The 144,179-nt window shown below is 45.8% G+C and overlaps 1 protein-coding gene across 1 annotated transcript; it reads right to left on the bottom strand.

The window, feature by feature from the left end:
* Nucleotides 1-35,309: 35,309 nt before the first annotated feature.
* On the bottom strand, nucleotides 35,310-143,323 carry SPHK1 (sphingosine kinase 1). Its single transcript, XM_078654594.1, has 5 exons — nucleotides 142,445-143,323; nucleotides 84,506-84,655; nucleotides 81,895-81,989; nucleotides 44,502-44,617; nucleotides 35,310-37,417 (listed from the first exon to the last, which is right to left on the bottom strand). Exons 1-5 carry the CDS (start codon nucleotides 142,839-142,841, stop codon nucleotides 36,547-36,549), a joined length of 1,629 nt encoding a protein of 542 aa, XP_078510720.1. The 5' UTR covers nucleotides 142,842-143,323; the 3' UTR covers nucleotides 35,310-36,546.
* Between the last annotated feature and the right edge of the window lie 856 nt (nucleotides 143,324-144,179).

Below are 144,179 nucleotides of genomic sequence, written 5' to 3'. Positions count from 1 at the left end.
GCCTACCTCAACGAACAACTCTCTTTCTACACCCGAACTGCCAGCTTCGCTCCACTGACCTCGTCCTCGCCACTGTCCCACGCATCCACGAATGATCACCGGCGGAAAATCATTCTCCCACCTCGCTGCCAAGACATGGAACACCCTCCCCATCCACCTGCGACAGGCCCAAGACCTGCTGACCTTCAGGAGACTCCTCAAATCCTGGCTGTTCGATCAGTAGCTGCGTCATCCCCTCTCCCTCTAGCGCCTTGAGACCCTCACGGGTGAGTAGCGCGCTTTAAAAATGTTTGATTGATTGATCCATGGGCGCACAGACTAGTATACAAATGGCATTATGCCCTTAACAAAATGCCTTTCTATTTGTGGCTTGCATTGTGAAAGAGATGTGGCTTAGCAGCCAGGGTGCCTGACTCCAGACCACAGGGTTCACGGTTTGATTCCCGGTGCTGGCAGCAGGTCAGCCAGCATCATATGACTCTGGGCAATAGCTCACTTAATCTTCCTGACGGCCCTCAGTGCCGGACACCTCTCCGGAGGTAGCTGTGCGCTTTACAAATGCTGGTATTATTGTAAATTAGAAAACTCAATAATCAGATTCAAACAACAAAAAATAATTTGGGCATTCCTTCCTGCACATAAACAATAATGAAAAAAATTTATGTTTTGCAAGTTCTATGTGTGCTAATTCAGCACACATAGAAGTTGAAAAACGCCATTTTAGATTGTTTATGTGCAGGAAGTGAACCCTTGCTGCACATAAACAATCATCCCCGTGACGCAGGCATCCTTGGGTCGCCCCCACACTGCCACTCGCCACCTGCTGCATTTACCGCTGCTGTGACCTGCTCGGCCGCCGTCTTCTCCCCCGCCACCCACTGCTCTCTACCTGGCCTTCCCGCCGCTGCCTCCCTGCGGCCCCGCCCCCCAGCACACCCATTGGCCTCCCCGCTCCCGTCTCCCACCTACTCCTCCCTCCCAAGCCTCCTCCAATGCAGGCCGAGAAGCGGCCACGCAGCTGACGCGCGCAGCAGGCGCGCCGCTGGCATGCCGAACGCAAGCCCGTCTGCGCCCGTCCGCGCCTGGACCACGCGACCCCTGGACCATAGGAACGCCACGACACCAGACTCCAAGACGACGCAAGCAGCCTCCACACACTCAACACCGGCCGAAACCACACCTGCTTCCAGGCCGCCCCGAAACGGACCCACGGACCCTTCTCCTGCCGCACCTGCAGCTTCACCTGCGACAGAAACACCAAACCTCCAAGGACTGGACCCAACCACCTCCGCTGCATTCTCCTCAATACCCGCTCTGCACGCAAACACGCCGTCGAGCTCTGGGATCTGCTTGACACCTCCGCCCCAGACGTGGCCTTCCTGACCGAGACCTGGTGGCACAACTCCTCGGCGTCCGACATTGCCATAGCCATTCCGGACGGCTACAAGATCACCCGCATGGATCGCGCCAACAGAATCGGAGGAGGAATAGCCATCATCCACAAGTCAATCCTCAAAGTCGCCACCCACGCAGACGACACCATCAACACCGCCGAACACCTGCACTTCCTGATACACACCGACCCCAACACCACCCTCAGAGGAACACTCATCTACAGACCACCCGGACCCCGGGCTCAGTTCAGCGACTCCATTGCCGACCTCACCACCACCCACGCACGTGCCTCCACAGACTACATCCTCCTCGGGGACCTGAACTACCACCTCGAGAACAACGACGTCAACTCCGCCACCCTGAGAGACAACCTCGCCAACCTCTGCCTCAGACAACTCGTCACCACACCCACACACGCCGCCGGCCGCACGCTTGACCCCATCTTCTCCACAGGCTCCCACGTCACCTTCAATCACACCACCGAACTCCACTAGACCGACCACCACTGCATCCACTTCACATTCAAGAAACCAACCACGCACCATCGCACCCAACAGCTGCCTCGCCGCTGCTGGAGCAACGTCACCGAAGACCAGCTACTGTCCTCCCTCGCCAAGAACCCACCCACCGACCCCACCAACTCTGACGCCGCAGCCCTCAACCTCAGACAGTGGATCGACAACTGCGCCAACACCCTCACCCCGCTCAAGAAACCCTCCAAAAGCCACACCAGCAAGAGAGCCATATGGTTCACCAATGAGCTCCAGGCCTCCAAATGCGCATGCCAAAAACTGGAGAAGATATTTCTTCACAAACGCACACCAGACAACCGCGCAGCCCACAAGGACGCTACCCGCAGACATCACCACCTCATCAGATTAGCCAAGAGATCCTCCTTCAAAGACCGCTTGGATAACAATGCACACAACAGCAAAGAGCTCTTCAGCATCGTAAAGGAACTCTCCAACCCCAGCGCCAACAACATCCCGCCCTCACAAGAACTGTGTGACTCACTGGCCATCTTCTTCCACTGCAAGATCGCTGACATCCACGACAGCTTCAACACCATGACCGCCCCGACTATGCCAGACTCCACCTCCCCTGTGAACGCCACCAGTGCCAACCGCCTGACCTACTGGTCCAACGTCAATGACGACAAGACACGCAAGGTCATGAACTCCATCCACTCATGATCTCCATGTGACCCGTGCCCACACCACGTATTCAACAAAGCAGACGCAGCCATCGCACCCCAACTACGGAAGGTCATCAACATCTCCTTCGAAACAGCGACATTCCCGGAAGGCTGGAAACATGCCGAAATCAATGCCCTCCTCAAGAAGCCCAAAGCAGACCCCAAGGAACTCAAGAACTTCCGGCTCATCTCCCTGCTCTCGTTCCCGGCCAAAGTCATAGAGAAAATTGTCAACATGCAACAGACCCTCCACTTGGAAGACAACAACATCCTGGACCCGTCCCAGTCCGGATTCAGACGAAACCACAGCACCGAGACTTCCCTCATCGCCGCCACAGACAACATCAGGCGCCAACTAGACAACGGCGAAACAACAGCCATCATCCTCCTGGACCTGTCAGCCGCCTTCGACACGGTCTGCCATCGCACTCTAAAGACACTCCTCCTAGAAGCTGGAATCCAAGAGAAGGCCCTTAACTGGACCTCGTCCTTTATCACCGGCAGAACCCAGAGCGTCCGCTTTCCTCCCTTCCGATCCGAAGCCACCGACATCATCTGCGGCGTCCCCCAAGGCTCATCCCTCAGTCCGATGCTGTTCAACATCTACATGGCCCCCCTCGCACTAGTGGCCCGCCATCACGACCTCAAAATCATCTCCTATGCCGATGACACTCAGCTCATCCTCTCCCTCACCAAGGACCCACACACGGCCAAAACCAACCTCCACGAAGGAATGAAGGCCGTCGCCGACTGGATGAGGAGCAGCCGTCTGAAGCTGAACTCGGACAAGATGGAGGTCCTCATCCTCGGATCCACCCCCTCCGCCTGGGACGACTCCTGGTGGCCGACCACACTGGGAACAGCACCAACACCCAACGACCACGCACGCAATCTAGGATTCATCCTCGACTCCTACCTCTCCATGGCCAAGCAGGTCAACGCCGTCTCCTCCTCCTGCTACAACACCCTCCGCATGCTCCGCAGAATCTACAAGTGGATCCCGACCGAAACAAGAAGAACAGTGACACAGGCCCTTGTCAGCAGCAGACTGGACTACGGAAACGCACTCTATGCAGGAATCCCAGCCAAACACCTACGATGACTACAACGCATCCAAAACGCCTCCACCCGACTGATCGTCAACATACCGCGCCGCAGCCACATCACCCCCACCTGAGAAACCTACACTGGCTCCCCACCGACAAGAGGATCACCTTCAAGCTCCTCACCCATGCACACAAAGCACTGCACAACACCGGACCAGCCTACCTGAACAGCAGACTCAGCTTCCACACCTCCACCCGCCAGCTTCGCTCCGCCAGCCTAGCCCTCGCCGCTGTCCCCCACATCCAACGAACGACCTCCGGTGGCAGATCCTTCTCCTACCTTGCCGCCAAGACCTGGAACACCCTCCTCACCCACATACGGCAGACCCAAGACCTACTCACCTTCAGAAGACTCCTCAAGACCTGGCTCTTCAAGCTGTAGAAGCACACTCCCTCCTCCCCCCCCTTCAGCGCCTTGGGACCCTCACGGGTAAGTAGCACGCTTTACAAGTACATTGATTGATTGATTGATTGATTGATTGATTGATTGCAGCATGGTGCAAGGGTGCCTGTGTTGGAGCATGGCAGCCCATTGTGCTCCACCGCAGGGGAGAGCACAGGAATGCAACATATTATTGTAAATATGTTACATCCCTGTGCTTTGAAAGTGCTACAGCGTGGCGCAGCCAAAGGACTTGTGGTGCTGTGCTGCAGCACTTTCTTGTAAATGAGTCCCTCAATATTTATTCAACACACAAAAATCCTACACCAATTTAGTAAAATAGAGTAACATGTAATAAATGAAATGAGACCAAAATTCAATCATTAGAACTGGGGAAATACAATTCTAAAGTAAATATAGCACCAGAAAGTCGGGTTAGACCGTGACAAAGTCACAAGTTCAGACCGTCCACGATGAAATACAGAGACCAGGTTAGTCCTGCCGAAAAACCTTCTCAAAGTCTGGTGCGCAGAGTTCAAAACTTCAGAATTTCACAGGATGAGCTCAACTGCTGCCAGCCAAGGGGCCAAGGCCATGTGAATCAGCTACTGGGGATCAGAAACTCACTCCAGCAGAGGCCTGTTGCTGGCCGACCATGGAATACTTGTGGCTGGTCCTTCACGTAGAGTGGCCCATCCTTGTTGACATTCTGGCTATGCTTGACATGAAAGTGGTGCATGCATGACATTTTGTAGACATTCTTGGCAACATTCTTTTCATCCCTGACAAAATAGTCATCTAAATGTGACATATTGTGCACATGCTTGACAAAATGTGCGCTCTTTCTGGCATAATAGTAGTCCATGCAAAATATATTGTGGGTATTCATCTAGACATTCTGACTGTCTTTGGCATAATAGTTATCGGTCGATGAAATACTGTATGCATTTTCCTTCAATATTCTTTCTATTTCTGACATAATAGTTGCACATCCTGGACATAATTGGGGACATTATTAATGAAATCCTTGGTATCGCAGATATAATTGTGGCCCATCCCTGACATAGTGTAGCCATTCTTGACACCACACTTTTGACTATCTTGGGCATAATGTTGACCGTTCTTGACATACTGTGAACATTTTTTACTTTATTGTAGCTACATGTTTCATATTAATAGCCTTGGCAGAAATATAACCATCCTTGACTTATAGTGGCCATTTTTTAGCAACAGGGTCACCTCTCACTAAACGCCCTCAGAGATGAGGTGGAAACTATGCCTTGGTACCAACAGTTACCATTTTTCATGAGTAAATATATCGCTGTTTCAGCCCCTGTAAAAAGTCATAAGGTTCATGATCGCATTGGTTTAAATCATTGGACATCCCTTCCTATCCTACCGTCTATATGTGTCCCATAGGTCCCAGTGCTTTGTACGCTTGCCTTTCCCTCTAACTCTGTCCAAATTCCTGAATTATCTACTGATCGAACCCAATCATCTACCTTCAGGGGGGAGGAAAGAATCCAATTCTTGGATAGGAATACAGATATCACGTCTAGCAATTAGCATAAGTGTAAACAAAAGGTATTTCTGGTTCTTTGTTAAAATAGTGTTGGAATCATCGATATCCAAAATGCAAAAAATAACATTAAAGGTTCTTACCTTAATATTCATGTTTAAGCTTTCATCAATAATCTTACCAATTTCACTCCAAAATATGTCTAGGTGCTGACATGAATGAAACATGTGGATATCATTTACTTCCCTCTCGCCACATTTTGGACATTTCTTGATTACCTGGATGTACATTTTTTATAACTTTTCGGGGGTCCAATACGATCTGTGCAAAGTAAACAAATGACCTTTCCTAAGAGGTGTAGAAATTATAATATGCCATAAAAAAGTGCAGGATACTTGCCATGCTTGTTGCAAGTCTTGAGGCGGAAAAATCTTCTTCCATTCAAGATCTGGAGTATCATTATCGGCCTCCTTCTTCTCCACCTAATGCCAATAACACTTTCATACTTATTTGTTCCATGGGTTTTTGCCATCTAGGATCCCAACAGAGTCTGGCCAAGTCAATTGGTCTTTAGCCCAGCTAACCAGCTGGTAAAATTTGAACCTAGATATTTCGTTCTTTGTCTTCTCCACTAACTCGTCCCAGGATTTTAGATCGCCATATTCCAGCAACTCTCCCCACTTGAGGATTCCAGCCCTTTTCAGTGGAAGTGCTAATGAGTCTTTCAGACATTCGGGAGTTCCTGGAGAGTTCCATATCAGTGCTTGGGGACTATAGTATACTGCCATAGTTTCCTTATGTCTGACCATAATTTAAATGCTGATCTTGGCACCTTTAATCTAGTTTTTTTGAAAAACTTTTGATGACCGAACTTATATAGACAGTGGCCATGTTTTGTCACTGCTTTCCAGAAGAGAGGGTAAGACTCATAGCCTCGGATGAGATGCCTTAAGTTCCGAAAATGGAAGGCTTTATAGTAGGACAAGAGACCTAGGCTAGCTATCCCGCCTTGGTTCTTCTTCTGAAGTAATTTCTTCCATGCTATCCTATCACTTTTAGACGCACAGATGAAAGAATTTACTTCGCCCTGTATTTTTTTAAACATCATGAATCAAACTCCAAAGGGATAGTATTAAAAACAAAAGTGAATTTCGGAAGGATAGGCATTTTTATTACATTGGCTCTTCGCATGAAGGTAAGAGATAAACAGCTCCAAGACTTCAATAATTTCCTCATCTCTTTAGCTTTTATTTCTAAGTTTGCCTAGGCTATGTCATCAATACTCTTTAAGACTTGGATGCCAAGATATTTGATTTTCTTTTTGGAATCAATTCGTGGAGTAAGTGTGTTCCAATGCATTACCTCAGTTTTATGGTGGTTTATTTGATATCCAGAAATTTCCCCCAAACCTATTAGTATACTGGTTATGCTACTCAATGACTCATTTAGATTAATCAAATAGATCATCAAGTTTTCAGCATATAATGCCACCTATAGCTCCCAATTATTAAAGCTAAAGGGAATAATCTCTTCAGATATCCTAATCACCTTAGCTAGCGGCTCTATATATAGATTAAAAAGGTGACGGTTAAAGAGGGCACCCCTGCCTAGTACCTCTTTTGATTTGGAAACTATTTGAGGTACTTCCATTAATGAGTATTTTTCCTATTGGCACTGAGTAAATGTTAGCTATTACCCGTGAAATATTTCGGCCTAAGTTATTATGTAAGATAACTTTTTGTAAGTATGACCAATTGACACGGTCAAATGCCTTGGCCGCGTCATATGTAAATATTGCTAGGGGTACCTTCTCTTGTGTTGCGATATCAGTGGCTCCGATCAGTTGGTGCCTGAGATCATGCAACTGTCTCCCTTTGATAAATCCCTTCTGATCCTTGTGAATAAGCTTGTCAGATAAAGAGCCTAGTCTTTTTGCTAAAACCTGGGTAAAAATGTTATAATCTGCGTTAAGAAGCGAGAGTGGTCTGTACGACTCGCAGTAAGAAGGGTCTTTGCCAGGTTTTAATATCAAGCTAATGGTTGCCTCATTCCAAGATTTAGGAATTGGAAGTCCCTCCAGAAAGATGGTGTTAAAGAGATCAGTTAATCTTGGTGCGAGACATTCTTTCAAAGCTACATAGAGCTCACTGGGTATGGCATCAGGCCCTGCTGCTTTACTTCTTTTTTTTAAATTTTTTTTTATAGGCGTTCTTATAAAGCGCTATCACTGTCACCCACCGGGCATCCTGGCGCTAAGACTATTCTGACACAAAGCGAGATTTTACCAACTTCTGGTCTTACTGCATTGTACTGGGGAACAGGTAGGTTTTTAACTCCTTTTTAAAGATGGAGAGTACTTCCAGGCTCCTAAGACTCAGTGGTAAGGAGTTCCACAATCGTGCCGCAGCAGTCCTGAAGGAGCGACCGCCCATCCGAGTCCTCCGAAACTTGGGTACCACCACCAGGAATGCCGATGCCGATCGGAGAGTTCTTACGGGGGTGTACCAAGAGAATAGATCCTGTAAAGGGACCGGGCCTTGGCAGTGCAGAGCCTTAAAGACAATACACAGAGCCTTAAAATTCACCCGTTGAGAAATTGGGAGCCAGTGAAGATCCCTGAGCGCCTTAGTGGAGAGTCCGAGCGGCGCCGTGAAAGTGCCAGTTTAGCGGCACAGTTCTGAATCCGCTGGAGTTTCCCAAGCACGGCAGTTGGAGCCCCCAGAAGCAGTGCGTTGCAATAGTCCAAACGACTAAGGATTATGCTCCGCACTACTTCTGGTCTTGCCAGTGCTGGAAGCAGAGGTAGAATCTTTCTCAGGGATCCAAGTAAGCCCATGCACGTGGCCACTGTCTTGTTTACTGAGGTGTCCAGTTGTAAGTCGGAACTAAACATGACCCCTAGATTCCGAACTGAATCAGCCGGCAGATTAGAGCCCAGGAAGTCAGGAGGCCAAAAACCCTGTGGAAAGGGTCTGGGAATCCGGTCCAAGGAGCAGTGTAAAACCTCTGTTTTCGAGCTGTTGAATTGGAGGGAATTTTTCCCTAGCCATTCTGCCGTGGCCCTCATGCATTGGTGGAACACCTCCTGTGACACCCCACCCTTACCCTCAAATGAGAAGATAAGTTGGGTGTCGTCAGCATAATTGGTGACTGTAATGCCAAATGACCTGATCAGTGTGATCAGGGGCCGGAGGTACAGGTTGAAGAGGATGGGGCTGATGGCCGAGCCCTGGGGAACTCCCTGACCTACCCTCTTTATGTTAGATTGGTAGGGCGGTAGTGCAACTACCTGATGTCTTTGCCCAAGATAAGACACCAACCATTCAAGGGCCAACCCTGACACCCCCGCCTCCGACAATCTCCTGATCAGAGTCGCATGGTTGACCGTGTCGAACGCGGCCGACATGTCAAGCAGTACTAAAAAGGTTGCCTGGCCCATGTCGGCCCGCGTCCGAAGATCATCAAGAACAGACACCAAGGCTGACTCTGTCCCGTGTGCCGGTCGAAACCCAAACTGAGCCACATCCAAGCAGTCGTTCTTCTCAAGAAAGTTGGATAGGTGTTTTGTGGCCAGTTTCTCTAGGATCTTGATGGGAAATGGCAGGAGGGAGATGGGCCTAAAGTTAGCTGGGCATGTGGGATCCAGATTTTCCTTTTTAAGCAGTGGGGAAACCACCGCCAGTTTCCAGCAGTCTGGCACCCGTGCCGAGGTGAAGGACTGGCAACAGGTAAGAAACAGTGGTGGAAACAGCTCATCACGACAGAGTTTCCAAAATCTGGGTGGTAAAGGGTCAAGAGGAGAACCAGAGGACACCCCGTCAGCCATAGAGCAGAAGTCCTCAAAAGATGGTAACGGGAACGTGCTTAGCTCCACAGGTTTTCTGCACTCCTTCTTATTGTCGGGCACGATGGAATCATATGTAGTACTGCCAGTTGGAAGGGGGAGGTTATTTAAAATGTTGGTAATTTTATACTCGAAGGCTAGTGCTAACTGATCGCATAGAGCTTGTGAGGCCGGAATGGCATTTTTGGTACATCCGGGATGAGCCAGGTCCTTTACGATCTTGAATAGGGCCTGGGATTTGTTGACCGCTGCCAACAGAGAATTTTCTAAAAATCTGGCTTTAGCCCGCTTGATCTGGGTCTTATAAAGTGCCAGTGCTTGCCTGAAGAGGGCCCTCTGCGATTCCAGGTACTGTTTCCTCCAGGTACGCTCAGCCCGTTTGCATTGTAGCTTGAGCTGCCGGAGATCTTCCGAGTACCATGGCATGGCAAGGTTGGTCCGATCTTTGATTCTCCTTACCGGGGCCACAGAGTCCAAAGCTGTGGAAATTTTCTGACAGAGAGTCTCGTAGCTCTCGTCCACGCTCCCTCCCAACACAAAGCCGTCCGGCAACAGAGAAGGCAGGGCGGCTTGTCTGAGGAGCCTGGACCACAGTCTCCCCGTTCTCGTGCCCGCCACGCTCTCTCTCTTCAGAGGGGTGCTAGTGCACGAATGGGAGAGCTGAACTAGAGCATGGTCCGTCCAACACTGCGGCTGAACATCAAGAATAGAGGTATTGCCGGGATCAGCAAAAAGTAGGTCAAGTATGTGGCCCTTTACATGGGTTTTAGAGAGTACTAGTTGTTGTAGCTCGATGTTAAGACAGGCTTGTACCAGTTCTTCGTAGGCCGACTTAGTTGAACCCTCTGAGCACAGATTGAAATCCCCCAACACCATCATCTTAGTGTGGGAGTGGGAGAGATCATATACCAAGTCAATGAGCTCAGGAACGGCCGCTAGCGGGCAAGCTGGGGGTCTGTAACATAATAGACCTGTGAGTAGCACCCCTCCCGGGTCCTTGATGGAAAAAGCCAGAGTTTCACATCCGGCAATAGCCTTAACATTGTGCTGAACAAGATGTAGGGTCTGTCTGAATATAATGCCAATTCCACCTCCTCTGCCTCCCGCTCTAGGAGTATGCACTATTTTAAAGCCCGGGGGCACGCAGACCCCAATTCCACAGAGCTAGTAGATGTTGTCCACGTCTCTGTCATGAAAAGTATGTCAATCTTCAGGGACTCTATAAGTAGCGCAATCTCGTCGCAATGTTTTACGAGCGAGCGCACATTTAGCAGTCCACAAGATACCACCGCTGGGTGCTTGCTGGAGGAGTTGTCCCTTAAGTTACTGGCACAACCAGAGTTGAGACTCAGAAGCTCCTCGCGAGAGTACGAGCGGAGGCGAGCACCTACGTGCCCAGAGGCATTCCGTCCGGCCCCCGGTGCGTCCCGTGCGCGAACGGGCGCAAACGGGCTTACCTCTGGCGCACCTCCGGCGCTCCGCCGGCGCTCCCGCTGCGCGCCCACGCTGCGCGCCTGTGGGGTAGCCATCTTAAATAGCCGTAGTCTCTGCAGTCCTGTAGTGCGAGCACTAGACCCCCCAACCAAGATGGCGCCCGCAATTCGGCGCTCCCTGGCTTCCCTCACTCACCTAAGATGGCGGCTGCAAACAGCCCAGCGCGATGTCTCCAGAAGCCCTCAGTTCCCTAAGCAGGTCAGTTTCCCGCTAAGTGCGGAATGAGGGGCACGATTTAAGGTGCAAGTGAGAGGGGAGGAATCCCAATAAAGCGCTTAGGTGAAATAGCGCCAAAAGCAGCAGCGCGCACGTGCTATACAATAGGTAGAGATTTTATTTTTAAAATACTTAAAACAGCAGCAACAATGCAGCGCTAGGTGCAGCAGCGCGCAGTGATCAGAAAAGTCTGACCACGCGAGGAAGGATCTGCTTTTTATACGCTTCCTGTCTCTGCAGTCCTGTAGTGCGAGCACTAGACCCCCCAACCAAGATGGCGCCCGCAATTCGGCGCTCCCTGGCTTCCCTCACTCACCTAAGATGGCGTCTGCAAACAGCCCAGCGCGATGTCTCCAGAAGCCCTCAGTTCCCTAAGCAGGTCAGTTTCCCCCTAAGTGCGGGATGAGGGGCACGATTTAAGGTGCAAGTGAGAGGGGAGGAATCCCAATAAAGCGCTTAGGTGAAATAGCGCCAAAAGCAGCAGCGCGCACACGCTATACAATAGGTAGAGATTTTATTTTTAAAATACTTAAAACAGCAGCAACAATGCAGCGCTAGGTGCAGCAGCGAGCAGTGATCAGAAAAGTCTGACCACGCGAGGAAGGATCTGCTTTTTATACGCTTCCTGTCTCTGCAGTCCTGTAGTGCGAGCACTAGACGCCCCAACCAAGATGGCGCCCGCAATTCGGCACTCCCTGGCTTCCCTCACTCACCTAAGATGGCGGCTGCAAACAGCCCAGCGCGATGTCTCCAGAAGCCCTCAGTTCCCTAAGCAGGTCAGTTTCCCGCTAAGTGCGGGATGAGGGGCACGATTTAAGGTGCAAGTGAGAGGGGAGCAATCCCAATAAAGCGCTTAGGTGAAATAGAGCCAAAAGCAGCAGCCCGGACCTCCTTTAAGGTAATATCTGCATTTAGGGTTTTACAAGTGTGTACATCTAACTTCATGACATGTGAATTATTTAAATATGTGTCTACTGCTATAGAGGAGGGTACTAAATCTTCCTTGTTTAATGCCTGGAAAAAAAGCTCAAAGGCTTCTTCAATTCTTTCCTTGTCTTCTATTATTTGTCCACCGTTTCCCTTATGGGTAGCTGTTATCTTGTTTCTATTTGACTTGGTTTTAAGCTTCCATGCTAACAATTTACTGCTGTTCTCCCCAAATTCATAATTTGACAGGGTACTAGCTTGCCATCTCTGCCTTATCTTTTCCTCTAGATCTAAGACCAGCTCGTGTTTCAGTTTCATTATTTCGTCTTTTAAGCTATTTTGGTGTTCTTCAGAGGTTGGAGTTTCTAATCTAGCTTGCCTCTCTAGTAGGTCAGCCTCTATTTGTGATATTTTAAGCTTCTTCAACTTATGTTTGCCTATCGCTATGCCAGCTAGTGTACCTCTAAGAACAGCTTTATAAGCGTCCCAAACTATCATTCTAGACACTTCCCCTTCATCATTTTCCTTAAAGTCGTTTTCCGTTGTAAATCTTAGTTCATCAATGAGTTGTTGATCTAAAAGGAGTGTCTGATCCATAGTCCACCTCTTCTCGTCCTGCCCTGGCTCAAACTTAATATTTAATTGGACCAGCGAGTGATCCGAGAGATGTGCAGGCAGATGGTGGACTTTCTTAACATTATTACTTAGGAGTTTATCAACTAAGAAAAAATCTAATCTTGAAGCATGGCCGTATTTACAGTTTCTAAAAGTACATTTATTTGTTTGGGTCCCCTTTTAAATTCCAGATATCAATTAAACCCACATAATTTTTTAGCCTATTCAAGCACTCTTGCATCCTGGGTAGGTTTAAGACTCTGCCTGGGGGGTGTCTATCTTTTTTAGGATCTAATAAGATATTATAATCACCTCCTAATATAATTGGTGTAGACTCTAATATTAGCTGCGTGTATAATGATTGAAGAGGCGCAGGGTCATCTATGTTAGGGCCATAGTATCCCACCACAGTAAAGGCAGTGTCTCTGACTTTTATGTTTGCTATGGCCCACCTACCTCTTTGATTTACTAATTGTCCTACCAACATAAAAAACTGTGATTTTCTAATAATAATGGCTTCACCCTTGATGCTACATGCTTGATTTGTACAGACAGTCTCCCCAATCCAATTCTCGTATTTTATGACTTCAAGCCATTCATCGCTTAGGAGATGTGTTTCTTATAATATAATGATATCGCAGTTCTGTAATTTAGGATATTCAAAAGAAATTTGACGCCTCCCCTTGTTCTTAGCCCATTCACATTCCAAGTCACTATCTTCAATTCACCCATTAAATTTGAATTCCTTCTTGCTGCTTATAACTCCTACCCTGTTTGCATACAGTTTACATATCGAACAAATATTTTTTTTGTTTTTTTCCCCAAATGCTCCCCACCCAAAGAAATTACCCACGTGCATAAAAAAGAGAGAAAGAAATTGTGTTTACCCCACCCTGGAGAACCCTCCCCATAACCATTGAGCAATCCTAGTTGTCCAGTATGAGGACCGCAGTTGAATGGCTAATATTTTAAAGCAGTAAGGCTCATAATGTTACTAATCCCTATTTATCTTCACGTGTTCTAGTAATAGTTCCACTTCTTTTGGGTCTCTGATGTTATAAGTTTTGTTAGGCCACATTATGCCTAAAAGAGCTGGAAATTTCATCTGGACAGTGGCTCCTTCGGCACTAAGGTCCTGAATGTATTTTCCTAGGGCCCATTGCCTATCGGCTGTTGCCTTGGAAATGTCTGTGCGGATTTTATATTGTATCCATCTCTTGTCAGGGTACCAACATTTAGGGCCTTATTCAATATTTGTTCTTTTATTGAATAAGTCTTGAAATTAAATAAAACTCTGCATGGATTTTTCCTATCTCTATTGAGCCTAAATGGGTCTCTGTGGACTCTCTGTATATTTTCATCCAAGTTTTTTTGTCCATATCAGGTATGAAATCTTTTAAAAGACTCACTACAAAGTCCTTCTTGTCCACAGCACAACACAGCAAAACACAGCAAAACACAGCACAACACAGCACAGCAAAGCACAGCACAGCAAAACACAACACAGCACAGCACAGCAAAACACAACACAGCAGAGCAAAGCACAGCACAGCAAAACACAGCACAGCACAGCACAGCAAAACACAGCACAGCACAACACAGCACAGCAAAACACAACACAACACAACCCTCACGCCCTCACCCCCTCACCCCTCACACACCTCATCACCCTCACACACCTCCTCACCCTCACACCCTCACCTTCACACCCCCTCACACACACCCTCACATACCCTTACCAGCACAGCAAAACACAACACAACACAGCACAGCAAAACACAACACAGCACAGTACAGCAAAACACAACACAGCACAGCAAAACACAACACAGCACAGCACAGCAAAACACAACACAGCAGAGCAAAGCACAGCACAGCAAAACACAGCACAGCAAAACACAACACATCACAACACAGCACAGCACAGCAAAACACAACACAGCACAGCAAAACACAACACAGCACAACACAACACAGCACAGCAAAACACAACACAGCAAAACACAACACAACACAGCACAGCACAGCAAAGCACAGCACAGGACAGGACAGCACAGCAAAGCACAGCACAGCAAAACACAGCACAACACAGCACAGCACAGCAAAACACAGCACAGCACAACACAGCACAGCACAGCACAACACAGCACAGCACAGCACAACACAGCACAGCACAACACAACACAGCACAGCACAGCACAACACAGCACAGCAAAACACAGCACAGCACAGCAAAACACAGCACAGCACAGCACAACACAGCAAAACACAGCAAAACACAGCACAGCACAGCAAAGCACAGCACAGCACAGCAAAACACAGCACAGCATAGCAAAACACAGCACAGCAAAACACAGCACAGCACAGCAAAACACAGCACAGCAAAACACAGCACAGCACAGCAAAACAACGCACAGCACAGCAAAACACAGCACAGCAAAACACAGCAAAACACAGCACAGCACAGCAAAGCACAGCACAGCAAAACACAGCAAAGCACAGCACAGCAAAGCACAGCACAGCAAAACACAGCACAGCAAAACACAGCACAGCAAAGCACAGCACAGCAAAGCACAGCACAGCAAAGCACAGCACAGCAAAGCACAGCACAACACAGCACAGCAAAACACAGCACAGCAAAACACAGCACAGCAAAACACAGCACAGCACAGCAAAACTCTGCATGGATTTTTCCTATCTCTATTGAGCCTAAATGGGTCTCTGTGGACTCTCTGTATATTTTCATCCAAGTTTTTTTGTCCATATCAGGTATGAAATCTTTTAAAAGACTCACTACAAAGTCCTTCTTGACCTTCAGGGATGTTATGGTATGTTATGTTATAACTACTTATATAGCGCTCAGCTGCCCCAGCGAAGGGGCGTCCCGGTGCTTTACAGCAGAGAAAGAGAAGCATACTACGGAAAGAACCAATAAGGCATGTTTCTGAGGATTTTATTATTTTACGGGAAAGAGATGGGTCTTAACTGCATTCCTAAAGGTCAGCAGGTCATCTAGTTAACATGTGTGGGTTGGTAATGAGTTCCACAGTTTTGCCGCCAGATAGCGAAAGGAACGACCTCCTGCTCTGCAGCGTTTCACCCGAGGCACCGTGACCAAATGCTGCCCCATCGAGCGCAGTGCTCGAGAGAGAACATATGGGGTCAGCAGGTTTTCCAGCATTTTAGGCATAGCTAGTTTCAATATTTTAAAGAATAGACATAGCGCTTTAAACTGAATCCTTTGTGCCATAGGGAGCCAGTGGAGCCTCCGGGTGGTGTTTGCAGCAGAGCAAGACAGTGGAAGGCCAACTAAGGCCCTGGCAGCTGCATTCTGAATCCGTTGCATCCGGGTGATCTCGGCCTGATTAGCCCCCAAAAGCAGAGAGCTAGCGTAGTCTAAACGAGAAAGGATGGCCGACTGAATTATCAGCTGCCGAGTGGATGCCTCAACATTTTTTAGAATGGGTTTGATGCCTCGTAGAATGCCAAAACAGGTGGCAGCGTTTTTTTTAGTGTGGCTGCGAAAGCTAAGAGAGGAGTCTATCCACACCCCCACATTTTTAACCTCATTCCTAGGTTTGGGGGCCTTACCTAAAACAGTAGGCCACCACTGGTCACCCCACGCCTCAGTGTTCTTACCGACTATCAGAACTTCAGTTTTGTTTGCGTTCAGTTGCAAACAATTTGACGACATCCAGTTCGCCACGGCAGCAAGTCCATTTTTAAACTTGGAGACGTTCGGGCTTGAGGCATCCGAAAGAGCAACCACCAGCTGCGTGTCGTCCGCGTAAGAGACCATGGTGAGGTCCCATTCTCTGGCGATCGCAGCCAGCGGTTGAACATAGAGATTGAACAAAGTGGGGCTCAATGCCGAGCCCTGGGGTACACCCTGTTCAATCGGATATGCTTGGGACAGGAAAGGAGGAGTGGACACGCGAAAAGATCTTCCTGTCAGAAAGGATCTGTACCATTCAAGGGCCAAATCGGAGATTCCTGCCTCCTCCAGGCGGCTGATCAGGGCCTCATGCGAAACCGTGTCAAAGGCGGCACTGAGATCTAAATGAATCAGTGCTGCCGTTTGACCGGCATCCAGGATGGTCCGAAGATGCTCCGCCATAGCAAGGAGAGCTGTCTCTGTGCTATGGCCGGCACGGAAGCCATGTTGAGTTACATCTAGGATGTTGTTAGAGAGCAGATGGTTGGTAAGTATGCTATTAACATGGGCTTCAGCCGCCTTAGACACCCAAGGGAGGAGAGAAATAGGACTAAAGTTCTCGGGCTTCGTGGAGTCCAAGGTGGGTTTTTTAAGGATAGGGGAAACCCAGGCCTGTTTCCACTTAGCAGCCACAGTGGTAGATGAAAAGGAGGCGTTAATTAGCTGCTGCAGAGGCACGAGGCAGAGCGAGGAGGATTCTCTGATCTGAGCCGGTTTAAGTGGATCGGCAGGGGAACCAGATTTAATTTTTGTAAGCAATTTGCTAAGCTCTTCGGAGGAGATCTCTGGAATGATTTTAAGACATGAGACCGGCTTGGGACTGGAGGAAATATGTTTATAGGAAGTAGTTACAGGAGGGAATGACCGATAGATTGTTCTTACTTTCTCCAAGAAGAAGGAGGCTAGCTCTTCACAATGGAGTTCAGAAGTAGTTATAGGTGCCGGGGCTTTCTTGGCACTGAGGTCTTTAAGAATTTTAAATATGAATTTAGTAGGATTGGGGCTGAGTCTCATCTCATTAGCATAGTAAGCTGCTCGTGTCGTGCAGATAGCTCTGTGATATTCCTTTAATTCGGCCATGTACAACTTTTTTTTGTCCGGAGCATAGTCTTTCCTCCAATCCCTTTCTTTCCTTTTACATGCTTTCCTCAATAGTGTCAGGGTATCGTTGTACCAGGGACTAAATTCCCGGGAACGTCCTTTTATCCATGTTGCCGGGATTAGGGAATTGAGTGCCCTTTTAATCCAGGCACAGAACTTGTCATAATCTGCCTCAACACTATGGAGAGGGCCCAGAGGATCCTCTCTAAGGAGATGGTGAAATTCCTCAAGTCTGAGTTTTCGCCAGGGACGTTTATATACCGCCAGCTGGGTGTTCTTATGTGGTTGATCTAATACAGGAAGAGTCATTTCAACCATTGAATTGTCAGACCAGGCCATCGGAATAGGGGTCGTTCCTGTGGCAGTCTCTATAAAAGAAAATATGGGATCCAACAGGTGACCTCCTACGTGAGTAGGGCTAGTGACCAATTGATGGAGTTGGAGTACCGCCAGATCAGCCAGCAGACTACTGATAGTCTGGTCCTGGACAAGTTCAAAATGGATATTTAAATCGCCAAAGATACTAAAGTTGGCGGTTCCCATAGCTAGTGAACCTACTGTCTCCACAAGGGTGTTTCTAAAGTCAGTAGTCTGTCCTGGAGGCCTGTATATCATTAAGCCAGAAAGGGTGAGATGGGGATTTACAGTGATGGAAAAACTGGCACTTTCAGATCCCTCTATCACCATCTTATTGAAGAGACAGGAGTAGCAGGATTTAGTGACGACAGCAATGCCGCCTCCCCTAGTTTCTCGATTGATCGTATATATAGAGTAGTTATGGGGGAGAGCCAAATTAGGCTCGGCTACCGCATCTTCATTGAGCCAAGTCTCACTCAAAAAGAATATATCTGGACTTTCGTCTCTAATGAGATCATAAATTTCAGCGTGGTGCTTCACTAAGGATCTTACATTCAGCTGCAAAATTTTGAGCCGGTTTTGGGGAGGTGTGACTAGGGGGATATGTAGAGCCAAGGGTTTAGGAAGCGAGAACCTGCCACACGGGCAGCTGGTAGGGCCACTTAACGGGTATAGTGGGGGGTTTGTACACAGATGGGCTGATGGGAGCAAACTTAGCAGATCTTCTCTTGAACAAGTGCGTCTTCCTGATGTACTTCGGCCAGCACTTCTGGCGAGAGGCGGCGTACTGGCGCAGACGGGTGCAGACGGGCTTGCCTTTGGCATGCCCGCTGAACGCGTCCGCTGCGCTCGCACTCCATACCTGCCTAAAGTAGTTGTCAGGGGACGTAGAACAACTAGACCACCGACCAAAATGGAGGGTCAGTGCGCGCTACCGGAAGTGAGTAGTCCGGTGCTCGCTCCTCTTTCAGCCCTCCACATCAATCAGCCACAAGGCTGCGGTGGTCCGGGGCACCAGAGTAAGCAAAAAAAGTAGGTGTTCAGGGCAGTATTTAAAAACAGTGCAATAGATTTTTTTTTTAAACCAATGAGCCCTCCACCCACTGCTGTCATGGGGTGTGTAGGAACTTAGGAGTAGCCATTTGTCCCCCCGTAGCAGCAATCAACTAACTAGCTGCTGTTCAAAACAGTGTGGACGCGTTTCAATGCAATTTAAATAGCAAGAACAACTAGACCGCTGACCAAAATGGCGGGTCAGTGTGCACTACCGGAAGTGAGTATTTCGGTGCTCGCTCCTCTTTCAGCCCTCCACATCAATCAGCCACAAGGCTGCGGTGGACCGGGGCACCAGAGTAAGCAAAAACAGTTTTTAATGAATGAGCCCTCCACCCACTGCTGTCATGAGGTGTGCAGCACTTAGGAGTAGCCGTTTGTCCCTCGTAGCAGCAATCAACTAACTAGACGCTGTTCAAAACATATTTAATAAATGTAAATTATTCCGCCTAGAATTGTTTTCTAAGGTCTCGATTTTGTCCCTGAGTTCTCTCTCTGATGAAGATACTTTCTCGATGTCGCTCTGGCAGAGCCTCACTTTCTCCCTGACTTGTTCCAGGTATGTTTAGACCACCACCACTCTCTCTACAAGAGCATTAACTTTGGTCTCCAGAGGCTCACACATAGCCTGGATTTTTTCCTGGTTTTTCTCGGACTTCGCAAACCCATTTTTCATCTCTTTTAACAATGAGGCCACAAGAACCCTATATCGCCCCTTATAGGAGTATCCATAACTTGCACACTATCTTGGTCCTGGCAGGCCAGCTTTGTTGTAGGTGATCCTTCTAAAGCACCATCAGTGGGGTGTTCTCCGCCCTCCCCCAGATCGTTAACATGAGTGCTTGATATTTGTTTGGTGACTCCATTGTCTTCAGTAACGACGCAGACACTGGATCTTAAAAAAGGAGCGCAATGAGGGGGTAACTTTTACATTTGAGCCCCTCTTTAACTGTTCTTTTTTTTGCTGTTTTTGCGGATCTGATGGACACCACTACTGCTGTAACTCCTTTGGTTTTCTGAGCCCTCTGTTTCCTATTTGTATTTTTAGCTGAGCCAGTATCCTGTGGTGTGCTCGAATTCTCTATTTGCCCCATTTGCTCTTGGAGTGATTCAGCAACCTTGTCTATCGACATAGTATCTTCTCCCCCTGGGCACACCAGATTTGACTTCTGCGGGTCATTTCCTGAAGTTTCTAGAGTAGTATTAAATACTATGGGGTTATAATTATCATTAACGCCCTCTATGGGCGACAAAGGTAGTTGCGGAATAGAGAGACCCCTCTTCTTGCTTCGACCCTTTTTAGGTCGAGCTGGCGTTGGAGCGCGAAGCGCTCCCGCCAGCGAGACTATAGTCACCTTCCTCCCTGTCAAGGGAGTAACAGCTGTGAACGAGCCCGATACAGACCTGGGCACGAGCCGACCCAGGTCTGTGAACGAGCTTCAAGGTTGAGCAGCTTGTGCACGTTTGTTGGACGTCAGGCACTGCAAGCCCGCCAGACCAATTATCCCAGCATGAAACTCTACTTCCTGAGGCGCCACAAGAACAATTATCCCAGCAGGAGTCTCCACTTCCTCAGGCACCGCAACAATTATCACAGCATGAGACCCACTTATCACAGCATGTCAACAGGCGCCCCAGGCTGCTGGAGCACTCAACTATAATTAATGTGCAGTTGAGTGCTCCAGCAGCGTGGGGCGGCTCTCTGCATGCTGTGATAATTATCACTTTGGGGCCTCATGCTGTGATAATTACGCCGGCATGCTCTATTTGCAGCACTGAACATTTTCAAAGAAGGCGAAGCAGTGACATTCATTGGAGACACTCACCCTCACGCCCTCACCCCCTCACCCCTAAACACACCTCCTCACACACCTCCTCACCCTCACACCCTCACCTTCACACCCCCTCACACACACCCTCACATACCCTTACCAGCACAGCAAAACACAACACAGCACAGCAAAACACAACACAGCACAGCAAAACACAACACAACACAGCACAGCACAGCACAGCAAAACACAACACAACACAGCACAGCACAGCAAAACACAACACAGCACAGCAAAACACAGCACAGCACAACAAAACACAACACAGCACAACAGAGCAAAACACAACACAGCACAGCACAGCAAAACACAGCACAGCAAAACACAACAGAGCACAGCAAAACACAGCACAGCACAACGCAGCACAGCACAGCAAAACACAGCACAACACAGCACAGCAAAACACAACACAACACAGCACAGCAAAACACAGCACAGGACAGCACAGCACAGCAAAACACAGCACAGCACAGGACAGCACAGCAAAGCACAGCACAGCAAAACACAGCACAGCACAACACAACACAGCACAGCAAAACACAACACAACACAGCACAGCAAAGCACAGCACAACACAACACAGCACAGCACAGCACAGCACAGCACAACACAACACAGCAAAGCACAGCACAGCACAACACAGCAAAACACAGCACAACACAGCACAGCAGAGCACAGCACAGCAAAACACAACACAACACAGCACAGCACAGCAAAACACAACACAGCACAGCAAAGCACAGCACAGCAAAACACAGCACAGCACAGCAAAACACAGCACAGCACAACACAGCAAAACACAACACAACACAACCCTCACGCCCTCACCCCCTCACCCCTCACACACCTCATCACCCTCACACACCTCCTCACCCTCACACCCTCACCTTCACACCCCCTCACACACACCCTCACATACCCTTACCAGCACAGCAAAACACAACACAACACAGCACAGCAAAACACAACACAGCACAGTACAGCAAAACACAGCACAGCAAAACACAACACAACACAGCACAGCACAGCAAAACACAGCACAGCACAGGACAGCACAGCAAAGCACAGCACAGCAAAACACAGCACAGCACAGCACAGCAAAACACAACACAGCACAGCACATCAAAACACAGGACAGCACAGCAAAGCACAGCACAGCAAAACACAGCACAGCAAAACACAGCACAGCAAAACACAGCACAGCACAACACAGCACAACACAGCACAGCACAACACAACACAGCACAGCAAAACACAGCACAGCACAGCACAACACAGCAAAACACAGCAAAACACAGCACAACACAGCACAGCAAAGCACAGCACAGCAAAACACAACACAGCACAGCACAGCAAAACACAACACAGCAGAGCAAAGCACAGCACAGCAAAACACAGCACAGCAAAACACAGCACAGCACAACACAGCACAGCAAAACACAACACAACACAACCCTCACGCCCTCACCCCCTCACCCCTCACACACCTCATCACCCTCACACACCTCCTCACCCTCACACCCTCACCTTCACACCCCCTCACACACACCCTCACATACCCTTACCAGCACAGCAAAACACAACACAACACAGCACAGCAAAACACAACACAGCACAGTACAGCAAAACACAACACAGCACAGCACAGCAAAACACAACACAGCACAGCACAGCAAAACACAACACAGCAGAGCAAAGCACAGCACAGCAAAACACAGCACAGCAAAACACAACACATCACAACACAGCACAGCACAGCAAAACACAACACAGCACAGCAAAACACAACACAGCACAACACAACACAGCACAGCAAAACACAACACAGCAAAACACAACACAACACAGCACAGCACAGCAAAGCACAGCACATGACAGGACAGCACAGCAAAGCACAGCACAGCAAAACACAGCACAACACAGCACAGCACAGCAAAACACAGCACAGCACAACACAACACAGCACAGCACAGCACAACACAGCACAGCACAGCACAACACAGCACAGCACAACACAACACAGCACAGCACAGCACAACACAGCACAGCAAAACACAGCACAGCACAGCAAAACACAGCACAGCACAACACAGCAAAACACAGCAAAACACAGCACAGCACAGCAAAGCACAGCACAGCACAGCAAAACACAGCACAGCATAGCAAAACACAGCACAGCAAAACACAGCACAGCACAGCAAAACACAGCACAGCAAAACACAGCACAGCACAGCAAAACAACGCACAGCACAGCAAAACACAGTACAGCAAAACACAGCAAAACACAGCACAGCAAAGCACAGCACAGCAAAACACAGCAAAGCACAGCACAGCAAAGCACAGCACAGCAAAACACAGCACAGCAAAACACAGCACAGCACAGCACAGCAAAGCACAGCACAGCAAAGCACAGCACAGCAAAGCACAGCACAGCAAAACACAGCACAGCAAAACACAGCACAGCAAAACACAGCACAGCACAGCAAAACACAGCAAGCACAGCAAAACACAGCACAGCAAAACACAGCACAGCAAAACACAGCACAGCAAAACACAGCACAGCACAGCAAAACACAGCACAGCACAACCAAGCACAGCACAACCAAGCACAACCAAGCACAGCACAACCAAGCACAGCATAACCAAGCACAGCATAACCAAGCACAGCATAACCAAGCATAGCGTAATAAAGCACAGCGTAATAAAGCACAACAAAAAATAGCATAACAAAAAATAGCATAACAAAAAATAGCATAACACAACACAACAAAGCATAGCATAGCAAAACAAAGCATAGCATAACACAACACAACATAGCATAGCATAACAAAGCATAGCATAACAAACACAACAAAACATAGCATAGCATAACAAAACATAGCATAGCATAACAAAACACAACATAGCATAGCATAACAAAACACAACATAGCAAAGCATAACAAGACACAACATAGCATAGCATAACAAAACACAACATAGCATAGGATAACAAAACAAAGCATAGGTTAGCAAAACAAAACATAGCCTAACAAAACATGGCATAACAAAACATGGCATAGCAAAACATATAATAGCATAGCAAAACATAGCATATCAAACACTACAAAACATAGCATAGCAAAACAAAGCATAGCATAGCAAATGATAGCATAGCATAACAAAGCATAACAAAGCATAGCATAGCATAACAAAACATCGCATAGCATAACATAACAAAACATAGCATAACATAGCATAACAAAACACAACATAGCATAGCATAACAAAACACAACATAGCATAGCATAACAAAACACAACATAGCATAGGATAGCAAAACTAAACAGAGCATAGCATAACAAAACAAAGCATAGGATAGCAAAACAAAACATAGCCTAACAAAACATGGCATAACACAACATGGCATAACAAAACATAGCATAGCAAAACATATAATAGCATAGCAAAACATAGCATATCAAACACAACAAAACATAGCATAGCAAAACAGAGCATAGCATAACAAAGCATAACAAAGCATAGCATAACAAAACATAGCATAACAAAACATAGCATAACAAAACATAGCATAACAAAACAGCATAACAAAACATAGCATAGCATAGCAAAACACAACACAACATAGCATAGCATACCAAAGAATAGCATAACAAACACAACAAAGCATTGCATAGCATAACAAAACAAAGCATAGGATAGCAAAAAAACATAGCATAGCATAACAAAGCATAGAATAGCAAAACAAAACATTGCATAGCATAACAAAACATAACATAACAAAACATATCATAGCCTAGCAAAACATAGCATACCAAACACAACAAAACATAGCATAACAAAACATAGAAAAACAAAGCATAACACACAAGCACACACACACACAACCACACACACACAACCACGCACACATAACCACAACCACACACAACCACACACACAACTATCTATCTATCTATCGCCCTCACTCTATCTGTCTATCTATCGGCCTCACTCTATCTATCGGCCTCAGTCTATCTATCTAATCGCCCTCACTCTATCTGTCTATCTATCGGCCTCACTCTATCTAATCGCCCTCACTCTATCTATCGCCCTCACTCTATCTATCGCCCTCACTCTATCTATCGCCCTCACTCTATCTATCGCCCTCACTCTATCTATCGCCCTCACTCTACCTATCTATCGCCCTAACTCTATCTATCTATCTATCGCCCTCACTCTATCTATCTAATTGCCCTCACTCTATCTATCTATCAATCTATCTATCGCCCTCACTCTATCTATCTATCACCCTCACGCTATCTATCTATCGCCCTCACTCTATCTATCGCCCTCACTCTATCTATCTTTCTATCGATCTAGCGCCCTCATTCTATCTACTTATTTAGATACTGATCGCCATCACTCTATCTATCTGTCTAGCTATCTATCGCCTTCACTCCTATCTATCTATCTACCTATCTATCTCGCTCACTCAATCTCTCTATCGCCCTCCCTCTATCTATCTATCCCACTCACTCTATCTATCTATCCCACTCACTCTATCTATCGCATCACCACAGCATCACTAAGGGGCCCAACAACATCACTATGCGCTACCACAACAACATCACTATGCGCTACCACAGGATCATTGAATGCCACAGCATCACTAGTCGCCACCACAACATCTCTCAGCCCCACCACAGCATCAATCTGTGCAACCATTTACCAACAACTGGGTCAAATATGATCTCTCAATGTTTCAAGCTTTATTACAAATGTCACAAAAAGAGGTTAGTATTTCACTTCTGTTCTTGGATTTTCGTCACAATAAAATACACTGAACATATTCTTCAGAAAAGTTATTTACAAAAGTTTAAGCTATTGCCATTATAAATTACAATAACTTTTATTTAAGTATTAATTATTAAAAAAATTCAAAGCCATTGTTATTTGTAATATCAATACATCTAAGTCACGTGAATACAACACATATTGCATTACAAATGCTATAGGTGTCACAAGTTATAACTATTGGCATTGTAAATGACAAAGCTATTATTTTTGCTATTTTCAAAACCAACACATATATAACAAATGTGTCATTTACAATACCAATAGCTCAAACTTTCCTAATGCGAGACCTTATGCATTGCAAATGCTTGTTCCTGTTAGAATTCATGCACGCAGCAAGCACTACCTCATTAAGGGCCATATGCATCAAGAAGTCATTTTGCGATTCTCATATTCCTTAATTGCGGTTAGAAAATTGCGAATCGCAATTAAGGAATATTTTCCTATTCATTTCTATGAGCCTGGAGGCCCATAGGAATGAATGGTAAGTTATTCTCAATTTGCGATTCGCAATTTGAGAATCCCAAATTGAGAATAATTTCAAGGGTGCAGGGGTGTCAAAAGGACACCCTGATGCACCCCTGAAATAAGCATGAGTGCACATGTGGTGCACATACATGCCCTAAGGGCATGTATGTGCTTCACATTGCACTTTGAAAATGCAAAAAAGTACATTTTTTAAAGAAATCGCAAATTACCACCAACTTGAAGTAATTTGCGATTCCTTAAGGCCAAATTGCACTTTTTTGGTGCTTCTTACATTGCATTTAAGGAATTGCAAATTTAGCGATTCCTTATTTTGCCTTAATACATACCATTTGGCAAAAATTGCATTCGCAAACACCGAAATTCTGCGAATTTCGGCGTTTGCGAATGCTATTTTGCTTGATACGTATGGCCCTATATGTATTAGAGACAGTTTGAAACTTGTTATTTAACCTGTTTACCCTGTTTAGTCTTATTAATCTGTACAGTCTAGCTTCAGCATGACCACAAGAGGGCTCCACATGGAGTTCAGGGATGCCTGGGGACACCTGAGATTCAGGCTGGAAAGCGGCGTTAAAGGCAGCCCCTCTAAAATCTTGCTTGACTGTGACCCCACGCAGATATTGAAATGAATGTGCCACGGTGCCACCTCTGTCCAGAAGTCCCCTGGTTTACTCCTTCCTTTATCAGGGCTGCCACCGCTGCTACTGAAATCTCCCGGAGCGGGGCAAAGTACGCCTCTGGGTGCCCTCCCGCTCCCATCCAGTACCTCTGCACAATCCGCGTGCTGCAAACGGCTGGCATCTCTCTCTCGCCGGATCCCCGCAGCCTCCTCTCACTGGTCCTGCAGTCTCCGAGCAGCGCGGTGAAGTCGGGCGGGGCCACCGCAGCTCAGTGGAATTCACAGCGGGACTCGCTCACCGGAGTTCACCGGCATTGACTCTCCTTTGCCGAAGACCACATCACCGACACGCCAAATTTACCAAGGGGGACCCCTCGCTACTTGCATTGCACCTCCCGTTAAGAAATGCTTTAGCTTGAGCCTCTATAACTCGTTGTAGCACTCGTAGCCATTCAACCGTTCAGCCGGCCGCCATGTTCTCCTTGACTTATAGTGGCCATTCTTGACATAACTCCAACTATGCCTGATATGACAGGGGTGAGCATTCCTACTATCTGATGTACATTCATGGCAATTGGTGGTGGTGATTTTACATGAATAGCAGAATCCTTATATATGTGAGAATATCTTATGTAAGTTCTTGGTGAAAGTGAGGAACCAATATTTAGGAACGAAGTGTGAGTTTAATAAAAGTGAAAATCAGGTTTTCAAGACAAAAATCACATTGTTTTCTTTGAATGGATTTAGTTTGTGTCAAAAATGAAATTGCTGTATTTCACTGGCAAATGTCTAGCTTCAGGAACTGGCAAGCTGATGTTTCAGACAAAATGTAATTCCTAAAATAGTGAAAAGTGATAATTAAGTGATAATTGAGGCTGAGTGTGGGAAGTATGTTGACAATTTCAGTTCCTTGGTTCCAGAGAGCACGTACTGCTATTGATATTTGAAAACTTGCTTAAGAGCATTTGATCAGATCAGAGTCTAAGAAATTACCATAACTTATGTGACTTCTCTGCTGTCCGATAATACTAGCTCTACGTACTTTAGGAGTAGCATTACAGTGTGAGCCAGTAGGATTTGTCTAACACTGTGATAGGGACATTTGTATAACCTTTATTTCTTTCCATACTGACCCTTCCAAGTAGATTCAAAGTCATAGCAAGGAATTGATAATCTACATGTAAGAGGCAAGATGGAATAATGAAAAGAAGAAAGGTATTGTATGAATTTTGAAATTGAGAAAGTATGCATGTGTGTGCGTCTTCTATGAGCTCTAGATATATAGGGGTAAAGTACCCCATGCCGTACATTATAGGGATATTGTAAGTCACAGAGGAATTTCATAACCATATGGAAAATAAGGCCTAAGGCAGAGTTCCTTTATATGGTTATGGAACTCCAAGGCGACTTGCAATATCCTTATCATGTACAGCAGGGGGAACTTTCACCCATATAATACATGGTCACACCATCACCTTTCCCCAAATCACTTAAAATCTTAGAGCCTAGTTCTTTTTATTTCAAAGAGAGACCACGTTTGCAAACAAAGTATAAAAATAGAACCTGTAGTGCAAAATTAAATACATCAATAACCTGTTAGATACCCATTAGGTATTTGTTGCTAAATATATTAGAAACAGTTCAATATATGTCAGACAATCGTGCACTTTCTGCTAGTGACGGTAAGCTACAAAAATAGAGCAGAAGAAAGAAAAGCACTGTTTCATTTTCCTTGTTTTCAACAGTTGTTCTGTGCCCTGACCTGCTTTTCACCTGGCTGTTGGCTCTGGCAGCAGGCAATGTGACATCAGAACTCTACTGCGATACATTTTATGGCAAGGCACGGAGGTCAATATTATGCATATCCTCTTTATTGCCAACTCAGAGTAGCAACTACAACAAACATGAAGAACTTAGAATAGGAATCATAGAACGTTTCATTCTCCATATAATCCCTTATCTGGCAGCAATTTTTCTTCTTTATTGCTGCTCACAGCTAAGATAAGTACATACATTGTTGAACTGTTTGATCTTAAAAGTTTAAATATGTGAGCCGAATGAATTTAGATTGGATGACATAATAGGAGAAGTTTGGTTGGTGTATTGTATGCTTGAACTAATAAGAGTAAAGGTTACTTATAAGTTTAGGAATTTAGTTGGGAAATGTATTTTTTAAGATTTCCTTTAAATACTTAATAAGCGGATATATTAGGGGAATTTTATTTGTTTTAATTTAAGTCTCTGGGGGCCTGCGCAGGCAGGAAGAAACTATTCCAGTGAAGTCTGTTGGCCAGCGTTTCTTAAAACAAAGAGCATTCCGCGCACTCCACAACCTCAGAGTGAGCACGGAACCAACAAGCTTGCAAGCGCACGATTGGCAATGCCAGGAGTGCGCTTGCATCTTAAATAGATTTAAAATAAAGGAAATTTTTAAAAAAGAATTACCATCGAACAGCATTTCACTGCAAAACACAGGTCCAGGTTTCCCTCGCATAAAATGTTCCAAAGGCGTGGTCTGCTCATTGTGTTCCGGTTTTAACATAAGTTCATGTGCTGGGCAGGTTGTTTTGTCAAAAATATGCTGCCGTAGAAGCGTCACGTGATGCCTGTAGCCATTTTGAATTGGTGAGGTTGATTTTGAACAATAAGACTTAAGGCGGCCATATTTTGACATTAAAAGTTCGTTTTTTTCCCATCAATTTACACTACGCTGAGGTGATCAAAAGGACACTGGTACTTTGAGGTCCAAGGTTGGGGTAGTGAACTATGTTTTGATAATTAGTGCTTTTTTAGGAATTTATCTGGTATTTTATAAATAGTACAAATTATCTTCATGGAGAGTAATGGTGCAGTGAACAGAAGTGTTGAGGACAAGGTTCAAGATTGTGTAAACAAGGCGGTGTCTGTCTTGGCAACACAATTAGGCGAAGAAATTGATGACTGTTTGTAGAAAATAGAAGGAAGGTTTATAAATAGAATGGGGGATAAACAGTTTTGGTCTGTTGATGAGGTCACAGGAAAGGCGACAGCTGGAGGTAGTAGTCACAAAGTGAATCAGAAATTAAAACATATTCAGAAAGAGAAAGTCTCTAAGGTAAAAAGGGGCGTTTGCTCAAAAAGGGTGTCAAATAGTAACTCGGTTGGAGTTGAGTGACAAGGCTATAATGGCCAGTAAGAGAGAACACACAGCAATTGCCTGTGATGAATCTTTCAGAAGTGGTGATATTGCGATTTCACGTTCATCTGATACAGATGATTCTGAGGAGAAAAGAGTAAAGAGGGATCCCCTGGAGGGTTTTATGTTTGACCTGCATACAATTCAGCATCCACTTTCTCCTCAGTGGGTTCCAACTAGGTATGTAGATGAATATGTTGAGTATTGGATTTGGTGTGAAATGCCTAAAGAAGTCAGGACAAGACTTCGATCAAGACCTTCATTGGCCAATAAGGTGGTGTATACACCTGAATTAGATGCAAAGATTCAAACTTTCCTGAATAAGTCAGGGACAGATCCCAGACATGGTCTGGATAAGTGTTTCAAGACTGCCTTCTTGATGGGTTTGAACCCTGGACAAAGATATTTGACTTCTGTGAGGGGGCATATTTGCAGGAGACGGCAGTCAATGGGTGCAGTGAGCAGTGTGTTTACTAGGTAACACTAATGCAGCTCTGTGCGCACAGGCCCATAAAGATATTAGGAAGATTTTTGGTGGGTCTGGGAGAATGAAGGGTCGATTCCCGGCCATGGTTTTGGGATCACACGAAGTTCCTTTTCACGTGTCATTAGACCCAGTGGATTTCAGTCATCAGGATTTCAGTCATCAGGATTCCAGTCATCAGGATTCTACCCCCAGAGGCAGAGGGGAAGAAGAAGATATAGAGGAGATAGAAGGGCAAGGCAACAAGGTATGCTTGGGAAAAGACCATTTGTGTACTCTGGAAAAATTGCAAACTCGCCCATTTTTTAAACAGGTGAAAGGAGATAACATCAAATCCATAGGTGTTACAAACTGTGAGTGGGTATTGAATAGATTATGTTCAAAGCCCAACACAAGAATGACTTCCAAAAGCATTGACATATCAAATAGAGAGGAGAGAATGGTAGATCAGGAGGTAAATGAGTTAGTAAGAAAAGGAGCAATAGATAAATCTAGAGATTTGAAAACTGGGTTTGTAAGCAACCTCTTTCCAGTGGAGAAAAAGTACACAGGCATGAAACCTGTCATAAATTTGAAATAGCTGAACAACTGGGTCCAAAACAATGACTTCAATATGGAAAGGATTCAAATGTTGAGAGATCCCTTGAGGAAAGGGGATTGGCTAACTAAACTAGATCTGAAAGATGTATATTTGACAGTTGTAGTATTTCAGAAACAGAGGAATTATTTGAAGTTTCAGTGGCAGGGGATAATGTGGAGATTCAAAAGTCAATCATTTGTGTTGACGTCAGCTCATTGGTGTTTAAAAAACGTGGTTATGGACAAGAGGAATCTGATTAATAGTGTATTTTGATGACATCTTGATTATGTTTCAAAGCAAGGAGTTGGCACAAGAACATAGGGTGCTTGCAGTTCGAATGCTGGAGGATCTAGGTTTTTGTGGTGAACAGGAGAAAATCATGTCTAGAATCAGCACAGGAAATAGTGTGTTTGAGATTTCAGATTTGGACATTGGAATGTATTTTGAGGTTACCCATAGACAAGGTGAAGAAGATTCGCAAGGAAATTTGGAGAATGTTGATGTAGGAATTGATAACTTTGAGGAAAATAGCCAGAGTTTTACGCATATTATGAGCATCTATTCAGGGAGTTTTTCCAGCCCCATTACACTATCATGCACTGCAAATATTGAAGGCAAGGTTTCAGAGCAGAGGGGTGAGGTATTCTCAAAGAGTACAGATAGATGCGGGCACAAAATGAAAGATGAAATGGGGGCTGGAAAATTTTGAAGAGTGGAATGGAAGGGCCATTTTCGGACCGAACCTGGATTTGGTTATAGAGTTGAATGCTAGTCTACGAGGCTGGGGAGCAAGATGTGGTTCATTGACAACAGGGGAAAATGGATGGATCAAGAGAAGAAGATGCACATCAATTATCTAGAGTTGTTGGCAGGCTCGTTTACGATCAAGAGTTTTTTCAGGGACCAAGTGAAATGTTATGTTCAATTGAAGATGAACAATATCTTGGCTGTACATTATGTCAACAAATTGGGAGGACCATTGTCAAAGGCGTTAGCGGATTGAGCCAGGGGCTTTTGGCATTTTTGTCTGAGCAAGGATTTTATGAGTCAGGCACAGTACATAGCAGGAATGAGAATCACCATAGTGAACTGGAATTTAAGGGAGTTGAAGAATTTCAGCAATTTGAAGTTAAACACGGAGGTGTTTGTGACGATCAGCTACAGGTGGGGTCTGTTTATGGTAGACTTGTTTGAGAACAGGGAGAATGCTCAGAAACAGAGAATCTACAGTTGGAAACTGGACCCAGAGAAGGAAGCAGTGGATGCGTTTCTGTAAGATTGGAGGAAGCTTCATGATTATGCTTTCCCTTTTCTTTGATTCAGAAATTATTGCTGAAAGTAAGAGGATACAATGCAGAATTAGTATTGATAGCACCATTTTGGCCATCCCAGGCATGGTATCCAGATGTCATGGAGATATTGACAGTTGAACCAGTGCTTCCACTGGACTTAGCAGCCTGGTATTGAGTGCAGAGAGAGAGACACACGAGTTAGTGCTGCGAGGGCAGTTATGGTTGATGGGTTGGTTGATTTTGGGAGATCCTGGCAGAAGTCAGGGTTATTGTTGGAAGCTTCAAAACTCATCAAGGAGTCCTGGGCTCCAGGGACATCAAAGGCCTACAGATTGGCTTGGAAGAGATGTGTTTGTTGGTGTGATTCGCAGAATTTGGATCCCATATCAGAGGTAGTTGATTTCCTAACAAAGGTTTTCTTAGAGGGGAAATCGTACAGTTTGGTGAATATTCGTAGATCTGCAATTTCGGTAGCTCATGATTTGATGGATGGTTTGTCAGTGTGATAGCATGATGTAGGTAAAAGATTGTTGAGGAGTGTGCGGTTAAAGGCACCTCCGGGTCCAAAGTATTCTTCTTTGTGGGACATGTATCTTGTTCTGCAAGATTTGGCAAGTCAGTCAGAGAATTAATTTTTGGATTTAAAAAATCTGTCTCTTATGTTAGTCATGCTGCTTTGTCTAATATCGTTTAGGAAGGTCTCAGATGTTAAGGTATTTGAGGTTATAGCACGAAGGCACATTCCAGAGGGGATTTGCTTTACTATCAGAAGAAGAACTAAGACTACGTCTCGCAATATCTTTTGTTTAATATCTGTTTATTGAATTCAAACAAATAGAAAAGTATACATGTCGCAGAAAATAGAAGGCAGGGGCGGGAGGGTAACAAAAGTTGGGGTATGGAATAAGCAATCAACTCTGAGTCTCTGCAGAGGGGTAAGACCGGCTCTTACAATCTTTTATCCAAACTTGGTTGGAGAACAGAGAATTTGCAAAGCAGTGTGGAAACCCGGTTACTAATTTCTTTTATGCATCCTTATAAAACAGTGTCTACACCCACGTTAGCTTGTTGGTTAAAGGTAGTTATGAAAAGAACCGAAATAGATCTTGCTAGGTTTGGAGCACATTCTGCTGGGGATTATACGATATCCAAAGCACTTTTGTTGGGAGGTAATTTAACAGGTATTTTAGAGGCAGCAGATTTTTCAACATAATCAGTTTTTAAGAAACTCTATTTTAAGCCAGTGGAGTGTGCAGTGAAGGATATTATGGCAAGATTTTAAACATGCATAATATTGGCTTCCGTGCCTTGTCATAAAATTCTGATTTTCCGCAGCAGGGGTGGGTAGAAAATCATGATTTTATTAAAGACATCTATGCTGATATTACCCCACCCTGGGTTATGCACACCCTATAATCTGTTTCAGATTTATTTTTAGAAGCAGGTGGCTATAGAAAATAAGTTTTAGTGGAGGAAGAGCTAGAAGAAAGTTGTTCCAGTTTGTAGTGCAATTCCTGTTGGGATGTTCAAGCGTTAATAGGCCTAAGGATCTTATGTTCGCAGCAAAAGAAGGTAGATGGCTGCCAGATAAGAGATTATATAGAGAATGAGTGTTCTGGGATTCCTATTCTAAGTTCTTTTTGTTTATTGTAGTTGCTGCTGTGAGTTGGCAATGGATAGGATATGCATAATATCGGCCTCCGTGTCTTTAAAAGAAATCATGATTTTCTACCCACCCCTGCTGTGGAAAATCTGAATTACACTTGAGTTCTAACGTCTTTTCTTTATAATTAGTGACTGGGTGCGTCACAAATCGATGATTATAATTAGGGGCAGGCGTTTATAAATTAGAGACCGGTATTAATACAGGAACTCTATATCTATTGGTTGTCCATTGAATGTCTTTTATTGTAGGATTTGCATAGTGTTCATACCCTAACATGATGAGATGCTCCAAATTGCATTGGGTTCTTTGGAGAGCTTTGTAGATTGTGTGGTTGGATGAATGTTGAATATAGTATGTACAATATGGGAGGTGCTGGGTGAGATCCGTAAAGTTCAAAGACATGCATCAAAAACGGTCTGGCTTATGTTGAAATGCAGAAGCATGGGATGCTAAGGAGAATGTGAGCATTAACACCATCATGCATACCTACGTTCCAATTTACATGATTCTTCATCTGTAGCTTGTGATCACATAGATTGGAGAACCCAGGTTTTTAGTGCTCTCTCTTAAATTTAGGGTGAATTGGCGCTTCTTCTTATTTGTGTAGGCACTGAGTTCCAGAGTGTGCGGGCTTCTGGACGAGGAAGAAGAGATGTTCAAAGGAGGGATCCGCCTAAAACGCAATGGTTTTGTTTCAATGTGCAATAGCACCGGGGCCTAGGGTTGGGAGGGATCCACTGCAGCACAATTAGGGCTGTCTTTACTACTAGTATTAGGAGTCGCGGCACAAGTGTTATGCCACTGCTGCATTTCACACAACGGCAAACTTTCTAAGAGATCAATGCTCTTTGGTATGGTATGGCTACTGTGCTTCTTGCACGCGTTAGGATGCGTTCATTAGCATATAAAAAACGTATTTCCCTCTGTAACTATTTGTAAAACCAGTCTGTTTGGCCTTGTATTCGGATCCATTTGCTTCAAATTTAGATTGGTTGTATCTGCTCGGTATTGCTACCTCCAGCTATCTTCTTGGCACTGACACAGCAGAGCAGTATTTACTGCTGTGATATTTTTGTCACATTCGGATGGTTTTTCAAGCAAATGGAATAGACGGTAAATTGCCATGGGTACTAAACTGTTTACTACCAGTCTTATAAATACCACCCACTCAGGACCGAGAGCCTCTGTGTGTAACACAACAGGCATTGCCAACTAGTGAGTCTGCAGTCATTGCCTCAGCACCTGGTTGTTCTTGGACCAAGGCTTGCTTTCCTGCTGCTAACTGAGGAGTCCTTTCCTACTCTCTGCTAGACACCGCTGTCCATTGTTGAGCGTTGAGCTTGTAAGGAGTGCGCTGATAGTATTAGATGCAGAACCGTCTGAATTGTATGTCAAGAGAGCAACAATGGAGATCTGACAAAAATAGTGAACACTTTATTTCAAGAAAATAGTAGCATTTCACTACAAAAGATTTCTCTGTAGCAACCAATCTGTAAGTCTTCACCTTGCCCTCAATAGTTTTCAGCCATACTGTTACACAATACCTCCAGGCCACTAGCACCAGTTTTTTTTTACAATTCAGTGAATTCTGTTAGAGGTAGTTTTGATTCAGTTCAATTACACCAGTTGGACTAAGACACGCGTGTAAATAGGCCCAAGACTGTGCAACTCGTGTGACATGTTAACCATACACAACCTAATCCCAACCAAATGTCCATGAGCATAGACCCGCTCCCGTTATTTCTTCATTTTCTTTGGGATCCGATGGGTCTTTTTTGTGTTCGTTTGGGAACCAGCCTCTTTTTGCATAGCTTCACAACCTGAGTCACCTAGAGGCACGCCAGCCTGAGACGCGACAATGCCTAGCAATGAAACCCAGACCCAGATTTACTAAGACCCTTCACCAGTACATAGATATACAAAGTAGTGCATGGTATCTACTTTCCAATGCAAAAGGCATTTTGTGCTAGAAAGATGCCATTTTCTCAGTGAAAAAATAACGTTGTGCTACTTTGTACAAAAGGAGCATTACTGGGATGTTTCTTGGGCAAGTCAGTGCAAACACCCATAAGTCTTGCTGCAAAGCCTGATCTTCTGATATAGCCAGAAGATCAGGTTTTGCATCACAACCACCTCCCTGAAGTAGGCGCTAACAAGGAGAAATGTTTTCATTTCTCAAAATAGAATTCATTGCATAAGTGCTGAAGTGCATAGCACACATATAATGCTTTGGATCTTGTTTTTTTTGCCTAGACATAGGAATGTGTACTGCAAGCGTTTGCTTCCAGTATAAATTCCTATGCAGCAAACACTGAGGCTGTTGGCACACAAGGCAGGAGTCTTTTAATGCATCAACTCAGGAGATAATAGCAGCATCAGGGTGAGCTTAATAGGTATAGGTCTCCATTTTGCAAGAGGATAAATTTGGTAGTTGTGTTACATTACATGGAAAATTAAAAATGGACCTCAGTGTCTCAACTCTGTGTGAGGTTTGAACTGCAACACAATGATTACACACTCCTCTCCCAGCACTTCTAACGAAACCAAACATTTTGTCCAAATTCCAAATATCCCAGAGATACTTACGTCACAGTGGCTTTGTCCCTTCTGATATGGATCTAGCATGACCTGTTTCTAGCATTACTTAGAAAACATTTAACTTTTTCTTCCCCCATTGATAAGTCTGCCCAACCCACTATGGACCTGGCCCTGAAGTGGCTCACACTCAATCACCTCCCCATCCACAGTTATTATGTCTTTGGAACCAAAAGGTTCAATACGAAAGGCCTTGACTGGAACATGAATCAAGTGGGGACAGTTATGTGTCATATGGGTGCCATTCTCCATGGCCAAGAAAAGCTTGAGCAGTGAGCTCCTTGGGATCCCAGCTGGGATATAGAAAAGGTGGATAAGATTGTCACTAAGGCCGGTGACCATGGGGGCAGAGAAGAGGTCGGCTCCAAGGTGCGACTGCTGGATGGCAAGGAACAAAACAAAGTTCTCCTCCTTCACCACGGTCCAGTGTGTCGGCACTGGCTGGTCCAGAGGTGCCATGAGTGAGTCCTCCAAGTTCAAAATGTCACCTCCATTCTGTTGCCCTCCACAACCCTTTGCTTTGCCCATGTTGTTGGAGTTGCAGAAGTTGTAGAGAGTGTTTTGGCGAACCTGGTCAGCAGGGCTGAGTCTTTCACTATGGGATGAGGTTTGGTCCAACAGGCCAGGTTTGGTCATTGAGGCTGAAGCAGTGTCCTGCTCTGCTGGCAGGTAAGATACTCGACCCTTGTATGTGCGTAAGGCCGCCAAACGAACCAGCGTGCCCATGGTGAAGCGGATGGGGCCCAGCATTCGATACTTCTCGCTTTCGATGTCCACGTCAGAAACAAATCCCCATGCCACACTTAGGAATGAAAAGATGCGCTTGCCTGAGGCGGTGGTGATGGAGACAAGGTCCAGCGGGGACACCAGGCCCTTACAGAGGTAAAAGGTACAGTTGATCAGCAGATCTGGATTCATGACTTGTTTATGCCTAGAACAAAAACACATAAAAAGAAGATAAGAACATCAAACCAATACAGAAGCAGCATCCAAAGCTCTCTCTATGCTACCTGTTGAGGCTAAAGATTACTACAAAGGTATATTTTTTCTTAGTCAACACTGCCACTACTGCTCTCCCTATGACTAACTATGAGCTGCCATTGTCTGTGCCAGGCCTTCAGTACTACAACCCGCTGGCATGGCCTCCCTTTCAGTTATAAAGACTGATGGCAAGGCCTTCCTTCACAGTTATACAGACCATTGGCATGGCCTCCTTTTTAGTTATAAAGACTGATGGCTTGGCTCCCGTTTACAGTTTTACAGACCGCTGGCATGGTCTTCATTTAGTTATACAGACTGTTGGTATGGCCTCCCTTTCAGGTAACAAAGGCTGGGAAATGCCCCGAATCCGCCTTTTGGTGGACTAGACTGTCCGCATGTCACGGCCCTTTGGATATATAGAATTCTGATACAGCGTTGCACCTGAACTTTGGTTATTCATTGAAATGATCATAATATATATTGGGTGTGCACGCAGTATAACACTGCTGATGCGGTAGAGCGCATGAACAAAGTGAGGACCAGTAAAAGTGTGTATATTTACACAGCACCGTGCACAACCAGGCTGAAACCATTGTTGTGGCAGTGTAAGGTAATGACTGCCCAGTAGAATCTCAGTAGGTTATTTACAAGTTCATTAGGTTGTTTATAGGTCCATTGGTTTATTTATAGGTTAAGTCAGGTGGATAAATAGTCTACCTTTCGACTTAACAGGTAAATGTCATCAAGACAGCAAACCATTCAAATACAACAGGAGAGAACCCCCTGCTGTACTTAACCGAATTCTCCGTAACCACCACAGGGGATCACCAAATAGTGTTAAAAGGAATCTCAACCACTAAGATCCCAAGTAGTATGCTTCATCATAGAGTCCTCGCCTTTAGTACCTAGTGTATGTGGATCAGCTCCACCTTGGTAGCCAATGGAGGTCTTTGGTAATTGGGTGGGATCCTAGCTGTAAATAGTCTAGGATGCGCTGAGGGTCAATTTTATTTTCAAAAGACACCCTGGCAGAGTTAAAAACAGCTGAGGATGCACTAAAGAAATTAGAACAGGGGGACCCTGGGTGAGCCTAAAATAATACAGGCTAAGACGCTATTACATGGGGTGAAAATGAGGGAATACTGAAAATCTAATGTTGCTCCCAGGGACAATGCACCAAGAATTTATTTCTGGAGGTTCAACATTTAGACAAGATTGGTCACTAATAGCCTGGCACTCGACCCATGATTGGCTGGTGCTTATGATAAAAAAAGCCAAGAGACTTTCCGATGCCCTGACCATAAAGATACAGATGAATGAGAATCACTCAAGACCATGGTACCAATTAAGGCATACAAGAAAAGATTAGAAGAAATCAATCAAGAAATGACAGACTTTAGGGATTCCCTCACTCAGTTGAAAGCACAGAAACTTCAGAAGGACATGAAACGGTTCTCCCACAAGAAAGTATATCCATATTCTGCAACACAATACAAACCCCAGTTTGAAAAGGACAATGAATGCGAGGATTACCAGTCCACTGCAAGCAGTTGTTCTAACTAGAAGCTTGTAGTAGTGAAGCTGACCAAAAAGGAAAACAAAGACGTAGACGGAAAGAAAAATCCAGGGGACATGGGTGGAACGCATTCAACAACCACCCCTACATAAAGTGTACCAGAAGAAATTCTCGCCTTTGAACAGGCAGTTGCAAGGAAAGTGGAAATGAGTGATCCAATGAAAATCACAACCTTCTACAACATGTCACAATTAGAACATACAGGACTATCTGAATTGTCATCTTACCTGGAGATCACAAGATAACCTGCAGACAAGGAAAGTGGGATTGTGATCCAGAATACTGAATGCTACATACAAGAATGTTTTCGCCTACTAGAGGACAGGAACAATTATGTAGTTCTCGAATCAGACCCAACCTCTTCAATTCAGGGAAAAATAAAGAACACAGTAGAAGAGTCCAAAATAGGAAACTGGATCTCACAAAACACAAAGCTCAGTTGATAGTGATTATAGATCTAACAATCCTGTCTTTCTATACCCTGCCCAAAACATAAGCACAAAATTCCTCCCCCAGGCTGCCCAATAGTTTCAGGGATAGGTTCTATATTAGAACCATTATCAAGGTTTTGTGATTACTTCCACCGCCCCATGGTACAATGTACACCTACATACTTGAAGGATAGTAAGGATCTTTTGAGCCTGCTCAAAGACATATGGTTTGAAGCAGAGAAAAGCCTCCTCATAAGTTTGGATATCAAGAGTCTGTACGCCAGTTTGCGCCACCTTAACAGTTCTGGAGGAACTCCTCTACTCTAGAGATTGGAATTTTCGAACCCCGCAACATTTCCTCTTGAAATGCGCAAAGATTGCCTTGACAAATAATTATTTTGTATTTCAGGATATTGTTTCAAACAGGACAGAGAATATCAATGGGCAGCACATATTTGCCACAAGTGTGGCAGGTCTGTATGAACACCATTTAGAACAGGAGGGAATACTCAATACCAGTAATCCCTTTGTCAACCACATAAACCTATGGAAGAGGTATATAGATGATATTTTGATTGTGTGGGAGGGTGGCCAGGATTCAATGTCCCACTTCTTTCCATGACTGAACTCCGTGGACCCCATTTGAAATTCAAACATACGCCCAGCAATAACAAAATTGTATTCCTTGACTTAAGAGTCACAGTGGAACATGGAATGCTACGTACAGAAACATATCTCAAACCAACAGACAAAAACAACCTGCTTATGTTTGACAGTTTCCATCCGAGATCACTGAGAAAAAACTACAATACGGACAGTGCCTATGTCTTTGTAGAAAACTGCAGTAGAATAGAAAACTTTCAAAAACAAGCAGATGCGCAAATGAACAAACTTTAAACAAGAAGCTATCCAGGGAAGACCGTACATAGGTCAACAAAAAGAGCCCATAATCAAAATAGGAAAGCTCCCTTAGAAAATATTCAGAGAACTCAGGAAGAGGAGAGGATGATCTGTGTCACCACGTTTAACACAGCCTCAAATTATATAAAGAAGATCATCAACAAGAATGGGAGAATTCTAAACTCCGGCAATCTTAGAATAGAAAACTCTTCTTACACAGACGCAGGACCAAATTGAGGGACCTCTTAGTGCATATAAGACCACGCAAACCGACATGGGAAGGAGTGATGTCATGCTTTATGTGAAGCCTCCCCAAGGTGGTCAGACATTACCCACGCAGACATTGTAGTGTCTGTAGTTTTACAGTAAAGATCAAGACGATTGACCTAGACTTAAAGAAAATCTTGTTTTCAAGAAAGCATACTAATTGTAATTCCACAAAAGTCATTCGCCTGATCACTAGCCCAGGCAACCATAGGTATATAGGCATGGCGATGAGAAAGGTAAAGACCCGAATTTACGAACACTAGTAATCTGGGGTGTGGCCAATGTACAGCACAAATGTCACAGCACTTTTTGATAATAGGACTTGAGGGCCCGATTCACAGAACTAACTTAAGACAAAATCCTAAACTTACTACCATTTTGGTATTCACAGAAGGCACTTACCCATTTTGATATTCAGAGAAGGCACTTACTCATTTTGGTATGCACAGAAGGCACTTACTCATTAATGAGTAAGTGCCTTCTGTGCATACCCAAATGAGTAAGTGCACTTACTCAGTTTGGTATGCACAGAAGGCACTTGCTCATTAATGAGTAAGTGCCTTCTGTGCATACCTACCAAAACGAGTAAGTGCCTTCTGTGAATAACAAAATGAGTAAGTGTCTTCTGTGAATACCAAAATGGTAGTAGGTTTGGGATTTTGTTTTAAGTTAGTTCTGTGAATCGGGCCCTGAGATGGATAATACTAGAACTACAAGAAGAGGAAAACAAAAATCCAGAGATAACCCTATATGAGAAAGAACAAAGATAGATCTACCATTTGTAAGCTCATAGAACAAGATTAAATGAAGAGATCTCATAGATTTTACTACAGACAGAATGCTGACTAACCCTTATATATGAAAATTGTAGATTAGAGGTCATTCCTGGAAACCCCGGATCAGAATAACATGTAATAAGAGTACAAGAGTGTAGCATAGGAGTAACCATGTCACAAGATCCCTCTTCTTTTTTATATTTTTATATTTTCACCACATGAAAATGATAGCCCTTAAAAATCTTGAGTCTGCATACATATTCACATATTTACACAGACAATGCAAGAAATATAGAGCCCCAGAGAGAATTAATAGCTTGATTTCATTTAAATAAGGGCTATACAACACATTTAGAAAGTTTGTGCATTGTTCGACACATACCAAATGAATAGGCAGTAAAATACCTTCTTGAAAATTGAGAACATTTGGGAAATTCTTTATAGAAAACTTAAGAAATTGGCAGCAGAATAGCCTACTGTGGCCCTTGCCTAATGAGACAGCAGCACATAGTCATGTGATGATGCACTTGGTTACAAGACTCCTAGGAACATTAGGTATTTAAGGCCAGGAAAATATGACCCATGATAAGATGTGGGGGAAAGAGGAACCAAATAGGTTTTGAATGGCTGGAAAGAGAACTTTCATGAAGTAAGTGGGGCATAAGGGAAGGCTCAGAACAAGTAATAGGTTACAGGCAAAATACTGTTTGCAAAATTGTTTGTTAAGTTTGACGCTTTTTCATCAGATTACTCAACAAGAAGCACAACCTCGCTTAACCAGGATACGGCGTACGTCGATGACACAGACAATCAAATCTAACAATAATTGTGCACAGCTACTACAGGCCATATAGAAATTGATTGAAAATGAACTAAAGCTCCCAAAACTTCTATCTAGATGCCCTGAAATAGCCCACACCTGGGCAAACCGCGTTGGCTGCGCAGATAATGAAAATCGAATAAAGGAATGAACGATTCAAGAATAACACCTCTCAATTCATCTTTTTGCAAACAGTACTTTGCTTGTATCCTATTACTCACTCTGATAGTTGCCTCTCAGATGTGTGTTAAAAACATTTGATTATTTATGGTTTAAACTGGTGGTAAACCATTATTTGTGGTGGGCAACTCTTGTTCATTGCATTGTAAAAGATAAAACAACACACTTGTTTTGTGCAACAAATGGGTGCCCTAGCCACCTTTATTTGTTCAGACACAGATATATGTAAGGATGTTGTGCTTGATTAATTATCTCTGTCTCTCTCATACCTATAGAGAAATTTTCACATAGAGAACAAATGGGTCGGTATGTATGAGAATGGTAAATGGAAGTTTCACAGTTGAATACATGCAAATAGGATACTAACATGATCCTTGTGTTGTCCTGATGAAAGCCAGCCAGGGTGGGGATGCTTTGGTGTGATGGCTGAAACATGTTGCCCCAGGGATACAGAGGATACTAGTTTCCTTAGTGCATCCCCACCTGTTTTTAACTCTGTCAGGGTTCCCTTTCAAAATTAAATTAACCCTCAGGAGACCCTAGAATATTTTTAATCTAGGATTCCACCCAATAACCAAAATGCTCCCTTGGCTACCAGGGTCGAGCCTGTTCAGATACACTAGCTAGCTGGACAAGGACTCTATGATGAAGCATACTACTTGGAATCCCAGTAGATGATAGTCCTTGTACCAACATATTGTGATGCTCATGGGTAGGTATGGAGAGACAGGCTAAGCATGGTAGGGGTTCCCTCCTGTTACTCTTGAATGGTTAGATGTTTGGGAAGGTGAGCGAACCCTGTATCACTTCTCACTCCCTCCTTCTTGTTCGAATATAGTATAATCCAGATAAAAAAGACACATCAGTTTTACTTTGTTGCACATGTCACCCTTGAGGCTTAAGTGTAAGTGAAAACTTAACGAATGCTGTCTATTAATAAGGCTATACAAGTCCATGGCTTCTTATCGGTTCTTGGTGAGATGCTAGAGTGCACCCGACACTAGGCAAAAGTTAGCACATCAGAGACCAATATCCCAGTCCACATCTTGACCTCATCTTTGTAATTTGGTTATACTATACTGATTTGGTTTTACTGGCTGTTGTGACCCTTTTATTTTCAATGGTTATACTGACTGCTTGCACGGACTACTCTGCGCTGCAGGTGCCGCCTGCCTTCCCCTTTGATTGTACAGAAATCAGAATCTAACTTTTTGAGGAAACACTGCGGATTTGGTACCACATTCGATGCTTAATAGGAAATGATTGAATGCCTTTGCCAGGGAATGCATTTGGTACTCCCCTCTCTTTAACAGGCCTCTGGCATGGTACGCCCACCCTCGCTGCTAACATGGTCCTGTTCTTAGTTATTCTGACTGTTGCTAATCGCTCGACCTCCAGCTCTACAGTGATGTGGTATTACTCAGACGCAGGCAGCACCTCTTATACGAGGGCAGAACCCCATTGAGTTCAAGTACAATAGCTTCAGGAGCTATGTTCCAAGGCGCTATATTCCTTCTGACCCTTGATATTCATGAAGCGGGATACGTAAGGGACGGTGTAATGTTTCCACTAGCTTTCAAGCTCAGTTAGTTGATCTTTAGTCCCTTTTACCTGCAGGTCATTCCAACAAGACTGACCCACCCTTCTGTTCTTCAGAGGTCATTACATTGGACACCAATAAACTGGGTTCCAGTGACTAACATCTGTTATTCACAGCGCTCACAAATGGCGGAAGAGAAGCATGAAGTGCTGTATAAAAACAATCATTAGTGTCGTGGAATGAGTTTTACCTGGACACACAATTTTTTTTTCTATTTAGACTCCCCGAGAGCTGTAAAGTTTCCGGGGTAGTCATGGCACGCAGACACTGCGTGGTCTCCAGATTTTCCCATGTTTTCTCAGTGTGTTGCACCCCTGTGGCTACCCAACACTTCAGCAGTCAGCTCAGCTCATCCCTACATGATGCCTGACTTTTACCCTTTCTGTTTCCGTACACATACCAGTAATTTTCAGTAGCACCATTACCAAAAGCACCCAGACTTGTGGCATTGTGCTGCCAGACAGGCAGTGCCGAGCCTTCTTACCCAGAGTAGTGGTTGACAGAGGCGGCCAGCGCGTTCCCAGACCCCGCTGGCAGAATGCCCAGCGGCTTCTTGATGGCCACACTCCAGTCCGGACGCTCCATCAGCCCGTTCACCACCTGCGAAGACAAGCAAGCATTGGTAAGGTCTCGCCTATGTGAGATCTTTTGACTTTGGTGGAGTGGAGTGGCGTAAACAGTGTCATCTTAAGGATTGTGGGGCCCCTGGATGAGGTACTGTGCGGCATGGAGTGGAGTGGAATTGTATGGTAATGTGTGGTGTGGTCTGGAGTGGAGTGCAGTGAAGTGGAAGTACAGTGGAATTATTTGGTGTTGAGTGGAGTGGAACTGTATATCATTATGTGGCATGGAGTGAAGTGGAATTGTATAGCATTTTGTTTAGTGGAATTGTATGGCATTGTGTTGAGTGGAATTGTGTGCATTGGGTGGCGTGGAGTAGCTTGCAATGGAGTGCCACTGTGTGGAGTGGAGTGGAATTGTGTGGCGTGCAGTAGACTGAAGTTGAACTGTGTGGCATTGTGTGGAGTTGAGTAGCATTGTGTGGTGTGGATTGGAGTGTAATCGTGTAGCTCTGCGTGGCATGGAGTGGAGTGCAATTGTGTGGCTTGGAGTGGTATTGTGTCGTACTGTGTGGAGAGGAGTGGAATTGTGTGGCACTGTGTAAAGAGGAGTGGAATTACACAGAGTGGAGTAGACTGGAGTGAAATTGTGTGGCATGGAGTGTAATTGTGTGGTTTGAAGTGGGATTGTGTGGCATAGTGTTAAGTGGAGTGGAACTGTGTGGCGTGAAGCAGAATTGTGTGGCATTGAGTGGATTGGAGTAGAATTGTGTGGCTTTGTGTGACAGAGTAGCTTGAAGTGGAATGGCAATGTGTGAAGTGGAGTGGAATTGAGTGGCGTGGAATAGGGTGGAATTGAATTGTGTGACATTGTGTGGAGGTAGTGGAATTGTGTGACATTGTGTGGAGTAGTGGGGAATTGTGGCATTGTGGAGGTGTGGACAGGCAAGTAATTGTGTGGCTCTTTGTGGCATGTAGCGGAGAGGAATTGTGTGGCGTGGAGTAGAATAGTGCGGCATTGTTTGGAGTAAATTGCTGTTGAGTGGAATTGTGTGCGTGCAATGGAGTAGACTGGAGTGGAATTGTGTGGCATTGTGTGGTGTGGACTGGAGTGGAGTAGAATTGTGTGGCATAGTGTTGCATGAAGCGGACAGTAATTGAGTGGAGTTGAATTGAGTGGACTGAAGTTGAGTGGAATTATGTGGCATGAACTAGAGTGAAATTGTGTGGCATGGAGTGGAATGGAATTGTGTGTCATTGTGTGGTATGGAGTGGAATCTTTATTGTTTACAGTTACTTAGAACCATTACAATTAAAAACACTGAACTCGTATACTAGGGAGATGCATCACGTTGTTAAGCTCTGCGTCACATTATACCTGCGTCAGGTATAATGTATGCCAGGGTGGGCGTTCCCACGCAGGAAAGCCTCATAGAAGTGAAGCAGTGAAATCTACAAGATTTCACAGCGTCACTTCTTGGACGCCACTGTGTCAAAACCTTATGCCTGCTTGAAGCAGGCATCAAGAGTGACGCACTGTAGTGGGAATGGGCCTCAAAATGCATTTGCTGGAGTTGCATTGTGCTTGCGACACGACTCCAGCAATGCATGACTTTTGCCTCAACAGATGCATCAGAATTTCTCCGCATCTGTCAGTTCTTGCGCCATGGTGCGCCGTATTGTAAATACTAGCGGGTAAATGAGCCTACAAGGGATTTGTTGGATCAAATATTTGTATATTTATTGCATTCAATGTTAGCAAGCTCTATCAAAGTAGTTTGCAATTCAAATTTCCAAAGCCAAATTCCAATTATTTACATATAAACAAATCATCACAGAAAGATATATCACACAGGTGTATATATTTAAATGTAAAATTTTATATTAATCAAATTTCATTAATTAAAAAAGGGTACAAAATAATTCAAGACACAAAACAACCCGAAGTTACAGTTATATATATCCGTTTCCATTACAATTGTGAACACCTTTTCCCAGATGGTTCCAAGGCAATGAAACTAAATTCTGCAGACAATTTTGCCTTTGATACAATGATCTATGAAATTGGTGTAATTGTTGACATTTCGGTCTATAACTGTTTGCATCCACTAGACCATCTTCAGGACTTTTAGAAACACAAATGACCCTTCAACAGTATTGAAAGTAATTATTGGTGTTAGAATCTAGACCGATATGAAGTGGCACAAATACCTACAACTTATCCAGTGAGCAAAGTTCAATATTGTTTAAACTCCAGGATACATTCTTCAATATGTAAACTGGTCAAATACAGGTAAATCTGTATTACCACGACGTGGATCACAGAGTCAATAACGCTCTCTCAGGAGTTGGCATCTCCAATACCAATAATTACTTTCAATATTGTTGAAGGGTCATTTATCTGTATTGCCCACACATGCCCATCAGGGTGTCATGCTTCATCATTGGGTGTTTTGCTCCTCGTGTGGGTGGCGCTGCGTTGACCCATGGGCCCTACGAGAGGACTCTTTGTTGGAGATCTTTTTAGAGGAACGCCGCAGTGGTGAGTGCAGGTGTGTGGAGATTGGTGCAAGTGGATTAAAAATACTGTGCTGGTACCCTCAAAGATATTTATTCCTGGGTCCGGACAGTATATTTAAAATTAGGCAAAGGAGGGAACTATTGATCCTGCTGTCAATGAGGAGGGTTTGTCCGTTATTGCAAATTGAAGTGAATGGTGGTGTTGGATAGGTAATCAGGTCCAGTCAGGTCAACATGTTTTACGCTTGTTTGGTCCCTAATGGATCCTTTTGGTGTTTCGTCAGGACCAGGGGAGTGTTTAGAAAATTAAAAGCGTGACATATGGTATCCAAACAACAACACCCAGTAGACCCTGTGACATTAACCTGATTCAGGTATGTGGTCTGGGCGGCACCCAATCAATATTGACCACCTTAATGTATAAATCCAACCCCAAATATTATCCAGGAGGCCTCAACGGTGGTAGGAGCGGCTCATGATGTAGCATTGACCTCCTCGAAACAAGAATTGATACCTGCCCTCAGCAGCCTCCTCACCTGGTCCTGATGAAACGCTAAAGGATCCATTATGGACCAAACAGGCATGAAACATGTTGACCTGACTAGACCGGATTACCTATCCAGCACCACCATTCACTTCATGGCTACATGTTTCAGAAATGGCTACTCCCCCCCAACCTAAGGCCCATAAATCTTGCCTTCTGATGGATAGGATGCATGCAGTCAAAATAGATAATGCGGTGGCAGGCTGATACCTGCTGATGACTGCCCAGACATGTCTGCCTGTTGCAAGCAGTGCTCTATCTGAATGGAATGACCAAAGGCGAACATACCTTCTGATACAAGGTTAGTTGGCTGTGGCTGCTGACCCAGAGATCTTCTACGTTCAATAGTTGGTGGCAGTTCCCAAGGAACCAACTGTGAGCTTGACTTGGCCCGTTGCAGCTATTTTGAGACCATAACAATGCCGCTAGGCTACCAGCCCGGGCCCCCTGTAGCTTGTGACAGAGGTTGAGGAAGGCACCAGGTGTTACCTCAAAACTGGTCCCAGGATGCTTGTTTATGGTCCAGGGAAGACCTGGCTTGGCAGTTCGGGCTGGACTGTTCCCATTAGGAACAGGGTCAAGACTGATTTGCATATGGCTGGGTCTGAACTGAGGTGGCAAAGTGAGCCAAAGAACGATGATGGATTCAATCCAGATCTGTGACTGGGGATGAGTGTCTGAAAAGTTTCAGCACGCCGTCCATCACCTCTTTATGTAGGCACCAGGGCTAGCTGCCCGTTGGCTGGAGAAGCTAAATTCGAGCCTGATCTGGGCGGTAGATAGAGACTTCGGTAGGTGAAAAACTCATTTGTGACAGGTTTGTTCAGCAAACTGTTGGCCCTACCTAGTAGAATTTCCCTGCTGTAGGATAACAAATGAGAGATTTTGGCCCTCATGACTTCCAGTACCATCACCCAATTTGATGTGGATCCAAGAATCAGAAAGTACTTGGATTATGGCTCCCAGAGCTTGCCTAAATTGTATTACATTGCCCATCTGAGCGCCAAACCACTGCGCTCAGACCAATCACAATGCTGCGTTGTAGCGTTGTGATTGACTCAGGGGAGCCTGGGTGCTTACCTATCACAGCACTGCATTGCAGTGTTGTGATTAGCTTGAGGGATCCTGAGTGCTTCCTGGAAGACGAGCGTAGGAGACACGATGTGGGAGAGACGCGCCGATCAGGTAAGTGATTTTTTTAAATTTCTTCTATCTTGCCCCACCCGTTCCGCCCTTCCACCCCTGTACCATACCGGCCACCACTGGCACACAGATTAAATTATAGCAATGAAATGCAACGTGACAGATGTACGTATTGCACACTGCAAATGTTAAGGAAACAGCAGCATCTGCTGTTTAATGAAGAGCCATGCCAGTCTAAGGATATGGGAGAGCTGAAAACATGAGCTTAACGGCAAGTATGTGAATAGACAAGACGTGGTTGTTTATTTATTTATTTATTAAAAAAATGTTCCCCACGGTCCAATGATTAGGCTGTTTGGTAACCTTACGGTTTATTATACATGTTTTAGATACCATTTTACCTGTAAATAAACAGGCCAGACCCAGTCGAAGCCGTCGCTCAGCCCAATGGTACTCGCCCGAACTCAAGCAGGAAAAAGCTGCCTGTAAGAAGCTGGAAAGGATATGGCGACAAAACAAGTCTTTACAGTCAAAGGCGTCATTTAAAGCTGCACTGGTGATTTATCATCATAATCTCAAGGCAGCTAGATGTCAGTTTATTGTAAGTGAGATCGAAAGGGCAGATAATTCATCGAAAGCCCTTTTTGACATCGTAAAGGGCTTCACTACCCCGGATGCTTGTAAATCATCAACCATCGAATCCCAAGAGTTATGTGACTCTTTGGCTGACTTTTTTCAACAGAAAATTGATAAAATCTATGCCAATTTCCCTACCCAAGCTCAGGGTTCCCCACAACTGGAGCGCAGGCCAGGACACCGCCTTGGGCAACGAGACTGCTCACTGGAATCTTTTTCCCCGATCTCCCTCCTGGAGACACAAAGAGCCTTGGAGGTGGCGAAATCAGGCTCACCTGCAGATCTCTGCCCCCCCTAAGGTCATGTCATTGCTCTCTAACATTGTGGCCCCCGCCATTCAAAGGATCTTCAATCTTTCAATCCTGGAAGGTGTGGTCCCAATATCCTGCAAGGAAGCCTTTCTCCGCCCCATACTCAAAAAGCCCGCGGCAAACCCTCAGGATTTAGGTAACTATCGACCTATCTCCCTGCTACCATTATTGGGGAAAATATTGGCGAGCTTCATAAACAAGGTATCTAGAGTCAAACACCATCTTGCACCATTCTCAATCTGGGTTTCGGCGGGGTTTTTGCACCGAAACAGCCTTACTGATGGTAACAGACTCCCTAAGGATGACCAAAGACGCTGGGGGCTCGGCAATCCTGGATCTGCTTGACCTCTCCGTGGCTTTTGATACCATCTCCCATGTTAAGCTCGCGGAGAGGTTGAGAGCGGCAGGCATACAGGGCTTAGCCCTCAAGTGGCTGCAGAGTCACCATGGGCCCGTATAAATCCCAAAAAACTCAGCTGGACAAGGGTGTCCCCCAGGGCTCCTGCCTTAGCCCCACCCTTTTTAATATTTATCTGGCTCCACTGGCGAGTGTGGTGGAAGCCCTGGGGTTTGAGACGGTGTCTTACGCCGATGACACCCAGCTGGTGTTCAACTGCGGGCCAGACGTGGCAGCCGATAGACTCCGTTTTTGCACTGGTAGGATGGAGATCGCAAATTGGATGGCCAATAGCTGCCTCCAATTGAACCCGAGCAAGACGGACGTCATGCTGTTGGGTAAAGCCGAGGAATCCTGGTACCCGGATTGGTGGCCAGCACAACCAGGCTCGCCCCCCTCGCCATCTCAGAGTGTGAATAATCTGGGCATCAAATTAAACCACACCCTTACAATGCAAGATCACATTTCCTCGGTAGCCGGGGCGTGTTTCTATAGATTAAAATTATTACGGAAGATCCTTCCTTTTATCCCCATGACACATCGCAGAACGCTGACTCAGGCACCAATTATTAGCCGGCTGGATTACGGAAACGCTCTGCTCGCTGAGGTAGGGGCTACACACATAAGGAAACTGCAGGTCATTCAGAATACGGCCACTAGGCTGGTTCTGAACCAACCGGCGGGCACTCCATCTTTGCCTCTACTGAGAATCCTACACTGGCTTCCAGTGAAGCAAAGATCCTTTTTTACAATTTACTGCCTGACCTTCACGGCTCTCCAGGGCCGCGGACCATGGTATCTCCAACTAAAGCTGGAAAAATATACGCCCAACCGCCCACTGAGGTCCAGTTCGCGGCGTCTTCTGCATGTCCCTCGCATCAAACGAAGTAGGACTGGGGGTAGGGCCTTTTCTTAACTGGCCCCTAAGTATTGGAATAGTCTCCCTGTGACCCTTCGAGACATCCCCTCCTACCAATCTTTCAGGAAATATCTTAAAGCCCACCTGTACCAGTTCTAGTTGTCCTGCTATGCCTGAGAAAAAAGCGCCTAGATGCCCCCCGGTGATTTGCGCGCTATACAAGCTAGAATAACATAACATAACATAACATAACATTATACCCAATAGGGCGGTATCGGTATTAGCAATGGGTAATTGACTGCAGGAAAATCATTTTTTGGGTTGTCCTGTGATGGCGCTTTTGGAGTATTGAGACGTTACTGAGAGGCGATACCCTATATATAGGTTAGTGCCCCTACCAGTTTATCTGTGACAGTATGTCTCTCTCCGTGCGCTTCTACTCGGTAACCAAGGGCGAAGACGTGGTTGTTTACAAACTTTTAAGAACGGTACCTAATACAAAGATTCATTATTAAAAAAGAAAGTAGCTCAATTATGAAAACACAGAAAAGGGATGGGTGGGAGGGAGAAGAAGTACCACGGACAAGGGGAGTGAAAGGGGCAGCAGTAATAGTATCTCAAAGTGGAAGCAGCGGATGAACACTAATCAAGATGAATCGATCTGGGCTTGGCCTACGCTCAACAGAAGAAACAAGAAGTGACTCTCGGCACATGAAGGCCAATTAAGAGGCAGCAAAGAAGAGTGACATTAAAGCCAACAGATGGTAAGCTATGGGCAGGCTCCTAGTCATTTATTTACACAATACCGCTCCTGGAGGACAGAAAATATGCTGTTGGCAGCCAAGACCTAAATGCCTAGAGCTTGCATTCATTCATTCATTCATTCTCACTCACATCATTAGATTTTTTATCGCCAGAGCAGAGAGGCATTCTACTTACAATGGGATAGGCTGCTGACTGTGGGTACAATAATCAAGCTAAAGGCGGGCTACATAACTTAACCTATCCCTGGCTTCATGTATTGAGCTGTATGCAATAGTGATCATATTTTCAATCTCTGACATTTTGTATTAATTCTGGGCTTCATTCCAATCCGTAATTTTGCTCACTGTGCCACTACAGCTAGGGACAACAGTATGTAAATCAGCCTTGGTCTTGAAACAGTTCAGCCCAAACTATTAAGCTATGCCCTCTTTGAACCAGAACACAAGCAACCCCAGGCTGCTTTATTTTTTATTTTTGGGTAACAACCCTGAGGTACAGCTTGAGCCCAATGTCACAGCAAGCATGGGACCAATGTCTGGGTACAACCTTTGCACTTCGGTCTTCTTACTAAGAAAAACAAGCATTTGCAAAGGCAATACATCTGGCTTTAGGCGACGAGCACTGGTTTACACCCTGGTATCCTTTATACAGCTACTTACAACTAAGAGAATCGAAGGCCATTTCAGCATCAGAAGAAATATATATTTTTTTAAACTTCTTTTTATTGATCATTTACTTTTCACAAAAATGACAATACTCAATGCGACACATCTTGGAGCTACTTTGCACCCCTCTTTTCACTTTGATTAATACAGACCAATGTCCAGTCAGGGCCTTATTACATGTCCCCTCAGTATTCCGTAGTTGGTTCACAGTGTATTTTCCCAGGCATTCGTACTCGTACTGCCCACAGTCTCTTTCCATATCTCCAGGAAACTGGGAAATTAGTCTCCAGTCTCTGTGTTCTTGCCATGGGCTCCATATGCTCTCAAACTTTCTCGGGCATCCCTGGACTGATTTCTCAGTTAGCATACCCCAGTCCATTCTGGCTGCTCATTGTTCTACAGTTGGGGCATTTCTGCTGCCCCATAGCTGCACTATGTCCCTTGTAGACACCATGAGGCTAGTGCTGCACAACAACAGAGTATACTTGGGCAATGTCTGCTCTCCCCATGTCCCTAGGGTGCCAGCCCCAGGCCCACAGTTCTTTCTTCCCCAGAGACCTCCGAGAGCCAGCTGCCCACCCGGCCCCAGATGTGCCTTTCCCTCCCTACAGTGTATGCTGCAGTGTTCCTGGCATTTATCGGTGTCTGTCTCCTTGTGGTGCAACCTGGTTCTCGTGTAGTATGCCCTGTGAAGGATTTTCAGTGGTACTAGGCAGATCCCCGCTCTGATTGCTACTTCCCTTGGCTGTCGACAGGCCTCACCCCAGCCCTCGAGTGTGCCTGGGCTCCTTTCCCATCGTTCTTTCAGTGATTCAAGCCAGGAGAGGCTGTTGTTCAGCAGGGTTCTGTAGATCTGGGGCACCACAGGTCTGCGAAGCGGGGCTGCTAGTCATCAGAAGAAATATTCACTTCTTGCTTGTTATGCCACTGTGTACTATGACCAACCGTTGTCCGCGAAGGGCTTGCATAGTGATTCTACCAAATACAGACCTGGGTGGATCAAGGTGCACCAACTCTTGGAATTCACCCACATATCAATTAAAAAGGACTTTGACCAGGAATTTAATATTGCCGTCTAGCAATGAGAGAGGTCTGTATGAGGAGTATTCCCTCAGACTTTTGCAAGGTTTTTGTTGTTCTGCTATACCAGCCCCAGTAAGGGTGTCATTACAAGGTCTCAGTTATCTCCAGAGGTAGTCTGCCAAGAAAGGTACTGACACCAGGGGCATTGGTAACCAGATTCCCCTGGTTATTCCAAATTTACACTAGTATTTGAGACTCCACCTGTTTTTTAGCTGATGGGGTCTCCATATGAAGCACCTCAAATCTGCAGAGTAACTGCAGCTCTTGTAATCCTGTTACCGACTAAATTGAGCTAACTGGGGACTTTGCTTGGTCCCCATGATTCGAAGACAGTGAACCCATTTCCAGCTCTTTGGAGTATACTATCAACAGAGGGGGTATCAATATGTCACAGAATTCCAAGTAGAATACTGTTCCAAAGCAGTCACTTCCTGGCCTTATCCCCTTTGCATGTCTGACTTTGCAATACAAATGTCTTATTTTGTAATGACTGAAGTCTTGAGAAACCACCTCACCTAACTTAGTCAGCTCACACGGGGACGGTACCTGATCTTGCGTGCACTTCCTCATGTGGGTTGTCAGCACACAGTGATGATAGCCCTCCACTCGTTGTTCATATGTGGGGATTTTCCTATCTGACACTTTGAGTTCATGAATAGGGTTGCCCCTTTTCCCTACTGACCGTCCATGCTAAAGTTCTGGCTGTTTTGTCTCATCCTAAATGAATCCAGCGTTTTATTTTCCATTGCTGTGTTTGGACAATTTGGTGGCAGTATTAACTAACAGGCACATGCATCAACCCTTTTTGCGAACGCACACAGTGCGATTTGCAAAAATCGGGCGTTTTTGCGCCCGCAAAAAGGGCATTTGCGATGCATCAAGGGCATTTGCGATGCATCAAGGTTCAAGGCACTCGCAATTTGAGAATTTGCAATTAATTGTGATTTCTCAAATTGTGTTTGCATTTAAGGAATCGCAATTTGTGATTCCTTAAATGCAATGCAAGAACTACTTTAGAATAGCGATTTTGCTACTAGAGGGCGCAAATTACCATCAAGTGGAACTTGATGGTAATTTGCAAAAACTTTGAAAAATCACTAAAGTGTATTTTTCAAAGTTGTAAGTTACACACACACATGCCCTTGGGGCCTGTGTGTGTGCAACATGTGTGCACAGGCCAATTTTAGGGGTGCAACAGGGTGTCCTTATGATACCCTTGCACCCTTGAAATTGCATGCGCAATTTGCGAGTACCTATTGGTACTCGCAAATTGCGCATGCATCTCCCATTCATTCCTATGGGCCTGTAGGCCCATAGTAAGGAATGGGAAGGCATTCCTTAATTGCAAGTCGCAATTAAGGAATGTCTGGGAATCGCTAATTTTATAGCGATTCCTACATGCATGGGCTTTTACAATTCCATAATTATGATTGCTTAATAATCGCAATTAAGGAATCCCAAAAGCTTACATTGATGCATGTACCTGGTAGTGCCTAGAGCCAGTTAAGGTTCCCTCAGGGAGGACTAAGCAGTGCTCCCTCCAAATGTGTTCAGTCTCAGGGGCAGTACTCATGCAAGTGACCTGTTTTTTTTCCAACTCAGCAGTGGGATGTATCCCTTAAATATAAAGAGCCTAATTTACAATCTTTTGACATAGGGCTGTGCCGCAAGCCTTCCTGCTGCACTGCCCTACGTCAAAAGAAAAGGGCTGGAATGTGCCATATCTATCAGATTTGGCCATTCCTGTCCTTTCCCCCTGCGCTGGCGCACAAATGGCTGATATGCACCAACACAGGCACCCTTGCGCCATGGTGCAAGGGTGTCTGCGTTTATGGGGTGATGGTTTTTGTGCAGGAAGCGTACCTTCCTCCATAAAAACAACCAATGGATGCGATTTCCTCTTTCTTTGTGTGCTGCAGAATGTAGCACACAAAGAAAGAGGAAAAATGAGGAGAAATAATAATTCTCCTTGTTGCGCCTCGCCTACGTCACCCCTGGGGAGGTGTACGTTTTTGACCCATCCCAAGGTTTACAAATTCTCGTAATTCTTTGAATGTGTCTAATGCCATGGGTGTTACGTGGGAACACCCACTGTAACGCCCATGGCACGCTTCCACATTGTAGGGAGATGCAACGCAGTGACTAGCGCTGTGTTGCCTCAGTCCATATCTACAAGGCCATGAAAAGCAATGCAGGGTAGCTTTATGTGGCCTTGTAGATATTGCCCTGCAGTGTGACGTTCCGGCGGCGCAGGGACCTTGTAAATAAGGCCCAAAGTTTTTAATGTATTTCAGAGTTCAGATGATTAGACCACAAACCCCTCTGGCGGAAGATGTAAGCAGAGAACCCCCACCCCCTCCCCAAACACACATACCATAGATTAGTGTGGTATTGCTAGTTAATTGTGTTTTCTGCAAATGTGCGATTTGAACCTTTTCCTACCCGAAGCAGTGGACACAAATTTAATTAAAATGGTCACATACCGGGCATAGGCAAATCTGCAGTAGGGCCAACCAACCCTGATGTCTCAAAACTGTTGCTGTGAAAATGTCTATCAAATTTGAATGCCTTTTCTGGACATCGGAAAACTCTTCTCCACACTTGCCCCTTAACCAAATCTCCAGCCACGATTTGATGACTATTTGCTTCTCGATCTAACCAACCCATCAAAAACATGAGTAACATCCATAATACACCGTAGGTTTGCCAGCATAGCAGTTGCATTAATTTACAGACCTGACAGAGACCAAAGCAACTGCAATAGGGGAGCTAGCAGAAAGCTAGCAAGCGTAACAGTTCAGATAAATGTTATAACAGAGCTGAGATCAGGGTTCCACCATCCTCTACTGACCAATGTTATGGTTGTTTTTAAAGTGCCTATCTTGTTCCTCAATGCTTTATTGAACTCTACACTTCATCTTCCTATGTCAGTCAAGAGGTGAGTTTCTGGTTGTTGCTGTACATGTCTGTCCTGGAGGAGTTTGACTTAGAACCTTTTGGTTTTATAAATCAGCGGGCTTTGGGTCAGCCCACTATTTACCATTGATTGTCTTTCTAACCAGTCTCATTTGCTTGCTTCCTAGTAAATTGCTTTCCTTCCTCTCCTAGTTGTTCTCCCTCCCTGGAGCATCGCTTCTTTTCTACCTTCTTGACTAGATGCCTTGTATCCTTCCACTCCTTGCACGCAGAGAAATACTTTTTTCTTTTCCTTGTAGCACTCCATGGTAGTGCATATATCTTATTGCTCTATCCCCCTCTCTCCTATGTGCTGCTTCCCCATTTACATCTCCGCGCTCTGTGCTGCTCTAACTCCCCAAACTCATCCAGTGCACCCTTCCCCCCTGATTTTTAAGTCATAGCATACCAGACAGCACAACTGTCTGGTCTGCTAAAAACATCTTGGGGACATATAGAAAGCTTCCCTAGGAATGCATTCCACCTATTACTTACCATTGGGTTTGTAAGTCACATTTGCATGGTTTCTATTTGGTTCCTATATTTGTTTTAGGTTGTCCAGTTTGAGTTTATCCCTCCCGTAAAGCATACACGGTTTTCTGTATCCTTCCACCAGTGCTTGATTTCTGTAAATAGACTTTAAACATTTGTTATTATCTAGTCACATTTACTGTGCATTCAAAGACAAAAGTCAGGCAATAGGCTCTGTCTTCTGAGGGAGCTTGGTGTTTACCTTTCTTTCTCGGACTTCAAAGTAAGAGGATTTACATGACAATCATGTTGGCTACTGGGGGTGTGCTAGAGGATGGCTGTAGGATGTTATGTCTATACATGAACTGTGCAGACATTTAGGAATATATCAGAATTAGGAATTCTGAAGCCTGGTGGAAACAAATATTTTAATATGATCAAAACAAATCAATACACTACGTGATGGTATTTCCACAAATTATCATTTGGGCGCTGTGTTCTTTTATTAGTAAAACTGTATGTCTGTACAAATGTAATGGTCATTTCAATTGAAGAGGTAATGACTGTAATAGCAGTGTGCTAAAACACCATGCATACTCTACTTTACACCACTCCAATCTGTGGAACACTGCACACCCCTAAACTCTACTCTGCCCCACTCCACTCTATGCCCCTTCACTTTACGCCTCTCTACTCTTCTCTGCACAACTCTACTCTACGCCAATGCGCTCTACGCCACTCTACTCTACACCACTGCACTCTACATCACACCAGTCTAGGCCACTCTAATCTACCCTGCACCACTCCACTCTGCTACACTGCACTCTATGCCAATGCACTCTACTATGAACTACTCCATTATAAGCCAATATAATCTAGCCTGCACCACTGCACTCTGCGCAACTTCGCTCTACTCTGAAATCTGAAACAATCCACTCTAAGCCACTCTACTCTATGTCACTACAATCTGTGCTGCACCACTCCATTTTACGCCACTGCACTCTATGCCCTGCACTCTACGCCACTCTATTCCACACTGTGCCATTCCTCGCCACTGTACTCTACTGCATTCTATACCTCTGCAATCTATGCTGCACCACTCCACTCAGCACCACTCCACACTACGCCACTCTATGCCAATGCACTCTACACCACTTTACTCAAAACCAATGCAATGTACGCCAATCTACTCTGCACCACTGCAGTGTACGCCACTCTAATCTACTTTTCACCACTCTATTCTACGCCACTCTACTCTGTACCACTCTACTCTGGTAGAGAGGAGTGGGGCAGATTGTGGAGTAGAGTGCATAGAGTGCAATCTGCCCCACTCCTCTCTACGCCACTCTACTCTAAACCGCTGCACTCTACCCTCCACAACTTCACTCCATGCCACTTCACTCTACTCTGAAACAATCTACTCTACACCACTGCACTCAATGACGCGCTACTCCACTCTGCACCACTTCTCTCTGCACCACTCTACTCTGCGCCACTCAGCTCTAAATCACTGCACTCTACGCCATGCACGCTACTCTGTACCACTCCACTCTACACTATTCTAATGTACTCTTCACCACTATACTTAATGCCACTGCACTTTATGCCACTACACAATATATTGCATCACTCCACTCTACGCCACTTCACTCTACTTTGAAACAGTCTACTCTATGCCACTGCACTCCACGCAACTATACTCTATGCCACTACACCACTCAACTCTGTGAAACTGCAATCTACTCTGTGCCTCTGCACTTGACATGGCACTTCTTCACTCTATACCACTCTACTCTACTATGCACCATTCTACACTATGCCACTGTACTCTGAAATAATCCACTCTATGCCACTCCACTCTTACATTACGCTACTCCACTGTACCATGCCACTTCACACCACTGCACTCTACACTAGTTTACTCTGAACCACTGCACTCTATAACACTCTACTCTACACCACTGTACTCTATGCCACTACTCTCTACGCCACTCTACTCTACTGCACTCTTCGACCCTATACTCTGCAACACTCCACTCTACTCCGCTCCACTACTCCTCTCTACACCACTGTACTCCACAACAATATACCACTCCACTCCATGATACTCTTCTCCACTCTATGTCTCTTCACTCTACGGAAATCTACTCCATCATATGCCATTCCATTCTACAACACTAGTCCACTCTATGTCACTTCTCTATGACACTCTATGCCACTCTATTTTATGACACTCAATGCCACGCCACTCTATGCCAAGCTAATCTATGACGTTCTACGCTACGTCACTCTACACCATTATATGCCACGCCACGCCACGCCACGGGACTCTATGCCACACCACTCTACGACACTCAACACCAGGCCACTCTACAACACTCTATGCCACAACACTTTACACGGTGCCATCTCCTTTACGCCATTAACTTTTAGCCATGCTTAACAGCAGCCATTCTGGCGTATAGCATGGCTAAATGCCTTGAATGCCGTTTCTGTAATTGTGAGTTTCAGTCATCACAGCTATGCCATGATCCTTCTTGCGTTTGATAACTTCAGCTTTAAGTAGATTGCTGCCCTTACACGGGTTTACGATGGAGGGTATCATTTATTCTTTATCCTATTGCTTAATGTATGTTCTGCCCAGCACCCTGAGGCTTACAATTCCTGCCCACAATAAAAAAAAAAAGATTGATGCTTTAATGTGTATTTTAATTTCTCGTTGGTTTACATTTGTTGACAAGGTATTCTTTTCATTTGTTCTTTGAAAATGTTTTTTTTTTAAGGCAGAGAATAACTGCATACAAGGAAAACAGATCATTACCCCATGTGGTGAGCGTTGGCAGCGTCAGATAGTTTTTATTTTTTAACTTTCTAGGCCATCCTGTACAGCAGCTGTGCCGCTGTACAACATGCCTAAAAGACATTGATAAATCTAATAGCTCTTGCATAGGCAAGACCTATTGTCTTCACCAAAGCTTGTTCAAAAAAAATTCTTGCTCACTGCTGCAGCTCTTCAGTGTCTTTGAATTTCACCCCATACCCGCTTTCCCCGCTTCCCTGTGGCTCCCACAGGTCCCCCCAGTCATGCCCAGCTTGTGATAATATACCCCTCAATTCTTTCATTTCGCCCCCATCCCAGGTGGTGCCCCTTACCATTTTTTCATCTACCTCCATCCCACTCCTACATTATTGCAGCTGCTGCAATTGGCTTTTCCAATGCTGGATGCTTTTCATAATGAGCTGGCACTGGCAAAGCCAATAGCAGTGAAGAACCATCTAAAGGTATAAAAACATTTTTTTTAATTGCTGTTGTGCTTTGCAGATGGCCGATGTGTCGTGCGAGGTGACATCAAGGTGCAACGCTTCTCGCCCTCTGCAAAGTGTAGAAAAAAATATTTCTCTTTACTTTCTATACTCTCAGTATGATGACACTAACCCTGGGCGTAGTGGGCGTAGTGGGGCTTCGTGGAGCTACGTGAAGTGGGCGAGAAACTACGCCCACCTCCGCACTCCGCGTAGCCCCACTACGCACCGCAGGCCTCCCTCCTGCCCTCCCTAAATACTTTAAATTAAAAGTGTAAAAGAATTAAAAGGCACTTACCTTGCCCGCCGCTGCCCGCCGCGTCCCCGGGGCTCGCTATCTTCATGGCTTCCGTCTTGTGTATCTAATGCGCATGCGCGGGCGACCGCGCATGCGCATTTCTCGTGAGAAATGCGCATGCGCGGCCGCTCGCGCATGCGCATTAGATACACAAGACGGAAGCCATGAAGATAGCGAGCCCCGGGGACGCGGCGGGCAGCGGCGGGCAAGGTAAGTGCCTTTTAATTCTTTTACACTTTTAATTTAAAGTATTTAGGGAGGGCGGGAGGGAGGTGGGTGGCGGCCAGCTACGCTCCGTCTGCGGAGCGTGCATAGTGCCGGATTCTACGCCTGCTACGCAAAATGCGTAGAAGCCGGCACTACGCACACTCCGTGCACGGAACGTAGCCGCCCGCCCAGGGTTAGATGACACACGTCGTCACTTTTCGTGATGCAACATGGCGGCTATCTTGAAAGAATAGAATGTATAAAAAATGTTTTCTATACTTTCCAGACGGTCACTGCATTGGGGCTTCATATTGGTTCATGCAACTTGGCGGTCATCTTAGAAGTATAAAAAGACATGTTTATAGTTGTTGAAAGGCAGAGTCTAGAGGGTTCGGTTTTGTTGCAGTAAAGCAGATGCTTCTGGTCGTCTTTGTCTGATGCCACAGCCTATTCATACAAGTGTTGCTTTATATGCAATTGTTTTCTTGAAAACTCTTCGGCTAACGTGCTCTTTCTAAGCTATTCACACACTATAAATAAATTATTTCTGTCACATGCTGCCTGCCCCTGGGAACCGTCAGCACTGTTTTTACTTTATCTTTTAAAGCAAGTCTGCAAGCTAAACAATACAGTTGTTTCTGGTAGTGGAACGTAAAAGAGAAGAGCACATCTGACAAACTCATGCATCTAGAATGCAGAAATCAGATTAGAACTAGATTTGACAAACCCAAAAGGTCTCAGCTATGTGTTTTAGCCATGTTGTACACCAGCATGGCTGCTGTTCAGCAAGGCTAAATGTTAGTGGTGTAGAGGAGAGTGGCATGGAGTAGAGTGGCATAGAGTGGAGGGGCGTAAAGTGTCATCGAGTGGAGTGTTGTAGAGTACAGTATCATAGTGAGGAGTGGCATAGGGTTTCGTAGAGTGGAGTTGCTTAGAGTGGCCTACAGTGGAGTGGTGTACAGTGAAGTAGTGTCATATAGTGTAGTAGCATAGAGTGGAGTAAAGCAGCATAGAGGGAGTTGTGTTGAGTGGCGTAAAGAGGAGTAGAGTTGCATAGAGTGGAATACAGTGTCAGAGAGTGGAGTAGAATGTCAAAGAATGGAGTGTCATAAAGTATAGTTTCATAGAGTGAAGTGTCATACAGTAGAGTGAAGTGTCGTAGAGTAGAGTGGAGTGTCGCAGAGAGGAAGAGAGGAATAGACTGTTGTAGAGTGGAGTGGCATCAAGTGGAGTGGTGTGGCATAGAGGGGGTGGAGTGGAGTGACACGAAGTGCAGTAAAGTGTTGAATGCTGAAGGGTGGAGTAGAGTGGCATAGAGTGGGGTAGAGTGGAGTGGTGTAGAGTGGAGTAGAGGTGTAAAGTGTCAGAGAGTAGACTAGCATAGAGTGGTGTGGAGTGTTGTAGAGCGGAGTGTTGTATATATGAGTAGTGTAGAGTGGAGGGGCATGGAGGGGCATGGAGAAAGTGTCAAAGAGTATTGTAGAGTGGAGAGCCATATGGTGGCGTACAGGGGAGTGGAGTAGTATAGAGTGGAGTGTCATAGAGTGGAGTGCAGTAAAGCCTCAGAGAGTAGAGTAGGGTGGCATAAAGTAGAGTGGCATTGCATAAAGTGGAATGTAATGGGATGGAGTGATATACTATGAAGTAAAGAATCAGAGTGGAGAGGCGTAGAGCAAAGGGACTTAAAGAGGAGTAGAGTGTCGTAGAGTAGAGTGGCATAGAGTGTTGTAGAATGGAGTGGCTTAGAGTGGCCTACAGTGGAGTAGAGTGTTGTATTGTGGAGCAGCATAGAGTGGAGTAAAGTGGCATAGAGGTAGTTGTGTTGAGTCGCATAGAGAGGAGCAGAGTGAAATACAGTGTCATACAGTGGAGTAGAATGTCGTAGAATGGAGTGTTGTAAAGTAGAGTTTCATAGAGTGAAGTGTCATACAGTAGAGTGAAGTGTTGTAGAGTGGAACAAACGGTTGCAAAGTAGAGTGGAGTGGCATAAAGCGGAGTGGGGTGGCATTGAGTGGGGTGGCATGGAGTGGAGTCCAGTAAAGTGGCATAGAGTACAGTAGAGTAGGATAAAGTAGAGTGGCATGGCAAACAGTGGAATGTAGTGGGATGGAGTGATGTACCGCGGAGTAAAGAATAAGAGTGGTGGGGCTTAGAGTGAAAGGGCTTAAAGAGGAGTCGAGTGTCATAGATTAGAGTGACATAGAGTGTCAGAGTGGAGTGGCTCAGAGTGGAGTGGTTTAGAGTGGCGTGGTACAAAGTGGTGTACAGTGATTTAGAATGGAGTGGCATAGAATGGAGTGAGGTGGCGTAGGGAAAGAGGGAATTGTATAGAGATCGTAGAGTAGAGTGTCATAGAGTAGAGTGTCATAGAGTGGAGTGGTAGTGTGGCATACAAGGGAGTGGCGTAGAGTAGAGTAGTGGAGTAGAGTGTCGTATAGTGGAGTGACATAGAGTGGTATAGAGTGTTGTAGAGTGGAGTGTCTTAGAGTGGAGTGTATCAAGTGGAGGGGCGTAGAGTGGAGGAGAGTGTTTTGGAGTGGAGTGTTGTAGAGTAGAGTAGGGTGGGGTGTCGCAGAGTAGAGTAAAGTGGCGTGGAGTGGCATAGAGGGAAATGCATAGAGTGGACTGGTGTAGAATGTTGAAGAGTGGCATACAGTGTCATACAGTGGAGTGTCAGAGTGGGAGGGCGTAGAGTGGACTAAGGTGTTGCAGAGTAGAGTGGAATGGCGTGGAGTGGTGTAGAGTGGAGTGGCATAGAGTGGTGTAGAGGGTCGTGGAATGGAGTAGCATGGAATGAATTGAAGTGGCATAAGTGGAGTGGCAGAGTGGAGTAGAGTGAAGTGACAGAGTGGAGTAGAGTGGAGTGGCATAGAGTGGAGTGGATTAGAGTGGAGTGGATTAGAATGGAGTGGATTAGAGTGGCCTAGAGTGGAGTGGCATAGAGTGGAACGATATAGAGTGGCTTAGCATAGAATGGAGTAAAGTGATGTAGAGTTGAGTGGCTTAGAGTGGAGTGGCATAGCATAGAGTGGAGTGAAGTATCATAGAATGGAGTGGTGTAGCGTGAAGAGTTATCGATTGGCGTAAAGTGGCCTGGTGTGTCATAGAGTGGAGTGCCGTTGTGTGGCATAGCATGTCATAGAGTGCACTGTCAAAGTGAAATGGTGTAGAGTGGAGTGGAGTAGTTTTGAGTAGAGTGGCCTATAGTGAAATGGAGTAGAGTGACATGTCATAGAGTGGAGTGTCGCAGAGTGGAGTGTTGTGGAGTGCTGTAGAGTCTAGTAGAGTGGCCTATAGTGAAGTAGAGTAGAATGGAGTGCCGCAGAGTTGGTGGGATAGAGAGGAGTGTCGTGGAGTGTCATAGAGTGGAGAGGCATAGAGTAGCATAGAGTGAATTAGTGTGAAGTAGAGTGAAGCCTAAATTGCAGCCTTAATCCCAAACATGTCTCTTGTTAGTGGAGTATGCATGCTGTGCTATCGCACTACCATTACAAACAACACATTTTCAATTGAAATTACCATTACATTTGCGGATACAGTTTACTGATAAAACTATGCAGTGGCAAACGATAATGTGTGGAAATGCCATCACCTAGTGTATTGATTTGTTTTGATCATATTAAAGTATTTGTTTCCAACACACTTCAGAATTTCAAAAAATGTGCTCCATTAATCCTTTCTTATTTCTGATATATTCTGAAATATTTGTACAGTTAATTTACTGCAAGAAAAAAAATCTTTCCTGTGGATGGGAAAGGAAACTTTTTATTTCCCAACCCCAGTATCCAGCAGGATTATCACAGAAACCCTTTCATTTTGAAGTCAGTGAAAGAAAACACATAGTTCACTCAAAAGACAGATTCTGGCATTAGACCTCTGCTTTTGAATGCACAGCAAATGCAACAAGATAAGAACACAATGTAAAGGCCTATTTACATAAAGCAAGCAACTGTGGAAGAATACAAGGAGCATTGGTTAACAGGCTATGCTCCACAGGAGGAACAAGGACATGCTGGACAGCCTCAAACAAATAAAGCATGCAAATACAAAGCAAACAAAGGTGAGTTACAAACTTCAAAGCGGAATACTTCCCCAGGGAAGCTTTTAGAATGTGCATAAGAAGTCTTTTCGCAACCAGACAGCTGTGCTGTCTGGTAGGCTTCGACCTAAAATGTCTCTGGCATTAGAGGGCTACAGTTATTTTAAGTACAGCTAAATAGGAAGCATGGTAGCTTCTCTGGGATCCCACACATCTTTATATATAAGAAAAATCACTGGTGCACCGAAGGATAACCTGAAAATAATCCATTAGGTAGTCTTTATGTGATATGTTTTCTTTGGAAAATACAGTGCATGACATGATGGCATAATGAGATTGACCCACGTTTCCTGGTACCAAAGGTAGGGCCCTCGCTATGCACATCATGGTCCCATGCACCAGCCAACAGATGGCACTATGTTGGTGCTGGCTGCCAAGGTGCAAGTGGATGGGAATCAGTCTTTCCTGCGTACTACCAGCCCATACACATATTTAATGGCCTTTGTCCCACTCCCTCCCCCAACCCTGTTTTTATGTGAAGTGTCCAATTGCTCCATGCAGAACTTAATTTATCCAAATCTCTTTGGCCAGATTCAGCCATTCCTTCATAGATGCACCACTTGTGGGTGAAGGAGAACACCAGATGCCGAGGCATGGATGCCAGTTCCCCACAAAGCCAGGGTTAGCGGGAACCACATTACACACCCTTGGACTCCCGTGATATGAGAGCCTCCTGTTTCTCACTGAGTGGCTAGAAGAATGGCAAGGTGTGGGAACTACATAAAGTGAAGAGGGCTCTGAAAAGGCCCTTGCATGTTTAACGTCAAACTTAGGGTAGGGTTAATGAGCTCAGGCTACAGCAATTGGTGTTCCATGGCTTAGACATTGGGTTTGTCTCTCTAAACCCTTGTTAGAACCCAGAGATGGTTACAAATCTTTGTTTTCACAGCTATGCTTCTTCTGGTTCCAGCCGTTCGTGAACGGCGGCTCTGCTTCCACCTCCCTGGCCCTGATGTCCTTGTGACTAGTATCCTAGAGGGCCTGACATGCAGTCCCATAAGCTTCATTCTGCATCTCTTGCATCCTGCTCCTACACATTTGCTTCCTAATACTTTCTGCCTCTAGTTCATGTTTCTTTCCTTGGTTTCTGTTCGTCTTTTGCTCCATTATTTCTTATTTCATCAGGCTTTCAAGTTGTATACATTATACACATACTATACTTTATTTTCACTAGAAAAGCAAACCTCCAAAAAGGTCTGAATTCCAATTAATATGCAGGAGGCCGTTTTTGAAAGGGAGTGCTGGTGTGGCCCTGTTGTCTTTCGGTGGCAGGCATCAACCCTTCTACAAGAGGAGGCCTGTCAGAGCCAGGTATTTGTAACATCTATCCACCCCAAAGGATGTGTCCGGCGCCCAGACTGAAGGGCAATCTTGTAATGCAATTTACTCTTTTTATGTGTGATTCAGAGAGCATCAGGCATAGAAACAGGACGAAAGGAGGGGAAAAAAAGATATTTCTCCTCCTTAACCCCTTAGGTGCTGCGCACGATCAACGGCCGACGGCACCACTACCTCCGTAGTGCTGCCGTCGGCCGTTGAACGTTCGAACTGCACCTGCGCAATGGAACGTCCAGCACTGGAGCTGGACGTTCCATAGCAGCTAAGGTGTTAAACCTCACTGAGGAAGGTGTAGTATTTTGACGCATTCCCAGGTTTTCTAGCGTTACTAAATCTGGGAATGCGTAAAAATGCATGGGTGGATGCATGCAACGCATCCCAGACAGAATGCATTAGCAGCCCGCTTCTGCACCAGCAACCAGTGCGGGGCAGCCGGGTGAACATCGGGCCATATTATCAAGGAAGCTGCAGTAGTTTATCGCCGCTTTACCGGCAGGAAACTGCCGATAAAGCGGCGATAATAGGCTTGATAATATGCGATTCGAATTTCAGTCGAAGCCCAGGTTAGATGTGTGAACATCTAACCTGGGCAGACCCATCATTTTTACAATATCAGTGGGCCTGCTCTGTCATTCAGCTCCAGTCTCTTGTACCGCTTGTGACTGTGTGTCCGGTAACAGATAGGGGGAGTTCAGAATTGCCACAATGGAGCATACTCAAAAATGGAATCACAGCACAGGCCCGAGCCGGTGAATCTCTGAGAACTTTATGAACTAAACGCATCATAACTCTATCCAGCCAACCCTGTGGAAAATCCTAGTCTAGCCAGCAGTAAATCTTTATCTCAGGTATGAGGAGGTTTGGACTTGGAGAGACAATGCTGAACAGCTTTCTATAGTAGCAGAGCACCAAGAGTCAGGTGAGTCCTTTCCCAGGAACAGGCATTAAAATACAGCATATTTACACAGTAAAACGATCAGACAAAGAAAATTAGTTGGCAGTGGGTCGGAAATCGTCAATAGGGCCAGGCTGGTTCTTATTTGAAGAGGTCGCTGTGGGCAATGCCTAGCAAAGATGCTCGTAATAGCGACAGAAGACGATTAGAAGTAATTTGAAAAGATCTCAAATTAAGTTTATAGCGAAGGGACCCACACCGAGGAAGAGAAGTGAGGATAACACACTCGGTATAGAATCGAATATAGAATTACCCCTAGTCACACTGTGAGCCCGTGGATGGTCGTTGATGCTTGAAAGCGAGGGGGTGGTGGGATCCAGGCCAGAGAGGCCCCCTGGTTTACACTGGGGGGCAGATTTACAAGCCGCTTGCGGCACTTTTGCATGACTTTTCCCATGTTAAAAGTGACGCAAAAGTGACGCAAGGGGATTGTAAATCAGCCCTTACCACGAGAAGCCAAAGCACCAAATGAAATGTCTGGATCTGTAACACGCGACAGACAGCATTTTTAGGAGTCATGTTGTATGGCTGGCCTGTGGGTAGAATATACCACACATATTCAAGGGAGGGGTGCACGTGTGTCCCCATTTAGTCATATGCAGGAAGACATTCCAAATGAATAACCAAACAAAAATGCAGCCAAGTGCACAGCCACATTTCTAGAATGACATCATGTAGTACCCAAATTGTCCACTTTAAAAGAAACATGCTAAACCTTCTAGGTATTGCACTCGATTAATATTGGCTGTTCAGTAAGATGAAGTAACGTCTATGATACCCCTCCCCTAGAACAGTCAATTTTCAAGGCAACGGAAACCGAGCTACGCCTAGACTTCACATCTCAAAGGAGTAGAAAAATGAAAATATTTTTTTTTATATAGCCCTCAACCACTCTAGTAGTGGCATGCTTCATCATCAGGTGCGTTCTGTTTAGGGGGTTGATACAGAAATATATAATATTATTATTATTATTATTATTATTCCCCATCCTACCCTAAGATAACCCTTTATTTGCAGGGAGAATAGGATGGGACAATCTGTGGCATGCAGACAAAATTATTTGTGTTTGCAAAAACTATGTTTACTTGCCTTATCGGTGGTACCCTACTTATGGGTATATTCTACCCTTCAAAGGGCGGTGGTCTAACCATCAACAAGGGTCCCTGCTCTCTGTAAACCTGCTCACCCCCTCCCCCCTCCCACCAGACAGAAATATCCAAAGAGCTCCCTGGAATACGGTCGAGCCCACCCTCAATGTTAGACACCAGGGTGAACCCGATGAGGAAGCCTGCCACTGCTAGAGTGGGTGAGAGTTATATAAAAAAAAGTAAACTTTTCTTTTTTCCCACCTTTGAGAGGTGGAGCATCGCTTATTTTCCCTTCTCTTACAAATCGACTGCGGTAGGAGAGAGATACCATAGGAGTTATTTGATTAATTCTAGAGAGTACGTATCCCCTCATCCTTTCATGTATGAAAGGGTCTCCCTAGATTTTAAGAGTTTAGAGTGTTCAGTCAAATGTCCTACAGAACTTAAATTCAGACTAGAAGTCAATAATTTACTAACACCGTCACCAAGGAGTAATCAGAAGGGGTATTACAGGTCTTAGGACCAGATGTAGGTCGCCCAATACCGGCCGGTAACGGCCGAAATTACCGAATTTCAGCCGTTACCGACCGGTATTAGGCTACTGAGATGTAGGTGGCCTAAATTACAAATTCGGTAATTTACCTATTCGGTATTTTAGGGAATCGGTAAATTACCGATTCCTTAAAATACCAAATTGGTAAATTACCGAATTTGCAATGTAGAGAGCACTCAAATGAGTGCTTTTCACATTTTAGGATTCGTTATTTACCACCAACTATAAGTTGGTGGTAAATAACGAATACCTTTGAAAATGCAAATCTGTGCATTTTCAACTGTGCCATGTGGCAGACATACATGCCCTTGGGGCATGTATGTGTGCCACATCTGCACACAAGCACGATTCAGGGGTGCAACAGGGTGTCAAACCCTGCCACCCTTAAATGTGTCCTCCATATTACCGAATCGGTATTTAGGTATTTACCGATTCGGTAATTGCCATTCATTCCTGGCAATTACCGAATCGGTAAATACCGATTCGGTAAATACCGAATCTTACCGATTCGGTAATGTTTACCGATTTTTTTGCTACATAGCATTTACCGATTCTAAAATACCAAATCGGTAAAATTCGGTATTTTAGAATAGGTAAATGTACTTTAGCTACATCTGGCCCTTAGTCTGAAAACGTGCCCTGAGGTCCATTGTCTCAGTTTAGCTGGAACAGTCTCCAGTGTCAGAAGAGAGACTTAACACGCAACGTGAAAACACACTGCACATATGATAAACAGACACCCAAGAGCAGTTTTTCCAGGGAGGTGGCTGCACCCTATCACAAACACGATATGACAGTGTTTGAAATCTGGCGCAAATCCCGTGGTGGGTGATAATTCTGACAGGGAAGGGGGCGAGAGGGACACACGTGCACATTTACCCTCACTCACACCCAGGCATTCAGAAATATACACACACATATATTCACAGAGTCGGATTGGCCCAGGCAGCACACAAAAGAGGTCCACAATTGTTGATTGTGACCTTTTCATGAAAGATTGCTTGGTTTGTATCAGAAGACACAGTTTTAGTTAAATGTACAGTAAATATTTCATTTTAAAGACTGTAGGGCCAGTAAAATTGGTCTAGGTTAGAAACACTTCTGCTCTCAAAACTGAATACTTTCCTATAGTTTCAATGCCTTGCTGATTGATAGTGTGATGCCCTCTCTCAACCAACTCTATCCTGGATTCTGACCATCAAATAAATCAGAAATATTGTAAAAAGCCAGGGGGAGAAGGGGGTTGAATGTGATTTATTGGAACACAACATGTAATGGCATATTAAGAAGGGAGAGCAGCTCTGAGATTCATCCTCACCTGATGATTCACCTCATAAGGGTTTCACAGAATAGAATCTGTAATGGCCAATAGTAAAGTGATAAATAGCACAAAGACTCCCTTCTGAGTGGCTCGAATGATAAAAAGGACACAAAACAGTGGAAAGGGTATACAAAATCACAGTTGTGACACACTGTGACTGTGTGTCCGGTAACAGATAGGGGGAGTTCAGAAGTGCCACAATGGAGCATACTCAAAAATGGAATCACAGCACAGGCCCGAGCCGGTGAATCTCTGAGAACTTTGTGAACTAAACGCATCATAACTCTATCCAGCCAACCCTGTGGAAAATCCTAGTCTAGCCAGCAGTAAATCTTTATCTCAGGTATGAGGAGGTTTGGACTTGGAGAGACAATGCTGAACAGCTTTCTATAGTAGCAGAGCACCAAGAGTCAGGTGAGTCCTTTCCCAGGAACAGGCATTAAAATACAGCATATTTACACAGTAAAACGATCAGACAAAGAAAATTAGTTGGCAGTGGGTCGGAAAACGTCAATAGGGCCAGGCTGGTTCTTATTTGAAGAGGTCGCTGTGGGCAATGCCTAGCAAAGATGCTCGTAATAGCGACAGAAGACGATTAGAAGTAATTTGAAAAGATCTCAAATTAAGTTTATAGCGAAGGGACCCACACCGAGGAAGAGAAGTGAGGATAACACACTCGGTATAGAATCGAATATAGAATTACCCCTAGTCACACTGTGAGCCCGTGGATGGTCGTTGATGCTTGAAAGCGAGGGGGTGGTGGGATCCAGGCCAGAGAGGCCCCCTGGTTTACACTGGGGGGCAGATTTACAAGCCGCTTGCACCACTTTTGCATGACTTTTCCCATGTTAAAAGTGACGCAAAAGTGACGCAAGGGGATTGTAAATCAGCCCTTACCACGAGAAGCCAAAGCACCAAATGAAATGTCTGGATCTGTAACACGCGACAGACAGCATTTTTAGGAGTCATGTTGTATGGCTGGCCTGTGGGTAGAATATACCACACATATTCAAGGGAGGGGTGCACGTGTGTCCCCATTTAGTCATATGCAGGAAGACATTCCAAATGAATAACCAAACAAAAATGCAGCCAAGTGCACAGCCACATTTCTAGAATGACATCATGTAGTACCCAAATTGTCCACTTTAAAAGAAACATGCTAAACCTTCTAGGTATTGCACTCGATTAATGTTGGCTGTTCAGTAAGATGAAGTAACGTCTATGATACCCCTCCCCTAGAACAGTCAATTTTCAAGGCAACGGAAACCGAGCTACGCCTAGACTTCACATCTCAAAGGAGTAGAAAAATGAAAATATTTTTTTTTTATATAGCCCTCAACCACTCTAGTAGTGGCATGCTTCATCATCAGGTGCGTTCTGTTTAGGGGGTTGATACAGAAATATATAATATTATTATTATTATTATTATTATTCCCCATCCTACCCTAAGATAACCCTTTATTTGCAGGGAGAATAGGATGGGACAATCTGTGGCATGCAGACAAAATTATTTGTGTTTGCAAAAACTATGTTTACTTGCCTTATCGGTGGTACCCTACTTATGGGTATATTCTACCCTTCAAAGGGCGGTGGTCTAACCATCAACAAGGGTCCCTGCTCTCTGTAAACCTGCTCACCCCCTCCCCCCGCCCACCAGACAGAAATATCCAAAGAGCTCCCTGGAATACGGTCGAGCACACCCTCAATGTTTGACACCAGGGTGAACCCTATGAGGAAGCCTGCCACTGCTAGAGTGGGTGAGAGTTATATAAAAAAAAGTAAACTTTTCTTTTTTCCCACCTTTGAGAGGTGGAGCATCGCTTATTTTCCTTTCTCTTACAAATCGACTGCGGTAGGAGAGAGATACCATAGGAGTTATTTGATTAATTCTAGAGAGTACGTATCCCCTCATCCTTTCATGTATGAAAGGATCTCCCTAGATTTTAAGAGTTTAGAGTGTTCAGTCAAATGTCCTACAGAACTTAAATTCAGACTAGAAGTCAATAATTTACTAACACCGTCACCAAGGAGTAATCAGAAGGGGTATTACAGGTCTTAGGACCAGATGTAGGTCGCCCAATACCGGCCGGTAACGGCCGAAATTACCGAATTTCAGCCGTTACCGACCGGTATTAGGCTACTGAGATGTAGGTGGCCTAAATTACAAATTCGGTAATTTACCTATTCGGTATTTTAGGGAATCGGTAAATTACCGATTCCTTAAAATACCAAATTGGTAAATTACCGAATTTGCAATGTAGAGAGCACTCAAATGAGTGCTTTTCACATTTTAGGATTCGTTATTTACCACCAACTATAAGTTGGTGGTAAATAACGAATACCTTTGAAAATGCAAATCTGTGCATTTTCAACTGTGCCATGTGGCAGACATACATGCCCTTGGGGCATGTATGTGTGCCACATCTGCACACAAGTACGATTCAGGGGTGCAACAGGGTGTCAAACCCTGGCACCCTTAAATGTGTCCTCCATATTACCGAATCGGTATTTAAGTATTTACCGATTTGGTAATTGCCATTCATTCCTGGCAATTACCGAATCGGTAAATACCGATTCGGTAAATACCGAATCTTACCGATTCGGTAATGTTTACCGATTTTTTTGCTACATAGCATTTACCGATTCTAAAATACCAAATCGGTAAAATTCGGTATTTTAGAATAGGTAAATGTACTTTAGCTACATCTGGCCCTTAGTCTGAAAACGTGCCCTGAGGTCCATTGTCTCAGTTTAGCTGGAACAGTCTCCAGTGTCAGAAGAGAGACTTAACACGCAACGTGAAAACGCACTGCACATATGATAAACAGACACCCAAGAGCAGTTTTTCCAGGGAGGTGGCTGCACCCTATCACAAACACGATATGACAGTGTTTGAAATCTGGCGCAAATCCAGTGGCGGGTGATAATTCTGACAGGGAAGGGGGCGAGAGGGACACACGTGCACATTTACCCTCACTCACACCCAGGCATTCAGAAATATACACACACATATATTCACAGAGTCGGATTGGCCCAGGCAGCACACAAAAGAGGTCCACAATTGTTGATTGTGACCTTTTCATGAAAGATTGCTTGGTTTGTATCAGAAGACACAGTTTTAGTTAAATGTACAGTAAATATTTCATTTTAAAGACTGTAGGGCCAGTAAAATTGGTCTAGGTTAGAAACACTTCTGCTCTCAAAACTGAATACTTTCCTATAGTTTCAATGCCTTGCTGATTGGTAGTGTGATGCCCTCTCTCAACCAACTCTATCCTGGATTCTGATCATCAAATAAATCAGAAATATTGTAAAAAGCCAGGGGGAGAAGGGGGTTGAATGTGATTTATTGGAACACAACATGTAATGGCATATTAAGAAGGGAGAGCAGCTCTGAGATTCATCCTCACCTGATGATTCACCTCATAAGGGTTTCACAGAATAGAATCTGTAATGGCCAATAGTAAAGTGATAAATAGCACAAAGACTCCCTTCTGAGTGGCTCGAATGATAAAAAGGACACAAAACAGTGGAAAGGGTATACAAAATTACAGTTGAAATGATGCAAGAGGCCGTCCCTAGTACAAAGAAAGGAGTCTTAAAGTGGAGAGTAGCATTTATGTATGCGTAAATCAACAACACGACTCACTGAAACAGTTAAAGCAAATGAGAACTGGATCCACAACATTGGATTGAGGTTAACCATCATCACAGGGACAGACAGTTGCAGGCAGGTCAGGTAATCATATTCTGTTTAACAACCAGCATAAGCTGATGCACTTCAAACACCTGCAGAGAACTCATCACCCAAAGCGGATGGCCTTACATGACACCAGTGCACACAGCTGCCACATACTCAATACAATGGGCACTCCTGGATTTCTAAACAGGCAAAGTAGGCACCAGCCCACAGGCCCCCCTCCTTTTAGGGTCCCCGTGACAACCAATCAAAATAATATTGCTTTGATCTTGAAAGAAAATTACAATCAAGCTTTCTTAAATTGTTTCCAATTATTTTTGGAGGGGGGGTGGGGTGCGGAATTTCGACTGCCTAGGGGCCTCCACAGAGTTTAATACAGCACTTGCAAAGGGTGGCAGTTTCATCCATCTAGCTGGCAGTTCCCTGGAACAGCAAGATTTTGGTGGGAGGTATTTAAATTGCTGTGGGAAAGGATTGGAGGACATTTGCCCTGGGCACCACTGATTGCCTTACTGGGCTAAGCACAGGAGGTTCCTAAACACTGCCGGTCGCACTTCGTATTAATGTTCCTGCTGCTGACCAAAGGAGGGTGGGCATTCAGTGGGTGAAGTGCATTCCCCAAGAATTAGGATTGGATTTATGATAATGAAATGTTTGAAGCGTACTCAGGCATAGTTCACGCAGCAGTGAGACTCCGAAACCTGTGGTCCCATTGAAAGTACCTCTTAAAAGCGATAGAAGATGACTAAGAGGGAGCAGATGTGGAGAAAGTGCAAGGAAAAGAAAAGTAATTCTGAGAAAGATCAGCAAATGGATACGTAGTACTAGACCTTAGAGGTACTAACAACCAGCTCAACTAAAACAGCTGAGGTTGTTAAATCGCATCTTCTACATACCTGGGATGTAGAATTGACGCTGCAGGGTATAGCTGCATTGTGTTCCAAAGTCTAACATATGCCTGTCAATCATGCGAAACCAGCTTCAAACATATGAATCAGATATGCTATTGTGGGTGTGCAATGCATCAAACGTAAACCAAGTTTATAAAACGAAGTCCAGTTAAAGTTGTAGGCAGAAGCACCTGCTTAGAAGTGACATTACCCATTCAACGTAGTATCAATGTCCGACTGCACTCCATTTGTTGGGGAGGGCCCTGCTTACCTTGATTCACTGATGAGGCGTAGGACACAAGCAGCTTGTGTGAGTGCAGGGGTATTGCAAATACACGCCTAGGTCCTGATTATGAGTCCGCCTAAGAAGAATTTCCATATGAAATTTCCCTCTGCCTGATTCTAAGTGGGACGGTGTTTCGCACCTGGTTTTCCCAGGTGTCGAAACACCGAACCCAAATTTACTCATGAGGATTTGGCTGCAGTAGCAGGCAAGCTTCTTTCCCCGTTCATTCTTTCTGGCAGGGAAGAGCATGTAATGCTACCCCCGTCTCAAAACTTCGCTTCCTCTACCCTTCCCTACTTCCCACAATCGCCTCCTTCTATCCCCACTCCACCCAGGTGTCTGAGCATTCATTCATTTAGTGGAAGCTCACAGCAGGTGGTAAATATATGTGTTAAAAACCCATGGATGACAAATTCTGTGTGATTTTACAACTGGTAAAGCCGTCCCACATGGTAATTCCCCATTCTATTGGGTATAACTTGTAATTGCTTGGTAGTGGTGTAGTGTACTTCACTTTAACATTATTTTCATGTGCAGATTCACCGCTTCACAATACTGTGGAACTCATGAGCAGGCCTGTAGTCTTCATGGTTCTCATCCCCATCCGGCGAGGTCCCAACTACCACATCATGCAGCACTAAGAAGCCCCCAAGGGCACGTTGGCTGTCATACCATGGACAACTGAGTACTATTAAATTAGAATTAGATATTGCTGATACTGGTTATAAAGGCTATGCTTAGTGTCCACAGAAATGAAGCATGGATTGCTATACAGCAGTACGTCATATATCTTCACACCCATCCGCTACAGAATCACAGTGCAGATAGGCAGGCAGTGGTACACATTTCATGCACAGTTGCAGGGGATGCTGCACAGAAAACGAATGCACAACCATTGCATAGTCATTGGAAAGCGCAGTCACGGAGGCACGTTGCCTCACCCCTTTTTTAAAGTCACAGCCTCCAAGACAGCACAGCTGTCTGGTTTGCTAGAGACATCTTGGGGACATTCAGAAAGTTGGACTAGGAATGCATTCTGCCTGTTGCTTACCATTGGCTTTGTGGTTTATAACTCACATGTTCTGGATTTCTATTTGCTGGCTTTATTTTCTTTAGGCTGTTTGTTCCTCCATTTGTCCAGGGCCAGATTGGCCGTAACGGTCAGTGGGCATTTCCCTGGGAGGCTGGAAGGGAGGGACTTGGTTTTGGAGCAGTAGGGGCTGGTTTTGTTACTGGATCCCGGTATTGCAGTGGGGCTGCAATAACAGCCCCAGTAACAAAAGCAGCAGTGCCGGGGGCGGTTTTATTCAGCAGTTATGCTTCACACTTGCACACCCCCATGGGCTGGTCCAACAAAATTGCCAGGGGTGCTGGTGCTCTTACAGGCAAAGAAACTACTTTGTCCCGGGTGCAGGCTTCCCAGGACACAATGTTTGAGCCAGCCCCAAGGGATGGGGTCCCTTGGCCGTTAAAGGCTTTGGGAGTGGGGCCATGTGCCCCCCTCCCTTTTAATTTTGGATCAACACCAGGGGATTGTGTTCCTGGGCCTTTATAGGCTCAGGGAGGGGGGAATGCATCCCGTCCCATTTTCTAATGGTATTTTTGTCCCATGGGCATGGGGTCCTTGGGCTTTTATTAGGCATAGTGAGGGGGACCACGTGCCCCACTCCCCTTTCATTTGAAATTGGCCCCAAAGTATAGGGTTCCCAGGGCCTCACAATTTTTTCAAATTCAGCCCGGATGATGGGGTTCCCTGGGCTTTAACTGGTCCAGGAGTGGGGCTCCACTCGTGCCCTCGCCCCCCCTGTTGTTAAATGCCAAGACCCCCGATTCCGGGACCTGGCCCACCCTGTAGTTCTAAATAAAGTATAAAATGGAAGCAGGCATTTTCTTTTAAAATCCACGATCCCACAGGAGCCCCGATTGGATTATTTATATATATATATATATATATAAATATATATATGCACCAAAAGTTTCCTTCACGAGGAAATAATAGTCCGCACTCACAGGAATCAGTGTTGCCCAAAAGTTCTTTTAATTAATCAGCAGCTTCCAGTCTTCAAAGGAAATACCGACACGTTTCGTTATCTTCAGATAACTTGATCACGGTAAATATTACTCGTTTGAATCACCCTATAAAAAGTGAAAACCCAGCCATGTGACTTCTGATGTCACTCAATGTCAATCAACATGGAATTCTGGTATTCGAAGTTATAAAGTATACACGGTGTGAAAACAGTAAAGGCAGTGGCATATCACAAAAGGTCATGTATATTGTCACCAGAGATGTTTCGTTATTCATGTGTATTGATGTTTTATTTTGCAGCATGTGATGTTCTATTTATTCATTTTCGATCGAGTTCTTTCGAAAATATGCTGGGAAAGACGGAGTGTTTTTCCTTCTCCTCCCGACTTTTCAACAGAAACTTTATTGGTATTCTTGTTAAATTACAGCGTGAGTTAATGCTTTTAATTATTGTCGTGGGCCTATTTTTAAAAGAGGGTAACTGTAGTATTTTATGAGCCAGGTTTAGGATTCTATTTCTACAAATCGGTGCTCCGATTCCCTCTGTTTACACAAAAAGCCCACATCTGGTTCTTTATATTTATTTTATATAATCTGCAGATTATATTGCGGTCTAGCAGTACTCCGCATTTTATAAATATTACTGTTGTTTACGCCCTCCAGTGGGCTTAGTCGGCCTATTGTAGGTCATATTTTACAAATGTTATCCCTCTTTCTATTTAAATACGCCAGTTGTTTTACGGACAGAATTACTCTGCCTCTAATTATCTATTCTTGTATTATTAACCCTCCAGTGGGCTGTTCGACTGCTGTCAGTCATATAAATGTTATACACCAGCTCCTTTCATTCCCTCTACTGAGTATTAATTCTTATCATTGTTTTAAGTTTTTTACCCTCTAGTGGGCGATTTAAAACTCAGTAGTTCTGAATGGCCTTGCTACTTTCCATATTGCTGCATTTTGTGGTGAATTTGTGTGACAAAATATAACAGAAAAACATGATCACTGTCCATAAAAACATTCTCACCTAGGAGAAACCTCCCTCACCACCAGGTATACTAAAAAAAGAGACTCTTTTTCCTACAGATTTACATCACAATGTCATTCACGCAGTTCTTTTTAGAGATGAACTTACAGTTCTTCACTTTGGTTGAGGCCCCATGGAGTAAATGTTCTAAAGTTCAACATTTGACGGGATTCTCTACGCCTGCAATTCTTCTCCCAATCCCCCCTCTCACATGTGGGGATATTGTTTCGAGGGCATAGAAACGCAAGGATTTCCAATCCCCTTCATGGCTCAGTTCCATATGTTTCGCAACTGCGTTACTTCTATCCTTGTTCAGTTCGCACCTCGTGCTTCCTATATATTTAAGTAGGCACGGACATTCGATCACGTAGACGAAGAATTGGCTTTTACACTTTTTTAGTTCATTTATTTGCCATTTATTTTTGTTAGGCAATGCCACTTCCGCTGTCTTTTTTGCAATCTGGCAAACTTTGCAAGTATGTCATTTCTGGAAACCCTTTGTCCTAAGCCATTGTGTCCCTTTCTTTTTTGCTTGATCTTGATGATGACTGTGCACCAACTTGTCTCTTAAGTTCTTTGCACGGCGGAACGTAATGTTATGATGTTTACACATTATTTTGCTGACTGCTGGGTCCAGTTGTAAGAGCTTCCAATTTCTCCTAAGGATATTAACAATTTGTTTTTATTCCCTGGTATGATCCAGAATTAGTCGTACTGTTCTGTCTTCCGATTGAGTTGTATTTGAGTTCTCTAATCCTTTTCGTTTATCATCCAATATGTCCTGTCTTAGTTTCTCATTGGCACGTTTCCAGCATCCTTTAATTATACCTTCTTTGTATCCACGATGTTTGAATCTCTTCGCTGTTTTTTACTGTGTTTTTCCCATCCTTCTCGTTCAGAAGGTATATATCTCAGAGTATCCCTACCGTGCCCAGTTATGGGTGTTTTAAAAATGTAATGCAGAACAGGGGACTAAGTCCCTGAGTCCTGTAATGGTTGCCTGCAACAATTTTCTTCATGTTCGCTGCTATGGGGGAATGTCTTCCATTGGAGAAAATTGGCCAAAGGGAAAAAAGCCGCCTGGGCCAACAGAACACTCCATTGTTTGAAACTTGGTAAAAGGGACTCATGCAAGAGTCCCTCAAACCCAACCATCCAGATATACAAACATTTTTGATCCCTAATTTCTAAAATACGGTGAACAACCTTTACAACGAAACTATTACAACGCACTACCATTACAACGCGGTCATTACAACGCAAACCATTACAACGCATTGCGCTGGGGGGCGCTCTAGGATAGGGAATAAGTTTAATTTTCTATCCAACACCTTCCCTAGTGTCCACGGGGACTGGAGTTGGAATAGAAAATTATACTTACCACTATCCAGCACCTCTAAGCGCTATGCGTTGTAAAGGTTTGCGATGTAAAAACCGCGTTGTAAAGGCAGGCGTTGTAATAGCCTGCGTTGTAACGTCATACATCCCTAAAATACTACTGAACGGATTTACACCAAATCACAAAAAGCTTGCTTTCTGGACCAAGATCTAGCTTCCTTCCAAATATGGTGTAGTTCTATTCAGCCGTTTTGGCTGTAGCTGTGTCTAATTTTAAGATGGAAAAATGAATGCGGAAATATGTTTTGGGAACCCCTACCCAGTTTTACGTGGACCCCACTTGAGGAATTACCCCGAACCTTTCCAGAAAGGAGCTGAGATTGACAAGCCTTTTTTTAAAGTATTGTGAAGATTCGTCAAATGGCGCCAAACTTATGAGCAAACCTCAAAAAATGATTTTCAATGGAAACATGGTCATGGATATAGCTATCCAGTAATATATATATATGTCACGAATGAAATAAAAAGATAACATCAGCATGAAATTGGTGTCCGTGTCCTGATTGCAGCTGCCAGCACTGTGGGAACTGTGTGTGTGTGTGTATATATATATATATATATATATATATAAATATATATATATATATATATATGTACACACTCAACCAGCGTGTTCCTCCCTTCAGTCGTGGAAAAAGAACAACACAGGAGCCGTGGCCTCTGTTCGTGGTGCAGTTTATTTTACGTGTAATCAATGTAAAGCCTGCAAATTCAGCAATAGTATTAAATCACTAAAATTCAACAGTAATGAAGCTCCATGGGTCATACAGAAACATCTAAATTGCAATACTGAATATGTAATTTATACGTTGAAATGCCCATGTTCTAAATACTACATTGGTAGTCCAATTCACAAGGGCAAAAAGCGGGTACTTGAACATTTGAGAGCTATTGGTAAAAAAAGACCTATCCAGTAGCTCGACACTTTCACGAGCATCATAAAAGTAACGCCAATCTTGTGAAATTTGCAGTCATTGACAGTGTGCCCTTAAACAAACAAACGAGGTGGGAATAGACTACTTGAGCTCAGGAAATTGGAGTCCAAATTTATCATTAGATTCAACACCATTGTGCCCCATGGTTTGAATATGGACGAGGAACTGTCAGTGCACTTATATTAAACTGGAAATATAATTGTTTAAAGAACATTGCTGCTACTTACCTTCTGCTAGTTGTTTTTAGAATTTTGTGTGTTTTCTTCGTAAAACGGTTTTTGGATTATGAAGATTTTAATAGAACTTTGCCTTTATTATTGTCTTAGGTGGTATCGATATACATGCCCAAATGAATGATGATGGATGATGCTGGCAATCAAGAATGCAATAGCCCACTGGGGCAATAACACTGGCTGACCAAAGTTTGAATTGTCTGGATAAACTTTTATTCAGGACTTTACCATGCATACACATGATTAGCCCACTAGGGCGGTATTTTCAGTCCAACATGATTGTCTGAAATGGTTGTCATAACAGAAATTAATAAGATTGCTTTCGCCCACTTGGGCATCATAATGTGTGGATTAACATTGCAAGCACATTTCAGAGTGAATATGATACTTTTGAATATTTCACTCATTGAGCATGGTTATTTACATAGCTCAAGGAACAAAGTGACAGAGTATGTTCATATGAACGCTGTCTTTTGAGACCAGAGGTTCGAGTCTGGTAGTTGCAGAGTTTTATTTTATTTTATTTTCCAAACTTTGTGCAACCGTTCAAGTCTAATTTATGTGGACAATATTGTGACATGCTGAGTAAATGTTTACAACTAGCGCTGTGTTGTCATGAGCAACGTTGAAACCAAAAACGCGAGTGTTTCTGTGATTTGGTTATAGCCACGGTTTAATTTTAACAAATGCTTTAGAAATACTACCCTTGCCATCATCATGTGGAATACTCTGAATGTTTAATATATACGTTATTACTTACGTAAATCACCGAAAGTTAAATGATTGAAGGCGAAGTATTTTGCTTATGTTTTTATCACGTGACATATTACTTTACTTTATTAACTACACTGAAATGCACAAACTTTGCCCGTGATGAAGGAGTAGTTTACTCCGAAACGCGTAGGACGTTGTGTCTGTAATAAACTGCACCACGAACAGAGGCCACGGTTCCTGTGTTGTTCTTTTTCCACGACTGAAGGGAGGAACACGCTGGTTGAGTGTGTACATTTTAAAGGGGGTGGCTACCCCTGCCGTGAGCCCGCCGATATAGAGGCTTGGGACCAGCTAAATCTCGTGTCTATATATATATATATATATATATATATATATATATATATATATATTAAGCACTGGATGTGCGTTTGAGGGATAAGTTCTTCAATTTATTCATGAAACGGTACATATCCACTGCTCAAGGGGCACTGCATTTCACTTGAGTGATGCACAAGCGCACTGAAAGAGATAATGTTTCACTAAAAGATAGTTTTTAGTTCTTCAGCCGCCCCTTCCCTTACACCCATGCTTTACCTCATACATAAGACCATCTCCCGACATGACCACCAGGGCATCAAAGCGATCGAGGTTCTTCTCCCTGGCTAGCTCCCGTGCGTGGTTTGGTCTTTCTGCAAGCAGGAGGAGAGAGAAGGGTAAACAATACATGATAGCACAGTGTGGGAAACAAGTCAAACTGTTACCTCTAATCCCTCCTGGTGTCAGCTGCCATCAGGAACTGGGGGCCAGATGTAGAAAGTTTTTTTGAGTTCACGAACAGCCCAATTCACAGAATCGGACTGTTTGAGTCTGCAAAACAGAGTTTTTAATATACAAAAGCCTAACTGCGATTCTGACGAATTGCAGTTTGGGTTTGAGACAAAAAACAGAATTGCTATTTGGAAAGGGTGTGTTCAGGGCATCCCTTCCAAAAAGGGAGTCTGAATAGTATTTACTAATATTTTGTGACCAAAATGTGGTCACAAACATTCGTAATTTACCACCAACTCTAAGTTGGTGATAGTCTATTCGTAAATGGGAAAGGGTCCACTTAGGGTGCCTTCTCCTTTGAGAATGTCTCAAAAAATTGTTTTTAAGAGCAGGCAGTGGTCCCACAGACCACTGCCTACTCTTAAAAAAATAAAAATGAAACTTTAATTATTATTTTTTATTCAAACACATCCCGTTTTCCTTTAAGGATAACGGGCTGCATTTAAAAAAGATTGCTTAATTTAAAAGTAATCACAAACATAGGATCTGTTGATCCCAAGAGGCCACCATTCCTGTGGTGGCAGTGAATCCTAGTGGGTCACAAATTGTGACCTACCTCATTAATATTCATGAGGTATGTCTATTTGTGATCCACTATGAATCGCTAATTAGGAAATACGTTTCAGACATAAATTCATACATTTGTAATAGCGATTACCAAATAGCGATTCGCAAAAAAATAGCCGATTGGTCATAGCTATTACTAATGCTAGCACATCTGGCCCTAGATGACGACCAAGTGTCAAAGTCAAATCAAACTGCTGCCGCCAATACTCTCTTGGTGACAGCTGCAATCAGGCACTAAACGATGGCCAAGTGTGAGATTCAAATGAGGTTGCTGCCTCCAACCCCCTCCTAGTGACAGCTGCCACCAAAGACGGTCTCTTTCCTTGGGGCGCGGGTTATAGAATGGTTTTATGATAGGTCGGTGACATTATAAGGTCAGGAGGGCTCTCTTAGGAGCTCCCATAAAAGTCCCAAATAATACCCATCACGAACCATAGTGTTGTATCATCCCACCCACTGCAGTGTACTTTAGCGAAATTGGAAGGGTTCTCCCCCAAAACCTACTATCGTCATAAATATGGGAAGTGCTGCATGTTATGGAAAAGGGCAAGAATGCACCGTATTTACCATTATGAAGCACAATCCAGTCTTTTCCCTGCGCTGGGGCACAATGTGCTGCAAACACAGGCACACTTGTACCATGGTGCAAGGGTGCCTGCGATGTAAGCAGGATTGATTTTGTGCAGGAAGGGGCACTGTATAGTGCCAGACGCCATGTTTTCTCTTTCCAAAAAAACAATATTTTTTAAGAAATGGAAATGGGTGCTTATGGCACTTCACAAAAATTAACCTAGTATTCAGAGGGCCCTACATTAGGTTTTGGTCTCAAACCTCGCAAAAACATGTGACAAGGCTAACCTGAATAAATTACACATGCAATCACCTCTCACAATGGCCTTGTCTATCGGTTATATGATGGTACAACGCATGCATGTACCATGTGGTCTCTACCACGAGCGCATCTTTACCACGCATGTCTTTACCACACCTACCTTTACCATGCAATTTTGTGGTAAAGACATGATGGGTATAGGGACATGCGTGTTAAAGATCATCCCCCTGCCCTGTACACTGTCCCTTTTCCCCCTGTCCTGAGCCCTACAAATTAAACTCACACCCCAAAAACTACCCCGACCTCAGCCCTCCGCCCTAAGCCCTAAAAACTGTCCCCTGCATCCCTAAAGTACCCCAACCCAGCCCCCTCCCCCCACCCTGAGGTCTAAAACTACCCCCTGGCCTGTAAACTCTCCCTTTTCCACTGGCCTGAGACCCAAAAATTAACCCCATGCCCCGAAAACTATCCGACCCCAGCCTTCCCCACCCTAAGCCCTAAAAACTATCCACTACACCTGCCAATTATCCCAACCAGCCCCCCTGCCCTGAGCCCTAAAACTGCTCACTGCCCACAAACAACCCCGAACCCCTCCTAAGTCCTAAAACCTACCCCCACCACAAATAACTACCCCCCCCAAGACTTGGACCAAGCCCCACTTACTTCACCTCTTCCTCTCCCGAATCCCGATCATCCTTTTCTCTTCCTGTCTTCCTCTCCCACCCATCCACTCGGCATCTAGACCGCGCATTGCCTTAACCACGCATATGCGTTGTTAAGCCATATGCGCGGTTAAGGAAAGCGCAGTTCAGATTGCGTGGAAACGGCACCTGTGGCTGAGCCAGCATTTTAAGGCTGTTTCCCTTTGCCTATATATATGGATTAGCAGTCATCCTTACGTCACATTGCACTAATGACCCCTATTAGAGGTCCCACATACTACATATGGCCTTACCAGCCGTATGCGCTTACACTCACCAGTTACAATCAGGTTGAAGCCAATGTCTGCTTTGCTCAGGATGGGTAGTACGTGCTCTTTGAAGAGCGAGAGAGCAGTACCCTTTCCTCCACGAGGGTTCACGAATATCAGCAGCTGGCATGGCCTGGGCAGGAGGCTGTACTCGGCGCCTGAGTGATGAGAGAGGGAAAGCAGCTCAGACGTGGAAGTGAGGCAAGGGTCAGAAGCCAGGCTTAGGTATTCTCAGGAGACCCAAAACACAAGCCTATGGTCCAATGTAGCCTAGGACTGAGTGGCCTTTCAGAGACACTGGCCTTCTTAGTGACTTTCTGACACAGCTCTGCTAACCTTTCAGGGCCACTGCCAAGTTATTTATACATATATTTATTTACACCAACATTTTCTACAAAAACAAAACGTAGTTTGCATTGCGTGCATATAAATGGTCCTTTTCATGTATAGCTTTAAAAACCAGCTTTCTGTCTCGTCCCTTATCCTCCCTTTTTCACCTCCACTGCTCCCTCCACTACTTTTCTCTATCCTTTCTCTCCTCTCCTAATTGTATTGCCTATTTTTTTATGTATTGTGTAATTGTTGAACTTTTTCTGTTATATTGTTAATTCTCATGTAAAGCGCTCTGATACCTTTGGGTCTAGCCAGCGCTATATAAAACTTTTTAAATAAAATAAATAAAATGTATGTGCACTGCTCAGATTTGTTCCATATCCAGAAGGATAAAGGATTCAGCAATAAACTATCTTTTTGTAGTGCCACTGAACACAGGGTAACAATGTTGTAGGAAGATTCAGCTCTCAGTAACACACTGTGCCTGACCTCAGGGAGATGGATGAAAGTTACACACTTTGCTCCGCAAGAGCAGCTGTTTTTGTGATGCGCACAGAGTGAAGGCCGATGCTTGGGTATGCAGCATGTGTTTGTGCTGGCAGACATCCAAACAGTGCATCATAAGCTGTGAGAATCAGTTTCCTTATAAATAGCGTGATGTGTCTGATTCAGATAACCAGGATCAAACAGAGATTTAAGGACCCGAGAAGTGTTTGACCTGCCCCACCATGACGTATGGACAGTATGTGGTGTCTGTGTTCAGTTCTTCTATTTATGGAGTGATTAATGAAGCAACCAGCTTCCTCTACTAATCCTCATGCAACCTGGATAGACAAAGAGGCAATCTCATAAACCATTTTGAACCTAACCAAAAGAGTAAACTCGTAATTTATATAACCCTGCCTCCCTAGCACTCGTTTATTCCTAGTGGTGGGGACAGAAGCCTTTAGGACCCAGAGCCTCCCCCGAACCCCACGAGTCAATGACAGATACCAAGTGCTTTGGGAAAACAGCCATGTTTATCACATAAGAGCACAAACATGACTTCATAACCTTCATATAATGTTCTTAACATTTATAGCAGTACACATCTAATGAAATGAGAAAAAAACGCATTTTAAATTGTATGCACATAGGGTAGCAAACTTTTACGATCTGACCGCTGAAATCATTGAAGTCCCACAATCATACTGGAGCCTTCAATCCTAACGCTTCCAACACTAAGGTCCACTCAACCTTCATCCCAAGGAGAACCACACAGGTGTACTCCAACCGCATCCCTAAGGGGAGGTCCTCAGCCCCACTGTACCTGTCCGCAACCCCAGGGGCCCGCCCCTCCGACACCAGGCTGTCTGCGGGGCTCGTATAGAGTGACCAGGGATTGGAGCCCATGCCCTACCCCGATGTGCGAACATTCCTCTTTGGGGTTCAGACTGCTGTCTCCATCCTAACTGCAGCCCTTGGAAATGCATTCAAGGGCTCCCCTCGCTGTTGTAAAGCGATCTTGATGTTCAACTGTATGCTAAATGAAAAATTTGGGCTATTAAAAATGATGGCCAGTAACAAAGTATTGGGACCGGTGGTTGTGCTGCTCAATCCGCTCCCGCCATCGCAATGCAAAAGGATGGGGCCAGAGCATGCGCGCCCTAAATAAGCCCAGCTATTGGGTGGCAGAAGTGGAAGTGATGTGCAAACCACGAGCCGCTCCCCGATTTAACCCCCCATCTAATAGGTGGAGGCAGCCCCAGCTGACCTGCAAGAAGTAACATGCCCCCTTCCCCTCTGGCCAGAGAAACGCAGAGCGGATGGGGATGGTCCGGCCCTCGGGCTCCCGGATCCTAATGCCGCGGCCCAGTGAGGCGTGGCGCTATATCCCTTTCTGAAAGGACCCTCGCCAACCAAGTATAATGGTGGCAAGCATGCCTGATCCTCGGGTCCTCATTCATGGTGCCTAATGCACCGGGATGGGCTTCAATGCTTCTTATCAGCGGAGCTCTTTGATTGTATTTTTTAAGTGAACTGTATTAAAATTTCCTGCAGGTAACTCAAATTCTCTATGAATTCTCATTCCTTATAAGTACCCATGGCAAGGTTAAAAACACATAGAGAGGTTTTTTGGAGCGTACATTGAACTTACACATCCAGATGTCTACATGTTTCAGTCACTATTAAACGCCCAAACGAAGGGGTTGATTGGCTTTCTTCAGGACCATGATTATAGATAGATGCCTATCACCTATTTATCACTATTCAAACACTCTTCGTGCAGTATTTGTCATTGTTTTTTTTTAACTGGTCTTCGTTGATATTACACACAGTATACCGACAGCAGTATGGCAGAGCCAACATTAATACAGAAAATGTCAACACAGGAAGCACACATCCCTTCGGGGAGAGGATACCGCATCACTGCTGGCCCAGGGATCCAACACCCTCTCTACTCATATTACTCCTCTCATGTGCTGAACCACCTGCCACACATTATTCAGCACAATTCTGCCAATCAGTCAACAGCATCTCTTCCAACCAAAACTATTTGTAACAGTTACCAAAACAACCACGATAATACTAAGCAGCAGCCTTGGACAAGTATTTTTCATCGTTAGAGTAAATCGCTCATCTTGTCATTCTATTGCATGCCTTACAAACAACAGTTTAGACATTGCCTCACTGGGAAATCTGCAAAAGAATAAAATGGAGAGAGAGTGAGACTACACTACATCTGGAAATTAATTTTCTTTCCCTGTATCAAAATTCTATTTGTGAAGTTCAATGAACTCCTCAGTTAAAAGGTGAGAGTAAGGCACATGTCAACATGCAGAGACCTTGACTGATGCCCATGAACTAATGCCTCCAGGCGACACGTAATGCCCCCATGCTCAAAACAAGAAACATGAAATATACAAAGGCGCTGGACTCATTGGGCCCGATTCACAGAACTAATTTAAGACAAAATCCTAAACTTACTACCATTTTGGTATTCACAGAAGCCACTTACTCATTTTGGTATTCACAGAAGGCACTTACTCATTTTGGTATTCACAGAAGGCACTTACTCGTTTTGGTATTCACAGAAGTTAGGAGTCCTAACTTTAGGACTCCTAAACTGAGATAAATCCTAACTTTAAGACTTTCGGGATTCACAGAAGGCATTTAGGAGTCCTAACTTTATTACTCCTAAACTGAGAAAAATCCTTACTTTAAAACTTTCAGAATTCACAGAAGGCATTTAGGAGTCCTAAAGTTAGGAGTCCTAACTGTATGGATCGCCTCCCTCTTGTCGTAGGAATGTCGGCAAAACACTTCAGCTGTCTGGGAAAATTACCTCACTTCCATCTTGTCCACGTTGACAGGCGCGAAATTTCTAAAATGGGACCCACAGGCCCCCATTACTCTGGTTCACTCATATACGCAATGCATGCACCACACAGGCTACACATGCATAACATGCAATTAGATGTTATCGCTAGAACCTGGGTTAGTGCCTATATGTGAATCTTTACATGGGGTCAAAATCAATAACCAGAATACCAGATATTCGCAGGCAGGCACTCAGGATAGGGAACATGATTGCATAATATGCAGTTCATATCAACAACTTCAATGGCCCCATCAAAATCTACTGGAGACATTGAATGCAAATGTTGAGGCATTAAAATGATTTACAAAATACCAAAACTACTGCAAAAAGCAACTGCATGAAAATCAGAAAATCAGCCTCATGTCCTTGATGGGGTGACAACCTTGCTGCCTGGCCAGAGTAGGGCTCCTTAGTTTTTGGGAAGCTTTACTCTGTGTAACACCACTAGAACCCGAGCATGATGAGCTTAAAGCCCCTACTCCAGAGTAACCTTGAGCAAAGGTGCTAAGGAGACAGTGTGAAGAGATGAGTATTGGGGTATGCTGGGTGCTACACCCTAGCTGCCCTTAAACCATGGGCCCTACACCATAGTCTAAGCAGGAGAAGGGGGGCAATGGGTGTTTTTAGCCACATGGAAGTAGTTTTTCAATTGCTGTAGCTACCATCCACTACCTACAACTAGAGTCACAGGTTTTTCAAAAACGAATACTGAGATAGACCACAGATAAAGAAGTAGGACTAGATGTTTGCACCATCCATGGAGAAAAAAGAAAAAAGACTACAATTGTACACCAGCTGATCCATAAAACAATTAAATATAAGCAAGACAAACAATATAATGCAGAGTAACGACACCTGCCCTACAGATCCTTCAGCCATTCAGAACATCTACATTCACCTCCAGAGGCCGGCCCGTAACTAGATAGATTCCAGGACTTAGTCCAGGTAAGTGGGAACAGGCAGCCTCTTCTCAACTGCTACGTAAACTTCCCTCTGTCACACAACCTATGCATATCCACCTATCCCTCACTCCGAAGAAGCCAAAACCCCCTCTACTGCAGTACTAAGCCATGAAAGTCTACACAGACCGCATCTGCGGGATTCCAGGAAGACTACTTCGTACTGAAGCCCGGCAGCACACATCACTTCCATGGTCCTTCCCCTAGAGGTATTCCCTCTCTTTAATCCCTCGTTTGGCCCTTCAATTGCACTGTATACCTGCTGCTGCAATCTAGTGCAGTTCCTGGTTTTCACTGTTTGCAAAGTTTGCAGATTCCTAGCTTAGATTTTCAAAGCTTTACTGCACATTGTAAAATGATTGTCAGTGTATTGTGAGATAATTTCCACTCTAATCAAAACAAGCCAGTATGGGAAATATAAGGAGGGTGGGAGCACACTGCTTCACCCCAGCACTCAAGTTGCCCCAATGCATCATGTGAGTCAGTGTGCTCCCACCCTCCTTCAATATGGAAAATTTTCTTTTTCTTTTTTTTTTTGTAAGACCTTTATTGTCGTTTGGTAACAGTACACAGCGAAGAGCCTACAACCCTGGGGCCGGCTGCATCATTTCAGGTTAGCACTATATCAAGAAATTACACAGCCCTTCAGCCGACAACGTCAGCTCCGGCGGCGTTAAGGTAGAGATGTGCAAAAAGTATATCCCATTCGCTTACTCAAATTCGATGGAAAATGTTATTTTTCATTGGTGATTTCAATGAGCAATGGCAAATGTGTATTTTTTCTGCAAGTTTACATTTTGCAGAGAAGTTCTAAGCATAATGGAAAAAATAAATTAAGAATGTGTCCTCTGACAATCCACCATTTGGTACAAAATATTGCAAAAGTCACAATTTCCATGACGCTTTTGGATAACACAATTTGCAAAGTTGTGAACTGGTAAAATGCGCCGTAGAACTTTGCAAAGGTTGTGAGAAAAGCTCTTTCCATCTTTTCACACAAGGGCCGGACTGGGGAACCAAAAGCAGCTGCGGCAGCAATGCTCACCCCTGCCCCACTCCCTTCTCCCCTATGCCCTATCTCTTTCTTTTCACCCATCCATTCTTTCTCTATCTCCGTATCTGTTCTCTACTTTCTCTGATCTCTCCCTCTCTTTGTCTCGATGCTCTCTGTGCTTGCAGCGATTAATTCCGGGGATCTGGTAAAACTCACAGAGGCACCAGCAGCGGCACAGGGCTCCTAAAACGGCCTCCAATGGCTTCAGCCCGCTGGGGAAACGACCGGTGGAATAAAAGGCCTGTCCGGCCGACCAGCCCAGTTTCACACGCCAGTCTACTCGACTCGCATCACCCTCGATTGAACTCCCGGTAAGAAAGTGTTTCGTTTTCTGTTATTTGCCGAGCTGGTTCAAGAAAGGATTTCATATGATGTAGATAAAATGTGAATTGCTGCAATAAAACTACAACAAACAAAGAGATGGTATGGTACATTACCCTTCCGGTCGACTGACGTGCATCTGCTAAAAGGTCATGTGTAGTCCATAAAGATAATCTACAGTGCCTCTTTATGTTATATAGGTAGATTTAGAAGGTCTGCGAAACAACACACAGACACCAAGAGAACAAGCATTGAAAATGCAATAGGTCTCGCATTAGGAAAGTTTTTTTATTTTTTATTTATGTGTTGGTTTTGAAAATAGCAAAATTAATACCTTTGTCAGGTGGATGTGGTGGTGGATGTGGTGGTGAATGCGATGGTGGTGGATGCGATGGTGGTGGATGTGGTGGTGGATGCGATGTTGGTGGATGTGGCGGTGGATGTGATGGTGGATGCGGTGGATGTCATGGTGGATGTGATGGTGGATGCGGTGGATGTGGCGTTGGATGTGGCGGTGGATGTCATAGTGGATGTGATGGTGGATGCGGTGGATGTGGTGGTGGTGGATGCGGTGGTGGATGTAGTGGTGGTGGATGCGGTGGTGGATGTAGTGGTGGTGGATGCGGTGGTGGTGGATGTGGCGGTGGATGTGGTGGTGGTGGATGTGGTGGTGGATGTGGTGGTGGATGTGGTGGTGGTGGATGTAGTGGTGGTGGATGTAGTGGTGGTGGATGTGGTGGTGGTGGATGTGGTGGTGGTGGATGTGGTGGTGGTGGATGTGGTGGTGGTGGGGGTGGATGTGGTGGTGGATGTGGTGGTGAATGCGATGGTGGTGGATGCGATGGTGGTGGATGCGATGGTGGTGGATGTGGCGGTGGATGTGATGGTGGATGTGATGGTGGATGTGATGGTGGATGTGGCGGTGGATGTGGCGGTGGATGTCATGGTGGATGTGATGGTGGATGTGATGGTGGATGTGATGGTGGACGTGATGGTGGATGTGGTGGTGGTGGATGCGGTGGTGGATGTAGTGGTGGTGGATGCGGTGGTGGATGTAGTGGTGGTGGATGCGGTGGTGGATGTAGTGGTGGTGGATGTGGTGGTGGTGGATGTGGCGGTGGATGTGGTGGTGGTGGATGTGGCGGTGGATGTGGTGGTGGATGTGGTGGTGGTGGATGTAGTGGTGGTGGATGTAGTGGTGGTGGATGTAGTGGTGGTGGATGTGGTGGTGGTGGATGTGGTGGTGGATGTGGTGGTGAATGCGATGGTGGTGGATGCGATGGTGGTGGATGTGGTGGTGGATGCGATGGTGGTGGATGTGGTGGTGGATGCGATGGTGGTGGATGTGGCGGTGGATGTGATGGTGGATGTGATGGTGGATGCGGTGGATGTCATGGTGGATGTGATGGTGGATGCGGTGGATGTGGCGGTGGATGTGGCGGTGGATGTCATGGTGGATGTGATGGTGGATGCGGTGGATGTGGTGGTGGTGGATGCGGTGGTGGATGTAGTGGTGGTGGATGCGGTGGTGGATGTAGTGGTGGTGGATGCGGTGGTGGATGTAGTGGTGGTGGTGGATGTGGCGGTGGATGTGGTGGTGGTGGATGTGTCGGTGGATGTGGTGGTGGATGTAGTGGTGGTGGATGTGGTGGTGGTGGATGTGGTGGTGGTGGATGTGGTGGTGGTGGATGTGGTGGTGGTGGATGTGGTGGTGGTGGATGTGGTGGTGGATGTGGTGGTGAATGCGATGGTGGTGGATGCGATGGTGGTGGATGTGGTGGTGGATGCGATGGTGGTGGATGTGGCGGTGGATGTGATGGTGGATGTGATGGTGGATGTCATGGTGGATGTGATGGTGGATGCGGTGGATGTGGCGGTGGATGTCATGGTGGATGTGATGGTGGATGCGGTGGATGTGGTGGTGGTGGATGCGGTGGTGGATGTAGTGGTGGTGGATGCGGTGGTGGATGTAGTGGTGGTGGATGCGGTGGTGGATGTAGTGGTGGTGGATGTGGTGGTGGTGGATGTGGCAGTGGATGTGGTGGTGGTGGATGTGGCGGTGGATGTGGTGGTGGATGTGGTGGTGGTGGATGTAGTGGTGGTGGATGTAGTGGTGGTGGATGTGGTGGTGGTGGATGTGGTGGTGGTGGATGTGGTGGTGGTGGTGGTGGATGTGGTGGTGGATGTGGTGGTGGATGTGGTGGTGGATGTGGTGGTGGTGGATGTGGTGGTGGTGGATGTGGCGGTGGATGTGGTGGTGGATGCGGTTATAAAGCCTGTGATTGATAGAACTTAGAAACGGCAAAACTATGATAGCAAGCATATGTTTAATTAAGCGCATGTGGACAGTGAATTGCATTGCATGAAATCCTTTCCTTAGTGTGGCATGTCAGATTTAGTCCAATCCCTAGTGCAAAATCAACATGAATCACTTTTCGTTCCAAAAACACATGTAGGAGCAAAAATCAAAAATCTAACTTAGGTGAACAGTCTCTAATGCAGCAAAGTAACCAAGTGTGTGGCATTTCTTATAGGTGTAAAATCACTCTGCATAGAGAGAAAATTTAGTTTGATGATGAATGAGTTGTGAAAAATGTGTATTCGTATGACATCCCCAGCACATAGAGGTGCAAAAATTACATTTAGTTGCAAAATCACACTTTGTGAAACATCGATAGAAGTGTGAACACACTGCGATGAGCTAAAATAAAATTAGTGTTATAAAGCAAAGCAAGCAGATATCGTTATTATCAACATCGGATTAAAAAAAAAAAAAAGAAAAGGAGACACGGCCGGCCAGCCGTGAAACTGAAAGCACGGCCGGCCGGCCGTGAAAAAGCCTTTGATGCAGCAGGGGGTAATTAGGGGAGGAGAATGGCTGGGCTGAGGCAGAGCGCCAAGCCTTTGATGCAGCAGGGGGCGGAGCGGGAAGAGCTGCTGGCGGCACTAAGCTGACGATTTGATGCTGTGCACGCGCATTTTAACTAATTGCGCTTGCGCATTGAGTTAAAAGTGCACATGCACTTCATCAAATCGCCAGTGAATCGCCAGTGTAGGTAAGCTTTGTTTAAGCCCCCATAGTCTCGCTCTGCTCAATGCGCATGCGCATTGACAGGCGAGACCTAAAAAGCAGAGTTTACTAACTGAACGACCTTTGACTGGAGGCCTTACATGCCTCCATCCTGCTTTCCTTTACTTTCTCTGCACTTTTAAGACTTTTTTAATACATTATTTTCCAGCACAACCTATACAGTGCATTCCTCGTCCTCTTCTGAAAGATGTCCCAGTCTTACCCACCACCCGTTGCAGAAGGGGACAGTGGCCGTGTTTCCTCACTGGGCAAGCGTGAGGCACATTTGGAACTGGGTCCAGCTGCAGCCCTGTGTGCTTTGCCAAACGCATTCGGCCTTGCACCTTGAGAAACTGCTACAGTGCGCGCTCGTCGTCCCGTGGGATGATTTCCATCCCAAAAGGAGAAGAGAAACATTCGGCTGTGTCAGGATAAATACACTCTCATGAGTAGGAGCCAGGAGTTTGATCCGGAAATGTGCTATGACGTTCATGACTCCAAAGGGATTCATTTTGGCAAACACGTCGTTATTGCCCAACCTGTTTGAATGGGCACACGTTTTCCTGGCTCACATTTTGGCCCATGGCATCGTACTCACTCGCGGCGCAATGTATAGCTTAGATACGTGTTTGACAGACATTTAGAACCGTCACACTGAAGACGTCAGTCAGGATAGTCGAGATTCCGATAACCAGGGCTGTGTGGCCGCTCATGGGGCCCCTCCTTCCTAGGGACACCCCACCCTCAGAAGGCCTCACGGCGATACGACTTGAAGAGGGGCTGTACCGGCCGCCGCGCGCACAGGCCTCCCTTCCCTCACCAGCACCTGACGCCCACCCCTGCAAGGGCATCGCATCTTGCGTGCTCTGAGAACACGAACTGTTGGCGGGAGAAAGTCAATGCGACAAACAACGAGTGAGGGCCCCAGGCCACTCAGGCCGGCGACACTCCCCCTCTCACCCCCAACACTAATGGCTGAAATGAGGAGTCCTCACCCGCGCCCTCTGATCGCGGTAACGAGCGCCGCCCGGCACCCGAGGGCCTCGCGCACAGGCCCTGTCACCAGAACCATCATCCGATCGCCCAGAGAGACGGGGGAGGCTCGAGGACAGGATCCGCGCGAGGCTCGAGAGCGCGGCCACCGTCCGAAGTTTCTCCCGAGGCAAGAGCGGCGCTATAGCTGCCAAGGTTTCCGATTGCTTTTGTGTGACATTTTCATAATTTCAGTGTAATTATGAGTGGCATTCAACGACTACGAGTTACATTTTCTCACGAGCAAAAAAAAACAGTGAAGACGATGTAAACCTATAAATAGCAGATGAATACATATGATTTCGTTCACAGTCCTATTTAGTATCACAAACGCGCATTTGCAGACTATTAAAACAGCAACGAATGGCCAGCGTTTTTCTCTTGGTAAGGTGGCAACCCTACTGGAAGATGGGCGCTGGCTGCGCTTGTAAGTGTGCACCTGTGCCAGCCCAGATGCACTGTACATTGTGCGAGGCAGGGCCGGTCCTAGAATATGTGGGGCCCCAGGCAGAATAGGAACATGTGAGGCCCCTAAGCAGAGACGGCATGGGATTGGATCGGGCCGGCTAAGGAACGTTTTTTTTATTTCTTATAATTAAAATTAAAACAACCCCCGCGACCCCCACACCGCGACAACTCATGCTGGCCGTGACTGGGTTTTGTCAATGGTTGTTAGCTGGATAAGATTCTTGTTTTGACCAATAAGTAGCTCCTTCACACACATTTGCATAGGATCACACAACTGGAATGCAGGACAGTTGCTCTTTGTGCTCTGCAGAGAGGCCATATTTTGAATAATAGTGTAATCTGAACACCTTTTTGACCTACAGACAGGCACAGTGTGTAAATTGTACTGCCTGCATCCTCATCTCAAAAGTGCTCAACTGTAGCCTGTTATAAACACCTGGAGGCGACTTAGTACAAAGGGTATATCATCCAAGAGTAATATGCTGTGAAATGAAATACAGAAACACACATGCTGGAAATAGCTAGCAGACTTGGGGAATGCCAGATTAAGTAAAGCATGTGAAATATAAACAGGAACAAAACCACTGCCATGGATTACCCTAACATCTGGACCACTGGAATTATGCGGCAGGAGAGGGCTAAATTATGTGGTAGGGTGATTAAATTATGTGGCAAGAAAAGGCAAATTATGCGCCATAATCTGGCACATTCTGAAATAGTATTACTTCCTTTTTTTGCCATTTTTGGGTCTTGCCTACGCAGCACTCAAGCGCTACATAGGAGGGGACCTTTTGGAATCGATCATCACTTTTACCTAAACGTGGGCACGTTTTGCATTGCTTTGTATTGGAACGCGTGCATGTTTGGCGTTTCCTTTGCAGGAGCGAGCAGCGGCGATATCTTTTTGTAATTATTTCACCTGCCTCTACTCACTGCCGCAAGGTAAACAGCCACCCCCTCCCTCCTTACCCGTTTAAAGGCCTTGCTTCGGCCGCCTTTAGCTCTGCACATCCATTAAGTAGGTTTATGAGTGCGCCTTGCTAGATCTCTGCTACCCTCATCAGGCAGCCTGCTACAACTGCTCATCACTTGCTTTTCAGAACTTTCATTCATTGTGCAGGCACTGGATCAATGTTTTTTCAGGAGAACTTAAGGAAATGAATATACGGCCCCTTTTGAATGTCTATTTTAATTCACTACTGGTTCCGAGACTTGAGTGCATCCACTTTTACATGCTGATTCTGCTCCTCTGTGTGCACCTCTTGTCTCACTGCCCTACGCACACCTATCTGCTCCCCCCTCCCCCGCACTCTATTCAGTGTCTCTTAACCCTTTAATCCCCCTATCTGCTCTCTTTCCACGTATCCTAGGTGAGCAGTTTCAATTGTGATGCCCCGTTCTATCTTTTGTTCTATACCCATCAGGATTTTCCGCTATTCATTGATACAGGGACAGGGCACCCTTCACAGAAAGGCAACTTCAATAAACTGTCTAATTGCAGTCATCAACGTGCAGATGCAGCCATTAGGCCCACTGAAACATGCCTGCAGGGGAGATTGTTCAAACTAAGAAAAACTATGAACTCTTAGGGGGCCCCCTGGGCCTAAATAGTCTGTAAAGGTGCGAGGCCCCACGGCTGGGAGGAGGCGCGGGGCCCTGGGCAGATGCCAATGCCTAGCGCCGGCCCTGGTGCGAGGTGAGGGCAGTCTTACTCCAAAGTTGACACAATCCAGTGTCAACAACCTAATTAATAAATCACTACGGGGCTACACAAATGTGAAATGTCTGGGGTGAAGAGCTTTTGGGGCTCAGGAGCAAGGTCAGCACGCACCAAAAAGCATCCTGTGCCGCACCAGCACTGCTGTGCCACTCCACAAGCACACAGTATTTGATGCAGCAGCCAGGGGCGGCTCCTCCGTTGGAGCGGAGGAGCGTTTCCCCACTGAAATGCCCCCAGAGAAAAAAATAAAATGGTAATGAAGTTAATTCATTACCATTTTATTTGTCTTCACCCCAGCATGAAAGGAGTGTCAGGACAGGGACGGGCTGCTGCTGACTGGCAGCAGCAGAGAGAGCAGGGAACTTTCAGTTTAAAGTGCACATGTCATTTTTGGCTCGCCGTCTTTCGACAGCCAACAACACATGCGTACTATAAACCTCTCTAACCCAGCTGTCTTAAGACAGCTAGGTTAGAGAACGCCAAAGCCTCCAGAGCGCTGTGGAGCGTTGCGTGAGGTCACTCCCACCGACACTGGTGAGCAAGGGTGCACTGGGCCTAATGCCAGCAAGGAAGGATAGGATAGGAAAACAGCCTCAATTGGGGTTTAGTTGGCCCCTGACACCCCTGGCCCTAGTGTCACTGCACCTGCAGCACCAATGATAGCGTCTCCTCGGCCCACTCCACTAGACCATCATTCGAAGGCCTAATGCCCGAAGCAGACTGTCTTTCCCTTTGTGTTAAAGAAACCCCACATCTTGCCCCCATCTTGCTTGGGCCCTGTTTCCAGGCAGCCTGCTACAACTGCTTAGCGTCTATTCCACGCTGTATTCTTGATGGCTAGGGAACAAAGGGGCATTTTCTTCTCACATGCTTCGTGTTTCGGCAACGGTTCTACAGCTCTGTGGGCAGCCGTGTGTGTACCTAGACAGCAAAGGGTACCCCAGGTCTCAGCTCAGAAGAAGGGTACTGCCAGAGGAGGTATACACCCCATATGGAAAGTGTTTTAAAAGTTTTTATAAAGAGAAATTACTGCCCTCGAGATGTTTTAGGTTATCCCTGTTGCGACAAATAAGTGACCTGCGATACACAGAAATGAAGTGATTAGCCTAGGGATAAGAACTCAAGCCCAATTTGTTTGCACAATTCTATGACCGTTTTGCTAAACTATTCTTTCCGAAGGAAATGTGATTTGCTGATATCTGGTATGACTTATTTTAAGTGACCGCAGGTTCCTTAACAAAGTCTCACTAAATCATGGAAGGAAACTGGGTCAAACAGAAAATGTCTCTCGTCCAGGAATTTCTGAACGGAGCAGTCTCCCGGTGATAACTCCTGAACAATACGTGAGGTGCGGAAATGCATAATTCGATATTTTGAACAAATGACGTGAATTTCGCATTACATACGATTTGGGAATTTCATATTTTTTTAGTGGAATTAAGACTTGCAATCAACCCTTTACAATCAAAGGACCCATCTCCTGCTCCTAGCGTATGTAGTTCAGTGGATTTAACTCTCCCTCTGACGATCAGAGGGAGAGTCTGACCCCTTACTCTTTCCATCCGTATCTACACCTTGCTGTAGTATTACATTTCACTGGTGTTGGACAGACTGCATAAGAGTACTTGACGGGCTGCTCGGGATTTATAAATTGCACCCTCTGCTTCACCACTCAGGTGAGACAAGGTGGCACCTTCCGAGTGCCAGGAGCCTTCTACCAAAATTCACTTCCAGGATTCTGTATGGTAAACAGTTAACTTCACGTCACCATGGCTGAGGTACTGCACCCTTTAAAGGCACCCACGCTCTCCCTTTCTCCTTCTTCCCACCAGATACTGTGCTTGTGGGGGATACCAGGCCTCTCATTGACACTTTAAAGATGGCGTCAGTGGATTTAAGAACCCCTTTACGCTATGTTAATAGGTACTTGGTATACCGCAGCGACTCGCCCCGAGGGTCGGACCATCCCGAAAGGAAGGACCATTCCCAAAGAAATGTATTCTTCACTTGTAGCACCTGCTCCACCGTCTGTCTTTGGACATCTCGTATATCCCTGTGCAGCCCTCCTCTCTGTCAGTCCCCCCCCACCGCCCTGTCTTCTTCTCTCCCTCCCTCAGACCTTCTCTTTACTCTCCCCTTTAATCTGTCAGTTATTCAGAACTTCTTTGATTCTTCCTGTTTCTTCTTTTCTGTCTCTGGACATCTCATGTATCCCTCTGCCACCATCCTCTCTTTATATCTCAGTTAATCCCGTCCCATGCTGCCGTTTCCCTCTCTCCATCCCTCAGACCATCTCTTTAATCTCCCCCTTAACCTTTCAGTCACTCAACGTCTCTTTCTCTCTTCGTCTCTTCCTTACTCTCCTAGGCAATGTATTCTCTCCCAGCACCGTGTATCCTTATTTCAACCCAATCTCTCTCGCACACATGCCCCTCCCCCAGACCATCCCTTTTATGCCTGTTACTCTTTTTATTCTCTCTCTTAGATCCTCTCATGTGGCCTATCCCACTTGCCTCTCTTAAGCCACCCCTCCTAACCCTCCCTGCCTGCCTCTCTTACACACCTCTCCTAACCCTTCCCGTCTACCTCTCCAAAACATCTGTCCTAACCCTCCACCGCCTGCCTCTCTTACACCATCTCTCCTAGCCACCTCTGCCTGCCTCTCTTACACACCTCTCCTAACCCTCCCGTCTGCCTCTCTTACACCATCTCTCCTAACCCTCCCCTACCTGCCTCTCTCACACCATCTCTCCTAGCCACCTCCGCCTGCCTCTCTTACACCATCTCTCCTAGCCACCTCTGCCTGCCTCTCTTACACATCTCTCCTAACCTTTCCCGCCTGCCTCTCTTACACATCTCTCCTAACCTTTCCCGCCTGCCTCTCTTACACATCTCTCCTAACCCTCCCCTACCTGCCTCTCTCACACCATCTCTCCTAGCCACCTCCGCCTGCTTCTCTCACACCATCTCTCCTAGCCACCTCCGCCTGCCTCCTTTATACATCTCTCCTAACCCTCCCCGTCTGCATCTCTAACACATCACTCAAAACCTTCCCCGCCTGCCTCTCTTAGTCCTTCTCTCCTAACCCTCCCCAACTACCTCTTAGTCCATCTCTCCTTAACCTCCCCGTCTGCCTCTCTTACACCATCTCTCCTTAACCTCCCCGTCTGCCTCTCTTACACATTTCTCCTAACCCTCCTGCCTGCCTCTCTGAGACCATCTCTCCTAACCCTCCCCAACTGCCTATCTTGCACATCTCTTTTAACCCTCCCCCACCTGCTTCTCTTGCACCATCTTTACTAGCCACCCTAGCCTGCCTCTCTTACACATTTCTCCTAACCCTCCCACCTGCCTCTGTTACACATTTCTCCTAACCCTCCCGCCTGCCTCTCTTACACATTTCTCCTAACCCTCCCGCCTGCCTCTCTTACACATTTCTCCTAACCCTCCCGCCTGCCTCTCTTACACATCTCTCCTAATCCTCCTCGCTTGCCTCTCTGTCTTCATATCTTATATCGCTCTCCCTCCTTACATCTGTTTGATCCCACATGTTATGTTATGTTATGTTATGTTATGTTATGTTATGTTATAAAGCCTTTTGTTACGCGCTCTATTACTGAAGAGTATCCTGGCGCGGTGAGTCAAAAGAGAAAGGGGACAGCCAACATAACATACAAAGAAATTACAGAGTGATATTAAACAGATGGGTTTTAAGTCCCTTCTTAAACTGAGAGAGTGAGGGGGCAGTTCGAAGAGCCAGGGGAAGAGCATTCCATGCTCTGGCTGCCTTGACAGATATAGACTTGCCTCCCGTTCTTGAAAGCTTGAACTTGGGCTGAACCATCTGACACAGTTTGGCGGAGCGGAGAGCCCTATTAGGAGCATAAAGGGCGAATCTGTTCCGCAGATACACTGGACCCAACTGATGGATAGCACGATAGGCCAGGACCAGAATTTTAAACAGAATTCGGTTGGCAACAGGTAGCCAATGAAGACTACGCAGATGTCCACGAACACTGGATCTCCTAGGTAATTGAAACATCAGTCTAACTGCAGAGTTTTGAATCACCTGGAGTCGATGGACCATATAGTCCGGAAGGCCGCTAAAGAGTGCATTTGCATAATCCAAACGTGACAAAATCAGCGCTCTTAGCACAGTCTCTCTAGCCTCACTAGGGATGAAGGGGAAGAACCTTCTGAGGGCCTTTAGAGTGGCATAGCAAGTACAGGTTAATTTCTTAATATGCTCCCCGAACTTTAGATCCTGCCCGAACCAGACACCCAAGTTCTTTACAGGGCCTCCTGTTGAGTTTGGGCAGGGTAGATCGGAGGGCCAGATTTGCTCCCTGAAATTATCCGGGAAAGACCCATAGAGGAGGATCTCTGTCTTCTCCTCATTACACTTAAGTTGGGCCAATGCCAGCCAACGGAAAACTTCCGATAAGCAACTCTGGACGGTCAAGGGGTCTAAGTGGTTTTTTGGCCAAGTGAAGAGCAGCTGGGTATCGTCAGCATATGCCATTATTTTGGCACCCAGCTGCTCAGCTAGATAGACCAGGGGGGTCACATAAACATTGAAAAGCAGAGGGCTTAAAGTGGACCCCTGCGGGACTCCCGTAGTAAGTTCCTTAGCCTTAGATGCATGAGGGGGCATCCACACTTGCTGTGATCTGTTTTTCAAAAACGAGGTCAACCAGTCCAAAGCACGGCCTGAGATACCGATGTCAGCCAATCTGGCCAGAAGCATCGAATGGGGCACCGTATCGAAGGCGGCAGAGAGGTCTAACAAAATCAGAACCGCCCTGCCACCTCCATCCAGGCACTCCCGAATTCCCTCCGAAACCTCGATTAATGCCGTTTCGGTGCTGTAGGCCGCTCTAAACCCCGATTGTGCTGGATGAAACACGTGAGAGGACTCAATGAACCCTTCGAGTTGTCCATAAACAATCTTTTCACATGTTTTAGCCAAAGCTGGCAGTAATGATATGGGCCGATAGCTGGAGGGTACAGCCGGATCCAGCCCGGACTTTTTCAATAGCGGAAGGAGCTTAGCTTGCTTCCAACTCAAAGGCACGGAAGCCGAATGGAGAGATAAATTAACAATCCTAGTTACTTCCTGGCAGACTATAGACGACACCCCCCCCCCAAAACCCTAGCAGGGCAGGGGTCGGAGGGCGATCCAGATTTAAGGGCAGACAGAACTGTCAGAACATCCAGCTCGGAGGCTGGGGAAAAGGATGTAAACAGACCCTCCGTCGGTACAGCTGCCAATACAGGCAGTGAAATGGATGTCTGGGATTTCTTCAAAGCAGTTTGAAGATCCTGCTGAATCTTGAGAATCTTTTCGGTGAAAAAAATTGAAAGCTCTTCGCACCATTGATCGGAAGAGGGTAGGGTAGGTAGCGCGGCTCTAGGAGAGAGAAAGCTCTGGACGATAGCGAAAATTTCTTTACTATTATTGCTGGCTTTTTCAATTCGTCCAGCATAGTAGCTACTTTTGGCCGCCTTAATTTCATTGTAGTATTCCTTTTGGGAGCAGCACAGCAGCTTCTTAGCCTTAGGCAAATAGGCATGCCTCCATGCCCTCTCTAGTTTCTTACACTTCAGCTTCTGCTCCCGTAGCCCATGGGTAAACCAGGGCTGGGAAGGCGTGAAGCGAGGTCGGCAGATGCGATTATTCTGCAAAGAGACTGCCGAGCCGTTCGCCATCCAAGTATTAAAAGCGTCAACTGCCGCATTGATTTCCGTGGTCGGCGACGGCTGGCAGCCAGAGAGGAATTCGGAAAGGGATGCAACATTGATACGTTGCAAATGGGCCTGAGGATGAGTTGACATTAATCCAGAGTCAGTAGCCAATGTCCAAGAAAATCTAATCAGTCCATGGTCGGTCCAGGGCATAGGTTCCGGCCGCTCCATAGTGATGTCAAAATTGGAGCAGACTAGATCAAGGACGTGGCCACCCACGTGCGTTGGGGTCTCCACCCATTGTTTAAGATGGGCCATAGATAATGTCTCGCCAAATCTAATGGCCTCACTGCAGTCCAGGATATCCATATGGATATTAAAATCCCCCAAGAGGAGATATTTTATAAACTGGAGTGTACGGGGTATGATGGCTTCTTCAAGATCCCCTATGAAGTTGCCAACATAACCTGGAGGGCGATAAACCAGCGAGCCACCCAATGTGAAGTGTGAATTAAAAACAAGGCTAAAGTGTAAGAGTTCCGCTTCACTAAAACCTTCCAGGGGTTCACACGTGAGGGTCCAGTGCTCTCTATAGATCACTGCGATCCCTCCCCCTCTGCCACTGGGGCGATCTGCTCTAGTGATCTTAAACCCTCGTGGGATCGCAAGTTCTACCACCGGGGCGCACGAATCGTTCATCCAGGTCTCCGTAATGAAGAATAAGTCAAGTTGATTCTCCCCTAGGATGTCGAAGATGTCCGCTGCGTGCCTCACTAGAGATCTAGCATTAATAAGGGCCGCTCAAATCCGCATGGTATCCGTGCTAACTTGGGCAGGATGGACCACAGGCTCGGGGAGGCGGTAGCTACAGGCCGAGCACACTCTGGCCCGGCTGTCGCTTACCACCCAAGTATTACTCTCCGCGCAGCCACAGGATCGAAGTGCCATCAAGTCTGCACGAGTATAGCTCAGTGCAGTATGAGGCTGGTACCGGAAGTGACACCCTGGGGGCCCTGCCCTGGGCCCGTCCGGGACACGGACGGGCACAGACGGGCCCTCCTTTGGCGCTCCTTCGGCGCGCAGACGGCGTGCCCGCTGCGCGCGTCCGCTGCGCGGTCGCTGGCACATGGCGTTATAAGTAGTCGGGCGATCTGCCGACTAGAGCGCCAACCCCGGTGCAATGCGGTCCCGCCTCACTTCCGGGTACCGCTGGGGTCGAGCGCTGAGGCCGGCGCCAGGAAAAGGGCGTGTGCAAAAGACGCAAGAACTGTGCAAATAGGCAGGAAAAGCACCCCACTGGGTGTCAAAGTGCAGCGGTGTGAAGCGGAGCCAGTGCTCAGTAAAGGAGAGGGTCGGGAACTTTAAAAACACTAAAAAATGAAACAGATGTGAACAGTTAAAATACAATTAATAAAAAGCAAGTAGCAGCGTCAGGGCAGCAGCAAAATGGTCACAATGGCGTGCAATGTGGCAGCGTTCTTCTAAATATACTCACAGCCCGAAAACGCCACCTCTGCCGATTATAAGCGGTCGGGCGATCTGCCGACTAGAGCGCCAACCCCGGTGCAATGCGGTCCCGCCTCACTTCCGGGTACCGCTGGGGTCGAGCGCTGAGGCCGGCGCCAGGAAAGGGGCGTGTGCAAAAGACGCAAGAACTGTGCAAATAGGCAGGAAAAGCACCCCACTGGGTGTCAAAGTGCAGCGGTGTGAAGCGGAGCCAGTGCTCAGTAAAGGAGAGGGTCGGGAAGTTTAAAAACACTAAAAAATGAAACAGATGTGAACAGTTAAAATACAATTAATAAAAAGCAAGTAGCAGCGTCAGGGCAGCAGCAAAATGGTCACAATGGCGTGCAATGTGGCAGCGTTCTTCTAAATATACTCACAGCCCGAAAACGCCACCTCTGCCGATTATAAGCGGTCGGGCGATCTGCCGACTAGAGCGCCAACCCCGGTGCAATGCGGTCCCGCCTCACTTCCGGGTACCGCTGGGGTCGAGCGCTGAGGCCGGCGCCAGGAAAGGGGCGTGTGCAAAAGACGCAAGAACTGTGCAAATAGGCAGGAAAAGCACCCCACTGGGTGTCAAAGTGCAGCGGTGTGAAGCGGAGCCAGTGCTCAGTAAAGGAGAGGGTCGGGAAGTTTAAAAACACTAAAAAATGAAACAGATGTGAACAGTTAAAATACAATTAATAAAAAGCAAGTAGCAGCGTCAGGGCAGCAGCAAAATGGTCACAATGGCGTGCAATGTGGCAGCGGGCAAAATGGTCACAATGGCGTGCAATGTGCACATGCACTTCACACCCATTCCATCTTTAGGCCTTTTCATGGACCTTTTCCACTTTCCTCTCCTCCCATCTCTTTCATCCCTTTCCTCTCTCACTCTCTCAAAGGTCATCTTATGTTTCCCTCCCAACTTATTCCCTTTCCTCCCATCTCTTGCATCCCTTGCCTATGTCCTGCCTTATATTTCTCTCTCTGTGGCCACCCTATGCACTTTACTTCATCTTCGACCATCTCTTTCAACCCTCTCCAAAACCTCTCATTTTTTGTCTGTCTCATGGACCATCTTGTGTTTCCTTCTCCTCGCTCCCTCTCCCACCATCTATTGTTGGTATGATAGAGGCACACATGGCTAAACCACGCGTGCCTCTACCACACAACCAACGCGTCTTAACCACGTTATTTCGTGGTAAAGGGGTATGCGTGGCTAGGCTAGCGGCCCCCTCCCCAAGCTACAAACTCCCTACCTGCCCGCTCTGCCCTGAGGTCCTAATACCAGACCCCCTCCTAACCCCCATGCTGTCCGCAACCCTTAACAAACACTATGTACCCTGACCCCTTCCACCACCTTGTGGTGTCCCTAAAACTAGCCCAAACCCTTTCTCTGCCCTCAGGCCTAAAACCCAAACCCTTATTTTAAACAAGCATTGGCATAGCCAATAGGTCTCACCTTTGGGACCTTATAAATGGTCGAAAACAGTTGATGTTGTTGCACCAAGGATATTGTGCTGGATAACTAAGCACGTATAAGGTCCCAAAGGCGAGACCTATTGGCTATGCCAATGCTTGTTAAACTTGGTAACACTGTTTGGGCACTGGTTGCACCCCATTAGTACCAATTTAACACCCAAATTTAGCAGAGGGAAACAGAAAGTTGACTATTCCAGCTTTTCAAAGGGCCTTCCCACATGCAGCAAGACATGTTGCTACATTTGTAGTAACTTTTGAACAAGTTGAGATAGAAAGCAATCTTGTTGTTAAAATCTGTAGATTATGCAGCAGATGATGGATTATGTGGCAGATGCGTCAAATGCATAATTCTGGAGCAGTCACAGCTACGGCACAATCGCATAATTCCAGTAGCCCGGCCAAATATGCATCATCAGACTGGGAAAGAAAATAGGCCCAGTACCAAAATAGAGAGTTAGTTAGCTAGAAAAGTGTCCCATGTTTACAAACGAAGGCAGTTTTAAACTTGTAAAGATATGCTGTGTAAGTTGTTTGTAAGGTATGGAAGACTGCACTGATTTGAGTTTGGTGCAGGCAATGTTTGCTTTAATATTATAAAAATCAATAGTAAAAACCGGCTCACCTGACCATAAAGCAGGTGAACAACTAGCATAAAAAAAAACGGCCAACATACTGACTTGACAGCATGGCTTTAAGTGGGATGAAAAAAAAACTGGGGGTGACTTTCAAAGGGGCATTGCTGATGTAATTAAGGGTGTGGCTTAAAAACATGTAAGCTATATAAATCTGTGCTTAGCATAGTGCCCCGCCCGACTTGTATTTGGTTTCCTCTGTCATTGCCTCCAGATAAATATTGCAACAAGTAAAATTACACATACAAGCCAGGACTATTGGCTTTGTCAGTGGCTATTAGTTGCATAAGATGAATAAGCAACTTCTACGGCTTCCTTGTATATAATATTGAAAATGTCGCTGTTCTGACATGATGAGACTGTGAAAGAACTATAACCAGTCTCTTTGAAATTTCATTGAGGGTGGCACTGCTGCAGAGTTGAGATTAGTTTTTTCACTCCGAGGGTGAGGGTAAAAATGGAGAACGGGCCCGTCTCATCACCTGCTTTTCAGAACTTTCATTCATTGTGCAGGCACTGGATCAATCTTTTTTCAGGCGAACTTAAGGACATGAATATAGGGCCCCTTTTGAATGTCCATTTTAATTCTCACTACTGGTTCCGAGACTTGAGTGCATCCACTTTTACATGCTGATTCTGCTCCTCTGTGTGCACCTCTTGTCTCACTGCCCTACGCACACCTATCTGCTCCCCCCTCCCCCGCACTCTATTCAGTGTGTCTTAACCCTTTAATCCCCCTCTCAGCTCTCTTTCCACTTATCCTAGGTGAGCAGTTTCCATTGTGATGCCCCGTTCTATCTTTTGTTCTATACCCATCAGTATTTTCCGCTATTCATTGATACAGGGACAGGGCACCCTTCACAGAAAGGCAACTTCAATAAACTGTCTAATTGCAGTCATCAACGTGCAGATGCAGCCATTAGGCCCACAGAAACATGCCTGCAGGGGAGAGTGTTCAAACTAAGAAAAACTATGAACTCTTAGGGGGCCCCCTGGGCCTAAATAGTCTGTGAAGGTGCGAGGCCCCACAGCTGCGAGCAGGAGCGGGGGCCTGGGCAGCTGCCCACGCTGTCAATGCCTGGCGCCAGCCCTGGTGCGAGGTGAGGGCAGGCTTACTCCAAAGTTAACACATTCCAGTGTCAACAACCTAATTAATAAATCACTACGGGGCTACACAAATGTGAAATGTCTGGGGTGAAGAGTTTTTGGGGCTCAGGAGCAAGGTCAGCGCACACCAAAAAGCATCCTGTGCCGCACCAGCACTGCACCAGCACACAGTATTTGATGCAGCAGCCAGGGGCGGCTCCTCCGTTGGACCATGTATGAACTGGGGTGGCAGAGTGGGCTAAAGAACGGTGATGGATCAAACCCAGATCTTTTGACTGGGTGTGAGTGTTTGATTGGTTCAGATGCTCCGTCCATCACCACCCCCCTTTTGTACCGCTGCTGACTGGCAGCAGCAGAGAGAGCAGGGAACTTTCAGTTTAAAGTGCGCATGTCTTTTTTGGCCTGCCGTCTTTCGACAGCCAACAACACTTGCGTACTATAAACCTCTCTAACCCAGCTGTCTTAAGACAGCTAGGTTAGAGAACGCCAAAGCCTCCAGAGCGCTGTGGAGTGTTGCGTGAGGTCACTCCCACCGACACTGGTGAGCAAGGGTGCACTGGGCCTAATGCAAGCAAGGAAGGATAGGATAGGAAAACAGCCTCAATTGGGGTTTAGTTGGCCACTGACACCCCTGGCCCTAGTGTCACTGCACCTGCAGCACCAATGATAGCGTCTCCTCGGCCCACTCCACTAGACCATCATTCGAAGGCCTAATGCCCGAAGCAGACTGTCTTTCCCTTTGTGTTAAAGAAGCCCCACATCTTGCCCCCATCTTGCTTGGGCCCTGTTCCCAGTGCAAAGAGGGGGAATGGACCCTAATGCTAGCAAGGAAATAGCTACCCACCCCTGTTGATTGCTAGTAAAACAGCTATCAATGGGGTGCAGTAGTACCTCACACCATTATCCCAGTGCCACTGCACCTGCTGCACTAGGGAAAGTAATGGCCCTTTAAAAATAAGCCTGCTTAGCTCGCCACCTTCCTGAGGACATCTCTCTGAGGAAGCTTTCTCTGCTCATTTTTTAATGAAAAAAAAGAACCCTCACATAGCCTCATCATGTAGGCCATATTTTCCATGCTATCTATGATCTTGCTCCTTTCTGCTTTCGCCTGGGCCTTACTCCAAGGCCCCATGGACTCAGACATTGGGGTTCTGACTCTGAATACCACCCTGCTGGACTCCTCCCTGCAAACCCCCCCCCCTTCTCCTAAAATGTCATATGCATGTAAACAGAGGTCAAAGTGGGAAAGGTGTATGGGGGGACCGATGTACCCAAACTTTGTCATTTTACACAAACAGTTCACATACCTTAAAAACATAAAATATAATAATTCCTGAGCGGTTAATGGAGACCTTGAGGTGCCTCTCAGTGAAAATGAAAAAGGGGGATCTGAAGTGTAGCTGACAGACAGATAGAGAGCTAGATGAGAAACTGGCGCTCTCACCAGGTTTACTGCTACCTAAAAGAAATGTAAATGTGTGCAATGGTAAATTACCAAATGTAAAGGCTGGTCGGGAGCAAGTATAGACTTTAATTTATGGGGTCACTTGAAGCTTTGTGTTGACAAAAAAAAATCACTCTTTGTGAAAGGTAATGCAATGGGGTTGAGTTTTAGAAAGTATCCTTTTAACAGACTTTAAAAAATGTTCAACAAAGTTCATTTTACTCTAAAGTAATCTTTGAAAGCACTTGCTTTGTCTTAAATACTAAATCATATTAACAGCCTATCTTACACAGTTTCCAAAATAATTTTAAAACAATGGCTTACATGGGGCGCTAAGTGGCGCACGGGTGGAATGGCCGCCATGGAGTGAGGCTCCCACAGACCGACTAACAAAATCCGGCATTTATCCGCCTAATCGTCCACATTTTGCACCCAAAAATGTGGAGAGACATCCTGAGACCCTTGGCACTGCTGCGGTGCTTGAATCTAGACAGGCGAAGGTGATCGGAGTGGCTGAGGAGCGAGAGCAGCGTGCACCGGGGGTGAAGCCAGTTACCTCTGGAGCGGGCAAACGGAGTGGCTGGCTACGAGAGTCCCCGGTCCACCAAGCAGCAGCTAGGCCGGCAAGAGACCGCACAGAGAGAACCTGTGGTGCAGCGAGACGGTGGTGAGGTGTCTCCGGGTGTCCGTGGTGACGTTGTCAAGTAGCGAGAGCGACGCGGTGAGAAGAGTGTCTACCGCGCTGGGCCAGCAGTGGATCGGCATTGGAGACTTGCCGGCAGTGGGGCATAGCTGGCGGATGTACAGGGCGGCCATTTTAGAGGCTGGCGGCATGGAACCTTGCGCTGCCTGAGTCCGCGGACCATGGGAGGGTGTCCTGCTGTGAGTGCCGCCAAACACCGCAGAGGTATGCCACCACGGCCCTGGGGGCTGGCCGGCGCTATTGAGTGCTCCCTAGCTGCAGTCTGGAACAGAACGGCCCAGCGAGGTAGGCGCGCTGCAGGGGGCGCAGACAGGGAATGGCTGCGGGAGACGTCTTGGCCCGGAGGAGGCATTTATTAACTGGTGCTTGGTCATTCACTGTGCTGGAGGACAGAGAACAGGTGCGGGGGCTGGAAATTGCTAGCCAGGTGCCCAGTGAGGAGGAAGGCCCTGTGAATAGACCTGTTGCCGCTATTCCGCGGAGCATCGGGGAGGAGAGTGGATGGACTGTGATACTAGTAGTGAGAGGCATAAGAGGTGGCATTTCTTATAATCTACCCCAGAGGGACATTGCAGGGATATTTTTAATATAGCGCTGGGGCGGCCGTAGATTGAGGCCTGTGTTCACCCCACCTGCGTTGGACTATCTGGCTGGAGCGACTGAGTCTACACATGGGCACTGGGAGAGTAATTGAAGGCGACAGTATATGCTCATATTGTGCTTGCGCATAGCTTCGCTCTCTGAATGCTGTGCAGTGGTGAGATATAGCAGGAAGTGTGGTAGGGCTAACTAACTGCACAAAAGCAGTGCTGAAGAGGGGGCAGAGAATTGCCAGAACAAAGTACCAGAGCTAAAATGGGGAGGCTAGACGGCCGCCAACCACGCCTAACATTTAATGGCTTGAAAAAAAACGCCAAGTAGCAACACGCAGAGAAGGACGCTAGAGCAGGCACCCCTCAGGAAGATCCTCATCAAGGGACTGGAGACGATATCAAATCACTCCTTAATGAAGTCAGACAAGGCTTTGCAAATATGGCAGACAAGATTGACACAGTCTCCACACGGATGGATGCCATAGTCCGAACAAAAGAAGGCCACGAGACACGACTCAAAGAGGCAGAGCAACGCGTGTCCGATGTGGAGGACACTACCGTTAAATTGAAAAAAGCGACAGCGTAAATGGACAAGATGCTCAAGGTCATTGCAGCAAAGAGTTAGGACATTGAGGCACACAGCCGGGGGAATAACATAAGGATTTTAGGTGTACCAGAAATCACAAATACGGGGAAAATGGAGGAGTACGTTGAGCGATTACTAATGGCAGTGGTGGGTACAGAATTGCTTTCCTCTCAGTTTGTGGTCGAACTGGCACTTCGGTCCCTGGGGCCACGACCCCCTCCTGGCAATACCCCTAGACCTATTATTGCTCGCCTGTTGAACTACAGGGACAGGGATGTCGCTTTGCGAGTTGCCCGGGAGAAAAAACAATTGACATATGATGGCATACCTATCACTATGTACCCGGATTTCATGCTTCGGGTGCAAGAAGAACGGCATACGTTTTTTGGGAGTTAAACAAAAACTCAGGCAAGCTCAAATAGATTATGCGCTGCTATATCCGGCTCGAGTCAGACCTAGGCACTGCTGTGTGCACATGGTGTGTGGGCTGACGAGCGGTTTTCTTGTCCTACCTAGGCGTATTCCCCATCTGGGAGAACCCCACTTTCAATACTAAGTTGTTGATGTTTTCCGAACATCCCCATATGGAGGTACGAGGGGATCAGTTAGGCCTAGTTGGTCTACCTGGAAAGATGGAAGTTGTTGGGGAAGGGGGGCAGCTCATAACTGGCATGATTGGGATGCTTCAGTGGGAGGGGGAGGATGGAAGGGGAAGTTATATTGTCACAGTGGGATAAATGCAGTTTTCTTTTTTCGGTGATATATGGTCCTACATGCAGGTATTGGAATGTTGGTCTTTACATCACATGGGTCAGGTGGGAGACGCTTGGTTAGATGACACAGGATGATAGTAACACCCTTAGGGTGATATCATGGAATGTTCGGGGCCATGGAGATTCGAGGAAGAGGAGACAGGTATTGGCCTATCTGGACAGGCAGCAGGTTCAAGTGGCACTCTTACAGGAAACCCACATAACACCGAACGCCGCTATTGCCTTCGCAAGTCGATGGGTGAGTTGCCGCTTTTTTTTATCCGATTCCTCTTATGCCCGGGGTACGGCCATACTTTTCAGTACACACACGAAATTTGAGAAGATGGGAGTTCTGGAGGACTCACAAGGGAGATGCATCATACTGTGGGGACGCCTGGGTAGAGACACGGTCACAATAGTGAAGTGTTATGGCCCCAATACCGATTGCCCAGAATTCTTCGCAAATCTATGGGGTAAAATTCTGTCTGTAGGCTTGACTCACATAATTTGGGGAGGGGATTTTAATGTTGCGCTAAATCCGCACATAGACAGATCCAACGTAGGTCCACAGCATTACACGAAAGCACAGGAAGCTTTGCAGGGAATCATAACGGAGGCCAGGTTGGTAGACAGTTGGAAGTACATGCACCCCCTACAACGAGAAGGCACACACTTTACATCCCACAGAGGAACCTGGGTGCGCATAGATTACTGCTTTCTAACAAAAGGACTGTGCCCGACCACTACAAGTGCTGTACATCTAGCTCAGACTTTTTCTGACCATTGCCCAGTTAAGGTCTCCCTTTCGGCCCAGGCCCAGGCCGAGCTGGCGGTTACAACCTACTGCCCTTTTGGATATGGTTTTCCGCACAGAGCTGGTGGAAGAAATCAGAGACTTCTTTGTCCGGAACAAAGGCTCTGTTGATAGTGTTGAGATGATATGGGAAGCGTTCAAAGTCACGGTTTGTGGGTATTGCATGTCTAAGAGCTTCGGAGTTCTGAGGGATTTACAGAACACGATACGCAAGTTGGACCGAGATTTGAAATAAATGGAGAAGCGCATGGTGCGGGGGGAGGGGTGGACAGGTGCTAAAAGAGTTTCGCACAACTTTAACTGAATACGAAGACACTGCAAATAGAGAGGTAAAATTCGGGGGTAAATATTGGACAGCGCGTAGATATGGGGAGGGTGAAAGACATGGGAAGGTGCTGGCTGCGCTGACTCGGACCCCTCGGTGTAGTGCACATGTTATAGAAGTTCAGGAGTTGGACAGGCCGCCACACCGAGACTCGCAGAGCATCCTAGAGGCATTCACTACACATTATACTACATTGTATACATCTCAAAGTCGGGGTGTCACTGACCTAGAGGAGTTCAGGGAGATGTGGCGCTCGGTTGGCTTGGGGATACCCAGTGGGAGTTTTTAAGCATCCCACTTGAACTTGATTAAATCAGAGAAGCTATTATGCAGCTCCAGAATGGGAAGGCACCGGGGTCAGATGGCCTCCCGGCTGAATTCTATAAGGCCTATATCGATATCATGGCTCCGGTGCTAAAGGTGGTGTATGAGGAATCATTGGAAGTGGGCATATTACTTATAATCTACCCCAGAGGGGTCTCAATGAGAGAAGCGATTGTGACATCGCTGCTGAAACCTTTAAAGCCACCTGAGTCCTGCGACTCGTACAGGCCGTTGTCCTTGATGAACTGTGACACAAAAATCTTGGCGAACGTTTTGGCCAATTGACTGTCTCTGTTGCTCAATAAGCTTGTACTACCTGACCAATCGGGTTTTGTGCCTGGTAGGGCCACATCACACAACCTTAGGACCCTCTTCTCACTAATCCAGAATGTAGCGCATGATTTCCCACTTGCCGCAGTCTTTTTAGATGCCACTAAGGCGTTTGACTCGGTAGAGTGGGACTATTTGTTTGGGGTGCTGCGACAAATGGGCTTCCCTAAGATGTACTTGTCTTGGATCGAGCTATTGTATCACCTTCCCCGCGGCCAAAGTGTTAATAAATGGCTACCTGTCCCGACCACTCGTGATTTCCAGAGGCACTCGACAGGGGTGCCCACTGTCCCTGCTCCTTTTTGCCCTGGCAGTGGAGCCTTTGGCTTGTTGACTGAGGCAACTGCATCAAGACAAAGCGTTTCGCTGTTGTCTGTGACCAATATTGGTGTTGTTGTACGCAGATGATATTATGCTTTATGTTAAGGATCCACAACAAAATATTAATCCCATTTTGCGCGACTTTGTGAGATTTGGTTATCTGTCTGGAATAGGCATCAACTGGGGGAAATCCCAGGTCTTCCCGCTCACATCAGCAGTATCAAAATTCCCGCTGGACTTCCCAATAGAGTGGCGTGAGACAGAGTTGCGGTATGTTGGAATACAAATCACCAAAGATAGAGAAGAAACCATATGTGCAAACTACGACACAGCCATAACACGCTTAACTGCAAATTTTATACGCTGGATATCGTTGCCTTTTTCACTTGCTGGCAGGGCATCCCTGATCAAGATGGTGGTACTCCCTCAGTTCCTTTACCTGCTCCTCAATATCCCTTAGGCCCCGGGGAGTTGTTTTTTTTATAACATTGCGAACCGTGTTGCTCAGACTACTGTGGGGAGGGAGGCAGGGGAGGCTTAGATGGTCGATACTGACGAGACTATACGAACAGGGAGGCTTCGACGTCCCTGATTTTGAGTTATATTATTTGAGTGCGCAGGCACATTATGCATACTATTGGGTAAAACCCCCCCGATATATGCCACAAATAGTCGTGGCAGATTGGCTTGCTGAACCGATACCGCTAACTGGAGTGATACACGGCCCCATCGGTACGCGGGCGACATCACCCACGACTGTCTCGGGCACAGTGGATGCATGGCATCAGGTCAAGACATTGCTCGATTTGCCTATCCCTTACTCATCGCGGCTCCCGCTATCGTATCATCCAGATCTCTCGCTCCTACAGGAGAAGGGATTTAAGGGACTTTGTAAGCGCGCTAATGTACCCACCTGGGGAGATCTTTTTCATGATGGAATGTTCCGGTCGATGGAACACCTTCTTCAGGGACTGCCAACAATGCCTCTAGATATGTTTCTTTACGTGCGTCTTAGACAAGGGATGCGATCTATACTCCCGACTTCCCTCACGAACCGCCAAACCTCCTCCCACTCCACCAGATGCTAGGGTCAGCTGATGGGAAGCATCTAGTGTCAGGTTTATATAACAGCATTCGAGAGAGGATCCCGCTGTGAGAAGTTGGCCTGGTATATGATGCTCACTAGTTCTAGTGATCACCTTGTACCATGCCAAGCAACCCTTATGGTGCAGGTTGTAAAGTCAACCTTATAGACAAGCTATCCTAGGGGTAGCATGGACTAAGCAGTCTTAGGCTAAACTCTGTAAAGGCATGTGAAGCAAGCTGTTTTACCATACACAATCCCTTTGAATACCAAATGAAAGGACACCACACAGATATATATTGAAAATATATATAGATTTATTTCTACAAATAACCCTGATACTCTTTATGAGCACAGAAGCAAATGCGTTAAAACAAAACACAGTTTAAATACACAAAAGTTGCACAATTTGGATGAGCCCTAGGGGCCACCTAAACCATATACTAAAATAGTGGTATAAGAACCACTATGGGGAAAGTGAAGAGGCCTAGGGCCTGGGGAATCGCTGGAGCTGTTCGGGACTAGCAGTGAAGAAGTCGGGAAAGGCCCGCGGGACTCGGGTGCAGTGCGGAAAGTGCACGCTTTACCAATGCAATGTCAATGGTGCGTAAAAGTTACAAAGTTAGTTAAAAAGGAACCTTCCGAGTGACCTAGAAGGATGAAACTTTAGACACAGACACTAGAGGTGTGTACCAGTGTGGGAACACCGGCGGAGCTGAGTTACCTCACCCACAGGAAGCGGGTGCATAGGGTCGAAGTAGTGTCGGGTTTCGTCATGCAGGTCGATGGTGCTTGGAGCTGAAGATGCTGCAGGCGACTCGATGTGAAGAGTTCCGGTGGATCCAAGGGTGGATCTGAAGAGGTGAAGACCTGAAAGCAGAGGGGACAATGTTCAAAGTCACTAGCCAGTGACTACCGTGGAACCAGAGTGGAACCAGGCGATGTCGGGTGCAAACAGGCGTCGAGGTGTAGCTTCTCTCTGCAGCCACGTGGACACGAGGGGTCGAAGACGTCCAGGAGTCGGTCACGAGCTGTCCCACGCAGGCATCTCGCTGTTGGCGGTGTCGGCAACTTGATTGGAGCAAACAGGCCTTGGCTAATACAAGCCACGCAGGAATCGAAAAAGGCTTGTTACTCTGACCAGCAAGGTCAGAGCAGGTGCTCCTTTTTACAGGAGCGAGGGCAAGTCTGGAGCAACCAGACCCGCAGTGTAAATTGAAGGTTTCGTCGCCAAGATGGCCGCTAGCCACGTGGCAAGTGGCCGGGATGTTGCTTCGAGTGGCACAGTGCAAAAGGGCCCCACGCAGATCGTGGAGATGCTGGGGGGCTGATCTTTGGTGCAAGGGCTGCTCGAGGTTGGGGCTTCTCAAACCCCAAAGCACAGCGTCGAGGGTGCCTCTGATGCTGCGCAGTCAGCGTTTCGGGGGTCTTCCAAGAGGTCCGGTCCCACGTCTCTCGGTGCCTCCACGGGTCCCTTCTTTGCAGGGACTGTGGATCGGGCGGTGAGAAGTCTGGGAGTCTGGGTCTTGTCAGGCTCTGGGCTCGGGCTCCGGCGGGAGGCGGCGGCAAAGCAGACGTCGAGTTGCTGGTTGGTGCCTGTGTTCACAGGGTGGTCACTCCTTGGCCACAAGGGAGATTCTCTTCCGTCTTCTGTGCAGCAGAATGTCGAAGTCCAGTCTTCTTCTGTATTTCAAGTTGATTCAGGATGATCTGAAGTCTCAGGACACAGCTCCCACTCTTATTCGAATCTGGGGGGCCGGATCACCTACTAGGTCCCTCCTCTGGGTGGAACCAGGAAGGGGGGTGGTTACACCCCCTTTCCTTTGTCCAGTTTCGCGCCAGGACTGGGGCTGGAAAGCCCCAGCACCGGTTTGAACTGGCCTATGCACAGGGACACCTTGTGTGCCCCAGGCATGTCTGATTCTATTCAGCCCTGTCCTACCCAATACACAAAATCCTGTCTGGGGTGGTGCTAGCACCTCCCCAGGCAGGAAACCCTTTGTCCAAGCTGCCCTCGCTGGAAGGACTCCCAGCAGCAGGAGGTCAGACTTGTGTCTGTGGTGGCAGCATCCATTTTGTGATGCTAAGGCTCTGTTTAACTTTAACCGGGGTTCAGGCTAGGTACATGTCGTGTCCCTCTAGAAGGGTGGAATGCTACCCCCGTCGCCAGAACTGGCGAGGGGGTAGTATTCCAATTCGTATGACACTTTACTCGACATGTTTTGATAAAGCCAAACCCAAGATAGCATTTAACCGCGAGGTTCATAATGCACTTAAGAGTATATGGTATGGCAATATCATAAAACAGCTAAAGGACATGGTTCCGAAAGCTGCAGACAGGCTCAGCTCATGCCAGAGCACCATCTCACATATTTCCAAGCACTCTGCCTCCAGGATTGATGAGGCCTTCCATAGGAGTGGCTGATAGGAACATATGTGTCCATTTTAGGTTAGGTATAGGCATACTACACCTAAGTAAGGGGTGGTTACACCGACTTACCCCAGCTGAGTGATCAGCCAGTTGTGTCAAATATGGAGGCCAGGCCAGGGGTGGCACAATACATGCTGAAGCCCCTGGTAGGCCTTGAAAGCACCTATATCCTGGGTACACTGTTACAGGGGCCAATAAGGTGAGCCAATTCCAATTGTGTATGTACCTAAGGTACATGGAGTCCATTTAAAGGAGAGAGCAATTAGCCTGGGGCCCTGAATAGCAGGATCCCAGGCCAACTATGTCAAAAACCAGCTAAACACCAGGCAAAAAGTTTGGGGGTAACCATAGTCAGATATCCACCTTCCTACACCCGCATGCACTGGGGTGAGGAGTTAGGGCGAGAAATTACTGATGTGCAATGGCAATATTGTTGTAGGCAAACAGCACAGATCTCGGCTAGCAGTAGATTACGTATCATACATTACAAGTATTTACATAGGTTATATTATACGCCGGCGAAGAAACTCAGGTTTAAGACAGATAGGTGCGATCGATGTAGGCAACCGGGAGCGGGATTTCTTCACCTAGCATGGGAGTGCCCGGCCATACGGAATTTCTGGGAGCAGGTATTGATGGCGCTAGATAGCATGGCAGGCATTGGTTTAGAGAGGGATCCTTTACTCACCTTGTTGGGGCATACGGCGCAGATACCTGCTTCACACAGAAAGTTTGTTGCTCTATCGCTCCTTCTGGCTAAGCGGAGAGTAGCCTGCAGATGGGGGAGGGGCAGAGCTCCAAAATTCAAGGAATGGATGGCTGACCTACTTTACTGCCAGGAGCAAAATACCACATATGCTGAGTTACTACCATTGGCCTATAAGCTGAAAGATATCTGGGGGCCCCTTCAGGAATATGTTCTACCGCACAGGGACACAGAGCCGGACGATGAGTCTTTAACTAACATATAAAATGTTTGTTGTAAAAAACTAGACAGAGTACGTGCCTTGGACATGGTGTGCTAATTAATTTGCCAAAGCTTTGAATGTATTACTGTGCTCATGTGATGATTATTCTAAGATTTATGATCTGCACTGATAATGAATGGTTAATGAATAATATCATGTATCATGACCATAGGACAGACCGTTTAATGAGGTGATATGCTGATTCACTGTGGCAATGTTTAAATGTTATTCAATGAGAGATGTAATTTGAAACTAAAAATAAAGTTTTCAAAAAATATATATATTTGAATAAATTAAAGATTATATTGAAAAATAAAATGAAAAAAAAACAATGGCTTACATATTCACAGGGCTTTCTGCTAAAGGCTGGGACCTCATAGCACTATAAAACATAAGTCACTATTCCACACTCCTCCAACCTATATTAAATTATTTGAGACTCTGTTCTCACAAAGACACAGGTCTGGCTCCAGGATTCGTGATGGCCATGCAGAGACATAGGTGGACAATGAAAATGATTGGGGTTGCCCTGCATCTCCTAGGTGTTTGGGGGCTGGGTCTGAACTTCCAGGATAGTCTTGTAATGGCGATGGAGCACATAATCTACCTACTGTCCAGGTTGTGCCTACTAGTGTAACTCTTTATTTCTGGAGGTTTGTACTCCACCTCACCCTCTATTACTCTCCGCCTCACGCTTCACACACTCTGCTTCACCATGCTCTCCCTCCCACCTCACCCTCTGATTCTTCCCAATTCATCCTCTTCTCACTTCTACTTCACCCTCCTCTTTCTCTGCCTCACCCTCTTTTTCTCCACTTCATCCTCCTGTCTCCAGGGCGTGACCTCCTTTCGCTTTCTCTGTCCCACCATCTCTTTCTGCCTCGCCTTTGTCTTTCCACCTCACCCCCCTCTCTTACTCCATCTTGCCATCCTCTCACTGTGCATGCAACTTCCTCTCTTCCCCCTCACCCTTCTCTCCCCACCTCATCCATCTCTCGGCACCTCACCCATCTCAGAGTGGATTTTAAGGGAAACAAAAAGGAAGTGTACAGCTCATGCCAGTGTTTAACATCTGAACTGTTTCTCTCAAATTGTGACTGGCATGTTGGTTCCTCTTTCAAGTTCTCTTCTTCTTTCCCACTAGTCTCTCTCAGGCCCACCAGCCTCGCTTTATTTAACCATCACTATTCCTGCCTGAAACTTTTGTTCTACCAACCTAGTCCAGGCTATTCACCCACATTCTCTAATCTCTCCCCAACCACTGATCATTTGCTCATCACCCTTCTCTCTGACCTCCTTTCTTTCCCATCATAATCATCCTTAAACATCCTCATCTTTTCCCTTTCCCTTCATGCTTCCCTACTCCTCTCCCTCTACTCGCCTCTTATCATCCCCCTCAGCACATGCATACCCATTTCCCTAGCCCAATAAACACTTTCTTGATCATTCTCCAGCTTCATTCTGATACTTCACCCTACTTCCTCTGACACCTCCTTCATCCATCTTTATGGCCTTCTCTACTTTATGACATTCTCAGCCCTCCTACTCTTCTCTAGTCAACCATCTTCTCTCTTATGATATTTCTTCTTTTTCCTTCTGCTCACTCCTTTACTCTTACTGACCCATCTCTTTTCTTGCTATTTTTGTCTTACTCTTCCTTGCCCTCATCTTTTCTATCCTAGCTCTCTCCTTTAACCCCTCTCCATCTCTCACCCCTGAGCCCCTTCTTTTATCTTTCTTCTCATTATTCTAGTATGTCTGATCATGTTTTCAAACCTTTAGCATCACAGTTGTGAAAAGTGTGGCCCTTTGTTTTTCAAGACTTCCAATGAAAAGGCACGCCTCGCCCACAGTAGCTAGTTACTCAATTGCTGATAACATTACGTGGTATGAGTTATGCACTCTAGTTTTCAAATAGCGCCAAAAGATCTCAAAATAATTTGTAACTCAAATAAGTGTGCTGATCTAGCTGAGGGACACCTAGCAGCCCAGAACAGTAATATTGATGCCAGGACATAAATCTTTTTTAGCGCGCTTGCTGTCCCACTCTTGTGACAGAATCGAAAGGGTGAGCAGCAAGATTTGCATTTGTAAAGCCACAAATCCGGATTCATCGAGCCGGAAGGAAGACGCGTTGAGATATTTTGAACACAAAAGAAACATATTCAACTTGTCAAGACTTGGGGAACATATCAATATTTCAGTACAGACTTTTTGGCATGTAACTTTGGAAAGAGGTGAGCATGCTGACTTTCTAAATACGACGAGGAGTGGGAGTAGGATTTGAGCTCTCAAAGAATTGGAGCTATTGGGATATGGCGCCAACCTTGGATGTCTGTTTAAGAAGTGATCTAAAGTTGTAATTTGGACTCACAGTGAAGATGGTGAGGAGAATTGGATGCTAAGAAAGAACTCTTTCATCTGAGATATCGTTGAGTTATTGGAAAGTGAACTACTCGATACCAAGAAATATTACATTTTGGACCAATCTGTTGGAGCAGAATTATAGCTCAAGGTTAGATACCGACCAAGTGGATTCAAATTGGTTGGAGTCCTGATGATGTCCCGGATGGGGACAAAATGCGTTGGCTGTTAAAAGTATTAACTATGTTTTCAAGTTGGCTGACACTGATGACTTGATTGAATAAAGAAAAAGAACTGTACATCAGTCTACTGAAAGACCTTCTTTTGGACTTTTTGAAATGTGATATAATTAATCTGTTGTAACACTGGATTAGGGGGAATTTAGTCATTAGTGGTTGGTGACAATGAACTACTAGAGGTTGAGCGTATTCTTTGTAAACAAAAAGGTCGTATACAAATAATTAATAGCTTTCCAGTGCACACAGGAGCGGTCCCCCATCATCTTGTTTAGTCTTTTCCTGTTACAGGAGTGCTGCAATCTACTTATAGCTACTCATATAACCAAAACAGACAACTTTTGGGGATATCATTTTTGGGAGACAATAAAAGCACAGCCACCAGTCCGCCAAGAATGGTATCTGCGCCTTAAATTTGCTCAAATTATATCAGCTTAATGAATATTTTTAAGATTGTACGTACATTTTCAATTGCTTTTCTTGGGATGTCAAAATCCTATCAGATTCTTTCTGCTATGTGGTGTCTCCTAAATACTGTGCGATTGGAGCTGGGGTGGGGTCTTTTAATGTAGCGACAGGTACCCCTGCTGTTCACACACCCATGACATCCGGCACCATTCCGACTGACTTCACACCTGTGCCAGCAGCTCAGGGCATTGGCGTTATGCATGAAAAATAAAAAATAAAAGGTCAGAAAGCGATGCTCCAGGCCCAGGCGACTCATTATGAATAGGAACAAAAGTTTTCTAATTGTAAAGGGGCCTTGGGTGGGCCATGGGGCTATCCTGGGAGGTCCTGGCCCAGACTGCCCTACCTTTAGAACCGGGCCGGCAAAGAGACATCTGTAGTGATCACATTAAACAATTGAGGTTTCATAACGTAAAAGATCGCCCACTGATTAGTTTAATTTGAATTTATTTTTAATGTAAGGTGTGTGCAGTATTTTATATTGCCTGAAGGTGAAAAAACTAGAAATACTTGTAGAATATTTTGTCCTATTTTGCCAGGTCTTTAACCCAGCCACCACAACGCTCAGGATCACAGTTGCCATACTTATTCATGCACTTCAACTGGTAGCTGCAAATCAAGACAGCTTGGAAACGCAAAAATAAAGGCCCTCATACTGGCCATCTGCATTTACAAGTACTTACTGAGGCATTTGCACCCCCTGGGGACACAGCCACAGCCCTGGAGGTGGAGGGGGCACAGTTGGCAGGCCTTTGATATAAAGGGAGATAAAGAAAGGGTGGAAGGACATCAGAATGAGAGCGAGGGTAGGAAAAAGACAGAGTGGGCATGTGTAGGCAGGGCCACCTAAATGATGTGATTGTGCAGCATGTTTCACATAATTGTAGATTTACCACATAATCCACCTTACTGCATAATTTGCAGATTAAAAAAATGCCTCTAACGCAAACAGATAAAAGGTTACTATAATAAAAGCACCTGATGTGGTTCCATGCAGCCGTGGATCCTTTGCAAACGGTTACTAGTCATCTTTAAGCTGCTGATTGTTGCTGTAAACGTGTGAAATTGGTACTAACCGGGTTAACTTTGTCCATCCATTATTAAGTGTTGTTAAAATGACAAAATAACAAAACACTGCTGCAAGTTCTGCCGTATAATTGGCTTATTCTTGCTGCATAAATTTGCCAATCTTGCCATATAATGTGGTAATTGACTGCCACATAACTCAGAAACCACTAAGTAGGATTATAAGCATAGGTATGTCGATATTTGTGCAGAAGGGGCAGTAGCACTAGTGCCCAGAGGAGTGAGGGGCCCAATACCCGAATTCTTGGTATCTTTTAATAAGGACAAGGGGCCCATTTTCCATGCTTGCATTATGACCCATAGCACCATTGCTACACTACTGCTTCTTAGGATATTTAAACCATTGATTATTATATTAAAAGCGAAACTACAAGTCCCAGAACAAAACATGTTGCTAGCAAGCATTGTCAGGAGTGACTGAATGTGCCAGGCTCGAATAGGGTCACTTGTCGGCTGTTTGTGTGCTCCCTGACTGATCTCCGCAGCTAAGCTGGGGTTCTTATCAGCCACACACACACACACACCCCACATACCACAGAGTGCGGCCACACCCGCACGGGCTCTCTGTGAGAGGGAGAATGTTAGTGCATGGGAAAGCCTGGGGGTGAGGAGCCAGGTCGAGAGAAGAAAATACAGCAACAAGTGCCCCACGCCCTGCCCAACACCCCCACCCCCTCTCTCACAAAGGGGTAATGAAGCAGGGAGGGGCCTGCGTTTGGCACTGTGCTTGGGGAGAATAACCTTCAAGCCCTGCCCCCACCCCTCAGAGGATAGCCCTCCTCTGCCAGGCCTTGTGTAGGGCAGGGTAGTTCAGGCAGGAAGCAGGAAGGGACACATTAACCTGCATTGGGCTTGCACTGCCAGGTGTGATGTGACACCATAAGTAATGTTATTCCTACATAAAAACACAGACCTTTTGCGAGGCAATGTGGCTCCCACGTGAAAGACCCTGGCTTTTAAACCCTCAATACTTCACTTCATGAATTTGAAGTTTGTTTTTCTACTTTTGGACATGAAAATCCTAGCACGCGGGGTGTTGCTGACGAAAAAGCCAGAATTAACGATGTAGGTGAAAAATGCGAATGCAGAAGTGAGAATAGCAGTACGATTGAAACTTTGAATGCATAAAATCCAAGGAATAAAGCATGGGGTTTTTCCGTGGATGTGAGAAAGTATGAACTATCACATTTGAAATATCCAAAACTGAAAAGTGCATACTTTATTATTATGTTACGCATAGTGCTTGCTGGATAACTTGCCAGGAGCAGACATCAGTTGCAGGGACCCCTCGATGCTCTCCTGTTGCTTACAGCAGAGCAGGCACACTATGGATGATGGGGGGAGGGCTGCAGGCCCATGCAGTACCCCATACCAGTAGTGGCTAGTTTTCACCAGGAGTCCTACTCTTGGCCGGCTTTAGCGCTGGTGGCACCTGGTGCGACAATCATTTTTGACGCCACCACATCCCATGATCCAAGTGGCGGCTTATGACATTTGTAAGTGGTAGGGCGGAAAATGAATTTCATAGAGCACGGTAGCGAGCGAGCGTAGCGAGCGAGCCCAAACAAGCAAATTTGAATATTGCCAACTTGAAGAAAGTCAAAAGCAAACACAGAACAGCACTGCTCCAAATAACTGTTTAAAACTAAAAGTAAAATTAAACAAACACCTTTGGGAGAATACAAAGTAACGTTATTGTCTATGGGGACCATATCTTTTAAATAGACACAGCAGGTGACATGGGTGCGTGCTTGTTGTACACTGCTATAACAGAAGAGCATTGCAAAAACGTTATTGTGTTGCATTTAATGAGTTATTGAATTGCTCATGTTAACGTCACCTAAAGTAAATACATCCACAATAGGAAAGCCAGTCTAAAAAGATACAATTAAAAAAAAAAAATTACAGGATCAAGCCTGATTTTACAGCAGAGTAATGTCATCTGCACAAAGTTTAAAATTATTCAAAATTGGGAAAAAAGAAAACCCAATTTTACAAGTTCATTACAAAATACATTTTTAGCAGCTGAATTAATTCATAAGATAAAACTCACAAAATTGCAAGGTGCATGCTGAAACATTAATAACTTTATCTATAATTAGGAAATCACTGAATTCAGCTGCTCTCACAATACTACAAGCAGGTAGAAAGACCCAAACCCTATTAGAGAATCATGTTGCATTTGCATTGGAGGCCTCCATCATTTTCTTTTACAAGACCCATGAACTTTACAAACTCCACTGCCAAAGGTAAACGTGCCACCTGTAAACATGCAATCACTGCTTGCCTGCATGAGTGGAGCCTGGTGTTTTAAAAGGTGATCACTCTGGGCATAAACACACTATATGGATAACACTTTTCTTATTGCTATGCTTTCAAGCATGGGGGTCTGTACATTTTTGGAATGCATTCAAGTATTGGCAGCCCTCCCATCTGTACACGGAGAAATGTATATTTCACAATCTGAGAAAGTACAACTCAGGACTGACTGGACGTCTATCTTCATGCAGTCATTTAGAATCATCCACACTTGTGTCCGTCTTGACAGAAGCTGCTTGTCCTCCACCTCTGATTGTTGTTGAAAACCTTTGATTAGCATTATTTTGAACGTAGGGAATGAGAGTGGGGTAGACCACAAGTTCTCGATATTCAAGTCAGTAAGAGACATGTTAAGAGAAAGATAAACAATTGACGTTTTACTCAAGTTCGAAATATCCATCTATAATTGGTGTTCTAAAGTATTCTTTTTGGCTGCTGTTAGTTTAAAACAGGTTTTTCACAAATGTTCCTTGGCTTTCGATGGATTGTTTTTCTAGGCAAAATTCCAGCCTTATCTGGGCACGAGAGCTGTGCTTTGAAAGCCAAAAACGCAGCTATAGATATTGATGACAAGGTAATCCAATAGTGTGGTCTCTCTTCCTAACATTGCTTCAGACCCATATGTAATGGTCGGCAATAATTTGGCACATATAACTTTTATCATTGGGTCTAATGTTGTATTTCCGATTTTTGTGTGAAATGCTTTTATCAGCAGTTTCTGTGGGAAAAATGTTTCACGACTTTCAATGACAACGCCCAGATACTTGTTTTTTAAATTACTCTTTAAACTACTGTGCAATTTATACTCCAAGCTCCTGTTTTTTTTTTTTAAAAACCATTCTTCTCATTATCATGACTTTAGATGTATCTATGTTTATGCACATTAGAGAGCCGAGCAACGTTATGCCAACAACAAGGCTTGTTGAAAAGAGTGGCCGGCGCTGTGATTGTGCACTTTAGAGGGCGCCGAGCAAGGTTAACATGAGCATTTTGTTACGTTTACCGGTTTCACTGAGCCCAGTGAAAGTTCTTCCTAGTGGAGTGCTCACCTCCTCTACTCCGCCTCGGGGTAGCTGGACTGGGTCCAGACTGTTCCGGGACTCTAGAGACAGTTTTTGAGCTAACAATCATGGTTTAAAAGCCGGAAACGGTACCGCAGTCACGTGGTTGGCTGGAGCGGGACAGTCCAAAGGCTTTTGGAGGAAACTTTTCAGTGATTTTGATCACTCCATTATTGTGTGCAGTAAACTCGGATGACAAACGTCTCACACGAGGTATGGTTTTTTTCCTTCAGGGAAGCGAAGTGCAAGCATGTAGGTTTTTTTTTTAAGGTACAGGAGATACCTGTGCGTTATTATTGTGGAAAATGCGTCTTGTGCATTTTACTGTATGCTTGACAGAATGAGTGATTTGACCCGATGAACCGGAAACGTCCTCGGCTGGTACTTTCTAGGCGAGAGTGGAAAGTGACTGAGTGACCTCTTCTGGACACAAAAGTTACTTTTGGGGAAACGTTGATGTTTTTACGCTAAAGGAATACATGGAGTGTGTTTTTTTGGGCGAGCATGTTGCACATTTTCAGCGATCAGCAACCCACGAACAGTAATCTCTGGCAGAACAGACGCACGGTGACCTTTTCTTTTTTAAGATACGCACCTGCGAGCAATCACTTGGCCGCATAGTACAAGCCAGGCTGGACAACTTAAGAGATGTTATCTGGGTCACACAGCCAGCTGTGGAATAGGTTAAACACGCCCTGCCTTTCAGCGGCCACAGTGCAAGGAGAGCTTGAGGTTTCGGTGCTCCCGCCAAGCAGTTCTCCGCCCTTTGGGATAACGCTTGCACCCTGGCGTGCACCCTGATCCTGTTTCTATTTTATGCAGAAGGTCACGGTGTTCTATTGATCTCATGCAAGAGGACTGGATTACTAAGACTTTTAAACAAACTCCAAGACTACATCTCATCTAATGGATTAACATCAAGCATCAGCTCACTTTGGAAGTACTTACCTTATTATGTGGTGAAGTCTCGCCCAGCAGTGAGTCTCGGCCACAACGAGCAGTAGTAGCAGGCAGCCTCGGCCCTCGCACCAGAACACGAGGTGTGTGTCGTGTCGTCGTGTCGCAGTCCGAGTGTCCGACTATGGCTACAGTTAACGGCTTACGCTTCCCAAATCCCATGCCTCGCTGTGACTAAGCCAATCCAGACTCCAGACGCTGCCCCAGCAGCGCCAGGATTGGCTTGGGCAGGGGTACACACCCGCCCATTAGGAGACCGGGGGCTGCGCTATAAAGCAACCCAGGCTCTTCTAATCTGCAGGCTAATGCGCATGTGCGCCGTGGGCTGGTCACAAAAATAACCACCTCAGAACTGAGCTGAGCATGCGCACTCAGTGTGCTACATCCGACGTCACCCCCCCCCATTGTCACGTCACCACCACCCCCCCTTGTATGTTTGCTCGGGCGTCGCCCGGCGGTGATCGTCAGTGACCGATTTCAAGTAATACACCTGTGTACGTCACGTACAGGAGTATTACTTTGCATTAGTGGGGCAACGCCCCAGCGCCCCAATGGATGCACCGCCGCTGCTATGATCGCCTCCTCGGATACTCTCATTACCACTAAGCAAAAGTGCCCCTCATCTCTCCAATCATATGCTAATGCCAAACACAGTGCCCCGCCCTGAGGTCAGCGCCCCCTCCACAAGTCAGCGCCCAGTGCGGCCTCACCAGTCAGCTGACTTAAAGCCGGCACTGGTTCTACTCTGCTTGCTCCTGCACATTCATGATACACACAGGGCCAGACTGGCCTGTAGGGCAACAGGCAATGCTCGCTTGGCTGGTCTGGTAAGTCAGTGTGTGGGCCAGTTTTTGTTGGCTGTTTGCGGCCTGTTTTATGGTCAGGTGGGCCGGTTTTAACTGTTGTTTCCCTGATATTGAACCAACATTTCCTGCAGCAATCTCAAATGTATACAGCCTTCCGTACCTTACAAAACACTTACACAGCGAGTCTTAACAAGTTAAAACCTGGTCCAAATAAACATGGTCCACTTTTTTTATCTTTCTAAATTCACTAATGGGGCCACTTTTATTTTTGTGCCCGGGCTTGTTTTCTGTACCAGTCCGTCCGTGTGTACAGAGTGGTCATGCCTCTGTGATTACTTTTTAACCAAGCTATCACCGCTCATGCTTTGAGCACTAGATCACCCTTGCTTTTACACACCCACAGTTCAGACGTTCACGGGTCACCTTTGTCAGGATTAAAAGCCTCGCATGCACTGACTTTATTTATTTATTTTTATTTATAAAGTTTTATATAGCGCAAACTTGATCCCGAGGGGTATTGACAGACCCTGCAGGAAAACACTTAAAACTTTCTTTTTTGCTGATCAATTTCCTGCTTCTTCTTTCCACCCTCCATTCTTCCAGTTTGTCCTGCATTCCTCGGCATCAAGATGCCCTTCTAGGGTGGATGTCCGCTCCTTATAAATATTAAGGAGCACCTGCAAAGACAATAGGTTTGCCTATGCTTTTTAAATGTTTTTAGACATGTTGCACAGCAGCCTCTGCTGTTGTGCAACATGGCTTAAAATAAAAACAAAGCACTATGGAGCAGCCAGCTGTGACCGCGTCATAGCACTTTTTTTGTTTACTTTAAGCTACGTTGCACAGCAGCACATGCAGCTGTGCAACATCTCTAAAAAACATTAACAATACCAACTAGCTCTGCGATGCTATTTGGATTTGTTAATGGATATTTTTTGTGGCGGCCGGTAGTGGCAGCTGTGGTGGGGGTGGTCAGGCAGAGGAATAAAAAAAATGCACTTACTTGGGTACCGCCTGCTGCTGCCTCTCCTCTGTCGTCTTCCCTTCTGACTCCCGGCATCAGCAAGCACCCGGGCTCCCAGACTCCCTTAGCCAATCACAACGCTACTGTCACCAGCATGACAGCAACCTCATGATTGGTCTGAGCACCCTAGATCGGTGCTCAGACAGGGACTGGGAGCCTGTGCATGTTCTCCCCCCAGGCTGTACTGTACAGCAGGGTGGAGAACATGCTAAGTGCGCATAACTGTATGGCCAGCCCAAGACGGCCGGCTAAACCGTCATGCGCACTTAGAGAGTGCCCACCACTCCTCCCTGCTTCTCTGGCCAGTCCAGCCCCGCATGAAACAAACCAACTGAGCCACAGCAGCAAGGAAAAAAAAATAAGAATCACGTTATATTATTATAATTTTATTGTTCCTTTTTGAACTGCCCGGAGAGCAGTGGGGCGACTCTCCTCTGCCTTATCGGAGAAGCTGCCGCTGGCGGATGGAAGAGAGGGAACTAAAAAAAGAGAATATCTTTACCAAGCCACATAAGGGAGGTGCTGGGGAGGAGGGATGGAGCAGACATGTCATTACCTGGCATGAATAGGCTGCTTCCCGGTAGTTGTTGAGTCTGTCCAGCCATGGAGTCAGCTCCAGCCTGTGGTTACGGTGTCAACACAGCAATAAGATCAGGAGAACTGTGGGGTTAAAAGAGTCCTTTGGGACTGCTGACAATCCCACCTAGACTCCATAACAATAAAGATAATCAATAACCAACTAGAACCCCAAGTGCAATAAAACCTGGCTGTTAATTAAAATGTGATCCGTCAGGTGCAGGTCATTAGATTAAAGGAACATATGTGCAAACTGAGATCCTATATTTCTTTCACATTCACTTTCATGCATAAGTGCTTCTAAAATGTAATTGCAACATGACTGGAGCACACCATCAAATCTCATGCACCACACTAAACACAGTATACATAGTATACACTATAAACTAACTGTACCAATTAAGGTGCATTTTTTAGAACTATATTAGGGGTAGGCAATTCAACATTCATGAGTGCATAGCATAAGGAGGCACAGCTTCAGATAAACGTGGGTGAAATCCTTAGCTGGGAGACAGTGGATGGCTCCACATGCTGTTGAGATATCGTCCAACCGTGTCAGGCTCTGAGTGATATTCTTTCTGCATTATGTACCAAATGAAGACATAAGTGTGCAACAAAAAGAAACACTTATTTAGTTAGAATGAAATAGTGGCTTAGGCATCAGGCACCAACGGTAAACAAAAGTATTAACCACAGATACAGCCAGTAACCACCGACTAGGCCCAACATTTTGGGTATTCCACCTAAATATAATTTCAAATATATTGTGCTACCATAATATTGTGTGCTAATATCGAGCCCAAAAATATCATCATTGTTATACTATATAGGTAAGTATAAGTGTTCTTCACTTAACTCCAATATAGCACTGTGACGATATATATATATCCTCTTGTGTGCTGATTTAATATACTGTAATGTTGCTCCATGTATAATAAGAATCTAAGCTACATACTGGTTGCACAAAGACAACAGACTTGCCTCTTGATCTGTTGAGTCCTAGAGCGAAGTGAGACCATTAACTTGTCTCGATTCTACTTCCTAATTTATTGGCTTATTTGCATTTTCAACTGCAAATGCCAAGAGCGCCTTACAAATCTCTCAAAAGCCGCCCTCCCATGTTCATCTCCTCCACTAATCGCAGTTTGCCCCCCTCGCAGGGTAGGACATGGCGGAAACCCTTCCCATCTGGGTTCCTTTATCTCCTGTGACATGCCGTCCAGCAAGAGACGTAATTCACACGCCTGCCTTTTTGAAAAACGTGCCTAACAACAAAATGCTTTTTAAAGATTTCTGGACCTGCTTGCACGATCAATTAAAGACTCTAGGGGCTTCAAGGAAGCAGGGTGTGCATGCGCCCACCTTTGAGGGAACATAAGACAAACGCCTGGAAGTTTAATGTGGCCCCCAGGAGAAGTGAGGTCGGCAGACCAGTCTTCCCCTGGGGAATTCGCGCGAGACAGGGACAGGGTTTTTAGGTAGTGTAGGGGGTGGGGTTTAGGCAGAGGTTACTTAAGGGGGCAGGGGAGGAAGTTCTTGACAGGGGGGGCGTGTTTGCAGGACTTGGGAGGGATGGGGAGTCCATGACGGGCAGAATCACCCTTCCGGGGAGGGGGTTACAGGTGCAGGATGGGGGGGGGGGGGTGCCAGACGGGAGTGCAATGGCGGGAGATGCTGGAGGAGATTGAAAGAGAAGGGTGGAAGTGAATGATATAAGTGAAGAGGTTGTGGTGTGAATTGGGAGTGAGTAATTGGATTACAAGAGTGGATGATGGTTGGAAGACATGAAGTTGGGGGATTGTTAACTGTTTATTGGTTATGTTGAAATTGGTTATCATATCCTGTCCTAATAAATGGCCTTTTACGCTAAACCAACAGCGTGGAGTGGTTAATGCACGAATACGATGCAATAGGTTAGTGATACTCGAAGTACGGCCCGGGGGCTGCATGTGGCCCTCCTGACCTTCACATGCGGCCCCCAGCTGGACGACTACACTGGGTTGCTGAGAGAACTAACACTCATACAGATGTAAATTAAACTGTAAAGTGTTTATTTACACTAAGTGAAATAAAAGAAGCAAGCAACAATGTCCTGCACCATATAACTTTTGTAACACCTTCATTTTATAGACATCTTTCAACAAACATGTAAAAATGAAGTCTCTTTAAAATTGTGTGTGTGGTTTAGTGAATGGATGAATGAAAAATTTATAAAGCATGCTACTTGGCCCTGGAAAGACGGAGAGAGCATTAGACTGCAAAAAAGGAAAAAAAGAAGAAAAAAAACAGTGAGGCGTACTTGGATATCTCTTGAAACTATTTATTTGTAAACAGCTTTGTTTTAAGGGATTTCTTGAAAAATGGACAAGCTATTTTGGGTTTTTAAGTGCATAGGTGTATTTCATTAACATGCATTTCTCCTTGGCAAGTCAGTTTTCACGAGAAACCCTCTGGGTTGGTATTATAGGTGAAAAACATTATAGTTTAATAAATAAAACACAAGAGAAAGTTTTATACTGCATATATCTTGGCCACGTTTATTACAACGTGATTTATAAGTCAAAAGGAAGAAAAAGTGAAATTAGACAATTGCCTACATTCACACAATTTGGTCAAGTGGGGAAGCCATGATTAATCCCAGGTTTCATGGTTTCACAGTGCGCAATTCTATTTAATTCCAATTCAATCATTTAATTACTTCCATTTCACACTTGAGGTATTGATAGCATGCAGAGAAGGATTACCCGATTGCTCCTCAGTGATGGCATAACAAAGAGGCCCACTGCCACAGTGCTTGCATCAGTGTGACCCTCAGGGACACCACAGACCTTACTTTGTGGCCCCAGGGAAAATGTTTGTGAGTACCCATGCAATTGGTGCTTGGTATGAGTTCGCTTTCAGCTGACATAAACACACCACTGCAAAGTTCATCATCTGAGAAAGACCAGAGTGGAGCATTTTTCACTGTTAAAGATTGGCTGAGCACAGAGGACGCTGTAGTCAAACTGGGTGTGCAGCCAAGAGTCAAAGGGAGCAAGCATATCTACCCAGGAACATGCCCCAATATGTTGCAAAAGAATGTGCCATGCACACCTCCAAACGAAAACAGGCTGCCTTGCCTGACCTCTTCATCTGTCCCTATGCTGTTAGGGGCAGGCAAGTGTGCTACACATACAGGCAACAACAGGGGGGTATACGGGCATAGAACGGCCGAAGTAAAATCAAACTTGCATTCATCCATGGGCAACATGTAGTACCTGTCTGCAGAGTAAAAGGGTGTTATTGGCTTGGGACATGGTTAGATATCTGAGGCAGTCCACCCATGACATTCTAAAAAAAAGAAAGCACTATGGTGCAGTTAGTGTTGACAGTGTCATAGCACTTTTTTGTTTACCATGTTGCACAGCAGATTGAGGAAACGGAAGGAAGACAGGACTCACACTGCAGAGACATCCACTCTTCAAGAGTGCACGTCCAAAACTGAAAGAAAAAAAAATGAAGTGCCTGCTGGAGCCAAAATTGTTGTTGGTCCATGCTCCACAGCAGGGAAGGAAACCTGAAGAGCAGGAAGTCACTGACCAATAAGCAGCAAGGAAAGAAAAGTGACATGCAAGCTAACCAATGGTAACTAATAGTAAGTATGGGGCAGGCACTAAGCCTCTTTAAGCTTTTGTTTATGTTTACAGGAGAGTTCACAAGGACTGCGCATGCGCAGCTTCCACTGTTCAGGCAGAACCTAAATACTAACGGCTGTGAGCATGCCTCTCACCTCAAAGGCAGAGGCATTGCAAAACTAGTGCTTCAGTCAGCCTATTTTGATTGTCAGGCTCCTGAACTGCATTGGATGATGCACCTCATTTACAGAGCTCTAAAATAAATGTTGCTCCTGTGCCCCGAACAGTGGATATACTTAGGATGTCATGGGCTCTAGACCAAGCAAGGGAAATGCTCCCCTGGCTACTCTTTAGGTAGTAAACAACAGTAATAATTAGGGTTCTGTGGACCCTCCAGGACTTTGGGGGCCGGTGCCACTGCACCTGCTGCACATCTGTAGCTACGCACATGGTACTGTTGACCTCTCACTGTCTAATTCATGTTCTTCAAGTAGCTTGTTATTCTATTTCAAGTGAACGTGGGGCCAACATCATGTACCCCCAAGCACCTATTACTGCCCCTTACCAAGCATAAAACAAACATTGAGGGGCCCATTAGCATGGCGGGCGGATCGCCACCGCCAGACCGGGGGTGGTGGTCCGCCCGCCAAAACACCCAGATGGACTGCCATTTACCCCCGCCACATTAGCATGGCGGGGGTAGCGCGGCAGATGGAACGACCATCCAACACTTTTCCGCCGTGGGCGGAAAAGACCCATAATATGGTGGCGGTACCGCCATCCACATTATGATGTGTGCGGAGAAATGCCTCTCCATGGCCATGGAAAGGCATGCGTTGTTAGGGGGGTGAGGGGGCTGCACCTGGGAGGCACCCATGATATCCCTCTACATTGGCATTCACAAGGTGGCAGGCACAGCGCGGTGCCGGTCACGTAGTATAATCCAATGCCACCCGCCACAATGTTGAATATGCGGGATGCGACAGCCAGGGTGGCGATCGTATCCTAATTGGCAGTGCGGGACCGCAACACCACTGGCGGGCGGTCCCAGCACCGCTAGGGTGGCAGGCGGACTGATGTCCGCAAGCCATCCTAATAGGGGCCATAATGTCTATAATTTATAGTACTAGAATTGCTGTATTTAATTTATTTTTATTTTTTGTTGTCATTTGCAAAACGAATACATTTTCAAATAAGTGGATTTCTCACGTGCTGATTTTCTTTTTTTAATTTGTCAAATGTATTGCAGTACCTGCCTATCAAACTTCTCCCATAATCCTTCATAACACAGGGCCATTATATAGCAGTGTCTAATCTCTGTTACTATCTAAATGTCTCTGTCCTGACATTTCTTGCAATGTCTTAGAGATCTGAAGCAACCAAAAAGTGGCACAATAGCACTACACAGATATTTATGCCATGAAAGTGAAAATAAACGTGGAAAAGTTATTTAGAGCAACTGTGCTAATAAAACACACATTCACACATTTATGACTACAGTGTTACGGTCAAATTCCAGTTTATTACCACAGTGTTTACTGCCACACAGATTGCATATTACAGGAACTTTACACATGGAAACAACTCACCTTCTAGTCAGGAAGCCTCTTCAATATGATTTTACCTTACTGCACAAGTTTAACTCCCTGCATCCTGTTTTGGTTACTTATCAAACAAATAAACATGAAAAAAGCCATGGAATAAACCAAATAAGCAGATGCTTAGAATATAACATTAATTTATTGCAAGTGAGGGGCATCATGACTCACTCAAATCCTCAACTTTTGTGAGTCCTGGCCCCTCACATAATCTACAATGGCATTAAAAAGCATATTGCACTCAGCCAGCCTGTGTCCATGCATTTGACATGGTATCTCAGTCCATCCTCATCCAACACCTACATGACGTGAATCCAAAGTCATGCAATCCAATGGATATGCTCCTTCCTGACTGGAAGGATCCAGTCAGTCAGCATGCCACCTTATATCGCAGAGGCCAGTGACCACATCAGAGAAATTTCGCAAGGACCCTTCCTGAGCCGGACCATCTTCGACACATACACGATCCCTCTAGCCGGCATCGTCCTCTCCTATGCCACAGATATGCAACTGATTTTCTCCTTCACAGATGCCCAGTACTCAGATCAATGCCTGCATGACTGAAATTGCCCATTGGATGAAGACCAACAGACTAAAGCTGAACACTGACAAGATGAAAATAGTGATCTACAGTAAAATCACTTCACAGTGGTACTCCACCTGGTGGCCAACAGAGGTAGGATCAACACCCACCCACGCCAAGCACTTTGGATTCATCATCAACAGCAAATTCGACATGACAGCCCAAATTCAGCGCCATCACTGCCTCATGTTTCCATACCCTGAAGATGTTGAGGAAGAAATCCAAATGGCTCCAAATCAGCTCCCGAAAACTGTCATGCATGCCTTGATCACACGCAAGCTGGCCCACGGAAACACCCTCTATGCCGGGATCAAAACTCACCAGAAGGCTGCACACTGCTCTGAACTTGGTAGACAGAATCACTCTCACACTCACATGCCACACTCACACCACACCACACCTCAAGGATCTCCACTCGCCCTCCATAAACAAATTAGCAAAATCCAAACTCCTCACCCACTTTCAAGGCACTACATAACCCTTTCCCAACATACCTCAATAAGCACATCTACTTTCATAAACCTTTCAGACACCTCCGCTCGTTTAAACTCCTACTTGCAAGCATTGCATGCATACAAAAAACCATATTCAGTGGTCGAGCCTTCTCCTACTTTGCTCCCAAAACTTGGAATAACCTGCCACCTAAGACTAAGGGGCACATGCATCATTGTAAATTGCATTCGCAAATGGTGCGAATCGCAAAATTCGACCGTTTGCGAATGCAATTACATTTTTTGGGATGCATCATCATTTTTGTACTTTTCGCAATTTAAGAAATCGCAAAATTGCGATTTCTTAAATTGCGATTGCATTTAAGGAATCTCAAATTGAGATTCCTTGAATGCAATGCATCAAACTTTAAAAAATTGCGATTTTGCTAATAAGGGGAGCAAATTACCATGAAGTTGACCTTCATGGTAATTTGCGAAAACTTTGAAAAATGCACTAAAGTGCATTTTTCAAAGTTCCATTTTACACACACACATGCCCTTGGGGCATGTGTATGTGCAAGATGTACTTATAGGCAGATGTCAGGGGTGCAACAGGGTGTCCTTTGGACACCTCTGCACCCTTGAAATTGCATTCTCAATTTGCGATTCTCAAATTGAGAATCGCAAATTGAGAATGTCTTCCCATTCATTCCTATGGGCCTCTAGGCCCATAGGAATGAATGGGGAGGTATTCCTTAATTGTGATTCTCAATTAGAGAATCGCAATTAAGGAATTTTAAGAAATCGCTATTTTTTTAGCGATTTCTTGATGCATTGCATTTTGCGATTCCTTAATTGCGATTCCTTATTTTTCACAATTAAGGAATCGCAAAAAGAAATATTGATGCATGTGCCTCTAAGAGCAAGATGAATGCATGTGTTACGTTGGTAAAAAGGGCACTGAAGACATTTTACCACCGGCTGCTTGAAGTCACTTCTCCACACTTCCACCTCTCCAGAGTGCAAGGATGATCCGCCTCAGCAGCCACGAACAGCCCAAACAGGATGTGCTGCAATGCTGCTGCCCCTGAATCACAGGACTGCCAGGAAGGGCCTGGGTGAGTCTCTGTCACACCCTGGCTCCTTCTGTACAGGTTCAGCAGGTAGGTGCGCTCACAGTGTGCATGTGTTGTGGAGAGAAGGGTGGTGTTCCCAACACAGGGTTCAATAAACCAAGGTTTTTTCCATTTGAAATTCAGCTTTGATGCCTCTACATTGGGACACCGAACATGAAACTGAGAGGTGATTCACAAAACCAGTTTTGTGAAAAGTGTATATCAAAATGTGTTTGTTGAGACAGAAAAGTCCCTCTCATGGTGATATACACCCACCCCTGCACTGAGTGCCCAAACTGTAATGATATCTGGACCCTGATGTTGATTTTTGTGGTCATGGGTGAACACGGACCATGCGTGTGTGTCATGACATAGGATTGTCTTACATATTGTAGTCTCTATGGACCGGAAGGGGTGCTCAAAAGCGCTACCCTCATAGCGGTGAAAGGATACTTCCTTTGCCAGGAGTTAACCAGCGTGAGCATGGTGTTGGCAGCATACCATGAAGTGATCAGTGGGAGTGAACAATCCTTTTTAGGACAAAGCCTGCCAAACATCACAGCTATCTGGTTTGCTCAGCGGTGGGGCTGGGTGGGAGGTTATTGCGACAGACGACGACGAGGGAAAGTTAATTATTTATTTAATTCTCCTTCGTGGTCGTCTGTCGAATTCCCCTCCCCCCCCCAACCCGGCCCCACTACTCTTGCTTGCACGGGCCGGGCTGGGTTTGCTAAAGACATCTTGGGGACATTCAGAAAACTTCCCTGGGAATGCATTGCACCTGTTGTTTGTCATTGGCTTTGCGGTTTGCAATTCAAATTTTAGCTTTCTAGTCGGTGGCTTTATTGGTTTTTGGCTGTCCAGGTTCAGTTCATCCCTCCCAAGGAGCAAAGCCTTTTCACCCTACCTCTCCTTGTTTTCTTCCAGCAGTGCTCCTTTCTGTAAACAGGCCTATAAATCTTGTTCTTATCTTGTACATTTGCTGCGCTATTAAAAACAGAGGTCAGATATCAGGCTCTTACTTTTCTTTCTTTGACTTCATAGTGGAAGGATTTATGTGACAATCTTGCAGGTTCCTGGGGGTTGCTAGTATTTCAGAATATATCAGAATTCGCTAAGCACAAATGTAGCACAATTTTGTTAATTCTTGAGAGTGTTGGAAACAAATACTTTAATATGATTTATACACTATGTGATGCCATTTCCTGACATTATAATTTGTGTGCTGTATAGTTTTATTAGTAAAACTGTGTCTGGGCAAATGTAATGGTCATTTCAATTGAAAATGAGTTGTCTGTAATGGCAGTGTGCTACCACACCTTGCATACACCACTCCACTCTAATCTTCACTATACGACACCACTACACCAGAAGCACTGCAACACTGCACTTTATGCCACTGAACTCTATGCCACTCTACTCTGCACTACTGCATTCTATGCCAATGCACGCTATGCCACTTAACTCTACATCACTCCACTGTATGCTACAGCCCTCTGCAGCACTCCACTCTATGCCACTGCACTCTAAGCCACTGCACTCTACAGCACTACAATCTACTCTGCACCACTCTGAGTCACCCTGCTCTGCAATACTCTGCGCCACTCTACATCACTCTGATGTGCCCCACTTTGCGCCACTCTACTTTGCACCACTCCACGTCACTCTACTCTGCACCACTCTTCTCCACTGCACTCTATGCCACTCTACACTGCACCATGCACTCTATGCCGTTGTATTCTATGGCACTGCATTCTACTATGCAACAATTTAATCTGCCCCACTACATTCTCCGACACTGCATTGTACGCCGCTGAATTCTATGCTGCTGTAGTCTACGCCACTAAACTCTGCAACACTCTACACCAATGCACTCTACACAACTGTACGCCACTCTAGACGACTCCCTTCTATGCCACTCCACTCTACGACCCTCTACTCCACTGTTCGCTATTCTACTGTAAACACTCCACGCTACCCTCCTCTACACCACTAACCTTCAGCCATTCGGAACAGCAGGCACACTGGAGTACGACATGGCTTAAAAACATTGGCAAAGCCAATAGCTATTGTATTGGAGCGACCTATTGGATTTGCCAATGCTTGTTACTTATGTCACTGGAGTGAGGCTTACAGACTCACTCATTTAAACTTCTACTGCTGTGTGCTTTACTCACCCTTGGCCTACACTGGAGTGGTGAGTAGTGCTGTGCAGTGTGTGTGTGCTATGTACATGTGCAGGGTGTATGTATGCCTTTGAATGCTACATTACAGGGATGATGCAGTACTGGGCAGTGACTGTAAGCTACATGCATTCGCTGAGTGTATGTATGCCTGTGTATGGTACTATACATGGAAGATTCTGGGTTCCATTTTGAAAGACCCGTGCTATCTGGAGGTGCATAAGGAGGTAGAGGAGTCTCCCCAGACAGATGTGTGGATTGCTGTGTTCCGGTGAGCTCAGTGGGACACACTGGAGGAAGGGAGAGATAGGTTCTCCGGTGTACTTCAAAGGGTGCTCTTTGATTCACAGAGAGGTCACTGGGGAGGGCCTGGGCACATCTCAGGAAGGATATGCAGCTGATAAGAGAATCATAAAGAAGAGGCCTGGGGCCCTGAGGTGAACTTTTGATACACATATCACTGTGTTGACATCCAGGTGTGAACCTCTAATCAGTATCATGGTCGGTGTTGTGGAGCTATCAGTTTTGGAGTTGCTTCTACTGTGACAAATTGCTTTCTGGATGAACGCCAGGACAGAGGAAAGGGCACTTCAAAAGGAAACAGACCCTCAACATAAACTTCACATCCTCACACTAAATCACATTTGGTGTATGGAAATGGACTGTAACGATTGGAGATTGAGACCCTAAAAGCTGTCATCTGCGAAGCATCCAGGTGGGCTGTGTGAGAAGGGAAGCTATGCAAGACTTCTGCCTCTGAGCAGGACTGGGGGGCAAGACCTGCCAGTGTCCCAGGTGGGTGAGTGGACATCACCCAGGTAATTAAAGATCACCTGCCCCTAGAGACTGGAGCACCAGTGTCCGCCTGCTTGCCAAGACTAGGGTGCCCTGTGAGGAGGAGGAGAGCGTTGGAGGGAGCAGATCGAGTGGGGGATCCTCGCGATTGGATCTTTGTAGCAAGGTGTGAGGAGAGGGCTGCTGCTCATGTGCAGGTGAAAGTCAGTGACCCCCATATGCCAGAGGAGGGTCACCATAAAGGGAGCTGTGAACTTTCCGGAACCGATCAGGTTGTGACCCATGTGCAAGTTTGACATGGTGACCCCATATGCAAGATGGGGCCAGTGTGAATATTGCCGTATGCCAGGCGGGGTTACTGTGCAGATTACAACTGTGGCAATTGGGTTGTAGTCTTGTGCGGTGTAAAGGTGGCGACCTTGTGTGCCGCGTGGGGCCATTGTGAAGATTGCTGTTGTGCCAATTGGGCTGTAGTCCATGTGCAGAGTAAGGACGGTAACCCCAGATGCCAGGTGGGGCCACCGGGAAAAGGAAAGGAGTTTTGTCTGGTCGAAACTGTTGTTGAGAGGAAGAGGCCGCCACAGAGACCCTGTCGGCCCAAGCCCCCACTGAAGAAGAGCACCAGGAGTAGGCCAGACCTCTGGACATAAGGAGTAAAAGGCCTCAACCCGCACTGTTTGCCCTGTGGCCCTCTGAACGGGGTTTGAACAGCATTAAATCCACAAAGTATCCAGATTGTTTTTATATTTCTGACAGTAGAGGATTCGTTTGCTCCTAGGTGCCAAGGGTCTGTTATTATGCTGGCTTTTTAGCAAACAGCACATTGAGAGTTCTAAGTCTATATTGAAAACTGTCAAAGCAAACTACAAATCCCAGAAAGCAAGCTGAGGTTGGTGAAAAAGGAACAGGACTACCTCAAGTTGTAGCATGACCCATGACCACTGGGCAGCTTCGTGGGTGTTCCATGGGTAGCGTCATAGGTGTCGCCTGTGCAAAGGTAGTGAATGACCTCTGTGTAAATTTGTGGGTAACCAAACCCTCCTCGTTTTTCTCTCATTGGAGAAATAATTTACATAGGACAAGGATTGGCAAAGCCAATAGGTCTGGATTTAATGTGCTATACCATGTGGTGTTAGCATATTAGAGTGAGACACATGGAAGGGAGTCAGCAGGAAAGGACAGAGAGGGCTAAAGTTTAGGGGTGGCTCCTGCATCATGGTGGAGGAGCATCGCTCACTGAAAAATAAAATGATAATAAAACCACTTTATTAAAATTTTATTTTTCATTACTGCCAGCCGAGGTTGGGGTGGGGGCGGGGTCATCCTACCAAGCGTTAGTCTGCAGGCAGGGGTGTTGGGAACTTGTAAGTGCACTTGTCAGTTTGGCCTGACCAACAGACATGGGCACTCATGTTTATCCAACCCAGCTGTGTGGAGAAAAGCCCCAGGCTCCCTGGGCCTGAGCGAGTATCAAGTCAGCCCGCTCAGGCCAATCACAGCGCTGCTTTCATGCTGGTATTTTACCAGCATGAGAGAAGCTGTTGTCCCATTTTAAAATACGAAGAAGAATAAAAGAATATTGATAAAGTTCACATTTGGCTCTTCTGTGACTGCATACCTGGTGCTGCCTCCACGCTTCTTGAAGTCCTGATTTAAAGTGCTGCAACTATTATAGGAAAGAGAGCTCATGTATGCAAGAAATGCATAAGTTACACGGACATCATTTTTTTAAATAAAGCACAAGTGTAAATGCCCTATAAGAACGGTAGTGTGAGCTGCTGAGGCCGGACAGTGTGAAACTGTCCATTTTCGTGTGGGGGTTAAATCTCCCCATTTTCAGAATGTTTCAGGTCAGCGAGCGGGGTAGGTGTATTAAACAAAGAAAAAGACGTGCACGCTACTCTGTGAGAAAACCCGAAGCTTTTTTTGCCCTCACTCAAAAAAATAGCACTGCGCGATATTAGCATATCGTAATTTGCCAATGCATTGTATATGCACAAATAATGCTGTGCTGGTGTGAACAAACATTTATTATTGCTCGACAGCGTATATGCAGAATAACTCGCACCAAACGTTTGCGTCTATAAGTGTGTGCGCTGTTTCTTCCCCCATTACACCTACTTCAAGTATTACTGGGGCCTTTGCACTATGCGATAGAAGGTCACTTGGCGCTACACTCGCAACAACATTTGGAGAAAAAAAACATAATTTTGCAGGTGAAAGTTGATTGACGCTGTAGTGTGCTTCGCATAAAGTCGTGTTGCATCGCCAACAGCTGGGCAAAACTTTAGTTTTTTTATCAAAGCTCTGTAAATGCCAGAGGCCTCTAATGCCAGCGAGATGATAAACGGCCAGCACGAGACACAAGATTTTTACACCGGCCTCTGTTAGAGCAGACATAAACTCAGCAAGTGTAGAGCGTGTGCCCGCGACCCGGTGCGTGGGCCTATCACAGGCCTCGTGACCAAAAACAATGTGGAAAACAGAGCTGACCCTGGAGACTCAGCAAACCGGTTCTCCCACACCGGCGCAGGGGACGCCGGGAACTCAGGGAGGCCGTGAGAGGGCAGGGTGCCCTCCAGGGCGGAGAGGGCCAATCATTTTATTGCAAAACCAGCGACCTTTTTTTATACAGCGTGTCGCGCGAGCGTAGTCACCACTTATAGCCCAAGTACTCGATGGTAGGTAGGCCTTCAACTCAGTAGCACTCGGTCTCTTTGACTCAGGAGGATAAAAGTCAGAATGAGCTTTCCGAACCTCACCTGTGGCCGGCAGGTTGCATCCAAATCTCTACAGGATGTGAAGTGGTCCCATCCTTTTCACTGACATTGAAACATGGCATGGGACCTGTAGGTTGCACAGCTCTGCAGCAGGTGCACAAACCTCATAATGGGACTTGTGTGGTATCTGTAGATATAATTGAATAATTCCCCTCCAGTACTATCTTACTAGGCGGAGCCTTAGTACCTACCCCAGGTTACCCCAAGTGCTCCGCCGCAGCTGCTTAACCTTCTGTGCCACCCCAAAAACTACGAGACGAATCTGAACCTTTAAAGGGTGAATCCCCCCGGCAGTAGAGTTTAAGATGTACATCACAGCAAGAGGTTTAAACCTCACCTATTGACCCCTCCCCAAGCCGTGTGTTCACAAAGAGTTGTGGGTGGTTGTCTAAAGCGCCATGAGATTTGATTTACTAGACCCGGGGCAAAAAAGTGCTACTCTGTAGTAAAAAAAAAAAAAAAGTCCTATACGTTTTTCCCGCCAGTCTAATCTTGGCGACGAGGTCGGGCACATCAAGGTTTCTTGGCACTATATTAGAGATAGCGCACTGAAGTTATTTCACTTACCTCCGTGCGTGGGGACGTCGGGCACTGCAAGCTGCGTGATCCTCCGAGCCCACTTCTCGGCGCTCTGGCGGTTCTCTTCGGGGTCCGGAGAGCCCCCGGCCCGGAAGGTCCGGCATAGCTCCAGCCTCCTACCCCGACGCCCGACCGGCGGGTAGGTGGTAACAGTGAAGTAGTAGCCAAGAGGGTCGGTTGGAGGGGGGCGAAGGGCCCAGCTTCCCAGACAGTCAGAATGCCGTAGCTCCTCGGTGACCCCTGCCGTGCCTTTAAGGCGCTGGACGTACAACGCGCTGGTGGTCAGGGTGAGGGCGTACTCGACTGGGGGCCCCGGCACCTGCGTGAAACTTCCACAAAGAAGGACCTCCGGCGAAGCCCCCGCACTCCAAGGCTCCAGGTCCATCGTGTCGCGCTCATATGTAGCGCCCCGAAGCTGGAGAGTATAGCGCCCAGAACACCTCTTAGAAGCTGGTGAGAATCGCTCCTATCAGACGGGTGCGACTGCCTAAGGAAGTCGTATTGTGCAGTTTCTAATGCTGAAGGGATACATCGGTGGCTCTTGAGGCTGGAGGCATACTCCAGAAATGTGGACAGGAAGGGGCTGTTGGGCAGAGTCGCTGGGGTTACAAAGCTTTTGGAGGTTGTGGTAATATAGCTCCTTGAAGCTGGAAGTGTACAGATCGCCGAACGCGTATATCGCGGATATTTTGGCCCCAGCAGCCTCTAGAAACCGGAGGTCCCGGTGAGAGAGACGCGAGGACGGCGGCACCTGCTCCAGCCGGCCGGGAGCTGTGAGGCACTCGGCAGCACACGCACCGAGCAACAGTGGGCGTCCCTAGTAACTCCACGCCCCCTCTGCGAAGCCACGAGTCACGGCTCCTGCCCGCCAGGGGCACCGTGGGCCTTTAAAGCACCAGCTGACCCTGGCATCTCTTTTGATTATTATCAGCATTATTACAGAGGGCGACCTTCGCCCCGGGTTACACTGCAATGCCCTGGGCGGGGCTGGAAGTCTGAGGCCGCTGCTGGCATGCTATAATATTTCATATAATTATTTTCATATCACAGATGAGGTGTTCCAAGTCTGTCCCGAGCAGCTCCCACGTCGAGTCATGATGTGCATTTATTTTTGCACGTTGACTCTTTACCCTACTTTCCAATGACAGTGTGTAAAAGTATGTATTTTTTTGGTCCCTGTAATTTTGTTTTTCCTCTCTACAGGTCGGAACGTGTTCCAGAATGCACTAAAAAAAATCATATGATTGTTTTAAATTCTTTTTATTTTATGCGTTTTTATATAGCGCGGACTTTACCCGAAGGTGTCAGAGCGCTTCACAATAGGAACAGTATTGATACATGAGGAGAAAATTACAAGTGAACAAATTACAAAAGCAAACATTGTTACATGAGGCAAAAGTGACAATTGTGAGCAAACAAAATACAAGAGTAGCAAACAGTACATTACAGGAGGAAAAAGTGACGTGTGCAGGTTACAAAAGCGTACAAAGTACAAGTAGAGGTATAGTACTGTAATAAATTGCAGTACTATACCTACTATACTGTACACAGGGCCGTTTCTAGGATTTGCGACGCCCTGGGCTAAAAGGGAATGTGCGAGGCCCCTCTAATGTAGATAAGTGGCCCCTTGCAAGGAGACCATTCACAGACACTGTGTGATTTCTCTCACCTCAGTCCGCTAGGCGTGAGAATGGCTCCTGGGCTAAAAGTTAAAACTATGGGG

The sequence above is a fragment of the Lissotriton helveticus genome, chromosome 7 (genome assembly GCF_964261635.1).
Source record: "Lissotriton helveticus chromosome 7, aLisHel1.1, whole genome shotgun sequence".
In the NCBI taxonomy this organism is placed as follows: Eukaryota; Metazoa; Chordata; class Amphibia; order Caudata; family Salamandridae; genus Lissotriton; species Lissotriton helveticus.
Note: the sequence above shows the minus strand (reverse complement) of the source record. Positions and strands in the feature narration are given on the sequence as shown.

What these genes read in the sequence shown, in the direction of transcription:
- SPHK1 (XM_078654594.1), bottom strand. Translation starts at nt 142,841, where the DNA reads ATGGACCTGGAGCCTTGGAGTGCGGGGGCTTCGCCGGAGGTCCTTCTT. An exon ending in CTTCAACCTGATTGTAACTG is followed by an intron (nt 81,990 to 84,505) that starts GTGAGTGTAAGC and finishes TCCTGCTTGCAG; the next exon opens with AAAGACCAAACCACGCACGG. An exon ending in TCTGTCAACCACTACTCTGG is followed by an intron (nt 37,418 to 44,501) that starts GTAAGAAGGCTC and finishes TTTTTGTTCTAG; the next exon opens with GCATAAACAAGTCATGAATC.